This window comes from Salvelinus fontinalis, chromosome 28 (assembly GCF_029448725.1).
Source record: "Salvelinus fontinalis isolate EN_2023a chromosome 28, ASM2944872v1, whole genome shotgun sequence".
Classification (NCBI taxonomy): Eukaryota; Metazoa; Chordata; class Actinopteri; order Salmoniformes; family Salmonidae; genus Salvelinus; species Salvelinus fontinalis.
In genome coordinates, this window is record NC_074692.1 from 11105248 (window position 1) to 11249426 (window position 144179).

The following is a 144179-nucleotide window of genomic DNA, read 5'->3' on the forward strand; positions in this document are numbered from 1 at the left end:
AAAAGGGCTTTTATGTACTCTGCGCTATCATCTTGGAACGCCTAACAAAATACTTTTAAACTGGAAGAACTTGTCCCGATTTTAAATCACTGATGAATGATCTTGAGACTGATTCCCTGACCTGTCAATGTTTTTAATTTGCTGTTTTTGATTTGTTATACTCTTGTGAATTCTATGGTTTTTACTAGATTACTTGTAGTTTTTCATGTTGTTTGTCAGTAATTTTTGTAATGGCTTGGTGCTGCCTATCTTGGCCAGGACACTCTTGAAAAATATATTTTAAATCTCAATGAGCCCTTCCTGGTTAAATAAAGGTTACTTTTTTTTAAAAGTAAAACCCAAAGGTGTTTGATGGGGTTGAGGTTAAGGCTCTGTGCAGCCCAGTCAAGTTCTTCCATAACGATCTCGACAAACCATTTCTGTATGGACCTTGCTTTGTGCAGGGGGGCATTGTCGGTATAGACCGTCATTGTATATAAGAATTTGTTCTTAACTGACTTGCCTAATTAAATAAATGTGGGTCCTTGGTCAGGCTGAAACAGGAAAGGGCCTTCCCCAAACTGTTGCAACAAAGTTGGAAGCACAGAATTGTCTAGAATGTCACTGTATGCTGTAGCATTAAGACTTCCCTTTACCGGAACTAATTGGCCTATCCCGCACCATGAAAAACAGCCCCAGACCATTATTCCTCCTCCACCAAACTTTACAGTTGGTGCTATGCATTGGTAGCGTTCTCCTGGCATCCACAAAACCCAGATTTGTCCGTCAGACTACCAGATGGTGAAGCGTGATTCATCACTCCAGAGAACGCGTTGCCACTGCTCCAGAGTCCAATGGCGGTGAGCTTTACACCTCTCCAGCCGACGCTTGGCATTGGTCATGGTGGTCTTAGACTTGTGTGCGGCTGCTCGGCCATGGAAACCCATTTCATGAAGCTCCCGACTAACAGTTCTTGTGCTGATGTTGCTACCAAAGGCAGTTTGAAACTTCGTAGTGAGTGTTGCAACAGAGGACTCTGCGGTCCCGTTCTGTGAGCTTGTATGGCCTACCACTGTTGTTGCTCCTAGACGTTTCCACTTCAGCACTTACAGTTGACCGGGGCAACTCTAGCAGGGCAGACATTTTTGGAACTGACTTGTTGGAAAGATGGCATCCTATGACGGTGCCACGTTGAAAGTCACTGAGCTCCTCAGTACAGGCCATTCTACTGCCAATGTTTGTCTATGGAGATTGCATGGCTGTATGCTCGATTGTATACTCCTGTCAGCAACGGGTGTGGCTGAAATAAGCGAATCCACTCATTTGAAGGGGTGTCCACATTCTTTCGGCCATGTAGTGTATATTGAAAGCAAGTGTTTCCACACGGAGGTGTGGGTCCTGAATGAATTAAGCATTTAACATCCCATCATGCTTAATGTCATGTACATTGTTTTGGCTACCATGGCTATGCCCCATAGGATGACAATGCCCCCATCCACAAGGCACAAGTGGTCACTGAATGGTTTGTTGGTCTCAGTCCCCAGATCTCAACTCAATTAGACTCTACGGGATTGGGTCCCCCCCACAGGATGGTTTCGCTAACGTAGGCTAATGTGATTAGCATGAGGTTGTAAGTAACCAAAATAAATCCCAGGACATAGACACATCTGATATGGGCAAAAATCTTACATTCTTGTTAATCTAACTGCACTGTACAATTTACAGTAGCTATTACAGTGAAAGAATACCATGTTATTGTTTGAGGAGAGTGCACAGTTATGAACTTGAAAATGTATTAATAAACCAATTAGGCACATTTGGGCAGTCTTGATACAACATTTTGAACAGAAATGCAATGGTTCATTGAACCAGTCTAAAACTTTACACATACACTGCTGCGATCTAGTGGCCAAAATCTAAAAAATCTGTTCTGGCTCTTGGTGGCCCAACTCCATATTACGACACTTTGTGTTGGCGTGTCCTTTATTTTGGCAGTTACCTGTAGTGTTCTATATTGATGAAAAGTAAGTTGTGCAGTTAATCATGACTTTCATAAAGTAATGGAATTTCTGTCCGATTGTAATCACATCAGTGTACTTGGATTTCTCAATTAGAATTGTGCATGTGTAGTGTAGGAGGCTGGTGCTAGTCTTGTGGTCACTTGCAGGGTATATAGAATCCTGCCACTTGGTGTCAGTGTGTCAGTGGGAATAGCTGTCATGCTCTGTGACTATGTAGTGGACTGTAACCCAATTTAGCAGTCACAAAAATAAACAACTGAGCAGCGTTTCCTACTTTCTGGTCCTACGTTTTTTTTGTGGTGGGAGTTTCTCTTCTGCACTGTTCAACCAATCAAAATGTAAAGGAGGAGTTAAGATGGAGTGTCGCCTTGTTGATGCAGAAACACTGGTTAACGTCGAAAAAGCAGAAGTCCTGTCACAGGTTATTTTCCAATTCCCTTGAAAAAAGTCCACTGAGGGTGAGTGGACTGTAGCTCAGAGTTTACTAATATCGTTATCACATTTTATATCTCACCATGCTTTTTACATATTAACTGTGTTGAAATCCACCACGCCTGCAGTGACAAGAAAAAAAAATGTTGCAAAATTCTGTTAATTTGAAAATAGAGATGACTGAATTGGATAAATAAGAAGAATAGTTAAAAACGAGGGTGCAGTTATAGTGACACATTTGCTCATTTTTAGATGCATTATCATTTTTATTAAAATGCCCCAAAACCATTCCATTATCCGCTATAGAGATCCCCACAATTTGATGGGTGTATCTGCGCTTGACTAACTCATTCAAAATCCACAGTATCATATGTCTCTCTCAAGTGGGGGCCTTGGGGTGCCTCAACGTGGGGCCAGGGGACAGACTTTCACACATAACATCCACATACCTCTCCTCTCTAACTGCAACTCAACGTATTTTCCTTCCTTCACGAACGCAATTTCCAATGGAAAGCCTTTCATTTGGAGCAGCAGAGAGCTCTAAGGCTATGATAGATGTGGACTGAAAGAGACAATAGTTCACCTTCAGATAGAGATTAAGAGAGAGAGACCTTATAGAAGAACAGATTACAGGATTTGTATTCTTCTCTTCAGACCCTTCACCACACATCTCTATTGTGTATCTGCATAATACCTATTACGCCTTGAAATCCAATTAAACCAGATCATAATTGGTTGGTATTGAAGTGTCATAGGGAGGAAGTGGCTAACATAATGTTTCAATACTAGATGGTGCTCTATGATTAGTTGCTGAGGACTAGAACAAGCTCGCCATTTTCTTTGGCCACACAAAATGTGAATTATTTCTTCGATTTCAGGAACTGCTGAAGGACCAACGTTTGAGTTCAGTTTTAAACTTGAACAATGGACATTTAAGTTTAGAATATACAGTAGTCTCCATCAACAGACGTAGGAGGCTTTACAACTGACAAAGCGAGTTTACAGTAGATGTCCAGCACAGTTTTATGCATTGGTGCTTTTTAGTGAGAAAGAGGTCTGAAATGAGAGGTGGTTTTAGGATGTGTATAGGGTATCTAAGGTCAAACGCAGACGTGGCAGTGGCACAGTGCTCTGACATACAGCTAACAGCTAATGTTAGACTGCACCTAGCTGTGACTGCATCAGACCATCTGTCTATTTTTTGTTTCTCTCTCTCTCTCTCTTTCTCTCTCTCTCTCTCTCTCTCTCTCTCTCTCTCTCTCTCTCTCTCTCTCTCTCTCTCTCTCTCTCTCTCTCTCTCTCTCTCTCTCTCTCTCTCTCACTCCTCTTCTGTCTTTTCTATTGTCCTAACGGCCCTACAACATTTATGGCGCCGCTTTTAAAGGCGGTCTCCGTAGCGACGGTGTGACCCTTTCCCCAGCAGTGGTGCTGATTGATGGTTCAAGGGGCGGTCATAAACATGATCTGCTCTGGCCAGATTAGGCCAGACAAACATGCCCCCAATGACCGGCAAGGCAGGAATGTTTGTTTACGATGCTACATTCCGCCATTTTCTGAACCCCAGATTTACAGATTTACCCCCTGCCCTTTTAATAATTCCATCAAATCGAATCTATGAGTGTATTCTTATATTATTTTTATCTCTTTGAATCATCTCTTAATCTGACAGAGGACTCACATAGTCTTTGTTGTCCCCACGATGAAATGGGGTGAGGGACTGTGGATCTGTCTGTGTCCGTCTGCTCATTCGTATGTTAGTCACATGCGATATCTCAGACAGCACTGGCCCGATGTTGACAAAATTTGAGTAAATTATGAGTCTTGCCATATTAGAATTTGCCGATATGAGTAGAATTTGCTTTGTAGAGAATTCACAGAACTCTGGATAGTTCAATTTGTTCAGTCCAGGGTCAGACATTACTGAGCAAAGTACAGTGTAGTAACAATCACTCTGTAATGGAGTGGCATAGCAAAACTGTGCAGGTATCCCCTCAACTCTCAAAACATCGTTGCCCCTTTTACACTGTAGTCATATGACACTTTGCTGCAACTCCAGATTGCTTAAGGTAGTACAGTATGTAATATAGTATTCAGCTTCATCATATACACTACATGACCAAAAGTATGTGGATACCTGCTCGTCAAACATCTCATTCCAAAATCATGGGAATTAATATGGAGTTGGTCCCCCCTTTGCTGCTATAACAGCCTCCACTCTTCTGGGAAGGCTTTCCACTTGATGTTTGAACATTGCTGCGGGGACTTGCTTCATTCAGCCACAAGAGCATTAGTGAGGTTGGGCACTGATGTTGGACGATTAGGCCTGGCTCGCAGTCGACGTTCCAATTCATCACAAAGGTGTTCGATGGGGTTGAGGTCAGGGCTCTGTGCAGGCCAGTCAAGTTCTTCCACACCGATCTGGACAAACTGCATGGACTTCGCATTGTGCACGGGGGCATTGTCATGCTGAAACAGGAAAAGGCCTTCCCCAAACTGGGCATTAATATAGACGTTATAGAAGAACAGATTACAGGATTTGTATTCTTCTCTTCAGACCCTTCACCACACATCTCTATTGTGTATCTGCATAATACCTATTACGCCTTGAAATCCAATTAAACCAGATCATAATTGGTTGGTATTGAAGTTTCATACACCTATCAGCAACAGGGGTGGCTGAAATAGCCGAATCGACTAATTTGAAGGGGTGTCCACCTATGTTTATATACTGTATATGGTGTAGAATCTTGTTGTTGAACAAGATAAAGTCAATGGGGTTGTCAGTATCCCAGGGTGTATGGGCAGCCTACAGTGGGCTGGTGCTTCTGGGAAAAGTGTTCATCCACTCCCCACATGTAGCTCACTGGCCCTTTGTCTCCTCTGATGTGAGCCCGCCGAGGCAAGTGTTTGACGTTTCCATGCCGTTCTTACAACCCCCAGGTTGTCATGGAAATACACTGCTTGGCAAAGGCCACAAAGTTACAGTGGAGGAAAGGGGAGAGAAAAGAGGGTGAAAGGGGGGCTCAATTACTCCTGGTTTTTTTTTTGTATTTGTATGACATCATGGCCAAATGTTTATTAAAAGAAGCTGTTGACTGCTTTACCATGGATATTTGTTGACACCAAGCTAAAGAAGGTGTGACCATAGTCAGGAAGTTCAGAAGCCTAAATGTTGTACTTTATTTGTTTTACAGTACATGGACGTCTTGTTAATGACTGCAAATGTTTAATGTGATTCATTCCCATTGGTAAAAGATGGACTTCTTAACTGTGTAAAACAAAGAAACATGAATACCCCCCTCTATCCCTCTCTCACTCTGTCCATCTGAGTAGAGCAGCCCTTACAACAAAAAAACACATGACAAAATCACGTGAAAAGAACATGTGGTTTTCGGACACGTGCTAGCACGTTTGAACAAATGCTGTGAAAAATTTTACTTGTGACATTTTCACGAGTTAGACACGTGGTTTGCGGACGCTTATGATGTTTCACATACATTTTTCATATGCGAACAAATCACAGACGTGATATTATACGTTCCACGTGTGCTTTTGTAACTGCAGGGATTCTCCCACAGGAGAAGCTAACGTGTTGACCATTTGACCAAGAGGGCCAACACTAATTTTGAAGTCGCAGGCGGGGCTACCTCATCACGTGACCATGAGCAACCATGATAGACTCATGACAGACTCATGTCTGCTAAACTTTCACGTGCATTTTCACATTTTAATGTCAACTTGGCCTGTTAACTATAAGTTAAAAAATATCGGGTTTATTGCAGGATTTGCTGTGATTAAACAAAATTAATCGTAAATTCATAATTTGCTCAGATTGAGCTGTAATTTAAGATTTTTTATTCAAAAAGCATTACAAAAAGCATTACAAGAATATTGCTGTTTTGATGTTGTGCAAAGTAACAGTTAGAAAAATCTGGTAAATTAATAAACACACCTTCTTCAAGCTGTTGTTTTTAGCTGTATAGATAATGTATTTGAGATGTTTTCAATGGATTTTGAACACTTTCAGACAATGCAACAAACAAAAAAGCGTCCAAAAATTACAAAAAGTTAACTTGAGTTAACTGATTAACTCTGACAGCGCTAATTGTAACATGTTGAAGACGATAAATAAGGAGACGCTGAGCGCTAGCTTCTCTGTTCTTTTCACTGGTTTTCTTCAAACGGCCACTGACCAACAGAGGCGTGTGTCACGATCGTGTGGGAGTGAGACGGACCAAAACACAGCATGTGGAAAATAAGCCATCTTCTTTTATTATTGAAGAAGGCAAAACGAAACAAAACACTTTCAAACTAACAAAAACAACAAACGACCGTGAAGCTATAAACGTAGTGCACACACACATGCTACAAACGTTCAACATAGACAATTCCCCACAACAAACTAAAGCCTATGGCTACCTTAAATATGGCTCCCAATCAGAGACAACAGAAACCAGCTGTCTCTAATTGGGAACCCATTCAGGCAACCATAGACTTTCCTAGACAACTACACACAACATAGACACAGCTAGACAACTATACTAAACATAAACCCAACTACTCTAAATAAACCCCCTAAACCTTACAATCACCCTGGACACTACAAAACCCACATAAATACCCATGTCACACCCTGACCTAACTAAAATAATAAAGAAAACAAAGAATACTAAGGCCAGGGCGTGACAGCGTGAGCCGGCAGCAGTAACACTCTGAATGGATGGCTCAGAAATAAGAAATAATACTTTTTAAAACACATTCATTATTATACTCAGGTTACCTGTTTACATTATGGCATTACAGAATTTGTAATTCCACATGTGGAAATATTACTACTGCAACATGTTAGCACCACCTTTTCACATGTGATGAGAATAACACTTTCACCACTACAGTACATGTAAACTTGCAGTTCCATATTCTTACATGTAACACTGCTAATTAGATTTTCACATGTAAATTATTTTCACGTGTGAACGTGCCATTCCACATGTGAAAGTGAAAACATGTTTTTCTTCTCACATGAGAAGAGGTAGTGTTAACATGTGAACTCTAAATGTAATTCACGTGAAAATATGGTTTCATATGAGACATTTTTTATTTTTTTTGTAAGGGAGTGTTGACTATGGGTGAAACAAGGCTGCTCTGAGGAAAAAAACGTTGTGGCCAAACAAGGCGTCTGAACACGCAGGCATTTACAGGGAGCCCAAACCTTTTACAAACCTTCAAAAACACTCTACACTGTATTTGCACACTCAGAGAGATATTTCTCCACCATCTCCAGTGGTTTAAAACTGCAGTCATTATGTACTTACCGTTTGCAGTATCCCAATAACAACAACACCATTTTCAGACCTTCTCATGTCAGCAAGCCAGTGACACTCTCTTCCTCATATCTACAATGACAGTTCTGATCTGACATACTGTAGCTAATCTACTTCTGTTTGTGTGGATAGGATCAGGACCAGGACACACACAGTTATGTAGCAGGTCAGAGCCTCCCCCAAAGTCCTGGCCTCTTTCTTTACCATGAACATGCAGCTGTTAAATATGTGCTTTTTCAGCCAGACTTTTACCTCCTCGCTGCTGCTGTTCTCTGGGAGCCCCTTGGCAATTATGTGGTGCCTCCTCCACATGTGTTGACCAGCACTGCTTTCATCGCTCTGTGATTCATTGCACTGTAGTTGAAATACCTGTTTGCCAAGGTAGTCATGCCTCCACTGCATCCCACGTCTCGTCCCTCGGACCTACACACCACATACTCCTGCCACTCCTCAACATGGCTGTCACCCCGCGTTTCAATCTCAGTACCTTTTCAGAAAGCCCTGCAGTAAGCCCAAATTACATTAAGGATAAGATGGATTGAAGTGAATAGCTGAAGATTGATTAGTGTTGTGAAAGGAATTTTATAATAAATACTGATTTCAAGGTTGTTTACAATACTGAAAATGATGATGAAGTTTATAGGTCATAGCCATATTTGTGATTCGGACCAACGGGAAGAAGAAGAGGGTGTTGCCTTTGAATATGGGTAGGCTATCTTCAGTCTATTTTCCTATGACTGTATGGGTACACATTTTTTCTTTATGCAGTTATTTATGGGTAGTGATTCTAATTCAATTTCGTTATTTCAAATTGTTTGGTTTTATTTCTAACCAGTAGTGGTGTTTTGTTATTTTAACACATTACTCACATTGTGAGTCTTGTGTCAAAAATGGGGAATAGTGATATGTAGGAGTGTATCGAGTGATAGATGAAGGAGTGTACTGTCGTGTTGCTTGTTCTGTTCTGTTTCGATATAGATCTCACCAGATTGGGTCTGCTGGATTGCTGGGATTTATCCCAATGGGTTAGAGGTCAAACTTCCTGATCCTGTGACTCTGCAATGAAGTTGACAGTGTGATGGGGAGTATAAGCCAATTTGGGAAAAATTGTTTTCAACAGATTGGGTTGTAATTCTCTTTGACATATGTTTAGAGATTTGTGTTAAGAGTAATTGGTAAAAGTACTAATTGTCATATTGTCAATGCTTGTCTGGATTTCCTGAATCAGAAATGAACTGAACTTAAATGTGTTTCTGATCTGTCCTCTCTTGAGGTTATCATGAGGGTGACTGCAGTCGTTGTCTTAATGCATGGAAGGAATCACTTGACCACGAGAACGGTGTGAACCTCAAAACCCCCTGTAACCGGCTGAAGAAGAGCGACAAAGGCGTTCAATCCGGCCCTGTCGGCTCCACTTCTACCGAGAGATCTGAGTCCGAGCCAGCAACCGGTGTACAGCATCCAATCAAAGCTATCAACTGCTTTTCTCGCATACCTTTCCTCTCAGGAGTGCGACAGGAGTACACGTGGAGTACGCATGGAGAGAGATCCGTTCCAAAACTTCTCTCATGTTGCTGGTATGCTGGTTGGCAAGGGTGAGACATTGAAATTGAGACATTATCATGGGCCATCCACTTGCACTATGAAGCTATCTGAAGAAGACTATGAAGAGATGCCAGAAGATTGAGTGCCTGAAAGGGGGGGGTTGGTCAACTGTGCCCAAAATTGATTTAGGCTTGTCTTTAATTTGGGGCATCAAGTTGATTGTAGAGGTCTAACACACTGCTAAATTAGTCATTTAGATTAAGAACGCATTGGGATACTGATCTGTGGTTATAATCATGCTCAGAAAGTGAATACTATAACTATGGATAATTGTGCTGTATGTTAAATATACATTCTCCCAGTGTTGATGTGCTAAGTTGAGGGTTTTTAACGTTGAGTACTAGGACCAATCACCGAAGCATTGTCATTCTAATTTTGGTTTGGATAATTAATTGGGTTTTCATTATGATTTGGGAACTGAAAGATTTTTGAAAACTGACCGATTTATTTGAGTATGTATTTGAGTATGTTCTTAGTATGTTAACTTGATAACTGTATGACATGGGTAAAGAAGTTGTGTACTTAAGATGTTGACACTATTCTCAGCATGCCCTGGTGAATGGAGAGGTTGAACTCTGATCCTGAGAGTGAACCTGATCCTAATCTATTTGACCTATATTAGCAAATTCAAATTTGATGATATTGATCCACAGGGCCCAAATTGATCTGATGGCCCATTCAGTTTGTAAACGTTGTCCTAAGAGGGGCAACTGTAGATGTTGTTTAAAGGGACGCAGTGGTCCTAGAGTCGATGGTCATTTCCACCATGCTGACCCTTATTATTGTGGCCATACCCAGACATGACCATCATATGGAACCATTTAATGATGTTATGTGCCAAAGAGATGATTGTCGTATTTGTGCTACATTCCCTTGTGAACCAAAATAATTGATTGAAATGTTTGTGTTGGAGGTAGTACCTCCAAAGCGGTGAGTGAAATGAATTTTATAATATCTGTACATTATAGGAACGCCTATAAAATGATTTGTGTTTTGCTTTATCTTGATTTTAAGAATCAGTGGTAGACACTTTGTAAGTGCATGAAGAGGTCAACTGTACAAAAGTCATGTGCCTGTTTGGTAAAACTATACTTTCAGTTCCTGTTGATGCTATGGTCCAGTCTTACTTCTGCTAGCACATGATAGCAATAGGAGGAAGAAGAATTGGGAAACTAACTGCAAATAACAATAAGCTGAACTCCGCCTAGCAGGAACATCATTGTATTAGCAACTATTAATTATGAGTTTATATGGTATTAAAGTTATTTGTGTACTTAAGCTGTTGACACTATTCTCAGCATGCTCAGCATTAAGGGACATCACCCTGGGCGGGGTGATCCTCAGTAGGGGATAAAAAGGGAAAACACCATCTTTTGAACTGAGTGTGTTACTTGAAAATGACTGTAAGTGTAAACTCCGGGTTACAATCCGGCTTGCATTCCTTATTAAACATACTAACCTCTGATCAAAGAAGTTTCCCGTGGTCTCTTGTATGAACTTAGGGCAGAAATCCCTGACAATAACTAGTTTGTTTAAGAAGGATTGCAACCCGGAGTGTTGTCAGTTAGTTAATTAAACCATCAATCAATATGTTTTTGAATGGGGATTTAAAATGTCCTATGCATACAGAGACCTTTCCTGAATTCATGCCCATTTCACACCAACACACAAAACAAATCCCTTCTCTACCTCTCTCAAACATAACAATGGGGTTGATTCATAAACTTTAACCCCCATGTTAAACGTACAACTTCTTTTGAAAAGTCAAATGACATGAGCCGTCAATACTTCAGTAAACATCATCATGAGTTTCAAGTATTTGCTTGTGTGTCCTTTGCTGCCATCCTGAAGCAGAGGAAACAACTATACCCACTGTTTTTGTCCGCTCAGTGTATGGAGCGAACAGGTGCTAGTTACGTTTTATGCATCAACCTCTAATGTGTTTTACTGCAGTGAGTCAGCAACACAGGGCTTATACTGTTTTCACAGAAGGTGGACAGAGACACGTACTTAGAACCTAATGTATACTCTTCATAAAGCCTGTTGAGATGATTAATAGGCAACGCAGACAATACATTTTCTGCAATGAACTGAGGAATTTTAAACAATCTGAAGGTGCAAGACGTAGCCCGTTGCACATCTTCAATACATCTGAGAGACATGCATCTATTTAAATTGTTCCAAATGCAAACTTGCAAAAGATGGTTACGTGGTCAAACCAGTGTGTATGGTCTGGATGAGGGGAGGCAGCCGGCTTCTGTTCAGACAACAGATAAAGGGAGGGGAGAGTTGGCCATCTTGATGCAGCAGCAACAGGCTTTGTGGATCTGGGTCTGTGTTGTGGCTTTCAGACTGTGGGCTAGTTGGAGCGCGGGGGAATAAATAATGCAATGCAGCTCTTTGTCTTCCGTGTGTGTGTGTGTGTGTGTGTGTGTGTGTGTGTGTGTGTGTGTGTGTGTGTGTGTGTGTGTGTGTGTGTGTGTGTGTGTGTGTGTGTGTGTGTGTGTGTGTGTGTGTGTGTGTGTGTGTGTGTGTGTGTGTGTGTGTGTGTGTGTGTGTGTGTGCGCGCGCGTGTGTGCGCGTGTGTGTGTGTGCGCGCGATTTGGGGTACACGAGCGATCCTCCCGAACAGACAGTCCATACTAAGTATGTTCTACATATGGAACAAACTACCTGAAATAGACGATGCCCAATCATTTACTTTGGTTGCATTTATTATCATCTGTAGTGAAATGGCATCTCCTTGACTAATGTACTGATACCATATGTATACAGTCAACTTAAAGGAACTCAGCAGCAGAAGAATACATTAATAGGAGGGGTGCTGATATGTCTGCCACCCTGCTGGTCTTGATGAACTCTCTGTGCCAAACGCTTTACACTGCTTGCGTTAGTAGGGATCTTTTTTTTTATGGCCCGATTTGCATGACAAAGTGTGCTTCTGATTCATGGGTGCTGAGGAAGGTGGAAGGAGAGGGGGGAGAAGGCTGGCTGGAGGCAGAGGTGGACTGTTGGACAGAAAGGCTGTGATTTGTACCTCCTGGCTGGCAGCAACAGACAGACGCTCCTCACCATGTATGACAGTGGCTTCTCCACAGAGGCCAGTTAGCCAGCACATGCTGGAGACTGGAGCTGGACACTGGATGAATGGACTGGGCATATGTCAGAGGACACACAGTACATGGGAGTAGTGGTCATCGGGACATAAGGAGAGTTACAGCAGCCTTGGAGTAACACTGAGCAGTAAGAACTGGAGCAAGAGCAGCCTGAGTCTACAGTAAGCCCAGTTACTCATCACATGTTGCAGTCTGGGTCTGAGGTACCGTTCATATGTGTTAGATAAGGAGTAGCATACAAATATTTTATTTGACATAGTTCTCTTAGAAATATACCAAAAATATAGTATACTATCTATCATCTTTCAAATATTGTTTAACCACTCAGTATGTGTTTTCGCTTTGTTAGATATTTTATTGTTGAACAGAGCTGAATTTGTCTTTGATATGAAAAGAGACTACAGTATGATCCATTGAAGTAAACCTTAATGTTTCCTGAAACGCAGAGGCCAGTTAAGCATTGTGTTTTCTTCCAGCTGTGGAACATAGAGAAGTAGAGATGACTGGAACCCTGCTGACTCTGGTTCTGCTCTGTTGCGTAGTGGTAATGTCTATTCCTTTCTTATGTAAACTAGGAAATCAACTGGAGAGAGAAAAAAGTTCAAATGTTCAGTGTTTTATTTGAGAAATTCATGCTTTCGTTGGTAGACCTGATACGTTTGATAGGCTTAACACAACTATTCATTTGACTGATTATTCTGTTTGTTTCTATTTTGAGATTATTGGATAAATAAATATCAAGGATATTACATGTCTATGCCATAGCCAACAGAATAAAGCAGTGTAAATGTTTCCTCTATGGTAGGTGCTGTGTGAATGTGAACCAACTCAGCCAGGGCTAGACAGAGGAGAGAGGGGCTCAGATGGTGAGTTCTGGAACTGCCAATCACAATCAGATGCACGATGCTTGAAACTCTTTTGTATACCAAGGCTATTCCGTGTTGTTTCCATAGAGATTTGCTCAAAGAGATGATAGAAGTGTTCCTGTAAAGTATAATATCCACATGTGGACTGATCCATGCCTATTTGTGGTTGTGTGTTCCTGGTGTCATATTGACAGAGGGCAGCAGTCTGCGCCTGGTCCATCAAACATCAGACTGGGTGTTCCAGCTGGTCAATGTGTCCCTGGCCCTCTCCCAGGCAGGGAGCTTCTGCAGGGGACAGTTCAGCTCCCTCACCACCCTGGGCCAGCCTGAAGACGAGGAGGGAACCCTGGAGCTCATCAGGCAGGCAGGCCTGCAAGGACCCATGTGGGTCAGAGACCCCAACAGGCCAACCAGCAGGTCTCTGGCCCTTGCCAAACAGTGTGAGTTTAGCTATTTAAACACCTACAGATGTAGGATCATAATTTGATCACTCTTTTGTTGCTGAGAATTGTCCTTCACAGCAGGAAACGCAAACTTGTAGTGTATTTGATTTTTAAAAGGCTTCTAAAGTTTGTCATTTCCACTTTGAAATGTCAGACTTGATTTGCCCTAATGAAAAAAATGTGTCAACCCCTACAAAAATGTCCATTAATTATAATCCATATAATAATTCACATTTCCTATTGCTGCATGATTGTTTTCCTGCTGTAGAAAACTGGCTCAAATTAAGATCTTACGTATGTATGTCCTGATGCCATATTGCATGATGATCTGTACTTGGGTGTTGTGGGTTAGGCTTAGGGTTAGGGTTAGGGTTAGGTTTAGGCTTAGGGTCAGGGTTAGCATTGAAAGTGATCCCCTTCTGTCTCTACCTGTTTAGATGTGTTGTTCCAAGCCCTGAACTTCCCCAGGGACTCCCAGGAGGGCTACGGCCGTGTCAACATGACGTTCCCGGCCCTGCCAGCGGTGAGCGTGTGTGTCCGCGTGCAGTGGGACCCCCAGTGGTACCAGGTGTCCACCATGTACTCCTACGCCGCGGCCGTCTTCACCAACGAGTTCCAGCTGCGCGGGCAGTTGGACGGGGCAGGACGCATCCTGCTGGCGCTCATTGTTCATGGGCAGCACCGCCCCTACAAGGCATCCTTCCCCAACGATGGGGCCTGGCACCACCTCTGTGTCACCTGGCGCAAGACTGACGGCCACTGGGCCATCTATGTGGACGGGGAGAGGGGGGACATGGGCTCCGGGTCTGACACCCCCAGGGACATACATGGAGATGGCATACTTGTCCTGGGGCAGGATCAGGACTCGTTTGGAGGGAACTTCACCGAGCCCTTTGTAGGGAATATCACAGATCTGAATGTCTGGGACACAGCCTTGGAGCAGAGGCAGTTCCGTGCCCTGAATGGCTGCTCATCTTTGACCCAGGATGCTATCTTTACCTGGAGTATAGATAATATGACCCGTCACCCAGTGGTCGGAGAGGTGCCAGCCATGCTGTTCTGCCCAGGTGAGATTGCACCTACAGTCACACAGCATTGAGATACCCCTACATCAAATCTAGCTATGATCTGATCGGCTCTTTTCTATTGGTTGATCTTTTGATTCCAGGTTGATATATTTTCAGTTTTGGTTGAATTGTCATCTTAGTTGAATCTTTGCCAAAACTTACTGTCAGCCATATTGTTTCACTTGGCCCTTTGTGGTCTCTTGCTCCCGTTGAGGTACATCCCATTTATGAAGGATTTGTTCACACATAAAATTCAGCTCACGTTATTTGGGTTGCCTCCTGCAGGTGTTGATCAGAATGTTGGTCTTTTGATTCTTTCACGTAGCCTTTTAATGATCTTATGGTACGTCCTCTATAGGACTTTCTATGGCAAACCTACAGCCCTTCTTCCAGACCAATCTGTTTCTATTACTAATCCAATACTGAGGCAGTGGTGGTTGTTCCCAGTCTCCCATCAGTTGGTTGTTTGAATCCTTCTGGGTGATCTACCTCGAAAGAGGCCAGTTAACCCAGTGGCTGTCTACCGTAACACATCCAGTATGTCTGTCTGAGAGAGATACATGGGGGAGAGGAAACTGGTTAGCCTGGTTCACATCAAACATCTCCAATCCAAAGTTAAATCTAGAATTGGCTTCCTATTTCGCAACAAAGCACCCTTCACTCATGCTGCCAAACATACCCTCGTGAAACTGACCATCCTACCGATCCTCGACTTCGGCGATGTCATTTACAAAATAACCTCCAATACCCTACTCAATAAATTGGATGCAGTCTATCACAGTTCCATCCTTTTTGTCACCAAAGCCCCATATACTACCCACCACTGCGACCTGTACGCTCTCGTTGGCTGGCCCTCGCTTCATACTCGTCGCCAAACCCACTGGCTCCAGGTCATCTACAAGACCCTGCTAGGTAAAGTCCCCCCTTATCTCAGCTCGCTGGTCACCATAGCAGCACCTACCTGTAGCACGCGCTCCAGCAGGTATATCTCTCTGGTCACCCCCAAAACAAATTCCTCCTTTGGCCGCCCCTCCTTCCAGTTCTCTGCTGCCTATGACTGAAACGAACTACAAAAATCTCTGAAACTGGAAACACTTATCTCCCTCACTAGCTTTAAGCAGCAGCTGTCAGAGCAGCTCACAGATTACTGCACCTGTACATAGCCCATCTATAATTTATTCCAAACAACTACCTCTTCCCCTACTGTATTTATTTATTTATTTATTTATTTTGTTACTTTGCACCCCATTATTTATTTTTCTACTTTGCACATTCTTTCACTGCAAATCTACCATTCCAGTGTTTTACTTGCTATATTGTATTTACTTCGCCACCATGGCCTTTTTTTGCCTTTACCTCCCTTATCTCACCTCATTTGCTCACATTGGATATAGACTTATTTTTCTACTGTATTATTAACTGTATGTTTGTTTTATTCCATGTGTAACTATGTGTTGTTGTATGTGTCGAACTGCTTTGCTTTATCTTGGCCAGGTCGCAATTGTAAATGAGAACTTGTTCTCAACTAGCTTACCTGGTTAAATAAAAAAATAAAAAAATAAAGGTCGTGTGGAGGGCGGGGGGAGGGGAATTCGCGCAAGTATGAGGTCTGCTTTACGAAGAGAATGGAGCTCTACTCAATAGTGAAAACCGATCAAATGTTTAACCTTCATGAAAAATAATGGATTTCATTGCTGTGCGTAACAAGTGAACTGACTCATAATGGAGGGGCTTTTTGCCGGCATACATTCTCAGTAAAAACACGGTCAAATCAATTGGAAGGAATTGTCTACGTTTTCAAAGGTTGTTGAATATGTTGAATATGAAAGCATAATGGTATTACACTTATAAATTGCTATCGATATCAACAAAGTTATGTTTGGCTACAGCATGCTGAATTTAACCAAATACTTAGAGGACTAATGATTAAACAGATGTGTCACAAAATCAAAAGCTCACTTGATGCAAGCAATTCATTTAAATATGTATTCCCATTAACTTTACTAGAACATAAACAGATTATGTAGTCATTGGAGCTGTCTCATGCTGTGTGTGTGTGTCTGTGTGTGCGTGCGTGTGTGTGTGTGCGTGAGCAGCGGTCCACAGGCAGAGGGAGATGCAGGGCTGCAGGACTCTGGAGGGCTGGTCTAGCCAACAGCTCCCCCTGTATGACTCTGCAGACTGCTCCACCACACTGCCCTTCATCTGCAGGACCAGCAGGGGTGAGTCAACCACTACCTACGACCAGACCATCACTTACATACTGTAACGAACATGGCTATCACAGTACTACTCTTTACTGTACACCCATAAGTTGTCTATTTCTGAACAGACTAGTGAAATGCATTTTGCATCACATTAGGGAAACTGACTGAACATGAATATTTGTGACTTTGTACAATGCTAGTAACTACCGTCACCAAACATCGGAGAGGAACCAGGGACTGTCTCTGACACGACTGTTTCTTACAGAGCGCTATGTCAAGATGAAGGAATTGAGTGAGTCTCAGCGCTCCCATCCTAGTCCCTTCATGCACCACCTCTTGCAGATCTCCAATGGAAAGCAGGTAAAGACTGATTACTATAAATCATTGGTTGCCTGTCTGGATTAGGACGTTTATGATTTATCTCTAACCTACTCAACTTGACACAGCAATGAACATTGTTCTGTCAGTGAGTTCAATATTCTTGAAGCCTGTTTTGGATTTCCTCTCCATCCTCTGCTGTGTATGTGTGGATGCGTGCGTCCCGGCGTGCATCTGTGTGTGTGTATTAGGGAGCGGAGGGTGTGATGGGGGGGCAGCCAGGGATCCAGATGAGCTGGGGTCAGGCGTCCAGTCTGCTCAACATGTCCAGGCAGGCCCTGGAGGACACCAGGGAGGGGCTGCAGCCAGAGGACATGCTGTCCCTGGTCCAACTGCTAGCGCGGGCTGCAGACGTGCCCACAGACACGGCCGCGGAAGGCAACGGCAGCCTTGCCACCATCAGCGCCGGGGATCTCAGCCACACTTTTATCACTGTGGCTGACAGCATCATCAGCCAGGACAACGCCCCCAAGTGGCAGGCCATCAAACAGGTACCAATCAATTATTCAAATGTATTTATAAAGCCCTTCTTACATCAGGTACCAGAGAGGCTAAAACATTGTCTGGGATCCGGTGGAGGTAGTGCCGCCAAGGTGTTGGGAACATAAACATGACTACTGTAGTATTTGGTATTTTGTATTTTATTAGGATCCCCATTAGCTGTTGCAAAAGCAGCAGCTACTTTTCCTGAGGTCCACACAAAACATGAAACATGACATCATACAGAGTATGGCAGTATTATTTGAGCATATCTCCACTAGAGGGCAGTAAGATCAAGTGGATACTGTGAATGAGAAACTATCAAATGAATGCTTAGGCTTGGCTAGATAAGTGTATTTGTACAGAGCACATAGGGTTGAATCTTGATCAAACTTCATCGCAGATACACTAAATTGAATCTGCTCTAGATTGCATCAAAATCTGTCATGACAATAAACAGGTCTAATTTGTATATTGTAAGCAGCCCTTTTTCACAGACTATTATGATCTCTGGTCATGTTTAAATGTGTGTGAACATTTTGAAGATAATATCCATTATTGTCTTTGTTGAATGTTCTTTAAAGGAGCACAGTGGAGTGTGTTGTGCTATTATGGTTAACATATCACTTCCAAAACAACTACTCAGACATGTCTAACATTATACTTCATATAAACCGCAAGTATTGCAAGTCTATGTATCCTAGTGCTAGGCATATGATAAGCATTCATATTGTTGCAGAGACTTTGCCTCCCCCATTTCACCCACCTCCCCACCCCCAGGCCTTTCTACCCTCCAAGGTCACAGCAGTACAGCACAGCCAGGCTGAATGTATTAGAGCAGCTAGAGGACTGAAACATCCACATAGCAATGCTTCACCCACAGTCTCTGCTCTATCCAATAACCACAGCCAGGAGTCTCCTGACCACCTGACCAAACTCTGGGTCCTAGTTATGGGCTTAATATTCTGGTTAGGTCACGTGGTCAGGTGAAACTCCTGGCCCTACCAATGACCAGTATATCTCCATGATTAAACCCCATTCCCTTATCCCCACCCTGTGCCCAGGTGGTGAGTGGACCGATGGCTGTGGTCAAGAGCATTGACCGCATGGTGACCAGTCTGAGCACTCAGCTGATGACGGAAACGGACCATCTACTTATCCACAGGTCCAACATCAGTGAGTCACTTAGTAGAGTACAGTGCATTCTCTAGAATGTTAGTGTGTTCTGTGAGCTGCTGAAAGGCTGAAAGAGCGGACAGACCATAGAATTAAGCAATAAGGCTCGAGGAGGTGTGGTATGTGGCCAGTATACCACTGCCAAGGGCTGTTGTTATGGATACAGGCCTTAGCCATGGTATATTGGCCATACACCACACCTTTAATGACAACATTTGTATCCACAGTGGCTCTTCATCCGGTCCCAGATGGTTGATAGCAAATAGGAACATTTAGTGTCCAGGCCTTTCTGTCCTTTCCATGTTTACTCATTAGCACCTTTTGTAGGATGTGCTGTTGTTACTACAACCATTCCTCTTACTATAGTATTCTGTTCATTCCACTGAGAATATGTCTTTATGTGATTCAGAACTGGAGGTTCAGCAGCAGAGTCTGGGAGAGGGATCGAGCGGGCCTAAGTTCTGTGGTCCAGACGTAGAGAGCGTCACCAACATAGACTGTATCTCAGTCCCCACGCAGAACATGCAGAATCTCCATGACAACGGTGAGAGACAACCCTGAGAGTGCTGTAATGTCCGTATCTCATCTGCACTCCTTCAGCCATAGCCTAGTGCTTTACAGTCTCAACCATGCATTCCAACAGTAAACACCTAGTGAAGAAGGATTTTATTTGAAATACCACACATTTATCAAGCACTGTTTTATAGGCACATCCCACTGGGCACACCGTGTCATTTCAATGTGGATAATTGGGTAATTTTTGGTTGAGATGTTGATCAATGAGATTACAACCTACATTCACCCACTCAAAAATAAAACGTAAAGTTAGTTACATTTCCAGTGTGTTATCACCATGCTTTCAACCATCTAAAAGCACAACCAAAATGCAATGGAAAAACAATGTCAGATTATTGGGTTACTTGTCACCCAAATGTCTGTCACTGCGCTTTCAACCATGTAAAATCACAGCAAAGTTCAAATGGGAATACAATGTCAGATATTTTGTTTATTTATATAACAGATTAATGTCATCGCTGTGATTCATCTAATAGCAGAACTAAATGACCTAGATTGCATTTGACATTACGTTAAAAGTACATGGTGCAAGTGATCAATGCCTTTCGAGATTCTCCACAGATTATTGCAGCAATTGTGAAGATATCCACAGACCTGCGACAACCTATCCATGTTATCTTGAACATCCACACTTTATATGATTACATAAGAAGACATTTATAGTTACAGTAACTTCAAAATGTGGCCATGGATGTGTTACTCATTTTAAGGTTGAATGTTACTTTAGTTTGTAAAATAGGCTATTTACTGTATTACAAAAGTAATATTGAATTGTGTTTGGTTGACAACCTAACCTAATATCAACATTTAAACCTCTTAAAGATTGGATTCTTTTTGTCAATGTAAAAACTGGTTGTCAACAAGTTAATAGGTCATTTATTTTATTTCAAAAGTGATTTTGAATTGTGTTTGGTTTTCAACGCAACCAAATATCAACATTTTGAAGGATATTTATATTCTGCTTGGATAGTTCCATCTGTGCCACTGGCTTTAATTCCAGTTCTTCTACAAATTAATAATGGGTATGTTGATTTTCGACTCCATCTCAACCAAAAATCGAAGTTAAAGAACTAAATCATATCAAACATAAAATGCACTTTAAATAAGGTTTGATTTAGTCCTAGTCTTTAACTTCGATGTTGGTTGGGATGGAGACGTGAATACAACCTATCAATTATTCATTTGATTACAAAGTGGAATTAAAGTAAGACCACGTCAGTGGCACTATACAAGCAGAAGATAAAGTAGCAGTCAAAAGTTTGGACACACCTACTTATTCAAGAATTTTTCTTTATTTGTATTATTTTAGGCATTGTAGAATAATAGTGAATACATCAAAACTATGAAACAACACATATGGAATCATGTAGTAACCTAGAAAGTGTTAAATATCAAAATGTATTTTATATTTGAGATTCTTCAAAGTAGCCACCCTTTGCCTTGATCACAGCTTTGCACAGTCTTGCCATTCTCTCAACCAGCTTCATGAGGTAGTCACCTGGAATGCATTTCAATTAAAAGGTGTGCCTTGGTAAAAGTTAATTTGTGGAATGTCTTTCCTTCTTAATGCGTTTGAGCCAGTCACTTGTGTTGTGACAAGGTAGGGGTGGCTTGGTTTAAACCCTGGATCGGTAGATAGATCAATTCTCCAGTAGAAGGTGCTGCCCAGACAATTCTTTTATTTTTTGATAGCAAATATAATGTTCTGACATTGATTGAAAGGTACAAATTCAACATATTTTATACAAGGTTTGTCTATGTTGAAATTTGGTTGAAATTTCACCCTCAAAACAACAGTTTACGATGATTACTTTTTTAAATGTCATGTATTTTCTACGAAGATTCCACGTCACAATAAGTTGACAAATGTCGTTGAAACAACATCGATTCACCCAGTTCATGCCCAGTGGGATATGTACTAATACAGACAGTATGTATTCATCCATTTGCACTCCCAAGGCCTTGACTTTAGTCAACTACTCATTACAATCTATATTAACTGGCTATTGTGAGACATAACGTTGATCTGTGTTTCCACTTACTGCTGCATTGCTAAGCTGTCTAGTGTTCTTAGAAGAGAGAGACACTTAGTTTGGTTAGTGGAGATATTAATGTTGATGTTGATGTTGTATGAGCAGGCTTCCAGAAGGTGACTGTGGTCAACACGTGGTACAGTTCCCTGCGGCCTCTTTTCAACGCGGAGGAGAACATCACCATGATTCCCATCGTCACCGATGGCATCCAGAGGTATGGAAGATGAGAACTTTTTTCAGACCAAGGTCACATTCAGTAGGTACGCAATAAGGAGGAGTCATTTGAAACAGGGCGAGTCGTTTTTTCATGAATGATTGTAGATTTGAATCAGTCCATTAAGAACATTCATTTTCATTTTCCGTTAAGTCTTTTTTTCCCATTAGTGCCTACCGAGCATGATCCAGTGTTGATATCCAGTCTTATGTGTGACTGCCACCTTATGGCCTGTGCTGTGCTATGTGTGTCAGGTACCTGGGCACCATCCTGGGCTCCTCTGTCATCTCTACTACAGTCCTGGGGGACGGACAGCCTGTCAGCATGGCGGTGCGCTTCCAGCTCCAACACAGAGCTCAAGTAAAGACCTCAGTGTCTCACACTCACATGGACTATACTCCTCTATGCACTATATACCTCTGCCTCTTCCACAGAGAATATGATACTGAATATCCCCCTTGTTGTCCTTCATAAGCCTGTCCTTTACCATAAGTGTGAAATTGTCCTTTTCCATCGATTGCTTTAGAATTCTGCAGGGACCGTGTATGACCCAGTCTGTGCATTCTGGGACTTTGATCTGATGTGAGTATAATGACAGCAAATTCTCATTACGTCCAGCAGGTTGACGTTTATTGGGATGAGTCTTGTCCTGGAGACAGAACTAAGCGATTTCCTCTAGAGGGCCAGCTGCAAAGTCAAAATTGTCTTTATTGTATAAATGTGCTTTTTGGATTTAATTTAAGATTAGGGTTAGCAGTGTGGTTAAGGTTAGGGTTAAAATCAGATTGTATGACTTGTGGCTGTGGCTGCTCGTGACCACACTGCAGAGCTGCCTCCAGAACAACATTCATGACAAAAAAACAGTAACCTGCTTACATCTATAGAAATCAGATTTATTAGTGTAATGGTTACCATACATTGTTATGAAACTGTTGTCCCCCTCTAGGCCAGAGGCAGGTGGGTGGTGGTCTACTAAAGGCTGTGAGGTCATCTCTAAACACTACGACTCCACTGTCTGCTTCTGCAACCACACCACCAACTTTGCCCTGCTGCTGCAAGTCTATGAAGTCCAGGTAAAGGTCCATTCTACCCTCCACAATTCCTCACATTCCACATTGTGAAATAGTACAATAGAGAATAGCCAACAGACACTTATAGTCTGTATAGTTCAGTAATCATGCCTCAGAACCCGAGAATTATTATGTGACAAGGGCTGTTCTGAGTGAGTCAAAACATGGGAAAATAACTAACGACCAGCCCTCTTGGGAAGAAACTTTACAATGCAAAAAATAATTTACTCTTTAAAATAATGTTTTTAATGAAAATATTTAATTAATATTTTGATAAACGATTTGGAAACCGTTCTACATGCCAAAAAGTTGAACACAGATCTTGGAGGGAGTTGTCAAACGATAATTCCCAGGTGCGGGGGCATTAGCACTTTTATAAAACGGTTATTAATTAAATGTTTTAAATAAAGGCCTCTCGGTGGCACCGTGGTCTAAGGCAGTGCTAGAGGGAGGCATCACTACAGATCCGGGTTTGATCCCGGGCTGTGTCGCAGCCGGCCACGACTGGGAGACCCATGAGGCGGAGCACAATTGGCCCAGCGTTGTCCGGTTTAGGGGAGACTGTAGCTACCAATTGGGGAGAAAAAGGGGTAAAAAATAAATTTATAAAAAAACATTATTTTAAAGAGTAAATTCGTTTTTGCATTGTGAAGTTGCTACACAAGCGGACTGATCGTTAGTTATTTTCTCATGTTTTGACCCAGTCGTTAATTCTAATCATTCTATTCATTCAATGTTGCTATGCTAAACAAATTATTGGCATGTAGCTAGCTAGCAGAGATTCAATGATGATGAGAGGGAAGAACTTCAATAAATAATGATTTAATAAATACCCAATAGGCCACTAGCTGAGCTAACCAAGCTAGTTGGTGACGTTAATAGTGACATTTCCGTTGATGGCACATGAGTGGAAGAACTGTCCATGGTCCTGGTGCTGGTTGGTGACAGCCAGTGCGTTCCTCTTCTTTCCTGGCACGGGAGAGCTTGCATTTGTAAAAGGATACATTGTTGAACAGGTCGTAGAGGCAGACATGTAGGTTTATACAACCCCCAACTGTTGCAAACCAAATAGTAGCATGGAAAAATAGTTTATCAATTTCCTGCCTGTTTTGTGGACAGTGGAGATATGACATTAACACGTTATGGTATTTTTCGGGATTTGTTGTCCCACAACTCCCGCATATCAACCAGTCAGCATCCAGGATCCAAACAACCTGTTTTATAGTTAAGCAATAAGGCGGTGTGGTATATGGCCAATTTACCACAGCTAAGGGCTGTTCTTACGCACAACGCAGTACTTTCCCCACCACTGCTGGTTACCAACATAATCAGAGCAGTAAAAAAAAAATATGTTACGTCATACCCGTGGTATACCACGGCTGTCAGCCAATCAGTATTCAGGGCTCGAACCACCCAGTTTCTAATCTCTGATAAATACCTACCCATGTGTGTCTGTGTGTCAGAGGAGTCCAGAGAATGAGAGAGCCCTCCAGGTCATGACGTTCATCGGCTGTGGAGTGTCCCTGTGTGGCTTACTCTTCACCTTCATCCTCTTCTTCGCTTTGGGGTGAGTGGTGCCCTGCTCCAGCGAAGAATCTACTAGCTTGTGGAGGCTACAATACATCTTTCTGTTTCAATGATTCACTCTGTCACTTCTCTTTACCATGCTGAACAGACAAATTGCTGCTGTGTTTCCTATGACTGTATAATGACTGACTCACAGTCGGTTTGTCTGTATGTTGGTCTGACCTTGATCATCTCTCTGTGTCCCTCTCCCCTGTCTGGCCTGGTGTGGTGTGGGGGCAGAGTTCCTCAGTCTGACCGCACCACTGTCCACAAGAACCTGATCGTGGCTCTGGGGATAGCTGAGCTGCTGCTGATGTGCAGTGACTGGGCCTCTGCTAACGAGGTGGGACTCTTTACATGGCTGTGTCTGTCTTTAAACCTCTCACTCTCTGTATATGGTCATGGGTACTATGGACTAGAAGAGGGCACAGGTTCAGTTTTGTCAGTGATCCAGGAGTCTGTAGGCTTTTACCTGCTTATGTCGTTGAATGTATGATAGGACTCCATTCTCTTTTCTGGATTATAGTACTATATGTACATTACTTTCTATTGTTTTTGAGCCCGTGCCACCATATAAGAGTAAGTGGGGGACAGGTATCTATGGCGATGGGAACCATGTCAATGCCATGTCCCTCCTGTCCACTAGGGGGCATGTCTGCTGGTGACAGCCCTGCTGCACCTCTTCTTCATGGCCTCCTTCTCCTGGATGCTGGTGGAGGGGCTGCTGCTGTGGAGTAAGGTGGTGTCTGTCAACATCAGCGAAGACCGCAGGATGAAGATGTACTACGGCATTGGCTGGGGTAAAACATGCAGAATCACACCTCACTCTGCTTAGATATTTATTATTAAATGATACTGTACAATGTTCCCATATGTTCCACACAGGACTCATCCACTCACATACGACCTTGGCCTATATTCTATAGTACATAGGAGTATTGTTTGGTAAGAACACGGTGCTGTCTGGAACACCACTCATCTAGACCAAAGGTTGTGTTCCAACTGACCCCGTTGAAAGAGTGTGTGCATTCAAAAAGCTTAACACACTCATGATAATGTTTTCTAAGATGCCCAGATATACGAGCCAGCTGTCTGAGGTGTTCACCTGTTCAGACTAAATAGAATGGTTGGGGAATGGACAGTTGGTGTCTTCTGTAGTCCCTGGCCCTGTACCACAGCAATGTAAACTCTTTTCACTAAAGACATGCATGTGTTGTATGAATATAAGAGACCTGTTGAATTAAAAGCAAGAAATATTGTGTTATTTTTGCAGGTCTGCCTGTTGTGATTGTTGGTGTAACCTTGACGATATCCCTGGACAAGTACAAAGCAGACAGTCACTGCTGGCTCAATGTGGAGACTGATATGATTTGGGCTTTTGTGGGACCTGTTCTTTTAATCTTGGCCGTATGTAGCTTCACTTCACTTATTTACTGTGTGCGTGCCTGTGTGTGCGTGCCTGTGTGTGCGTTTCTGTGTGTGTGTGTGCGCGCTTGCATGTGATGTTTACTAATGTGTCATACATGTGTCATAGAGCAACAATATGGCATGTTCATCGGTTGTTCTGTGTCGTTGTGTACTCCTAGGTCAATGCAGTGGTGCTGTGCCGTGTTGTCATGGTGACGGTGTCCAGTGCTCGTCGTCGCGTAAAGAAGCACACTCCCAGTTCAGCATCTAAACTCCACACCTTCGACCTGACCTGGTGAGTCACCATACTATAGCCCATTCTCTCTCTCGCTCTCCCTCAATATATATATGTATATATATATATATACACAGTTGAAGTCGGAAGTTTACATACACCTTAGCCAAATACATTTAAACTCAGTTTTTCACAATTCCTGACATTTAATCCTAGTAAGAATTCCCTGTTTTAGGTCAGTTAGGATTACCACTTTATTTTAAGAATGTGAAATGTCAGAATAATAGTAGAGAGAATTATTTATTTCAGCTTTTTTTTTTTTTCATCACATTCCCAGTGGGTCAGAAGTTTACATCCACTCAATTAGTATTTCGTAGTATTGCCTTTAAATTGTTTAACTTGGGTCAAACGTTTCGGGTAGCCTTCCACAAGCTTCTCACAATAAGTTGGGTGAATTTTGTCCCATTTCTCCTGACAGAGCTGGTGTAACTGAGTCAGGTTTGTAGGCCTTGCTTGCACACGCTTTTTCAGTTCTGCCCACACATTTTCTGTAGGATTGAGGTCAGGGCTTTGTGATGGCCACTCCAATAGCTTGACTTTGTTGTCCTTGAGCCATTTTGCCACAACTTTGGAAGTATGCTTGGGGTCATTGTCCATTTGGAAGATCCATTTGCCACCAAGCTTTAACTTCCTGACTGATGTATTGAGATGTTGCTTCAATATATCCACATCATATCCCTTCCTCATGATGCCATCTAGTTTGGGAAGTGCACAAGTCACTCCTGCAGCAAAACACCACCACAACATGATGATGCCACCCCTGTGCTTCACGGTTGGGATGGTGTTCTTCGGCTTGCAAGCGTCCCCCTTTTTCCTCCAAACGTAATGATGATCATTATGGCCAAACAGTTCTATTTTTGTTTCATCAGACCAGAGGGCATTTCTCCAAAAAGTACGATCTTAGTCCCCAAGTGTAGTTGCAACCCATAGTCTGACTTTCTTATGGCGGTTTTGGAGCAGTGGCTTCTTCCTTGCTGAGCGACCTTTCAGATTATGTCAATATAGAACTCGTTTTACTGTGGATATAGATACTATTGTACCTGTTTCCTCCAGCATCTTCACACAGTTGGAAGCACAGAATTGTCTAGAATGTCACTGTATGCTGTAGAGTTAAGATTTCCTTTCACTAGGACTAAGGGTCCTAGCCCGAAACATAAAAAAAGCCCCAGACCATTATTCCTCCTCCAACAAACTTTACAGTTGGCACTATGCATTGGGGCAGGTAGCATTCTCCTGACATCCGCCAAACCTAGATTTGTCCTTCAGACTGCCAGATGGTGAAGTGTGATTCATCGCTCCAGAGAACACTGCTCCAGAGTCCAATGGCGGCGAGCTTTACACCACTCCAGCCGCCGCTTGGCATTACGCATGGTAATCTTAGGCTTGTGTGCGGCTGCTCAGCCATGGAAACCATTTCATGAAGCTCCCGATGAACAGTTATTGTGCTGACGTTGCTTCCAAAGGCAGTTTGGAACTCAGTAGTGAGGGTTGCAACCGAGGACAGACGGTTTTACACTCTACACGCTTTAGCACTTGGCGGTCCCGTTCTGTGAGCTTGTGTGGCCTACCACTTCGCGGCTGAGCCGTTGTTGCTCCTAGACGTTTCCACTTCACAATAACAGCACTTACAGTTGTCTAGCAGGGCAGATATTTGACGAACTGACTTGTTGGAAAGGTAGCATCCTATAATGGTGCCACGTTAAAAATCACTGAGCTCTTCAGTAGGGGCCATTCTACTGTCAATGTTTGTCTATGGAGATTGCATTGCTGTGTGCTATTGTCTACACCTGTCAGCAACGGGTGTGGCTGAAATAGCCTAATTGACTAATTTGAAGGTGTGTCCACATACTTTTAGCCTTGTAGTGTATCTCTTTCCCTCTCTGTTCTCTCTCTCCCTCATCCACTCTCTCATTGACACTCATCCACTCTCCCATACTCTATCTTATCATCTCTTTCATCCACTCACTTGTCCTCTCTTTCCCTGACTCTCCTGCTCTCTCACTCACAAACACACGTGTCATGAAAACGTAGGAATCATACATTGTATTTCGAGCCTGACTCGACCCCAACATCCAACCCTTGGTGGCTTTTCACGGTATGCTTTATATGTGTGAGATACAATGAGACAACTCCAGTAAACACTAAATGTGTCTTGAGGGGTGAGTCAGAATAAGTTTCCTTTGAAGCGCAATGGAATAGGAGGTTTTCAAATCCACAAGTGACAGATCCACACCGACAAACTGAGCAGAGAGACGGTGACTGTGTGAGAATGAGGTAGTTTGAGTTTGAAGTAGTGGGAGTTGTATGGGTCTTATCAGCCTACCACCTGGTCCTAGAGAGAGAGAGAGAGTCTGTGTGGGTGTTTGTTGGTCTGTATGCTTTTCACTGAGCTCATTGTCTGCTTAATGTGGACTCTAAACAAGGACCAGGGCCTAGGGTTCAGTCCTGGCTACCTGCGGAGACAAGATAAATACATGTATATGTACACCCTGCTGATCTATGAACGCCAAGGGCGTATTTCATAATAGATTCATGAAATGCTATTTTTTGTTTCATTCATCACCTGTTCATTTGCTTGTAAAGAGAGTGAAGGAGTAAGCAAGTCATCTCTGCCCCCTCTGCAGTCTATCTGTTCCCTGTAAGAATGTGATGATGTCACAACATTAGAAGGAAGACTAAATTGAAACGAAAAGAAGAGGAACTGCTCACTTTGACCTTGTAGACACAGTTCAGTGTGAACTCGATCTCCTGGCACCTGTGCAGCAAGACGACAATTGCAGTTTGAACAAACAACCTCACAGGGCAACATTAAAGTTATTTCCCGTATAAGCATATAACAGATTAAAGGATGATTGTAAAGAACGAAGAGCACGGCTGCAGTGCCCTGTGAACCTTTCTGGCTATGTGAGGATGAATACATGATGGGAATGTTTGTGCTCCAATGCCATCGAAGGTCCTCTGTGTATTATGCTTTTTGTTGCATTTCTTTTGATATTAAAGGACAGGTTCACTTTTTTTGAACCAAATCTGTATTTTGGATGCAAATGGTATGTTCTAGACAGGTTGGTTGTTTAGTAACTATTAGATTGTTGACAACATGTAAACTATATTTTGTCTCTGACAAAACATACACATATTTGCACAATGAGCACTTGTTGTCTCTCAAACACATTGTTACAGTTGTTGGTTAGCTAGCTAGTGAATTTGAGCCATATTAGCATAGACGTAACATCAGTCAAAACACCTCAAAGTATTACATGGAGTCAAGAACAAGATAAATCTACCTGAAATGAGCCACCTTGTAACGGTTGTCTTGTGGTGAATGAGCGGACCAAGGCGCAGCGGGTGATGAATACATGATGATTTATTTAAACAAAGACGAAACACGAAGAACACTTGAACTACAAAACAATAAACGACGTGACCAAACCTGAACTAGAGAACATATAACATGAACGCACGAACAGGAAGGAACACACGAAAAGAAATGAAAGAACGAACGAACAAAACGAAACAGTACCGTGTGGTGCGACATACACAGACACAGCAACAATCACCCACAAACAAACAGTGAGAATAGCCTACCTTAATATGGTTCTCAATCAGAGGAAACGTCAAACACCTGCCTCTAATTGAGAACCATATCAGGCAACACATTAACCCCAACATAGAAACACAACACATAGAATGCCAACCCCAACTCACGCCCTGACCAACTAAACACATACAAAACAACAGAAAACAGGTCAGGAACGTGACAGAACCCCCCCCCCCCCTCAAGGTGCGAACTCCGGGCGCACCCCTAAAACTCAAGGGGAGGGTCTGGGTGGGCATCTGTCCGCGGTGGCGGCTCCGGCGCAGGACGAGGACACCACTCCACCATTGTCTTTGTCCCCCTCCTTAGCGTCCTCCGAGTGGCGATCCTCGCCCCCCGACCCTGGTCTAGGAACCTTAACACCGGTCCCCCCTAGATAACTCAGGACAGAGAGGTAGTTCAGGACAGAGAGGTAGCTCAGGACAGAGAGGTAGCTCAGGACAGAGAGGTAGCTCAGGACAGAGGGGTAGCTTAGGACAGAGAGGTAGCTCAGGACAGAGGGGTAGCTTAGGACAGAGGGGCAACTCTGGACTACTGGCAGCTCCGGGCTGAGGGGCAGCTCCGGGCTGAGGGGCAGCTCCGGGCTGAAGGGCAGCTCCGGGCTGGAGGGCAGCTCATGACTGGAGGGCAGCTCATGACTGGAGGGCAGCTCATGACTGGAGGGCGGCTCATGACTGGCTGGCGGCTCATGACTGGCTGGCGGCTCTGGCTGCTCATGGCTGGCTGGTGGCTCTGGCTGCTCATGGCTGGCGGAAGGCTCTGGCTGCTCCTGTCTGGCGGAAGGCTCTGGCTGCTCCTGTCTGGCGGACGGCTCTAGCGGCTCCTGTCTGGCGGATGGCTCTGAAGGCTCATGACAGACGGGCGGCTTTGAAGGCTCAGTACAGACGGGCGGCTTTGCAGGCTCAGTACAGACAGGCAGTTCATGCGGCGCTTGGCAGACGGACAGTTCAGACAGCGTTGGGCAGACGGGCAGTTCAGGCGCCGTTGGGCAGACAGGCAGTTCAGGCGCCGTTGGGCAGACAGGCAGTTCAGGCGCCGTTGGGCAGACGGGCAGTTCAGGCGCCGTTGGGCAGAAGGGCAGTTCAGGCGCCGTTGGGCAGACAGGCAGTTCAGGCGCCGTTGGGCAGACGGGTAGTTCAGGCGCCGCTGGGCAGACGGCAGACTCTGGCCGGCTGAGGCGCACTGTAGGCCTGGTGCGTGGTGCCGGAACTGGAGGTACCGGGCTAAAGACACGCACCTTCAGGCTAGTGCGGGGAGCAGCAACAGGACGCAGAGGACTCTGGAGACGCACAGGAGGCTTGGTGCGTGGTGTAGGCACTGGTGGTAATGGGCTGGAGACACGCACCACAGGGCTAGTGCGTGGAGGAGGAACAGGGCTCTGGAGACGCACTGGAAGCCTGGTGCATGGTGTAGGCACTGGTGGTACTGGGCTGGGGCGGGGACGTGGCGCCGGATATACCGGACCATGCAGGCGTACTGGCTCCCTTGAGCACTGAGCCTGCCCAACCTTACCTGGTTGTATGCTCCCCGTAGCCCGCCCAATGCGGCGAGGTGGAATAACCCGCACTGGGCTGTGTATGCGAACCAGGGACATACACAGACACAGCAACAATCACCCACAAACAAACAGTGAGAACAGGCTACCTTAATATGGTTCTCAATCAGAGGAAACGTCAAACACCTGCCTCTAATTGAGAACCATATCAGGCAACACATTAACCCCAACATAGAAACACAACACATAGAATGCCCACCCCAACTCACACCCTGACCAACTAAACACATACAAAACAACAGAAAACAGGTCAGGAACGTGACACACCTACGATTCTCCACATGGAAGATTCTTGTAATTTTTGCCAGCTATCTGGCCATGCAATATCCCAATTGCATACAGCCTCTTGCCCCATTGAAGTGCACGCATCGTTTTCCAAACCATTTCATTGTGTGCAGTTATGCAGGATTTTCCCTTAATATAAGCGTGCAGGTTTGCGTACGTCAGTGTGTGTGTTCATATGGGTTGCTGCGTGAGTGTGGGTGTTTTCACTATACTGACAGGCTGACTTCTGTAGGGCTGTGACACGACCAGTCCTTATTCTACTGCCGGTGCTGGGCCTGACCTGGCTGTGTGGAGTCCTGGTGCACCTCTCCATGGTGGTGGCGTATGTCTTCATTGCTCTCAATGCTTTTCAGGTGAGCAAAGCACCCATAGAAAGATCATTGTATGTAATGGTTTCAAGAGAAACTGAGAGTGAGAGAGACACAGAGAGGAGGGAGGTGGGCTTGATGTAGATAAGCGGAGTTGGGCTGCAGCAGGTCCAGTGGAGTGGTGGGTGTGGTGTAGCGTGCGTGTGTGTGTGAGTGAGTGCGCGTATGCGTTTGTGTGGGGGAGAGGGTGGCTCAGAGTGGGCCTTTGAAGGACAGGTCATAGCAGTGCTCCGGGGCTCTCCAGGCTGACCCATCACCAGATTTACCTCCACCTCCCTTCCCATCATACCCCTGATAAGCCCCTGTAAATCAGCTGGAGGTACTCTGGACTTCCCCTCTATTCCTCTCTCTCTCTCTGCCTCTCTCTCTCTTTCGCTATCTCTCTCTCCCTCTCTGTGTTCCTGGCTTTCTCTTTCTCTTTCTCTCAGGAACTTCAAGCATGGTTGTTAATTAATGTGAATGAGCTGGCCACTGGCCCCAGAGTACCCCTCAAAGAGCTGCTAGTTAATTTAGATTTACTGAGGTTTCATCCAGAAGAGAGGGGAGAGGAGATAATCCTCAGTCTTCCTCAGAGCAGAAAATATACTTATAGAAACAACCCACTGTTCTCACCAAGCAGGAAAAAGTTGGTCATCATCGTACAATCAGGAACTTCTATCTACACAGCCTCATCAACAAGTTGTCTAACTCACTAAAGCCAGGATAAAGCACATATTGTAGGTAGTCTACAGCCATGGGTAATATCTTATTGTCTGTCCTTCCCTTTCTGCAGGGCCTGTACATATTCTTGGTGTATGCGGTTTACAATAGTGAGGTAGGTTTTCAAAGAACTCTTTCAGCGAGGCTTCTTTCTCTCCGAATGTAGTTGTCCATCTGTGGCATGCCAACCACTTGACGCTGCCAAATACGTCAGTGGGTGTACAAGCTATTGAGGGTATTGTCTGCTTTTCTTAAAGGTGAGGAATGCCATAAAGAGGATCAAAGAGAAGAGGAAAGCCTTGTCTTTCACGGTGAGCCAAAAAGCATACAGCAACATCCTTAATAGCATTTTCATGTTCCAACTGGAGAAAAACACTAATTCAGTATGCACGTGCTTTGAATACACAATCAGACAGCGTCATTTAAACAGTTCCACACATTTTTATTGGTTGTAGAACTGTTCCCAGCCAATCAGCTTCCTGCCGTCCCAGAAGGGTCCGGCCCAGTCGTGGACCCACAGTCTGCCCCGTCCCTCCAGCCCAGAGACCAGCGAGACCTCAGGCCCCGGCAGCACCACCTCTACCTCACTGGTCATCAAGAACGGTAGGAGAGGCAGAATAGGGTGGGTGGGCCTGGGGCTGGAGGGAGGCATGGGCTGTGGTGGGTTGGGTCAGGTTTGATGGGTTTAGGTAGGTAGTGGTGGGTTGGGTTAGGATTGGGTAGTGGTGGGTTGGGTTAGGATTGGTGGGTTTGGGTAGGTAGTGGTGGGTTGGGTTAGGATTGGGGAGTGGTGGGTTGGGTTAGGATTGGGTAGTGGTGGGTTGGGTTAGGATTGGGTAGTGGTGGGTTGGGTTAGGATTGGTGGGTTTGGGTAGGTAGGGATGGGTTGGGTTAGGATTGGGTAGTGGTGGGTTGGGTTAGGATTGGGTAGTGGTGGGTTGGGTTGGGTTAGGATTGGGTAGTGGTGGGTTGGGTTAGGATTGGGTAGTGGTGGGTTGGGTTAGGATTGGGTTGTGGTGGGTTGGGTTAGGATTGGATAGTGGTGGGTTGGGTTAGTATTGGATAGTGGTGGGTTGGGTTGGGTTAGGATTGGGTAGTGGTGGGTTGGGTTAGGATTGGATAGTGGTGGGTTGGGTTGGGTTGGGTTAGGATTGGGTTGTGGTGGGTTGGGTTGGGTTAGGATTGGGTAGTGGTGGGTTGGGTTATGATTGGGTTGTGGTGTGTTGTGGTGGGTTGTGGTGGGTTAGGATTGGGTAGTGGTGGGCTGGGTTCAGTTGGGATTGGATAGTGGTGGGTTGTGTTAGGACTGGGTAGTGGTGGGTTGGGTTAGGATTGGGTAGTGGTGGGTTGGGTTAGGATTGGGTAGTGGTGGGTTGTGGTGGGTTAGGATTGGGTAGTGGTGGGTTGTGGTGGGTTAGGATTGGGTAGTGGTGGGTTGTGGTGGGTTAGGATTGGGTAGTGGTGGGTTGGGTTAGGATTGGGTAGTGGTGGGTTGGGTTAGGATTAGGTAGTGGTGGGTTGGGTTAGTATTGGGTAGTGGTGGGTTGGGTTAGGATTGGGTAGTGGTGGGTTGGGTTAGGATTGGGTAGTGGTGGGTTGGGTTGGGTTAGGATTGGGTAGTGGTGGGTTGTGGTGCAAGGTGGTTAGTAGAGTCATGTAGTCTGAATATTACACTCAGGTGTTCTACACCACCTGACATGAATTCCATTAATACCAGGAGAATAACTGGTGGGATTTTGCCTTTTTGTCTTTCAGAAAGTTATGGAAAAGAAAGTAGTTTTGTGAGCTTCTCCTTGAAACCAGCATCAGGAAACCAGGTATGTTTGGTATTATGCATCTAAAGAGACCATATCCACTTATTAGGCCTATGATCACTCCTAAATGGTTCATTGTGTATTTGAGAATAATGCTCCATCTCCAACACGTCTGTTTTACTTTACCAGGTGGTTCAACTGACTGCTTTCAAGCCTTCAGGTAATTTCACAATTTCCTTGACAGTGAATCTGACTTAAGAATTGTTAAAAATCTAACATGCTGACTACTCCGCTCGCGTCGCGTGCTTTGCAAAATAAATGTACACATACAGTACATGTTATTCAGTCATTTCACCCACACTGCCCGCGTGCGTCTACGAGCGTCTGCGTAGCCAGGCATTAAAATAGAACTTGGTTCTATTTGTGACGCATGATCCGCTGCAAGTCCTGCCTCTCCCATCTCATCATTGGTTTTTAGGAGCATATACCCATGTGGGTGATTGAAAGATGAACTGAGGTCTACACTCCAGTCCAGTTGGTAGTGGTAATGCACCTTAAAGTTGGTTGCCAACCACTATATAAAGTCCAAAGAAGAAGAAGCCTGAAGGAGGAGAGATTACTAGAAACTAAATCAGTTTACCCTTTTATCTGTGGATTAATTGTTGGAGTAGAGGACCTTGTACATTTCAGGTAAAATAACAACCCAAAGTTTATAACCCAGGACAAATTAACAAGCAACAGCAAGCTAGCTAAATTGCCATAAATGTTTAATGCATTTCAACCTGTCCCCAAATTAATATAGTTGGTTCAGAGTTAGTTTTGATATTTCAACTTGCGTGTCCTGATCGTGTCTGGTGTAGGTGGACAAAATCAACATGCGCGGTCTGGTCAGCATGTAAACTGTTGGGGGGAGGTGGGAGGAGGGGGTTCTAACCTGACATATGGAATTGTTTTAAGATGGTCATACTATGGATCATTTAGCTATTTGATTTAGAATTTTAGGACCCCTTTAGGTATTAAAAAAATATATATATAAAAATGATTTGATAAAATATTGAATTTGGCCTTTAATACTATAGTCCAGAGAAACACATTGAATAACACATTCATAAATGGAAAAAATATGTATCATAACAAACACAAACTTTGATGTGTTTGTCCTATATCTCTGAAATGTAAGAAAGGTCAGGAAATATTTGTAGTTTGTTTTTTACTCATATTTAACCCTTTATTTGGGGTAGTCACAAAACAATTGTCATACTTCCATTCATTTTTTAAAACCAGTACCGGTAACCAGATGAGAAACACCGCTCTAGCTCTGCCACCGTTCACTGCAAATGTGGAAGTACGACATCGGTGGATGCGGTGGATTGAGACGCAGCCAATGCAACAACAAAAAACAGATAGGGATGTTACCTAGATTGACTCACCGTTGCGTCAATTGACTCTAGGGTTATTTATCTTGGTTTATTAAAGATAACGTGGCTGACACACATAAAGTAAGGAACCAGGCCACATTGCTGACAATTCCGTCGTAATTTAATCCCCTTCGGTTAGTATCTTTTCTTCAGATTGAAAGTATTTTTGACTGGACTATTACTTTCACTACATGTAATAACATCAGGTGTGAGTAATGTAAACATATGGGCAGCACTCTTTGGCGCGTTGAAGTGGGCCAGGTCACTTCACCATGTGTCTAATCATCAGAAAGGTTGAATGTTATTTGCTCTGTTCCCTTTGTTTGTCAGAACATTAGGAAACCTCATTCTCCTCATTAGTTAGACAATCCGACTACCGCCAATCATCCACTCAAACACCTGCTCCCACAGAGGGACTGTTTCGCACGCACGCACACAAACACGCACTCGCACACGCACGCACACGCACACGCACACAGACAGACACATTCAATCCACCCAAGAGGTTCTGTGTTGGGACAATACTGAAGGTTTTGTGAGGTCTAGTCTGTAAGGATTCAACCATTTATAGCTGTTCTGTGTAGTTTCCTTTTTGCAAAGAAAGGAACATGTATTATATTAGACATAAACAATATGATGATAGAATAATACATGTTTTGTTACTTTTCTGTTACTACAGGCTGCTGATGGAACTGGACACCAAGGCACATGTATCATATAAACTGGTGGGAAGAAAGAAGAATTGCACAGTGAATATCACAAACAGATACACACAATAGATGCATCTACTCTCATACACATATAGTAGTAGATAGTGTAAATAGACACACACACACGCATGCACACACACACGCACACACACAGAATTAAAGACTCAAATATGTACTCGCAAGCACGCACACACACACAGAGTGTGTGATGCAGGAAGTGTATTTTAGGAGGACAGTTCCTCCTCCACAGTGCCCCAGGGTCAGGAATCATCTGCTGTTTATGAAATGGCTGTTTTACAGAGGCAACACAACGTTTGTCGTAGATTTCAGTTTAATTTTCTGTTGGAGAGTGGCTGATCACACCTTCAGGCTTTTTTACAGTAATATTTGTGTGTGTGTGTGTGTGTGTGTACTTTTTGTTTTTACAGACATAACTAGACAGTAGTTATTACTGTAAACTGGATATAAACCTTTGAATCTAGGATTAAAGGGTTTTACTACTGTAAGAAATCATATGACCAGACAACAAGATTGTGTTGTCAGTGTGAGAACGTGGATAGTAGGATGACAGATCATCTCATAGATCAACAGTATTAGATAGTAGAGATAGGCTGCTGACTTACTGTGGACTGACTGGGCAGCTTATAAAGAGACTTTATGAAGCCTATCACCTGTTGTCCACCTACTGTATCACCAGACAACCACTATGTGTATTTGAGGCTGTGCTAACTGCAGCTTGGCTGTCTCCCCAAGTCTTTCCTCCCTCCCCTGGCCTCCCCTGGCCTCCCCTACCTTACAACAAGCAGCAGAAATCCTGGCTTCTCCCTATCTCCACTACAAGAAGGTGCGCTCTGAACCGAGACACATTATTCACTACAGCTCAAATGGTTGCATGCCACGATTTAAATCCCACAGGGAGAGTGGTTTTATCCCAATACAAGAATATGCTGGGGCAAATATACTGTACTTTCTCGTTTGATGTAATTTTATACTCCAAAATTATTTACATTTTTACCTTTTTTTTTAAACTTTTTTTTTTTTATAAAGTTTATTTTAATAATAGGTTGGTTACTTTGAGATGTATCCCCAGTTTTATTTTCCACTTTTTCTCCCTCCCTGTGTAGTAGGTGTTTTCAATCTATTATTGTTATGGAGTCAAATAGACAATTTTATTGACTTTCAGTTTTCAAACAAAACTAAAATGTCAGTCTCTGTTGTGGTAATTTTATGTCTCTGTTATGATATGGGGGGTTAGTGTTAGGACAGACAAGCACACTACCAATCACTTCCACACCTCATGCCCAGGGGGCAGCAGCTCCCTGGCTCAAGTGCTCAGCCAGGAAGTCTTGTGGATCCTTGTTAAGTGTTGATTGGAAACAAGAGTGAGCCAGCTTGCAGAGCCGTGAGGCTGATGGTTTTTTTTGGTAGCCATGTGCACCCTTGGCTTTGTTTAGAAAAAAATGTTGGTCATGTTTTTTCCTTTATGTATATATTTATTTTCATCACCACTTTGAACAATCAGAGGGAGCTGGCCCTGGATCTAAGGTTGCTGTCTCCTGGGTACATGTACATACAACACTGTCCTCATACACTGATTTCTCACATATATACACATCTTAAATTAGGTTAGAGACCAGTTGACTAGACCTAAGACCCCTATACTTAGCGAGTGCAACAGTATTAGCATGCTAGTTCATCTGTTTCGTGACAATACATTGTAAGATTTGTATGAAAACGATAGGTTTTCCAAAGCCCTTATACTTTGTTCCTCAAAAGTATTGTTTAATTACTGTTAATTGCCTCCAATCTTTGTGCCCTTTGTAGTCATTGGCTGAAATGTACATTTACACATGTATTTTTGAAGTAGCACTGGCTTATCAGCCAAAAACCACAGACTTTCACGTGACTAGGAATTACATTGTCATGACTCATAAATTGCTGCCACTATCCTGGATAGCCTCCCAAGTATTTTAAAAGAATGTATTAGGTATATATGACCCCAATGTCATTGATAAATTGCGGGATAGTTCAATAGAAATGGACAACACATAAGTAGAGCTTTACTTAATTGCATTTATTGGTTTGATGCTATTACAATAAAATATATTTCAAGAAAATAAACTGTTTTGATTGTTTCTGTTTGAAAAGCATTCAAATTGCTGAGAGAGGAAACAAAGTGGACCAGCACAGACAGTTTGAGAATGAGGACTATAAACAGATCTCATCACCAAAAACAACTAAGACAGGGACCTCACAGAATAAGGTAAAACACAATAGAAGCAAAAGCAACATCAAGAGCACCAATTACAAACAGAGACATCTGTTTGTTGAAACACCTGAGCTTGGTATAGCTCACTGTGTTAATCTTCTCATGTTTCCCAATTGAAATGTACTACAGCGGAGAGGTACAGACGACATTCATACCAGTTACTAAACCATGGTCCATATATTCACAGACAGACAGGCCAGGGTTATCTTAAGGCAAGTGTTATGATTGTCTAGAAGTTAAAAGAGCCAACCCTGCCATGTCTGTATGAGGGACCAATTCAAGCATGTTGCTTCACTATGTGCTGCAATGACAGATATGTGTGTGTTACATGTTGTTTTTGTTGATGCTGTTCCTCATTCCTTGCAATTCTGATACTTGTTGTAGTGCACTTCGTCTTCCATTTCTCAAGTACGATTGGTCTGTATTCTCTTTACACTTCAGTACAATTGGATTTCCCTATATCTCATTCACGTTTACCTTGGAAAGCAAACATTGCATACATCGCCAAATGCATGTTTTCATTCATTCTGTGACTACAAAAGGACTGGAGAACATCCACAGTGCACGACCCTCTATCCTTGACCTGGCTCTGTTGCCAGGGTGGACAGCTCTTTGGTAAGAGGCAGGAGGATTTACACCGTAAAGCTTCATGTTTAACATGTCTACTTAATAAGAGATTGCTTTCTTTGTTGTTCATTTTTCTGTCCTTACATGTGGGCTTCTCTTTCTGGGGCCCTCCTCCAGTCATCTGTTAATAAGAAATGGCTGCAGACAAAGATGGCTTCCTTTCATTCGGTCCCACACATCAGTGCCACATTTTCCATCTCCACTGTTTCTCTCTCTCTCTTTCTATCACTTTAAGCAAATATCTCATTGGAGTAACAGACTGTCATTAACCCACCCGGTGGGTTCTACTAAGCTATATGGAATTGTTTTAAAAAGGTCATACCAAGGATAATTTCGTTATTTGATTTTGAAGTTTAAGACCCCTTGAAGTATCCACCAAAAAAATATGTAAAAAATTTTGATGAATTTTTTTTTTTGGCCTTACTGCTATTTTTGGCCTTAAAAGCATTGAATAACAGATTTACTACATTGCATTGAACAACCCACACACAAAAAAAATGTTCTGAAGTGTCTGTCCTACATCTGAGAGATATAAGAAAGATCAGGAATTATTATAATATATTTTTTTACATGTATTTAACCCTTTATTTTTGCCACTAAATAGTCTCCATATATACTGTACTTCCATACATTTTTTCAACTGGTACCGGGAGACCTTCAGACATGTCTTGTGAGGCCTGTGGGTGTCCTAGACAAGACCGACTTGTTTGTGTTTGGTACCGAGGGACCTTCAGACATGTCTTGTGAGGCCTGTGGGTGTCCTAGACAAGACCGACTTGTTTGTGTTTGGTACCGAGGGACCTTCAGACATGTCTTGTGAGGCCTGTGGGTGTCCTAGACAAGACCGACTTGTTTGTGTTTGGTACCGAGGGACCTTCAGACATGTCTTGTGAGGCCTGTGGGTGTCCTAGACAAGACCGACTTGTTTGTGTTTGGTACCGGGGGACCTTCAGACATGTCTTGTGAGGCCTGTGGGTGTCCTAGACAAGACCGACTTGTTTGTGTTTGGTACCGAGGGACCTTCAGACATGTCTTGTGAGGCCTGTGGGTGTCCTAGACAAGACCGACTTGTTTGTGTTTGGTACCGAGGGACCTTCAGACATGTCTTGTGAGGCCTGTGGGTGTCCTAGACAAGACCGACTTGTTTGTGTTTGGTACCGAGGGACCTTCAGACATGTCTTGTGAGGCCTGTGGGTGTCCTAGACAAGACCGACTTGTTTGTGTTTGGTACCGGGGGACCTTCAGACATGTCTTGTGAGGCCTGTGGGTGTCCTAGACAAGACCGACTTGTTTGTGTTTGGTACCGAGGGACCTTCAGACATGTCTTGTGAGGCCTGTGGGTGTCCTAGACAAGACCGACTTGTTTGTGTTTGTGATAGTCTCATCTTTCCATAGAGGTGATTTTGTGAGAAGACTGATTTTCGGGATGTCTCAGGGTCTGACAAACACCGCTCTAGCTCTGTCACCTTTCACCGCAAATGCAGCAGTTCGACATCGGGGGATGCGATGGATTGAGACGCATCAAATGAAACAACAAAAATATATCTCTAGCTTAAACTGACAGGTATTTATGTCGATTTTTGTATTATGCTAATTAGATTTCCGCAGGAGCAAAGACATCGACTCTAGGGTTAAACTGAATATGAGTGTGCTTATGTGATTCTTGTAAACACGTGTAGATAATATATTAGAATATCAATATCTAATAGAAAGAAAAAAATATATTGAACATAACTTATTTTTCACACAACAATTTTTTGTGGTAAAGTTGGTGACAATTTACAAAGGAACAAGTGCTCAAATAAATGTAGTGTTTACACTATATTTGAAAGGCTAGGACAAGTCTGAATGACGTGTGTTATAGTGCCTCTGTCATCTGAAGAATCTGAAATATCTTCACTAGCTCTGATATAACATTTCACTCTACTGAATTCAACAAATTGGTAAAAGTTACATTTACGCACAGTATCATAACAAAGCTTCCTTTGTAAATGTTATCTATGTACATTTAAAGAACTGCCAAAAAACACAAGTCCAAATTCTGTTTACACACACCTGGGACAGAGGGGCTGCTCACGCACGCAAGCATGCACACACACACGCGCACACAGAAACACACACATCCTTCTCTCTGGGCTGTAATCGTAAACCCTGTCTGGCTTCCACAGCGTCAGTCCCACAGACAGTCTGCTGGTGTATAGTGATGGTAGCATGGTGCTCATATACAGGCCCTCTTGGCATGCAGCATCTCGATGAGCAGGTTGTTACAGGGCACCTCCCCACTCAGGTGTTTGTAGCACAGGTAGTCCTCTGCCTGGGTGCTGAGGGCTCGCAGCTCCGGCAGACGCATCACCAGCTGGCTGAACTTGTCCAGGTACAGGGGGTAGGTGCACAGAGTGTATTCCAGCAGAGCCCCATTCACCTGCTCCTGAACACTCTCCACAAACACTTGATTCTCCAACAGCTTTACATCTGGACAGGGACATAGGAAAGAGCTTTAGGGGGATTCAATTACTCTCTAGATCAGGTATTCCCAAACTGGGGTATGTGCAATACCATCGGGGATACGCCAAAAAAATGTGATTCCCATTTTTTTTGTCCCGTTTTCAAACAGTACATTTACATTTGAAAAATAAGCTATGTGAGGTTTTTGAGCGAGAATAAAGACAACTTTCAAGTAGTAAGAAATGTGTAAAAGCAACAGATACCATTAATAAGAAGGGGCTTTGAGCGTCTTATATGGTGAGCTACCGAGTGGCTAGGACAGGCAAGCCCCATACTATTGTGGAGGACTTAATTCTTCCTGCTGCCGTGGATATGGCTGGGACAATGCTGGGGGAAAGGCCCAAAAAACTATACAGACAATGCCTTCATCAAATAACACTGTTTCACGACGCATCAGTGACATGGCAGGAGAAGTTTTGAAACAATGGCTGCTTCGCATCCAAGCCAGTGAATTATATGCGCTACAGCTGGATGAGTCAACAGATGTGGCGGGCCTGGCACAGCTCCTGGTATATGTCCATTACGTTTATGGGGGGTCAATTAAGGAAGACATCCTCTTCTGCAAACCACTGAAAACCAGGACAACAGGAGTGGATATTTTTAAGTACTGGACAGCTTTGTGACATCAAATGGACTTTGGTGGTCAAGATGTGTTGGTATCTGTACTGATGGCGCAAAAGCCATGACAGGGAGACATAGTGGAGTGGTAACGCGCATGCAAGCAATTGCTCCCGACGCCACTTAGGTACACTGCAGCATCCACCGAGAGGCTCTTGCTGCCAAGGGAATGCCTGACAGCTTGAAAGATGTTTTGGACACTACAGTGAAAATGGTTAACTTTGTTAAAGCAAGGCCCCTGAACTCTCGTGTACTTTCTGTATTATGCAATTATATGGGCAGCGACCATGTAACGCTTTTACAACATACAGTAGTGTGCTGGTTATCAAGGGGCAAAGTATTGACATGTTTTTTTAAATTGAGAGACGAGCTTAAAGTTTTCTTTACTGACCATCATTTTCACTTGTTTGACCACTTGCATGATGACGAGATTCTCACACGACTGGCCTTCTGGGTGATGTTTTTTCTCGCCTGAATGATCTGAATCTTGGATTACAGGGACTCTCCGCAACTATATTCAATGTGCGGGACAAAATTGAGGCTATGAATAAGAAGTTGGAGCTCTTTTCTGTCTGCATTAACAAGGACAACACACAGGTCTTTCCATCATTGTATGATTTTCTTGTATGCAAATTAACTCAAGCTTACGGACAATGTCAAATGTTATATAGCGAAGCACCTGAGGGAGTTGGGTGCGCAATTACGCAGGTACTTTCCCGAAATGGACTACACAAATAACTGGATTCGTTAGCCCTTTCATGCCCTGCCTCCAGTCCACTTACCGATATCTGAACAAGAGAGCCTCATCGAAATTGCAACAAGTGGTTCTGTGAAAATTTTATTTAATCAGTAGCCACTGCCAGATTTCTGAATATTTGAAGGGGTACCGGACTATAAAAAGTTTGCGAATCATTGCTCTAGATGATCACATAAATGGGAGAATATTGATACTGTAACGACTTTCCTCTTCTTCTGACGAGGAGTAAGAGATATCGGATCAATGTGCAGCGTGGTAAGTGTCCATTTTAATATATCAAACTGAACACTACAAAAATACAAAATAACAAAGTGAATGACCAAACGAAAATCGAAACAGTCCCGTATGGTACAGACACAGGAAACAACCACCCACCAAACACAAAGGAAAACAGACTACCTAAATATGGCTCCCAATCAGAGACAACGACTGACACCTGCCTCTGATTGAGAACCATACTTGGCCAAACACATAGAAATAGAACAACAGAACAAAACATAGAAAAACAACATAGAATGCCCACCCCAACTCACGCTCTGACCAAACTAAAATAAAGACATAAAAAACGAACTAAGGTCAGAACGTGACAGATACATTTATTTTAAACTGTTCCTCAAATCCCAGTGTTAAATCTTAGCATCAGCATCTTGTTGAGATGTGGGCAAGCAGTGTGTGTGTGTGTGTGTGTGTGTGTGTGTGTGTGTGTGTGTGTGTGTGTGTGTGTGTGTGTGTGTGTGTGTGTGTGTGTGTGTGTGTGTGTGTGTGTGTGTGTGTGTGTGTGTGTGTGTGTGTGTGTGTGTGTGTGTGTGTGTGTGTGTGTGTGTGTGTGTGTGTGTGTGCGTGTGTGTGTGAGAGACAATAGCTAGACCATCAAATGGACTTCTATTCAGCATCAGCTGAGTCTTGCCAGGAGAGGTATTCATATAGTAATTCAATATTTTGAATAATCTTTTCAAAACGCTTAAGGGCAACTAAATTGCCCTAATAAACCTGACTCATTGATTGAAAGACGAGGGAGAGGGAGCAAGAGAATGAAACATTCAACGGAGATCGTATTATTTTCTGCCTGTAACGAGTTATTCTAAAGCCTTTTGTTCCCAGCTCGCTGGCTCTAAATAGCAGTCGCTTAAGGGAATCTGGGCAACTGCTGTCCATACACACAACATATGCAGAAGGCACTGCATGAATATCAGTCAGACTATCCAATGATAGGCCCATCCATTATTATTCCATTGAGTGCTATTAAGGAATAATGGGTAGAGTTGTCTTCTTTGTTAATGTTGCCTTTTGACAAGGCCCTGCATTTAATTAAGTGAATTTACCTGAGAATAAAGGCTTGGTTCAGACAACAGTTGGATCCTTCTGGAAAAATATATCAATGGCTGTGACATTTCCATTTAAAATGTCACTACTGCCTTTCAAAATAAATGGGACAGTGTGGGTTGAATAGATCCGAACCATCTTGTCAACTAAAACCTATTTCCAACAAAGCTTTTGAAAAAGTTATTTGCCCAAACCACAGCAACATTACAAAAAAGTGTGTAGAAGTACTTCAAACCTAATCGAATTCAGAACTTGAAAGGCTATGATCATTTTCAAGGATGAGAAAAAAAGTCCTGTTATGTGGTCTATCACAAATCTATTCCATTCTTGGACTAGCTGTATTGAGCTATACATGAGCTGTATGTCGTGCAGTCAGGGTAGGCAGTGTAGGCAGTGCTTACACTGTGATAATCTAATTTAAAAAGCTGTTATGAAAAGACAAATAGAAAATATAATGAGATAAAACTGTCATTATGTTTTGTTATTTCATGTTTTTTTATGTGCAAAAAAAAAATGCTAAAACTGCCTTAAAACCTCAGGAAAGGCATCGGGGTATGCCAGGGCAGGCAGATTTCCATAGGGGGGCACGCTATTTTTTTTTTATGGGTGTTATACTAAAGACCATCGGCGGCCTGTAGGTTTTTAAGTTTACAATTTATCCTACCATTTCTACCGATCTGCATGCCAGTTATGATTATTTTTCGTGGAACAGTTTCATTTCAATAATAATGTTCTCATTTCTCAAAATCATTGTCACGTGATTAATCCTAAAAATCTTAATTAAAATGACAAAAATGTAACTAGTGCGAGAGCACCAGCCTCTGCTATATTGACACATTAAAACACATTGTGATCCAATGGCAGGGGAAAAAATGGCTGCATGTAACTAAGAGATAGCGTATAGGTCAATGCAGCAGTAGGCCTATAACTTCCATCATCAAATACATAGGCCTAAGCCGACAAATAAACAGTAGAAAATACCCTGATGAAAGTTCACGTTCTTTCAATCGCATTAATCTATCTACTCTGTCTGCCTCCCTTTCTATCTGTCTTGACTTTAGCTATGCTAGTGAAGTACAACGTATCAAATCATTCAACTGGGTCAAGCCCAAAGCTGTCACTAGCAAACTTGCAACATTGTATCAACTAGCCTATTTTGGGCCCTCAGACTTTCCTGCACCAGTAAGCTCGGGACAGACAGCTGTTTTTTTATGACGTTTCCACTGGATACGGGATCATCAGATCACAATATTTTGCTCTTTCACATCGAGGGTTGGTAATTATCGAGGCCAGGAGAGTGTTGGAAAGATTTTTCAAATACTGTGAGGAACTATTATCATTCTCAATGGATGTTAAAACAAACAGACTTCGTTGACTTACTGTGTGAGGTGAAGAAAAAATGAGGGAGAAGCTCACTTTATTAATGGTGGAAGTGATGAGTTAAAGGACAGGTTCACCCATTTTGGATGTAATATTGTTTTTGTGCATCTATGAGTGATGTTCCATCGATTCCTTGGGTAATTTCATGTTTTCATGTGTATCTGAGTTATTGACGTTCAAGCAGGCAGAAATTTGGCTGGTGTGACGTAGCACTCTAAAAATTAGGGGTTCAACAAGGGTTCTTCTAAGATCCTCAAAGTTCTTCGAAGAACATTAGGGTTCTTGACACTGAAAATTGTCCGGACAAACTTCTCTCTTCAACAAGAGCCCCCTAGTGTTTCCCAAGATCAAGTATGAAGACATTGCGCATCTCTAGTCAGAACAGGCCTTGCACAAACATTTTCCCCCAGCACATTTTCTGGCTGGCGCCAGCATTGCCTTCTTTGTTGTTTTCCTTACAAATGGGACTTTGGACATGTGTGCGATCCTATCAAAGTAAGTTGCTTATTTTCTGTATATCATGTTGTCATTTCTGCTGTAGCACACCATATGTAGCTATGGATCATAATGTATTTACTGTTTTATTAACACGTTTTCAAGTACTGGTGACAAATCATGCATTACGATTCTTGCATAGATTGTAATGGACACATATGATGTGTGTATAATATTTTTTGAATGTTGTACTGATGATGATGAGCTAATGCTAAGCTATTTGCCAGCTATGTGCGGTGCCATGTTTGTTGACATCATACAATGCATTCTGGTTGTCATGTAAGCGTCTGTCAGACCAAAGATGTTATAACAAGGGATACCCCACTCAACTGACTTATGGTGCTTTCAAGACAACTGTGAATACTAGGTAAAATCATGACGTCAATGACCTTCAGGTCAGAAAGTCGGAGTTCTAGAAAGAGTTCCCAAGTTGGAATTCCGAGTTGGATGACCGGTCAAAGTGATTTTTCCCAGTCAGAGCTAATTTTTTCCTGAGTTCCTAGTTGTCTTGAACGCACTGAAGTCGGAAGTATGAAATTTCCCAGTTGTTTTGAACTCTGCATCAGATTGAAACTTTGGTACTTCAGGGTTGCCAGCTCAGACCCTCCTTTCCAGGGGTTTGATTTTTATTTAGTGTATAAACTTCTCTTGTGTTTGCTCCGCATTTATTGATAAATCCCCCATCAAAGTAATATTTCCTGCATCATATCCCCCCACGATACCTTCCCCCATTTCTACACCCCATGGACTTGAAAAAAAAAACACAAATTAAATGAACCCCCCCACAAGCCCCACTAAAAAAAAATATCCCTGTTTAGCGTTCTCATTACGGTTAGGCTAGGCAGTAGGCTTGTATTTGGTGTGATGATCTGTGAGGTGAAAACATTTTATTTGCTTTGTGATTTGTCAAAAACAGTAAACAACTTGTCAAGTAATGTGCTCCAGTTCTGGTATACTGTACACTGTAACAAGTACATTGAGGATTGTAAACTAGTCTAGCTGTTAGGTTGCTCACTTATGTTTTGTTTTTTGTCAGCGCAACCTGTTATTTAGACTGGTTTATGGAATGAGTTTGGCTGTGGATGTGTTCTGTGTGATGCTTGGCTATATGAATGTTGGGCTAGCTGTATTTGGTGCAGATGACTGAACTGCTCACTTTTGTGTCTGTGTCTGCAGGTATACAGAGGAGGAGGCATGCAAAGATATGTCAATTGGTATTGGTATGTTATGCTGATCACATTTACCATCCTCCTCCCTTACCTCTTCAATGAATATCCCATAGGCCTCTACATTATCAACAAGGTATGTGTATTAAAACCATTATCAAAACTGTTTTTTTTTCATTCACATTAACCACATAAACCAAGGTATGAATTCTGTCCTGTACACGTTTTGTTAATCATCTGTATAATTACTATTTTGGGGATTCACAGACTTCACCCTTCCTACAACTCTGATGAATATAACAGGAAACCTGTTTGATCACCATTCACTGCAAAATCAGTCTGACAATAGATACAGAGAACATCAATACATTAACATCAACACGCCAGAGGAAATACCAATTTGACTTGGGGCTCTGCTCGGAGTTTACGTCATATTTTTTTTACATTTATTCTGCTTTGCCACTAAAGTCATACTAAACACTGAGAACTAAAATATTGTGTTATTGTTATGCGTGTTATTATTAATAATAATAATGGGGGGCGGGGGTAGTTCAAAAGGATCTTCGAGGATCCATTAAAAGGGGTTCTTTGAATAATGTATAGTTTCAATTTGAAGAACCCCTAAAGGATACTCAAGGAAACTTTTCTCTTTAGAGTGTAGCACTGGGATAAATGACATAGCACTGTGATAATGTTTCTCACAAGTGTAGCAGGTTATGAACTCTGCAAACGTTTCCACTCCGAGATTGAGGACAGTAAATTACTGTAACTGATACATTCATTAACATAAATTAATGTACCCAAATTACAGGTTTTAACGGTACATTTACTAGGCCTACCGGTGACATATGTAATATATGCAGCAATTCACACAATGAAACAATTATGCGCAAGAATTGGCGGGAGACAGCTAAACACATTCCGGAGAGCTGAGTGCATGTATTTTGGGGACAGACATGGCATATCTTCGCCACACACCCCACCCCTTCTTCTTGTATAAACATTTTAAATTATACTCAAGACACATTACCTTCACACATATTTTACATGCCCCTGTGTCTTGCTATCTGTAGCACATGTATCTGACGCTGTCTAGACAGAAATAATATGGCATGCAATACTATTTTTGTCCAGACAGCATCAGATGCATAGACTATACACTTGTGAAAACAGGGGTTGGCTGTTTTGCTCGCATGGATGCTTTATCTGAGATTGATGCGCCTTTTTGTCGGTGCGCGTCTCGGTGAAATAAATTATATACACTACCGTTCAAAAGTTTGGGATCACTTAGAAATGTCTTTGTTTTCCATGAAAACATACATGAAATTATATTTAGGAAAAGGAATAGGAAACATAGTCAAGATATTGACAAGGTTATAAATAATTATTTTTAATTGAAATAATAATTGTGTCCTTCAAACTTTGCATTCGTCAAAGAATCCTCCATTTACAGCAATTACAGCCTTGCAGACCTTTGGCATTCTAGTTGTCAATTTGTTGAGATAATCTGAAGAGATTTCACCCCATGCTTCCTGAAGCACCTCCCATAAATTGGATTGGCTTGATGGGCACTTGTTATGTACCATACGGTCAAGCTGCTCCCACAACAGCTCAATAGGGTTGATGGCCACTCCATTATAGACAGTATACCAGCTGACTGCCTCTTCCCTAAATAGTTCTTGCATAGTGTGGAGCTGTGCTTTGGGTCATTGTCCTGTTGTAGGAGGAAATGGGCTCCAATTAAGCTCCATCCACAGGGTATGGCATGATGTTGCAATATGGAGTGATGACCTTCCTCTTCAAGATCCTGTTTACCCTGTATAAATTTCCCACTTTACCACCACCAAAGCACCCCCAGACCATCACATTGCCTCCACCATGCTTGACAGATGGCATCAAGCACTCCTCCAGCATATTTTCGTTTTTTCTGCGTCTCACGAATGTTCTTCTTTGTGATCCGAACACCTCAAACTTAGATTCGTCTGTCCATAACACTTTTTTCCAATCTTCCTCCTTCCGGTGTCTGTGTTCTTTTGCCCATCTTAATCTTAATTATTTTTATTGGCCAGTCTGAGATATGGCTTTTTCTTTGCAACTCTGCTTAGAAGGCCAGCATCCCGGAGTCGCCTCTTCACTGTTGACGTTGAGACTGATTGTTTGCGGGTACTATTTAATAAAGCTGCCAGTTGAGGACTTGTGAGGTGTCTGTTTCTCATACTAGACCCTCTAATGTACTTGTCCTCTTGCTCAATTGTGCACTGGGGCCTCCCACTCCTCTTTCTATTCTGGTTAGAGCCAGTTTGCGCTGTTCTGTGAAGGGAGTAGTACACAGCATTGTACGAGATCTTCAGTTTCTTGGCAATTTCTCGCATGGAATAGCCTTCATTTCTCAGAACAAGAATAGACTGACGAGTTTCAGGAGAAAGTTCTTTGTTTCTGTCCATTTTTGATCCTGTAATCGAACCCACAAATGATGATGCTCCAGATACTCAGCTAGTCTAAAGAAGGCCCGTTTTATTGCTTCTTTAACCAGGACAACATTTTTCAGCTGTGCTAACATAATTATAAAAGGTTTTTCTAATGATCAATTAGCCTTATAAAATGATAAACTTGGATTAGCTAACAGAATATGCCATTGGAACACAGAAGTGGTGGTTGCTGTTAATGGGCCTCTGTACACCTATGTAGATATTCCATAAAACATCTGCAGTTTCCAGCAACAATAGTCATTTACAACATTAACAATGTCTACACTGTATTTCTGATCAATTTGATGTTATTTTAATTGACAAAAAAATAGCTTTTCTTTAAATAATCAAGGACATTTCTAAGTGATCCCAAACTTTTGAACGGTAGTGTATATTTCAGTATTGTATTTGGACGGACAAGAAGGTGCAGTACGGCGGGCCAGGCCCCCTACGGCTCGCCCATAATCCCCTTCTCCCGGCTGCGGTGCTCCGAAGCACCTCTCACGCACATTGCTCTCTCAGATGTAGCCAATGCCGTCACGTAATCGTGCCCTTTCTCACAGGCATTTTAGCAAAGAAGTAGGCTACAAATGAATGAAGACAGACACATTCAGGACGTAACTGTGCGGGTCCCTCTTATCGAATTCCGAGGCGCATATTGAAGATGTTAGAACTGTCCACGTTTAGCCTACTGTTAGTCAGCCAACAAGAGTAGGCATGATGAACAGCAAAAGCACTAGCCTATGTCAATCTACTATCCCCCATAGTACAAAAGTTGACCTATTCTGTTGGCCAACTTGTCCTTCTGTGCAATAAATAAATATTCCAAACATATTCTGGGCCAGTTGTGGGATGCGAGAAATCCTAAATGAATACAACCACATGCATAACATTTTTTTATCGTTTATGTCACGCCCTGGCCTTAGTATTCTTTGTTTTCTTTATTATTTTAGTTAGGTCAGGGTGTGACACGGGGAATGTTTGTGTTTTGTCGTTTTGGGTGGTTATATGGTAAAGGGGGTGTTGGGTTTAGTGTATGAGTTTGTGTTGAGTGAATGTTTCTAGGTAAGTCTATGGTTGAGTGAATGTTTCTAGGTATGTCTATGGTTGCCTGAGTGGTTCTCAATCAGAGACAGATGTCTTTCATTTGTCTCTGATTGGGAGCCATATTTAAGGCAGCCATAGGCATCATGCATTTGTGGGTGGTTGTCTCCTGTGTCTGTGTCTATGTTGAACGTTTGTTGCTTGTCTGTGCACTTACGTTATTTAGCTTCACTGTTGTTTTGTTAGTTTGTATATAGTGTTCGTTTTGTGTTTTCTCTCTCTTCTCAATAAAATAAGATGTATTTTACACACGCTGCGCCTTGGTCCAATCTGTCTCAAGAAGACGATCGTGACAGTTTAGCTTAAAATGTTCATAACCTATTAGGTCACTTTTTTCACATAAGCGCAGCAATTAGCACATGGCAGAAGGCTATGAGCATGAATGTTAAAAAATGCAATCAATTACCGGGAAAACATTTGGAAGGACCTTATTAGAGCAACATGCTACCGAGGGAAACAAGAGTTCGAATTTCACGGTAATGATTAGAGTACAAGCTCATGTAATCGTAGCAACTATGTGGCGTTATTGTATACCTTTGATGAAAAAAGATGAAAGGTTAGCTAGACACCTGGAGACTTCCACAGTGTTTTTGGGTACATCAAACAGAATACAGAATGATTTGATTGAAGCAGTCAGTGATGTGATTCGAAAGGACATCCTCCTATTGCAGGCCCATTTGAAGCGGTAGAAGTAGATGAGACCAAAGATGTTACAAACAAAGCCCAGATCTCTGTCATGTTGCGTTATGTGACTTTGGGGATTTGATGATGTAAGCATGACCAATGAGCTACGGCCTTTGCTGATGATGTATTGGGAGTGTTGGGGAAGTACAACTGCAGCATCCTTGGTCCTCATGTCAATTGAGACTGAGAGACTTTTCAAAGATTTATACAATGCTGCTACCAAGAGGTTCACCCTGTTGTACTTCATTTACAAGTAAAGGTACACTTAAATGCAATACTTTTTTTTGCGAGTTAGGCTACTGTTGAATGAACATCAGAATAGTGCTGCTCTCCATTCAGCACCACGGAGTTAACCTGTAGACTATCACATGATAGGACAGCCCCCGAGGCGCTGTCCTTTCAGGTACCTTTATAAAAGATTTTACTTTGTAGCTTACTTCCTCATTTTCACCATTGTCTATACTTTAGTTGCTTTAATATGTATTTCATTTCCTAAAGTAGACTAGCTGTTTATGGTTTGGGTTTACGGACAACATCCCTTTGATGCATTTGATTTATCAAGCAACATTTTTGTTTTGATGAGACACTTTTTTGACGTTCTGAATGGCATTTTTCAGTCATTTCGATTCTTAACATGATCATTTAGTTAGAACCGTATTATTTACACTTAATTACACTTTTTAATTACAGTTTATTAGGTACACCCATCTAGTACTGGGTCAGACCCCACCTCTGCCTACAGAACAGCCGGAATTCTTTGGGGCATTTGCCACACCATCACTCCACCGCCCCCAGCCTGTACCGTTGACACCAGTCCGGATTTCGCCATGGACTCATGCTGCTTACGCCAAATCCTGATTCTGCCATGAGCATGACACAACAGGAACCGTGATTTGTCGGACCAGGCAATGTTTTTCCACTCCTCAATTGTCTAGGGTTGGTGATCGCGTACCCGCTGGAGCCACTTCTTCTTGTTTTTAGCTGATAGTAGTGGAAACCGGTGTGATTGTCTGCTGCAATAGCCCATCCTTGACAGGGACCGACGAGTTGGGCATTCCAAGATGCCGTTCTGCACACCACTGTTGTACTGCGCCATTATTTGCCTGTTTGTGGCACACCCATTAGCTTGCCCGACTCTTGCCATTCTCCTTCGACTTCTCTCATCAACGAGCTGTTTTCGCCCACAGGACTGCCGCTAACTGGATGTTTTTTCTTTGCCGCACCATTCTCGAGAAACCCTGCACACTGTCATGTGTGAAAAGGCCAGGCCGTTTATGAGATATTGGATCTGCCAAGCCTGGTACGGACGATTATACCACACTCAAAGTCAATTAGGTCTCTTATGTTGCCCAATTTAATGTTCAGTCGAACAGTAACTGAATGTCTCAATACCTGTCTGCCTGTTCTATATAGCAAGCCACTGCCACATGACTCGCTGTCTGTAGGAGCAAACTATTTTCATGAATGGGGGGTGTGCCTAATAAACTGGCCCTGAGTGTATATACAGTATATCACAAAAGTGAGTACACCCCTCACATTTTTGTAAATATTTGAGTATATCTTTTCATGTGACAACATTGAAGAAATGACACTTTGCTACAATGTAAAGTAGTGAGTGTACAGCTTGTTTAACAGTGTAAATTTGCTGTCCCCTCAAAATAACTCAACACACAGCCATTAATGTCTAAACCGCTGGCAACAAAAGTGAGTACACCCCTAAGTGAAAATGTCCAAATTGGGCCCAATTAGCCATTTTCCCTCCCCGGTGTCATGTGACTGGTTAGTGTTACAAGGTCTCATGTGTGAATGGGGAGCAGGTGTGTTAAATTTGGTGTCATCGCTCTCACACTCCCTCATACTGACTGGTCACTGGAAGTTCAACATGGCACCTCATGGCAAAGAACTCTCTGAGGATCTGAAAAAAAGAATTGTTGCTCTACATAAAGATGGCCTGGGCTATAAAAAGATTGCCAAGACCCTGAAACTGAGCTGCAGCACGGTGGCCAAGACCATACAGCGGTTTAACTGGACAGGTTCCACTCAGAACAGGCCCCGCCATGGTCGACCAAAGAAGTTGAGTGCACGTGCTCAGCGTCATATCCAGAGGTTGTCTTTGGGAAATAGACGTATGAGTGCTGCCAGCATTGCTGCAGAGGTTGAAGGGGTGGGGGGTCAGCCTGTCAGTGCTCAGACCATACGCCGTACACTGCATCAAATTGGTCTTCATGGCCATCGTCCCAGAAGGAAGCCTCTTCTAAAGATGATGCACAAGAAAGCCCGCAAACAGTTTGCTGAAGACAAGCAGACTAAGGACATGGATTACTGGAACCATGTCCTGTGGTCTGATGCGACAAAGATAAACTTATTTGGTTCAGATGGTATCAAGCGTGTGTGGCGGCAACCAGGTGAGGAGTACAAAGATAAGTGTGTCTTGCCTACAGTCAAGCATGGTGGTGGGAGTGTCATGGTCTGGGGCTGCATGAGTGCTGCCGGCACTGGGGAACTACAGTTCATTGAGGGAACCATGAATGCCAACATGTACTGTGACATACTGAAGCAGAGCATGATCCCCTCCCTTCGGAGACTGGGCCGCAGGGCAGTATTCCAACATGATAACGACCCCAAACACACCTCCAAGACGACCACTGCCTTGCTAAAGAAGCTGAGGGTAAAGGTGATGGACTGGCCAAGCATGTCTCCAGACCTAAACCCTATTGAGCATCTGTGGGGCATCCTCAAATGGAAGGTGGAGGAGTGCAAGGTCTCTAACATCCACCAGCTCCGTTTTGTCGTCATGGAGGAGTGGAAGAGGACTCCAGTGGCAACCTGTGAAGCTCTGGTGAACTCCATGCCCAAGAGTGTTAAGGCAGTGCTGGAAAATGATGGTGGCCACACAAAATATTGACACTTTGGGCCCAATTTGGACATTTTCACTTAGGGGTGTACTCACTTTTGTTGCCAGCGGTTTAGACATTAATGACTGTGTGTTGAGTTATTTTGAGGGGACAGCAAATTTACACTGCTATACAAGCTGTACACTCACTACTTTACATTGTAGCAAAGTGTCATTTCTTCAGTGTTGTCACATGAAAAGATATACTCAAATATTTACAAAAATGTGAGGGGTGTACTCACTTTTGTGATATACTGTATGTAGGTGTAATAATATTTGTAAATCCATTGTGAAAGGCTATGGAGTTTGCGGATGAAATGTGTCCATATATTGGTCTTTCAGTGCCACCTATTCGTTGTAACTGTGGATGCTACATCGGTCTATGGCAGAGCTTAGTGTCATTTTGTCAGATCATATCAAATATTTCGCCATTGTAGGCTATCGCTTCTGTATTTTGTCTACATTGGTATTTACATTTGGTGAGAATTGTTTGTCAATCTCAGTTAATAGCCTATGTCACTCTGGTTGTCAGAGCTATCTGTTGTATGGTGAACTTGGGCTTCAAGGTTAATTTGTGAGTAAATCTGGCTTTGATAATAGCCAGTGCCTACCAAGCCACCAACCTCACTGCACGTCACTGGTATGCATGCATGACTGTAAGTCATGTTAGATAAAAGCATCTTCTAAATGGCATATTAATAATATATCTTTATATTATAAGACTAATATTCATAATCTAATATGGTAGAGTACACAGTGTATATACAGTAGCAGTCAGAAGTTTGGATACACCTACTCATTCAAGGGTTTTCTTTATTTTTACTATTTTCTACATTGTAGAATAATAGTGAAGACATCAAAACAAATCAAAATATATTTCATATTACAGATTCTTCAAGTAGCCATCCTTTGCTTTGAGGACAGCTTTGCACACTCTTGACATTCTCTCAACCAGCTTCACCTGGAATGCTTTTCCAAAAGTCTTGAAGGAGTTCCCACACATGCTGAGTACTTGTTGGCTGCTTTTCCTTCACTCTGCGGTCCAACTCATCCCAAACCATCTCAATTGAGTTGAGGTCAGGTGATTGTGAAGGCCAGATCATCTGATGCAGCATGCCATCACTCTCCTTGTTGGTTAAATAGCCCTTACACAGCCTGGGGGTATGTTGGGTCATTGTCCTGTTGAAAAACAAATGATCGTCCCACTAAGCGCAAACCAGATGGGATCGTGTATCGCTGCAAAATGCTGTGGTAGCCATGCTGGTTAAGTGTGCCTTGAATTCTAAATAAATCACTGACAGTGTCACCAGCAAAGCACCCCCACACAATCATACCTCCTCCTCCATGTTTCACGGTGGGAACCACACATGCGGAGATCATCTGTTCACCTACTCTGCGTCTCACAAAGACACAGCGGTTAGAACCAAAAATCTTACATTTGGACACATCAGACCAAAGGACAGATTTCCACCGGTCTATTGTCTATTGCTCGTGTTTCTTGACACAAGCAAGTTTCTTCTTGTTATTGGTGTCTTTTAGTAGTGGTTTCTTTGCAGCAATTCGACCATGAAGGCCTGACTCACGCAGTCTCCTCTGAACAGTTGATGAGATGTGTCTGTTACTTGAATTCTGTGAAGCATTTATTTGGGCTGCAATTTCTGAGGCTGGTAACTCTAATGAACTTATCCTCTGCCGCAGAGGTGACTCTGGGTCTTCCTTTTCTGTGACGGTTCTCATGAAAGCTAGTTTCATCAAAGCACTTGATGGGTTTTGCGACTGCACTTGAAGAAACTTTCACAGTTCTTGAAATTTTCCAGATTGACTGACCATCATGTCTTAAAGTAATGATGGACTGTCATTTCTCTTTGCTTATTTGAGCTGTTCTTGCCATAATATGGACTTGGTCTTTTACCAAATAGGGCTATGTTCTGTCTACCAGGAAAGACATTCCAAAAATGTGCTTTTAACAAGGCACACTTGTTAATTGAAATGCATTCCAGGTGACTACCTCATGAAGCTGGTTGAGAGAATGCCAAGAGTGTACAAAGCTGTTATCAAGGCAAAGGGTGGCTACTTTAAAGAATCTCAAATATAAAATACATTTTGATTTGTTTAACACTTTTTAGGTTACTACATGATTCCATATGTGTTATTTCATAGTGTTGATATGCTCACTATTATTCTACATTGTAGAAACTAGTAAAAATAAAGAAAAACCTTGGAATGAGTAGGGGTGTCCAAACCTTTGACTGGAACTGTGTATATATATATATTTATATATGATATATGTATCCATGTGGTCTACTCACTGGGATTGAAGAGAAGGAGGAACTTAAGGCAGGCAACCTCTCTCCTGTCCACCTGCAGGGTCAGCAGCCTCCCAGCCAGCACCTGTCCTCTCTGGACCAGGCCTGAAAGAGTCACCCCTGCCTGGGACCCCATGGATGACAGATCCATCTGCAACACAACACCGGAGGACAACATGATGTTTTGCCGGAAACACACCACATACAGTACAAATGTACTGAATTACAGTACAGCTTCAGTACAGATACATAGATGCCATACAGTGAGTCAGCTGTATTGAAAAATGAAAAATATTTAGTCTTTATTTAACTAGGCAAGTCAGTTAAGAACAAATTCTTATTTGCAATGACGGCCTACCCCGGTCAAACCCTAACCCGGACAACGCTGGGCCAATTGTGCGCCGCCCTATGGGACTCCCAATCACGGCCGTAGCTGTAGTTTCTCACCACTTTCTAAATGAATGAGATGTATGTGTTATGTAACATATTGGATGTTAAATCCTCCAATCCCCATAGTAGCTTCTAGAAATAATAAACCTTCCTCCTGCTCCCACAAACCTAATCTGTAGATAAAAATGCCCTGTTTTCCATTGCTGTCTTATGAGAAGTAAATAATGCCATTTTAACAAGAGACAAATAAGAACAAATATTTCCCCTCTCTTCCCCAGATCCAGGCGTCAGTTTCAAGCTGCAGAGACAAGCTGAAGCCTGTCAGCTGATGGTTGTTTTTTCCTGTTCTGTTCTGCATCTCCAAAACATGACCAAATGTGGAAAAACAAGAGCAGGCATCTGTGTGGGTCATCACTTGGTCAGGGATAGGCACTCCTCACACTCACAGGGTCTCCACATACAGTAGTAGGCTATCTATCTATTTGTGGATGTAGTCTCACTTTATGTTGTGTCACTGAGATAATGTGTGGTAATTACATTGGAACAGTCTAATAACAGTAATCACCGTATAGATACACATTATTGCAAAATAAATCTATCTACACAAATATTTATTGCTATCCATAGAGGTTGTATATTTGTAATGACTACATGATGAATGTGCATATGTGTATGACTGTGTATGTATTTCTGGTATTCATGAATGTATGAGCATTGTATTTGTTTTATATTGGAACTGTGAGGCTACTTACCTCCTGGCCAGTAACCAGCAACAGGCTGTTCTCCTTCCCGTGCTGCACTTGTCTGTAGACATGGTCCAGAACCAGCAGCTCAGACCAACAGTTGTGAAGAAGCTTCATCTGATCCCCCACCTCAAAGAAGAGACAGAAAACAGCAGGTCACCTCAAAGCTTAAATTCATTCCACACAGATGGCAAAACTTAGTGGTAGTGGAGAACCAATCTAATGTCAAACCCAATGTCAAATAAAACAGCCTACAATGATATTACAATCTCAAGCAGGCATCAATCTAACATCAACCCCCTTAAAAGCTAGCATCCACATGGGATAGTGTGGTTCCACCTGAAACACACATAGCTAGGTGGACAGATAAATGGGGTGACTATAAAACCCAGGGAGGAAGATGAGGGTCCTTGTGCCATATTTCCAGCGTCTGGGTCTGGTGTCAGTGTCTCGCGTCTCATCACGCTGCATTTACGAGCCACAGAGATGACCTCTCCAACCTCCTCACCTCTCCGTGTCCTCCGTCACCCCCCTAGCCAGCCCATTAAAGCTGACGGGAGTGTGTGGTGGGACTGGAGAGGCCGGGGAGGGGGGGGGGGGGGGTGATTGGACACTCCTCACTGCTAGTACATATTACTCTGGGAGCCGAAGGACGCCTCAGTCAGTAATTCTGCAGCTCTGCAGCTGGTGACACACAGAGTGTTGCTGTAGCCCCCTAATAGCGTTGTCCCGCACCCGGACACACATTCATCTGGCACGGGGATGACAGAATTACTACCCCTTGAATGAAACTATATATCTGTCCAGAGGAGAAGTCCAATCTTGCTCCCGGTTGGAGCTACAGGACCAACACAAAACGTCTTGATTCATCAGGGGGGGTCATGGGAAGGAAGCTGAAGGGCACAACAACCTACTGTACTTTCTCTCAAGGAGGATTCGGCACACACAAGGACACAGACAACATTTCACACACACACACACACACATACACTCACATATACACAGGCTCTCACATTTTCCATAAGCATAATCCCATAGCTAGATGAGATTACTGAACATTTTATAAAATCAGATATGATGACCATTTAATATGATATTATTTCAAAACAAAAGCCCGATTACTATCATTGATGTTATGTCTCAGACCATTGTGAGTCCGGGGGCAGAATTCTCCTCCCCAGTCAGGTCTTACACCATAGCACTGATGATACTGCAGTAACTCCTGACCACTGATCACTACATCAGAACATAGGTCCTCAGAGGCATATAGGCCTACCATTCCTAAAATAACCCAGTTGAAAGACTAAGGTGAGGGGTCACGGGCCCCTGTGTGTATCCCTCTGACACAGCCTATACAAAGATACAGTGCCTTCAGAAAGTATTCATACCCCTTGACTCATTTCACATATTGTAGTGCTACAGCCTTTTGTTCTCACCCATCTACACACAATACCCCATAATGACAAAGTGAAAACATGTTTTTAGACATTTTTGCTAATTTATTGTAAATTAAATACAGAAATACAGTATCTCATTTACATAAGTATTCACACCCCTGAGTCAATACTTTGTAGAAGCACCTTTGGCGGCGATTATAGCTTTGAGTCGTCTTGGGTATTTTTGAATCTACTCTGGTATCATTTACGTAAGTATTCAAACCCCGTTGCTATGACACTCTTAATTGACCTGAGGTGCATCCAATTTCCTTTGATCGTCCTTGAGATGTCACTACAACTTGATTGGAGTCCACCTATGGCCAATTCAATCGATTGGGCATTATTTAAAAATAAACACACCTGTATATATAAGGTCCCACAGTTGACAGTGTATGTCAGAGCAGAAACTATACTATAGAATTGTGATGCGGCATATATCTGATGAAGGGTATAAAACTATTTCTAGAGTGTCGAAGGTTTCCAAGAGCACAGTCGTCTCCATCATTGGTAAATGGAAAAATATGGAACTACTCAGACAGCCTAGAGCTGGTCGTCCGACCAAACTGAGCAACCGGGCAAGAAGGACCTTGGTCAGGGAGGTGACCAAGAACTCAATGACCACTCTGAAAGAACTACATAGTTCCTTGAAGCCACTCCTGAGAAAAAGTCACATGACAGCACGCCTGGAGTTTAATTAAAAAGGAACGTGAAAGACTCTGAGAGCATGAGGCAATAGATTATGTGGTTTGATGAGATAAAAATAGATATTTGGCCTGAATGCAAAGTGTTTAACACCATCCCTTACGTGAAACATGGTTATGGTAGCATCATGCTATGGAGATGCTTTTCAGTGGCAGGGACTGGGAAACTGGTAAGGATAGAGGGAACAATGAATGGAGCCAAATACAGGCCAATCCTTGATGAGAACCTGCTTCAGAGTGCAAATGACCTTAGACTGGGGAGAAGATTTACGTTCCAACAGGACAATGACCCAAAGCATACAGCCAAAATAACGCTAGACTGGCTTCAGAAGAAGAATGTCTAAGCCCTTGAGTGGCCAAACCAAAGCCCAGGCTTGAATCCCAATGAAAATCTGTGGAAAGACTTGAAGATTGCTGTTCACTGACACTCCCCATCTAACTTAACAGAGCTTGAGAATGGAAGAATGGGAGAAATGGGAGAAAATCACCAAATCCAGATGTGCAAAGCTGATACAGACACACCCAAGACGACTCAAAGCTATAATCGCTGCCAAAGGTGCTTCTAAAAAGTACTGGCTCAGGGGTGTGAATACTTATGTAAAATAGATATTTCTGTATTATATTTTCAATCAATTTGCAAAAATGTCTTAAAACATGTTTTCACTTTGTCATTATGGGGTATTGTGTGTAAATGGTGAGGATTACATTTTTTTTTTTTTATCCATTTTGATTTCAGGCTGTAACACAACAATGTGTGAAATAAGTTAAGGGGTATGAATGCTTTCTGAAGGCACTGTACCATGTTCCTTTCTCACTCAGGGAGTGCAGCCCATCAGATAATCCACACAGCGGACTCACTGTCACTAAGATAAGGCTGAAAAAGAAATAACAATAACTTGACAAAAAGTTGCTTCTAATTACACGCTTCAATTCAGATCTGGTGCTACAAGAACAATGGTCAGCATTCATTATGGATAGGCAAAAATTACAAAACACAATTACAAAATACCATGAAGATCACTGTGTCAAAATAGACTACAAAATACTTATATTTTCAAATGCATTTAATTAAAATACATGTATTTTGTATTTTAAAGTACAGAATTTAATTTGCAAGTAACTGGCCCAAACAACAACAATATTCTCAGTAAATGTTACTGAAACGTTTTACTTGCTATAACTGAGATATGTAAGTCACTCTGAATAAGAGTGTCTACCAAATGATCAAAATATAAATGTATATATGAAAATACACATCCCAAAATTAACTGCAAAGCACACTGGGTATTATTAATGGCATTGTGTCAGGCGGAGATCATTAGAATAATTCTCAGCATGCTTTGCAATTTTCATTTTTACATTTACAATTATGTTTACTTCATTTAGCAGATGCTCTTATCACAACATAGTGCCATCAGACTTCTGATACCAATGCAGGTGAACCGCTCTAATATTTTTTAAATAGAAAAGTATTTTGTAACATATCCAGGTGAGCCACCACAGTGTCCGGCAACAGTACTGATGTCTTTCTCCTTTGGGGCCGGGAGTAACATTTGACTGGGGCCATAACTTGTGCTGTACCGTATGGCACAACTCAAATACACCATTCAGTTGACAAAGAGAATTAAAGTACAAGGCCTATCTGGCTTGGACAGTGATGCATCTCAAATCATTACCCAGAGGGAAACAGAATGGGTTATGGTGTCACCTCTTTAACTGCTGCTCTGTTTGAGTGTCTCCACCAGGAACAAGGAGATACAGAAACAATGACAGCAATCTGTCATAATAAATAGATCATTTTACACAGGCCTTCATTCTTTACTGCCAATATCTGTGTACGTGTGCAACATTTTAGAAGGAACATCAGGTAACCAAAAGATAAAGCTCTACCTCTATCATTTTGTCTTGAATATTCTTGATTTTACTTATCTATTAAGTACGATCATTACAATGATAAGATATGATACTACGATTATGATTATAAGGATCATTTCTCAATGTGCATCTCTCGCCTATTGCTTCCCTGTGGACTGAAGCCTGGGCGCTTACCTTGAGCTCCTTGAAGAAGATGCAGCTCCTGGCCCACTCCACTATGGAGAACAGAGTCTGGTCGGCCATGCGACACATGAGGCTGAAGGTGCTGAGCTTTTCCTGCCTGCCCGGGCCACTCTGCTCCTGCTGCAAGAAGGCCATGATCTTAATCTGCACCTGCATCTCATCTGGGTCGCAGCGCAGCAGTTCCAGCACGAGGGGGGGCTGGCTGGGAAGCTGCGGGGAGCCACCAGAGGGGTACCCGTCCGGTAAGGGGTACCCCACCAGAGACTCTGGGGAGCTTGTGTAGGGGTCAGGGTACTCAGACTTGATGGCCCTGCTGGGGAATGCTGTGTACTGGTACTGGGTGGGCAGGGGCCCATGGGGTTGCATGGCCACCCCCAGGGAGGGGGGTCCGTAGAGGCTGGCCTCGTAGTCTGTGTGGTTGATGGAGGCTGGGATGGAGGGCATAAGGCCTTTGGGGAGGGAGGGGAGGCTGTGCAGGGTGCCGGTGAAGCCATAGTTAGTCTGTACAGGCGAGAGCTGTGGAGGAGCAGAATCCAGCTTGAAGCCTGTGGAACGGATCAAAGCCTTCTTCTGCTGCTTCATGGCTCTGTCCCGCTTGTACATGGGGCCAAACTTATTCCTGCCCCCACGCATGCGGTCTGCACGCACCGCTGTCAAAGAAGAGACATCACGTTGAGAAACAGAACCTCTATCGACAACAGTGGATTTGTTATGTGCAATTTGTTACTTGGCTACTTTAGCCAGAAAAATATCATGGAAAAATGTCACTCATGTAAAATAACTCCTTATGTAAGTCCTTATAAAGAGAAACTCATTCAAACGTCTATCATTGAAAATACAGCCATAACAAGTGCACAGGAAAATACCCTAATTTAGTCAGGAATGTTTGGCAGTTTCCTGAACCAATTTTTTTTTTTTAAAGCAATGTAAAACAACCGCCAGGGTATCATACTCTGGTTACACTTTATTTGGATAGACTACAGTATCAGTAGCATTTCAACTAACTATCTACTAACCCTAGCTGTAACCCTAACCTTAACCCTTTTCCTAACCCTAAACTTAACCCTTACCCTTATTCGAAACCTTACCCTAACCCTAACCCTAACTCTAACTGTAGCAAGCAGTTGCTCATTAACAGATAGTTTGTTGAAAGTGTGACCCCTTATTCTACTACACATTTGAATTATCTTTAGGACAATTTACCAGACACAACATAAGCTAATGCCTTTGACGTTACGTAACACTAAGCTTGTTGATGTAAATAGAACGCTTAAAACCATCAGCGAGAAGCCCAGAGTTTTATCAGCAAGTCAAGAATGTGTCATTTCTCCACGGAAACAGGTGCTTTCTCGCATCACATGCCTGGGAATCACTGGTGAAAATGGCGCTCTGGCCCCCGTCATGTTTTGCGCGCTCCAGCCCCTCACAAAACCACATGGACACTCTAGTCTGTATGTTGTCTGTCCCTAATACAAAGCAACCACTACAACTTTTGCACAAACATTTCACAATCCAGATGCAACTGATTGCTAAGACAGGCTATGAAATCCATTCTATACTCTAAAATGTAGGGGTTCAACAAGGGTTCTTCTAATATCCTCAAAGTTCTTTGAAGAACCTTCGGGTTCTTGACACTGAAAATTGCGCCCAAAAGGTTCTTCCAAGAACCCCATAGGAAGTGGGGTTCATTGAGGAACCTCCTTAGTTGGTGGGGGTTCTTGCAAGAATCTAACTGCCCAACTGAAACACTTGGATTTGAATGTGAAAGGACAGCAGATGCAGGCACTTCACTGAAAAATGTAAAGATCTCCTCAATTTAAGGTAAGGTTTGACCCTTATATGATCTAAATTGATATTATTTCATGATGATACCATCTATCTTTCATATTTGTGCAAATCTTTGTAAAACAGAAAATGGACACAACTCAAAGGAAATCAATCAACAGAGGTACGAATACGTACAGTTGAAGTCGGAAGTTTACATACACCTTAGCCAACTACATTTAAATTTAGTTTTTCACAATTCCTGACATTTAATACTAGGTAAAAATTCCCTGTCTTAGGTCAGTTAGGATCACCACTTCATTTTAAGAATGTGAAATGTCAGAATAATAGTAGAGAGAATTATTTATTTCAGCTTTTTTTTCTTTCATCACATTCCCAGTGGGTCAGAAGTTTACATACACTCAATTAGTATTTGGTAGCATTGCCTTTAAATTGTTTAACTTGGGTCAAACGTTTCTTGTAGCCTTCAACTAGCTTCCCACAATAAGTTGGGTGAATTCTGTTCCATTCCTCCTGACAGAGCTGGTGTAACTGAGTCAGGTTTGTAGGCCTCCTTGCTCGCACCCGCTTTTTCAGTTCTGCCCACAAATTTTCTATAGGATTGAGGTCAGGGCTTTGTGATGACCACTCCAATAGCTTGACTTTGTTGTCCTTAAGCCATTTTGCCACAACTTTGGAAGTATGCTTGGGGTCATTGTCCATTTGGAAGACCCATTTGCCACCAAGCATTAACTTCCTGACTGATGTCTTGAGATGTTGCTTCAATATATCCACATAATCTTCCTTCCTCATGATGCCATCTAATTTGTGAAGTGCACCAGTCACTCCAGCAGCAAAGCACCCCCACAACATGATGCTGCCACCCCCATGCTTCACAGTTGGGATGGTGTTCTTCGGTTTGCAAACCTCCCCCCTTTTTCCTCCAAACATAACGATGGTCATTATAGCCAAACAGTTCTATTTTTGTTTTATGGATTTTATGGGTATCATCTGGTTTGGGCTTAGTGGAACGATAATTTATTTTTCAACAGGACAATGACCCAACACACCTCCAGGCTGTGTAAGGGCTATTTTACCAAGAAGGAGAGTGATGGAACGCTGCATCAGATGACCTGGCCTCCACAATCCCCCAACCTCAAACAAATTGAGATTGTTTGAGATGAGTCGGATCGCAGAGTGAAGGAAAAGCAGACAACAAGTGCTCAGCATATGTGGGAACTCCTTCAAGACTGTTGGAAAAGCATTCCAGGTGAAGCTGGTTGAGAGAATGCCAAGAGTGTGCAAAGCTGTCATCAAGGCAAAGGGTGGCTATTTGAGGAATCTCAAATATAAAATATATTTTGATTTGTTTAACACTTTTTTGGTTACTAAATTATTCCACAGGTGTTATTTCATAGTTTTGATGTCTCCACTATTATTCTACAATGTAGAAAATAGTAACAATTAAGAAAAACCCTTGAATGAGTAGGTGTTCTTAAACTTTTGACCGGTAGTGTACAAATGAATATCAATTGGTATTGGTATGTTATACAATGAAAATCCCATAGGCCTCTACATTATGGACAAGGTATGTGTGTGAAAAACATTATAAAAAAGTTTTTTTCATTCACATTTACCACAAAAGCCAAGGTGAATACTGTCATGTGCATGTTTTGTTAATCCTCTGTAAAATTACAATGTTTTGGATTCACAGACTTCACTCTCCCTACACCTCTGATGAATTTAACAGGAAACCTGTTCGATCACCATGCACTGCAAAATCATTCTGACTATGGATACACAGAATATCAACACATGAACATCAACATGCCAGAGGGTATGCCCATTGAACTTGGGGCTCTGCTCGGAGTTTACATCATATTTTGATATTTTTATTCTGCTTTGCCACTAAAATCGAAATAAAGACTGACAACAAAAAAGTGTGTTATTATATTATTATTATTAATAATAATATATTAAATGTAAATTATTATTAATAATAATAATAGGGAAGGGGGGATAGTTCAGAAATGTACCCCAAAAGGTTCTTCAAAGGGTTATTTGAGGATCCATTTAATGGGGTTCTTGGAAGAACTTATAGGGGTTCCCCACAGTTTCAATTTGAAGAACCCCTAGTATGCTCCAGATACCTTTTATTTTTAGTGTAGGCCTACTGACCATGAAGAAGACATTTACATATTTTAGATGAATAGCAAATTATAAAAAAAAAAAAATGCAAATAGATCTACAGTCATAAAATGTGATTTGATTTGCATATGGAAAAATATGCCACAACATTAAGGGCATATTTCTTCTGGACAATAATGTTGAAATGCTCTCACTGATAACGTCAAATTAAGGGGTAAAATGATGAGGAGAACCATACCTTCTAATCTCATGCCAACATTGAGGCATTTCTGGAATCGGCAGAAGGGACATCTCTTCCGCTGTGTTTTGTCTATTTTACACTCCTGGTTTTCTGCACAAGTGTACCTCTTATTATTCTGGACTGTCCTCTTGAAGAAGCCCTGGAGAAAATATCTACATTAGGTTGACGGGCCACAATACCCACAAACACAAGGGGGGGAAAGGACATTATAAATAATGAGTAATTCCAAATGAAAATACCTTACAACTTTCACATGTAAGGAGTCCATAGTGGTATCCTGAGACCTTATCTCCACAAACAGGACACAATTCTTCCAAATCGGCATCATAGGTGTAGTCCATTACTTTCAAAGGGACGCCTAGTTAGCGAATAAAATCAAGGGTCAAGGAAAACGGTGACGCAGGGATGTCTTAATCAATTAATTCAAATAATGTACCGTTTCTTAATCGAATGCATTTACTGCCCATTACACATTGTAAAATGCAGGACGAAATTGCATGATTCATAGCAGTTGTGACAAAAATGTCTGTTTTAAATCAAACTTAATTCCAATAGTCCTAAAACCTAACAAAAACAAGTTTGGCTAATGATAATTATGATCTTAATATGGGTTGACAAATCATAATACACATAGGGGAAGAATGCAGAAGTTTATTGATTTCCACATTGAACATGATAAATAGTTGATCTAGTGAAATTCGCATTTTTATGAGAGCTGATTGGCAATAGTTTTAGTCTATTTCACAAAAATAAGACCGATGATTCCATACAGTATGCGAGCCTACATACCATTTTCATATTAATAGTTTATACAAATCCAATTGAATTCAATTTAATTTTTATGTTACGTCTATTAGGGGCAACCAGCATTATCCTAAAATTAAACAGGCACTTGATTAGACAGATTCATTGAGCCCAAAAGACACCAAATATAAGACGCATAGATGGATACCTTGATTGTCCCCTTCTTCCAAGTGCTTAATCCTATTAATCATGAAATGCCCCAAACCAGGATAGAATAACGCGTTTTATAATCCAAACACACAACACGGCCACGCGCGCTTCAGCTTCAGTAGTCTTCTGTCTTTATACGCCTCGCACGCATAGCCTTCGACACGCGCACAGGTCCTGTACTCAAGGCTCTTCTATTGGGAGATTGGTCAATGAGCGGTGGATGCGACCACCTATATTTAGCAAACAACCAAAGCGGTACGGTGTACTCTTTCTTGCAACATAATAAACGGTTAGAGATGTCAAATCTGAAGGAGAACGCCGTGAACCATCAAAAAGGAACAGAGGATGACCGAAGGTGATATTAGCCATAACTATTAATATTATTAGTAGGCCTATTATTAGTAGTATTTTCTTATTAATCGTATTAGTATGATTATTATTATTAATAATATTTATATTAACATTATGTAGCATTGTTAGGCTTTATCGATCGTTATTACAATTACTGTTATTATTCATGTTTTTTGTTGTTATTGATATTACTACTATCATAATCATCAGTCGTTTCAGTTTTCGTTATTAATTTTAATTCTGTGAATAAATTAGGCCATATTGATGTGAACAGCAATATTGTTTTTTACAAGAAATGAGTAGGCCTATAGCCTACGCATCAAAGGATAGACGTATACTTTCACATCCATAGGCCTTAGATATATGCTAGGTCGATTTAGAAAAGGAAACGCAGACCCTTTGCATATGACTTAATTATATTTCAAGACTGTTTCAACAATACCTTTCAACAAGGAGCGTTAGTCTATTAACTATATTTTTATAATTATTAATTACAAAATAGGAAGATTAGGTTATATTCGATAAGTAGGCTTAATTATTTTGTTTGGGTATAAGCTATTTTGTAGAATTAAATTAGATTCACTGATTCACACTGACTCTATTTGCCGTTCTGGCAATTATGCAAATCTATTTGCCTACTCTATACCTCAAGTTCAGATGTGGAGAGGAAGCATTTCATTTTGTACCACCTTGATTTTAAATGCGCCAAACTAGGTAGCTAGTGAAATATTTTTCTTCTTTTTCTTACTCAGACATGAAAAAATCCAAACAAACAAAAAATAAAAGTGTTCAAGTATAAATACGTTTGAATAGCTTATTTCTTAGATCGCCTACTGAAGGTTTATATAACATTTGTCAGGATGCATTATGCTTTACGGTCTAGCCACAAATATGGGAAGTGCAGACAGAATTTCTTTATTAAAATTAAAATCTCATTCTTAATGACTTTAAATAGGCTATTCGAAATGGGCTTGCTACAACAAAAGATTAGAGGCATATTGCTATATGTATAAAATATTGCATACGCCTATCTGTGGGTTTACAAAGTTAATGTTGGCATATCCAAAATTTAAGACAATTGTACAGATTCAACTAGCGGATTATTAGACTTACCTTGTGCCTTTTCTCCCAACATTTGATTACCTATGAGGTAGGCCAGACGTCGACGATAATAAAACCTTAAATAAGATGCTGCAAAACTTTGGCCACTTTGGATAGCCTATAAAATCCGAATTTACAAAACAAATACTTAGCCTAAAAACGGATGATTTAGGAAAATGGGGATCTCCACGAATTACTGCAGTCATTTCCAGCTTTGTCTTTGCTCTTCCCTCTTTATTAAACAGCAAAAAAGTTCTTATTGGTCATCGACATGTCATGTGACGACTACGGATACGACGATGCGCCCTTTTTTCACAATCCAAGCAATATAATAACTGAGATGCACACATACAGACACAGTGTATCGTACGGGGCTATCAGTGTCCTCAACCTCATCAGTATCATATATGCCAGAAAATGGACATATTTCAAACAATCCATATTGTATTGTCTATCCTTGAGCACTGTGTATGGCAGTTCCATCAGCTAATGTAATTATGAATGTTTTATTACTGTGAAACTGGCATACTCGCCTAACAATTGTAGAAAATATGTCATTAATATACTTCAGAAATCTAATGACAGTAGGTCAATGCACTGTGTAATGCAAGCCCCTCAGTGACCATAGAGGCACGCATAATCATCTGAACCACTACCATCTATCTACAATTCCCGAGGATAAACTCCAAGGGAGAACTTGAACTTAGTGGTTTAACCAAACATTGTACATTTACACAATCAGGAATGATAATTACCTGAGTCCATATTCAATTATATTGTTGCCACCACCGTAGCCTAGTCAAATTAATAAAACTCTGTTTTTTTCTTGAGTTCTAAGAAATACATCTGCAGTTGTATTAGGTCTGAAATAAACACTTCTGTATACAGTATGTTATGTGTTAATCAGAGTGGTGTGTACAATTAAGTGATCATGCCTGAGAAGCCGGTGTTAGGAGGATATATTGGCATGGGTGTTGGTAGGCCCAAGAGGTAGTCGAGGGCTGGCAAACCATGACAATAACACCGGCTTCGAGTGCATTATCACTTTTGTACAACGGGTTACCAACATATTCAAATAATGATTGACATATTTTCATTAAAAACATTATTTTGATGAATTTATTAATATTATTTAATCCTTCCACAAGATATAGTGCCAACACAAATTGAGGGTTGCTACCTAAGCCGGCTGGATTCATTCTATCTGTTCGGTTCATTCTATCTGTTCGGGTCATTTTATCTGTTCGGTTCATTCTGTCTGTTCGGTTCATTCTATATGTTCGGTTCATTCGGTCTGTTCGGTTCATTCTATCTGTTCGGTTCATTCTATCTGTTCGGGTCATTCTGTCTGTTCGGTTCATTCTATCTGTTCGGTTCATTCTGTCTGTTCGGTTCATTCTATCTGTTCGGTTCATTCTGTCTGTTCGGTTCATTCTATCTGTTCGGTTCATTCTATCTGTTCGTGTCATTCTATCTGTTCGGTTCATTCTGTCTGTTCGGGTCATTCTATCTGTTCGGTTCATTCTGTCTGTTCGGTTCATTCTGTCTGTTCGGCTCTCTCTGACACTGTTGTTCAGAGGAGCTAGCCAACAACACAGCTAACACAATCACTTCAAACTGAAGCTGGAAAGAATGCAAACTAGCTGCACTTCGTTTAGTTTGACATTTTTTCAAGTTGATTCATGATTTCGATTGGCTGAGAAACGCTGTGTGCCTGTCTGTCTAGTCCTGACTCCCAACATGTTCATTGCTATGGGACAGCTGGATATTTTTCACACAAGTCTCCTCTGAACAGTTGATGTTGAGATGTGTCTGTTACTTCAACTATGTGAAGCATTTATTTTGGCTGCAATTCTGAGGCTGGTAACTCTAATGAACTTATCCTCTGCAGCAGAGGTAACTCTGGGTCTTCCTTTCCTGTGTCGGTCCTCATGAGAGCCATGAACAAATTTGAATATTGAAACAATGTTGCAAATGTCGGAGAGACAGACAGCAAAGTTTATACACATCTTCCGCTGTTGAAAACTAAATGTTAGTCTTAAAGATATGTGAGATAATGTCTAGATGCTTTTCATAGTGGAGATCAAGTTTATAAATTGCTTGGCTGCACTGATGAGACAGTGGATTGCGCAGTCAGATGGAACAGAGTAAATAGGCATTTTAATGTCATAGATTTAGCAGGTGGTAACTTGTGGAATAGACACCGGCTGGAATGCAGTTTTAAACAATCAGAATTCAGGATTAGACCCACCCGTTGTATAATTAAGTAATAAGGCATGCGGGGGTGTGGTATATGGCCAATATATCATGGCTAAGGGCTGTTCTTACGCACGGCGCAACGCGGAGTGACTGGATTTCCCGAGGTGCCTTATTGCTATTATAAAGTGGTTACAAACATATACCACGGCTTTCAGCCAATCAGCATTCAGGGCTCGAACCACCCAGTTTATAATGTGGATTTAGAACATCGGTTCGGTGAGGGGAGATATTGTATAGAGATGCTATATTCTTAAAGGCCCAGTGCTGTCCAAAATGTAATTTACCTTTGTTTTGTATAGATTTCCACACTATGAGGTCACATATCCCTCTCATTAGGCTCGTCCAATTAGGCCCCTCACTCAGACCACTCCCAAACAGTTCTAGAAAAAATCTTGGTTGAGAAATGTTGGGTTATTTTTTACCACTGTAATTGAAGAAAATTACATTAAGGTACTTAATTGTTACCCAGAAATGACTTGATATTGAGATAAAATGGCTGTATTGAACCTTTAAGATATTGTGCTCAAGTGCCTGTCTATTTTAATGACATGAAGGCCAAGATCGATTCAACCTCTTATTTGAATGTGTAAAAGCTCATAACGTTTGTGGTGAAACATTGCAAGTCTACACCAGGCATTTGGTTATCTAGTCATTCTAGTTGTATCAATTGGTCTGCATAGCTGGAGAAATACAAAACCCACAAGGTATGTCTTTTGGAATTCCTGTTCATAAATCATGATAAACATATGCTTCATTCTCCATTCTACCCATTGTTTGCAGGTTGTGGACATGATTATTATCCTATCAGGTGATGCAAAGCAGGAGATTAAAATATTACATTTGAATTACACTATTCACATCCGGTTCACCGTTGCAAAGACGGAATGAAAAGAAAACTCTAATTGGTTGTTATTGCACCAGCAGCATTAACTGTAACTGTAATAGAGGCATTAGCTCTATGAGACTAAGACTAATGAGACATCTATCCTACACTCCCTGTTGTATGTATCCTATAGTGCCCTGAGCCCACTGCAGTGAAGGATCTTAGGATGGGGCAGTGACCCTCCAAGGTCTCAGTTTAGGCAAAAACAAGGTCCCTGATTAGGCTATCAACACATCCTATTATTATATCTAAGAGGCAGAAAACAAACATTGAGCCCACTGTCAGGACAGGGTGAGGAGGAGGAAGAGGGCCTGCAGAGGCAGACACCAGGCTAGGCCTCTTGTCAATGAATCGCAGAAATATGGCCTATCTAATGTTTGTCTCCAGCACTCTTTTGTTTTGCGAGTGTGCTGTGGCTACAGGTCACTGGTACCCCAGCATCAGAAGCGCTCTGTCTCTGTCTCTGAGATATATTAGGACAATAAGTAAAGAGCAGGATTGGGACTGGGATATTGTTTTGACTTCAGCATTTATATTTTGCTCATTGTGCCCTCTTCAGCTATTTTCTGCTAAAACAGCAGAATCTCTGGGATAAAAAAATGATAGGAAAACAATTGCTTTATAGGTGAAAGTGCATTTATGCTAATCTCTTTTACATGTAACACATCTAAAAAATAAAAAAAAAGAAGAGTAAATACGTCACCAAAAAAAGTCATTAAAAAAGTAAGTATTATTTTCTGTGAACATTTAATCGAATGTATTCATTATATAATTATGCAATAGAAAAGACATGCTGATGGTTCAGACAAGGATGGAATTACAGTAGAACAGACTGACTGGATGTAACACGTGGAACGTCAGTTTATGTGTAGCCATCTCACCCAGGTGTAACAACCGTTACCAGATATTGATTGTATCAATTGTGCCTCAAAGAGGAGCTATCTGAACGATACAGAAGAAAGTGTAAGGAGACTGCTTTCTCAGAAGAAAATGGAGACTGCATTCAAAGAAGAATATACGTATATGGAGAGACTACATTTCTACTTGCCAATAACAAATCACAAAGAAAGCATGAACAATACGATAACCCCTGGCTCAATACATATGTCAGTGTCTTCCGTCTGTCCTTGGGGTAAGGGTACTGCACAAGCTAAACCAAACAAAACACTTGGAGGAGGAACAAAGATGGTCAAACTACAATAGCTTCTCAAGAAAGCAAACGTGCAAGGGGTTTCCGCCAGTGTCTTCCCACAAGGTCAAAGATTAAAACCACAAACACTTCACTAAGAGCTAGAATTACTTTGGAACTAAACTATTTTTTCCCTCAAAGACTTTCATATATCCATATTAATTACATTTACAATAGACATGGGTTTGATGGAATGTGATGGACAAAATGAACATGTGTACCTGTAATGACTATTTTGGAGTTATGCCCTCTGGTGGTCTACTATATGTATATAGACTACCATCTTGATGCATATAAACTACCAAGGACTACAAAACCAAACACTCTTTCAGTAGTGGTTGAAGCATGCACAGCAGGCCTACTGTCAGAATTGGGGATTGTATTAGTTATTAATTATTATAGGAAGTAAGTACTAAGTAAGTAGTAGTGGTAAGTACAGTGGTGGAAAAAGTATCCAAATGACATACTCTAGTAAAAGAAAAGATACCTTAATAGAAAATGACTACAGTAAAAGCGAAAGTCACCCAGTAAAATACTACTTGAGTAAAAGTCTAAAAGTATGTATACTTAAGTATCAAAAGTAAAAGTATAAATCATTTCAAATTACTTATATTAAGCAAACCAGACTGCACAATTGTCTTGATTTTTGAAATTCACAGATAGCCAGGGGCACACTCCAACACTCAGACATAATTAACAAACAAAACATTTGTGCTTAGTGAGTCCGCCAGATAAGAGTCAGTAGGGATGACTAGGGATGTTCTCTTGATCAGTGTGTGAATTGGACCATTTTCTGTCCTGCTAAGCATTCAAAATGTAACAAGAACTTTTGGGTGTCAGGGAAAATGTATGGAGTAAAAAGTACATGATTTTCATTAGGAATGTTGTGAAGTAAAAGTAAAAAGTTGTCAAAAATACAAATAGTAGGGTAAAGATACCCCCAAAAGCTCCTTAAGTAGTACTTTAAAGTATTTTTACTTAAGTACTTTACACCACCGAGTAAGTAAGTAAGTAAGTAAGTAATTAGTAAGTAAGTAAGTAAGTAGTAATAATAAGGTAGTAGGAGACGGTATTGAATAGTAATTGTGAGAAACCAATAAAACAATGCAGCCCTTTCAGTATTTGTTCTTAGCCTCATTGATGCTCAGAGCTGGGAGATGCAAGCCAAGGCCTACAGCATAGATGGAGCACCTCAATACATTAACACCATTCCTTGGCATTGACTTATTACTGAAATTTAACAGCCGTTTCTGTTAGTGCTCTTTTGAGAAGTCAGCTTTGTGTTCAGCAACAATAGAAACATGTCCTCACAAGGTCATCCTCAAATGAAACCTTGCACACACTTAAACATCTCCCTATATTTTGGTTTGATAATCCATTATAGCAGTCAAAGTCATTTCATGCAGTATCAACTTGGTATGCATCAAAAGGGCCTATACAGTCCATTGTTGTAGTACATCTCTCTTCAGAATATTATTCTGCTTTCACTTCAGTCCAGAAATTCTCTGTCCTTCACATTTTAACATGTCAGGAATCTTCAGAAACCGCATTTATAAATGTTTGTTTGGCAAAACATTCAGTAATGAGAAAGACAGGAGCAACCCAGTTGTCTAGTACAGAGTAGTGTACTATAATGAAAGTTTGAGGTGGATCTGTCAATATCGACTCTCTGGACAGTACAGCCACTTTAACATGTACAGTACAGATATTACTGTTACTGCCTGGCAAACCTCCTGGAGCTGTCCTTGACCTAAACTCTCCTCTCAAAATTTGGAGACAGATCTAAAAGTCCTCAATCTCTTTTGCCTCCAAAGTGTTATAGACGCAAATACAAAACTTTAAACAAATTCTCATTTGTTTTCCCTCAATTTCATTTCCTGGCCCTGAGAATCAGGGTTATATCACTCAATGTTTGATATGAGCATTTATTAAAATGCTGTTTCCATTTATGAGCATGCTCTAGTGAAGGGAATCAGATTGAAGTGATTAACTGGACAAGCAGATGTTCAAATGTTGGTGTCTGCCAGAAGCCCATTTACATTCAAGGTTACAACAGCCTAGTAGGTATTCATTAGGTAAGATTATAGCATTTACAGCTTTTTATCCATTATAAATCTCTGACACCAGACAGAGAATTTGAGACAAGAACAAATATATATATTTAAAATATATGTATATTTATAAGGCCAAACATATCTTAAACAATATATGCAAATTATTTTAATACATTTTTGATCGTTATTTCCTTATAAACTCAACAGACATGTCATTTGTTCCTGTTGTACATCTTTAAAGGGGCAATCTGGCATTGGTACATCGATTTCCTTTATTAAATTTACTTTTTAATTTATTTAATTTTATTTACTTTTTAATTTAAAAAAATACCTTTTAAACTTTGATATTAATTAAATACCCATTGATTCTTGAAGAACAGCATATACAGTAAGAACTCAAAATATAAGCTTGCTTTACTCCATTGTTTGTAAGCAACATAGCTCCAAAACATGGTTAAAATTATTATTTTAATGTCATGGATGATCAGTCAATGCATTCATTGCTCTGTCTATGAATTTGACAGTGGTTACATTTCTCCAGGCCCAACTTAGTTATTGTTTAAACTGCAGATTGCTCCTTTAACAACCAGAAGATCATTATGGAGATTCAAGGGTCTTTCAGCCTTGACAGTACAGGCCTATCAGTGTCCACTTGGATTTATTGGCCTGTGTCCTTTCTGCCACGCTCCTGAAGCGTGGTTTCTCCAGGTGTGGTCATCTCCCCCTCTCTCTCTTGTCTGCCCCCTCTCCACATCTCCCCACTCTCCTTGGGGGAGCCCTATCATGTTGTTCCCCTTGACCCTGGCGCACTCCAGCCCCGCTGCCTTACGATAACAGTCCCACCATTCCTCACCCTCCGCCAACTGACACACTTTCAGAGGGATCTAACCTTGTTCCCTCACATTTCTCTGATGCCGACGCCATTTCCCTACAGTCCATGCTACATGCTCCCGAACTGCTCTCTCTCTCTTTTTCTCTCTCTTTCTCTCGACCTCTCTTTATCCCGATCTCTTTCTCTCTCTCTCTCTCTCTCTTTCGATCTCTCTTTCTCTCTCTCGCTCTCTCTTCTATCTATGTCTTTATCCACCCTCTCTAAGGATTTTTCCTACCTAACTTTCTCCATCCCCCTCTCTCTCTCTCTTCACTTGTATCTCTCTCATGTTGGTGAGGGGGTCAGGCCTAGCCTTGACATGTCTCCAAGAGTAACGTAAATGGGCTCAACCTAAAGCACAGGCAGGTGTCATGGGGCTAGTTCCATTAAACACCAACGCCACCACTGCTACCAACAAGGTCACATCACAGTAAAAGCAGACATCGTCAAGGTACTGAGCAAACAAAATGAACAGATGATAGAGCAGTTGGAGGGATATGTGCGTGAATCCCAAAGGCTTGTTATGATGAAACCCCTGGCAAGACAAGTAAAGACGTGTCATTTCCTCTAGATTGTCTTTACATCTTAATCAAAGCAGCAATCCTCCCCTAAGTCTGTGGTACTGTGCTCTTCTATCTCAGCTCCAACTCTGTGTTGATCAAACCTGTGGCTCTTATCAAAGAGATAGGATATTGGACTTTGGGTTCTGATAAGAGAACCTGGCTCAGAGGGTGGCATTTCTAAAGGGCAGCTCCCGCTATGGTGGGCCAACCAAAACCTAACACTGCCAGGGCCTGCAATTAAGATCTCTCAACCCTGTCCTGACTGGGAGCTGCACAACACATACTATAACCATATTTGGTTCTGAATATTTTGGTCTTGACAATGTTATTGATTTTGTGACTTTTATAGTGTTATCATAATGCATTGAATAGTGTATACTGCATTTGTCATGGTATGGCCCATTTCTCTATTGTGAGTGGTAGATGTAAATAGTGGTATTGACAGGATTTGCTATTATGTCAGGTATACACCATCATATTCAACACAATCCATGCACAGGATACATTTTCCCCTTCATAACCTTTGTTATCCCTGCATGATACATCTGCATTGAAAGGGACTCCACACCTTCAGCCTTGAGTGGGCCTGAGAGTGGAGGTCAGTCAGTGAAGGAGGGGATCCTGTCAGGGGAGAGAAGAGGGGCTGCTGTTAGAACAGCCTGTCAAAATCCCCTCGCCTCGCTCAACCTTGAGCAGATAAGTAGGCCCTCCTCTGCCAATGGACCACTCCTGGGCCGGATCACAGACATGATGCAGCAGCAGCTCCACTGATCAATCTCCAGATAACCTAAACAGGACAATGTCACTGTCGATCGTGTGTTTGGCCTCGATCTCCTCCTCTTCTTTTACTATATTAAGGACGACATTGAGATTCATTGCTTTATATTTCAATATGCATTGCAGTTCCATTCAGCTTTAGCATTCAGGTTCTACCGAAGGTGCAGTATACTGTGGTCCTGTCCCTGGTCCTGCATTTTAGTTACACCCTAAATGTAGATGATCATAATTCATGTTGTCTAGATACAGATCTTTCTCTCTCTAATGCAGGAACGGTTTGTTTTTGTGTGTGTGTGTGAATGATAGGCTTTCTCAGTCTGCAAAACAAATTAGGCTGGATGGGTCAGGGACACACAGATTAGGCCCATCCAAAATCTGCTGACGGGCTTCAAATGACAGAGAAAGAGTGTGTCCCTTACCCCCTAGACGTACATGTCTTGGTAAGATTAATACTATCAGATCGAATGATCAGATAGCAACAGTTATTTTTTTATAGCAAATAAGCATGAAACAAAAGGGAAGCATAGAGACTCTTCACACTGTTAAATAATAATAGACATGACAACAATTGCACAGTTGCATAACGTTCACATTTATTTGGTTTCAAGTCCTAACATATTCTAAACATGCGTTTAACACATATGGATCACATTTGTCACAGGTAGTTCAAGTAAGAAAAGCAGAAGAGAGAGGTTTTTCAAAAGATTTAAAGGGATACTTTGGGATTTTGGCAATGAGGCCCTTTATCTACTTCCCCAGAGTCAGATGAACTCGTGGATACCATTTTATATCTCTGTGTGCAGTTTGAAGGAAGTTGCTAACTAGCGTTAGCGCAACTTCTAACTAGCATTATGGAAAGGGGGATACCTAGTCAGTAGTACAACTGAATGCCTTCACCTGAAATGTGTCTTTCGCATTTAACCCAACCCTTCTGAATCAGCGCAATGACTGGAAATCTATGGTAACAGCTGGCATGCTAGTTGTTGCCATTGAGTTCCATTCATTGAGCTAACGGTACTTAGCATTGGCTTGTGAAACTACCTCTAACTTCCCTCATACTGGATGCAGAACCATAAAAATGGTATCCATGAGTTCATCTGACTCTGGGGATCCCTTAAAGTATCCCTTTAAGGAGAAAAAAACACAAACATGGCAGATAAAAATGTAATGCATTTCATCTGGGTACCCAGTGGTGCAGATTCAATGGAAATACTTTAAGACGTTGTTCCCTGAGATATGTTATGATTTTATCTGCTCTAGTTGCCCCATTGTGGGCTCCTTAATAAGGAGCTTCAACGAATGAATTGTAATAACACTGAATAAGCTTGTAATAACACTGTTATAACAGAAAACCATTCATTGTTGAGATGAGTGAAGACAAGCATGTTAACAGGATATGGCAGAAGGGCCAAAGTTACATTCTAATGAATAATCACTCACAAGCAGCATTCTAAATATCAAACATGATACTGATCATTTAACCCTTTTAAAGTCTTTACACATCGCCTTTACATTGTTTGGTACACCCCATCTTGAAAACTATATAAATATAGTGAATGAACACAATACATTGATTGGAATACCATACTGGGTTATATGTTGCTATATAAACTGTACAAAGAAACACTGATTCACCAGTAAAATGGGAAGTATTGATAAAACGACCACAGAAAAGTGAACAAATGGTAACCGCCTATGGCATGTGATTACATACAGTATGCCGAGATTCCCATAGAAATGATTTGGTATGGTAATCAGGTGTGTTAATGATTGGTAATGTACGGTCATGATGTGGTAGATAAGTCATCCGTCTGATCCGTTTTCATTGATCTCTTGGTGTGACGTTGTAAACTGCATGATCGATCACAGAAAAAAAGTTGTCAGAGTAAATGTAAACTGGCACGGTGGTCAAACTGACTCCCATCCACCAAGGGCGAGGCTGCAGTTTGTCCTGAGGTACCCCGGAAAAACATATGAGGAAACATTTACATGCAAAATTGGTAACAGTGAGGTAACTGGATGAAATAAGAGACACAAAACAACAGAACATTGGTGCAATGAAACCAATAAATATGATTTTTTTTAAACATTACCTGTGTGAAAGTAAGCAACGTGATGACACACAAAAAGAGGTAGTTTCAGTATAGAAATTGCAAATTACATATCCATTATCTGTAAAAACACATTCCAGAAAATAGTAAGAATGGTAATGAGTTTGTATTACATGTGTTTCAAAACATGAGAGGTGTTGGCAGCAAGGTAGCAATGCGACGTTTGATTTTAAAAGAGACTGCAACGAAGAATCTGCCACTTAGAGTCCCTATAATGTATGATGGCCAGAGTGACACTGTATGGCAGCAGCAGCACTGGGCTAGGATCTCAAACACAAGTACCCTAAAAATGTCTGATCCCTGAGTTTAGGAGTGCCATATGCACTGAGCACCCCAGACCAGTGGCTGGCTGCTCTCCACCATGACTTCTGGCACACCTCAATGTTCTCTGCTTTGTTCACAGACGGTCAACTGAAAGAAAAGGAGGAAGCCACGGTGTGTGACTCCCTTCTAATATCTGAGTTGAAAACTCCACACCTCAGGCCCAAATGACACTGGGGAATACAGTAAAGGCTTTGCATGTGAAGGATCATGCATAAATATGCATAATATTTACCAGTTTCACAGGTGCCTGTCTTCTGTTGAGTTAATTCACTGTCTGCAGATATCATTTTATTCATCAAATCTGTGACATGTTTTTGGTAATAGTAAAAGTGATCAAGCCATAAACACTATTGAATTGTAATATCAATACCATAAACACTATATTCTTTTGGAACTTAAATTACAGCAGAGAGTTGATAGAATCACATCCAACATCCATCAGAAAGAATTGTAATGTCAATGTAAACAAACACTGTATAGCCTCAAAACATGGTTAAAACTAGAATTGATGTCTTGGATGGTCAGTCCTTGCATCCATAGCTCTGTCTATGAATTTGAGAGTGGTTACATTACTCCAGGCCCATCCCTCAGCTTTTTACCAAAACTAAGGCGGGGTGACCGCTTTGTTATTGTTCTAATTAAGGATTCTAGCTTTAACAATAACATTGAAAATGTATTAAAAAAAAAAAGATGGAAAGGTGGCTACTTGAAAACTACTGAAACAAAGAACACACCATTGGTGAAAGTATTCAAAGGGTGGTTCAGGGCATAAGATAGTACAGTGTTAAAGGAACATTTCACCCAGAGATGCATCCTATGGGGGATGATTTCTGTATTTTAAAAGTTACATATCTTGAAAATTGATTGCTGACAAGCAAAACATTTTGGGACTATGTCAACAATGGACAAAATGAAACAAATAACAAAAAAATCGTTTTTTGGGTGGAGTACTCCTTTAAGGCAGGTAGTAGTGTTAAGGCTGAGATAGACAAACTAGGCTGGACTTACAGTAGTGGTGAAGGGAGAGAGTAAGCCGACCTGATAGTTGAGGTAATTTTGAGCATGCTCAGTTTGGAAAGGGGACATCTCTGGCATTTCGGCCCTGTCTCAGGCCACCTTCAGCCAAATCATCTCAACACTGAACTGGGAGCACTGGTTCACCAGTTGTTTTAAATCTGTTCGAAAACAATCTGTTCTAAAACATGCCCTTATAACCAACACATTCACTTTCATAAAACAGGAAAATATTTGAAAAAGAAAACACCTTCTAAAAAGGACCTACAATGTCCTGAATCCTACGACTACGAATCCTACAAGCACATCAGCATTGTGATCACTGAATAACTCCTGAATGCAATACATAACACTCACTTTACCCTGTTTAAATACAGGTCCACACGGACCTGAGAGAGAGGAGCATGCAGGGTGGGGACTTTGCCACGGTCATGGTCAAAGAATGTGTCCTGCCTCACCACAGCACGCATAAAAGAGAGTCATTTTAAGGACTGCATTGCCCAAAATGTTCAAACAACGGTTACTATGAAACAGATAAAACCTGAATGATCAAAAAAGACTCTTCAAGTGGGCGAAATGATCATCTCATACATAGAAAATAAAGAACCTATTTCTCTGTATGTTTTTTTTTTTTTAAACAATGTGCATATCTGTCTCAGATGATGTGCAAGCCGGAAGTAACCTCTAGTCCTTCCAGATTAATAGACACGCCCCTAATGTCTCCTCCATCTCTCCTCTTTTACAGCCAAAAAGTAGTCACCTGAGCATTCCAAACCCAACACTGTCTAAAGATGTAGTAGTAAAAATGAGCAGGCCAGCATGTCCTTCTAGCCTAACTGTGCGGACCGGACCACCGACCCAATGAGCATGTGCAGAGGCTAAGGATTGGGCAAGGGAGTACCAGTGGAGGGCTAAAAGTTGTATGTCTGGAGCAACAGATGGGTGCTACAGGGACTAGGAGGGAAGACAGTGGGGCCTTTGTCTGTGGTGTCTCAGAATTAGGGGTTAGGATGGGAAACAGCTACACTGTGTGTCTGTCTGTCAGCAGAAGTTCTCCCCTCCAGCTCCGACGCACATTGATTCATTTCTTATTCGGGTCCTTCATTGATAAGAAATCATTACATTGAGCTATCGGCTCATCACCCATCTATGGGTTCTGCTTGAAAAAGCTTTGCATAACACTTTGGTCAACAACAACAAAAATCAATACAGCTAATAGCAAACTTCCTCTACCCCTGCAATTCAATTTGTTCCGCAGTCTATGATTGTAGAAAATACCCGTATGCTCGTTTTCTACGAAGATCCCACAATCCAGCTAAATGTCACCTCACTGAAAGTCTAGGAATGTTCAAGACTGACCAGCCCATCCCTTACAGGAAGTCTGTCTGTGGGTTCTGTATAAGATAGTGTGTGTAACACAGTATAGAAAAATACTACAAGAAGGGGGACAATACACCAGTAGTGAACATTCATTTGTTGATTGCAGGGGTGAACACTTTTTTTAATCTTTGGTTCAAAATACAGCAATGCCTTTGGTCAATTTTGTGGTAAAGGCCTACTTATCAATCTATGATTCAGGAGTTTAAAGCATTTACAGGGATTGGATTTAGACTGAGCAACTCTTCATCTCAAAACAGCGAGAAAAAGGTACCTGAAAATAGAAACAACATCTTCCTGAGGTAGTCTCAAAACACTTGTCAACTCATTTATATCCGGCCCCATCCGAATGAAATAAATGTTTCAAATCAAGTTCTAACAATGGCAACACCGACACATTGAGCAATCGGATACACACGTGTAAACTCCAAAGACCAATGCATCAATGTGCATTTAGTTTGTACAGAAGCATGTGCACAGCATAAATCAGCATACATTCAGCTCTGTCGTGTAATAAATATATAGAGAAAAAAAGCTTTATAAAACTAGCTGCTTGTCACATTCACAGGAAGGAGGACCAGTCCCTTGCCCTGCCCCCTAGGCCAGCTCTGAGTAAAGGGGTGGTCCTAGAGCCAGCAGGGCAGGGCTCAGTTCCCAGGGGAGGTACCCGTAGAAGTCAGACAGGGGGAACTTCCTGTCCTGTAGCTGATTAGGCTGGATTTGCAGGAGTGCAAGACTGCTTTGAACAAAAGGGGGAGCTGTTCCAGGGGAACATTCACCAGCTTGCCTGGAAAGAAACATGTTTCACAGGGTGTGAGTACAGAACAATTATCCTATCGCCTACCTTGTTATGGACCTTTATATTAGCATTTCATAATACACCGCCCCGCCATGCCAATCCCTGATAGATGCCCCAACTTACCTGCCATGAAGCGGATCTCTGGCAGACACATCATGATCTCGGGGAAGCGTTTGGGCTGGTGAGGGTACTTGTACTCAGTGTAGTCCTGACACACGTACCAGTAGCGCTTGTTCAGCTGCTCCAACTGGGAGACGTTAGTCAGACCGCGGATATCTGCACGGCAGACAGGGACACATTGAGGAGAGGACCTTAGCTACTGTTCATGTATGTGTGACGTTTGCATTCTTTTTATTCAATAAAGCATCTGAGCAGCAGAGCAGTTTAGAAAATTCCTGAAGGATCAGTGCTGTGTGTGTGAGTGTGAGTGTGAGTGTGAGTGTGAGTGTGTGTGTGTGTGTGTGTGTGTGTGTGTTACCTTGGTTCAAGAAGTTGATGGCTTTCATGCAGGCGTACTCCTCGTTGCTGACCTTCAACTGGTGGAACTTGCGGAACAGATAGATCAGCCTCTCCATCACCTCCATGCCATTCTCACTGAATCTGGAGAGGACGCATACAAAAACACGGGGAGATTGTGGAATGTGATACGCCCGCTCACACGCAAACAACCCACAAAATCAACAAGACTACCAGCTCTTGTACACACAGCTACAGAAGTGGAAAATCACAAACAAATAACAAAGTTAAGGGAGAGTAGATTTATGATAGTTGATTCAATCATGACCGTAATAAGATGATGAGCAGTAGGGATGGGGTGGGGGGGGGGTGCCTGATCCACTACAAGTGATTAAGGACATTCATCTCGCTGACTAAACATTTCCTTTAGCTTTAAGGAAGGAGCATGTACTTAAACATGGCAAACTGAACAACTGTACTCATCAATCTCTATACCCGTCTCTGCAGCGCCCCTTAAATCTTGATCTCTTTAGTACATGTGCCTACACACCGCTTAGTAACTGGCTTAGTAAATCAGACACCTTCTCCTTGAATGTGCAAACTGCAGGCAAATGGGCCATTGCAACACAACCCAGCCGTAAATCCAATAGAAAATTAGGAACAAGTGTGCCAAAAGGGCTGATAATTCTGGTCTGATTTACACACAACCAAGCCCCCACAGTATTATGGCCAATCTGGGACAAAGGGACAGACCTGTATTTCATAATGGCCCAGACAGTGCTAGCCACAGTCCTGAGGAGTCATCCACCTCACAGGACAGTTCACTGGCACACTTCCAAAACCAATATACCTCGATGTAATGGTCAAAATATCACAGCCTTTAGAGATTGTAAATTCACAGTGTGGAACGGTGGTCTCTGTAGGAGACTGTTGTTGCAGAAGGAAACACAACTCAAATTTTGACATCATCCCTTCTCTTTAGAGCCATATTCAGCCACCACACCTCCCAAAAATACTACAATAACATAATCCAGGTAAGCAAACACTATTGCCTTCTAACGTTTGATGCATGAACAACACAAAAGGAGAATTTTATTTTAAAAAATTAAATGATGGCCTATACCGGCCAAACCCGGAAGACGCTGGGCCAATTGTGCGCCGCCCTATGGGACTCCCAATCACGGCCGGTTGTGATACAGCCTGGAATCGAACCAGGGTGTCTGTAGTGATGCTTTAAGCACTGAAATGCAGTGCCTTAGACCGCTGCGCCACTTGGCAGAAGACGAGGGTGTCACAGCTAAATGGTCTCTTTCCATACAATGATTCCAAAATAAACCTATGAACACAACCTAGTATCATTGTTTAACCCTGACAGTGATCCCACTGTCGGGCAATACTCACCCCTGCATCTCGTCCTCAGAGGGCGTGTACTTGGTGGTGACGTCGGCCAGGTCTCCAAAGATCTGCGCACTGTAGATGGTGAGGCAGGAGAGCAGGATGAGCTCCTGCCAGGTGGAGCTGAGCAGACAGGTGTAGTCCTCAATGGACATCTCGCAGAAGAACGGCAGCTTCTTGATCCACGAGATCTGACGAAAAAGCAGCTCGTCGGCCAGACGACACAGCAGCGTAAACAACTCCACCTGAGTCACCTTGTACCTGACACACATAACAGGGGAGACAGAGAGACGCGGATGTGAATATCAACAGGCTTCATAGCAGCAAAGTGTTCCTGTTATTGTATTGGGCCAGGAGTTGTAGCTGACCTTGTCACATGGTTGAACAATTCATATTGTAAAACACATTTCCAAATAGATGTCTGCTGGAATTGTTATGTCAAAAAACATTCCACAGTTTGAGTGCTCAGCAGATATTTCCGGTTAAGCAGGCCTACTCACCCATCCTCTATCAGCATGGGGGTGGTCAGTGGAGCCAGGTCCTCTGCAGCCACTAGCTGCAGCACCAGGGGGTGTGACTGGGGGTAGAGGTTGCGGGGCTGGGGGGCCAGCAGGCCTGACTGGGCATGGTAGCTGAAGAGGTGAGGTAGCAGCTGGTAGGGGGTGTTCACGGGGGTGTTCATGTACTGGTCCCTGAGAGCAGCCGTGTAGCCGCCATTCATCTCTACAGAGCGACTGGACAGAGAAAACACAATGGTCAAACACACTAACACCTCAGACATGATGGAAAACACAGTAGAACTGTCACTGCCGCGAGATCATTTACTCACAACAGTCGTTCAACTACATACTGTACTTACACTAAATGCCAGAAATGGTTAAGTGTGCTCATGTTGTTGAGATTTGATAAATAACTATTTCTGTGCATTTCTAACATAATCAGAGTACATGGCTGATATAGATATGTTGATGTTGACACAGAGAGAGATTCAAATAGATACCACCACACTACATAGACTATATTTGGCCTTGCTGCTTGTAGATAGACACTTTGCATGTCTCCATAGCAAGAACAGCAGATACTGGTACGGATTCATTCTACAGATATCACTGCTAAGTCTGAATAGATTGCATTCAGGCATTCCTCTAGTGGCAAACACCTTACTAACTTGGCAATGAGATGTCAGGGGCAGTTCATTATTTCATAACTGGACAAACTGCTGACAATGGCTACGATGCTCCCTAATGTAGAGGAGTTGCTAACTCACTTGGATGACAGAGTGGATGCGGGTGATGGCTGGTTGCCCTCGGAGGCGCCGTTGCTAGGGGAACTGTGGTCACTACTGTCACCATTGTTGCTCCAGGTGTGCTCCGGGAGACTGGCTTCCTCCTTAAACTCCTGTCCCGACATGATCCGCTCAATCTCCTCATCTGTGATCTGTGACACAGAGACAGAGACAGAGACAGAGACAGAGACAGAGACAGAGACAGAGACAGAGACAGAGACAGAGACAGAGACAGAGACAGAGAGAGAGAGAGAGAGAGAGAGAGAGAGAGCAGAAAGAGAGAGCAGAGAAGAGAGAGCAGAAAGAGAGAGCAGAGAGAGCAGAAAGAGAGAGAGAGAGAAAAAGAGAGAGAGAGAGAGAGAGAGAGAGAGAGAGAGAGAGAGAGAGAGAAAAGAGAGAGAGAGAGAGAGAGAGAGAGAGAGAGAGAGAGAGAAAAAGAGAGAGAGAGAGAGAGAGAGAGAGAGAGAGAGAGAGAGAGAGAGAGAGAGAGAGAGAGAGAGAGAGAGAGAGATAGAGAGAGAGAGAGAGAGAGAGAGAGAGAGAGAGAGAGAGAGAGAGAGAGAGAGAGAGAGAGAGAGAGAGAGAGAGAGAGAGAGAATATGTAAAGAGTCATGACATTGGCAAACCCATTAACTATTATAATTCACTCCCCTGGGTACTTCAAGTCTTTAGCTGTTAATACTACAGCATTGTTTTCAGGCATCTGAATGGATTAACATAGCACTGTTGTCCAGGGTATAATTATCCTAGGACAACTTGTTCCACAGAGGCACAAGGCCACACCATGCACATGCGCACGCACCCACCCACCCACACATATAGGGGTCGTTCCACTTCAAAAAAACACAAGAAAGAGGATTTCAACACCCACCATATCAAATTGTTCTAAAATAGTTTTTGTTGATAGAAACAGATAAGTATTCCTGCAACGTTATAATGTTGACATATAACTTGATCTCTAAAATATTAAGCTAATTGATTGCACCCAAATTGGCCATTTTAATATATAGGATTCATATATTTAATAACTATAGTACCTAACATCTGATTTGGACCAAACTTTTTTCTAACAATGAGTTAGGCATGAGGAATCCAAAGAAATTGTCAAAAGCACCCCATACCCCACACCAATCCCACCCCAACAATGAGTATATAGTATCAGTTCCCTATGTTTGACAAGTAGTATGGAGCTGTGGCTTGGAGTATTGTTTCTTTATCCTATGTAATGTATTCTCAGTGAATTTGTTGATGTTTTCTTTCCCCTGTTCAGAAAAAAATGTACTTTTTTTGAAGTGTTTATGTCCCATCCTGCTTACAGGGTAAGAAGCTATATTTAATTTTGTAATTTAGGTGAACTATCCCTTAATGGGTGTTGGGGGGAATCTTTAAAAAAGATCACCTAATAGCAGGAACAGCACCATCTAGTGGTCAGAACTTGTTAATTGGGATGTACAGTAGGATGGGACACAAACCCAATAACTTCAATGACTAATTTCTCTGAACAGGATAAACTTTTTTTTGTTGCCAAATTCATTGAGAATACATTACATAGGAAGAAGAAACAATACTCAGCCTCAGCTCCATACTATTCTCAAACATAGGGAACTGATACTATATACTTGTTTTTGGAGTGGGATTGATGTGGGGTGTGGGGGAGGAGGGTCTGTGGGTGGCTTTTGACCACTTCTTTAGATTCCTCATGTCTTACTCATTGTTACAAAAAAGTTTGGTCCAAATCAGATGTTAGGTACTATAATTATTGAATATTATATGAATCCTAGAAATTAAAATATCCAATTTGTGTGCAATTAATTAGCTTAATTTCTAAGAGATCAAATTATATTTCAACAAAATAATGCTTCCGGAATGCTTATCTTATCTGTTTCTAACTACAGACACGATTTCAGAACAATCTGAGATGGTGGGTGTCATGGCTTGCTGAAATGACATGGAATGACCCACATGCTATGCCAAAATGATATTTGAAAAGCATGGCTAATCTTTCATCTAATGTTAATAACATTTATTTATTTTTTCTTAAAAAAATTACCCCCTAATTTTTGATCTTCTCTCATCACTTCAACTCGGGAGGAGTTAATGACATAGATTGAATTGAACACTGTAAATAATGACTGGTGCTGCAAGCAATTAGGGATGCTGATTTGCCCAATTACCTTGTTTAAAGCCAGCTAATGAAATTATAAGTTAATGTGAGCATGGCATCACTGTCAAGGATGGGTTCATTTCCATTTATAATAATCACAGTTCAGGGCAATGGGTTAGAAATGATCAGCATTTTACATTACAATTCTTAGTAAGCAATTTAAATTTAAATAGTTCTGCAATATCAAAGTCGCTGTGGGAAACTAGCTGTAATTAGCTGTAGTAGAGTGCACAGTGAATATTTACCTGGACAGGCCCAATGCTTTTGTTTCTCCCTCCTGGCATGCCATCTTCCCTGATTGCTGGAAAACACACAGAACAGCCATAAGCACCACAATAAGAGAATCAAACTGTATGGTTTTTAAAAATACTATGTTTGGGTTTCAAGACATAAAAAACACTAAAGTACAGTACAATTCCTAGAGGGGTAGTGATAGCAACATTGGTACTATGGCTCCACCTGGTGGCTGCTATGATTGTGCCACAGCAGATCATCAGGAAAGAGTAGAGCAAAATGTGAAACTTCATCTACACAGTCAATCCAGCAGAGAGCACTAGCTACATAACAACAGAACTGGGCGGCCTAGCTGCGAGCTGACAAGAGGGTGGGGTCATCACTAGTTAACACTGCCACAAAGTCAAACCCCCCACATTTTTCCAATTCATCTTCTTAAAATCACATGTTAAACCTTAGCATTAACCCTAACCACACAGATAATCGTATGCCTAACCTTAAATTACATTGTTTTGGTTTTCATGATTTTTTTACGATATATAGTCAATTTTGACTTTGTGGCTGTGCTCTCTAGTGGAAACCCCCATGGAGCTTTTCCAATGAAATCTGTGGTTCTAGAACAATCTACTATGGTTCTAGTACAGTACATTCAGCTCAGAATTCTAGGCCTCTGCATACGTGGCTCTCGTCTGCTCGTCACCCCTGCCTCTTTGGTCTCCTCTTACCTTTGCGGTTCATTCCCATCTGTAGACACTTGAGCAGGCGGCAGTATTGGCAGCGGTTGCGCTGCTTGCGCGACATCTCGCAGTTCTTGTCACGGCTGCAGCGGTACACGCGCTTGTTGCAGATGCTGCGCTTGAAGAAGCCCTTGCAGCCCTCGCAGGAGATGATGCCATAGTGCAGGCCTGTGGCGCGGTCTCCACAGATAAGGCAAACACGTGGGTCAGCTGCAACATCTGACAGGAGAGACAGAATGACTTGTTAGAACAGAAGACAGAAAACCCGACAGACGCCTGCCACATATCACAACATTCAAGTAACATCAATGACAAATTGGACATAATAAAGATAAATATCTACGGAGAAAATGCAGCGTGATCAAAATTGCTCTCACATCTGAAAAGAAACCCGTTGGCATAAGTCTTCACCAAGCATGTGTATCCTACAGCTCTAACCATCGTCGTGGAACTTAGGGTAGCCAACCAGTGTAACCAGCTGGATGTTAGGAGGAAGAATGGGCAGAGAGGGCAGACATCTTGAATGTTTTATCAATAGGTCTGAGCAGAGACAGGGCCAGGCTAAACGACACACGCTGGGCTGCCTGGTGATTTGTTTACAGGCTCTCCTTTCCCTTAGACACAGTGGCAGCGTCATTTCAACTCTTCAGTGGGACTATAGTCTAACACCACTCGGTGAAACCTGACTAGATTCACTCCCCTTTCATAGATATAGAGTACACTGAAACGCAAGCCCACATGAGGTCTAAATCTCTCACTGTGAGCATAACACGCTGGTGTGACAAGGGAATTTATATTTGTTTAAATATATCAGACCAACTAACAGTCAATGATTCTCTAACTCCACAGGCGGGCAGGCAGTGACCTTAATTGGGAATGATGGGCTCATAGTATTGGCTGGAATGGAATAAATGGAATGTTATCGAACACATCAAACACATGGTTTCTATATGTTTGATACCATTCCATCCACCCAAATCCAGCCATTGTTATGAGACGTCTTCCCCTCAGCAGCCTCCAGTGTCCAACTGGTAGGTTCATATCACAGCTATCTTCTTTAAAAGACAAACCCAGTGCAGACCAGAGCCTTTATATTTTAGCCTTAACCTCGTTTCCTCAAAGGGTATTTGGTGCAGCTTTTCTGCTGAGAGTTTCAAAATGTGAAATGTTGTTAAGAGCAAGTGAGGGCAGTAACTTGGAACACATGTTGGGGGATATTTGGGGGCTTGGATAAAGGCGAGGGAAGGGCTGCCTTTGAGGAAGTAGTGGAACAGGATGTTCCAAATGAAGCACATTCAAAAATAGTTGGTTAAATTACACAGTGCTCTGAGTTTAAGGTTAGCCAGCAGATTAACAACATGTGGTGGCCACTAGAGACCCAGATGTGAAAACAGAATAAAGTTCAAAACACCTAGCTTACTACAGTAGCCCTTATCCCCAAATACCAATATCGCTGATGCTAAATAGCTTTTGGCTTTACATTCATCTCTATAAAGTGACATGTCTGGCTTTCCTGTGTCTGGGTGTGCATACGTTCCATTGGGTGTGCGTGTTGGAGTTTGGATCATAGAGAGATGTACTTAAAGCTAGAAACAATAGCAATGTGTTCTCTCCTGTTTTACTAAAAAGTTAAGGGATTGGGCTGGAGGAATGTAACTACTAGAGATACGGATGCAAGGACTGACCATACATGATCCCAAATGTGTAGTTTTAACCATGTTTTGAGGCTATACAGTTTAGATTTACGTTGATTACAAACATTGTTTTACTCCAATCTTATATTTTGGGTTCTGATGGGGAACGACACTTGAACTATGTGCATAAGGTGTGTTACTTTTTTTAAATTATTTTTTACTTTAGTCTATTTGGTAAATATTTGTTTAACTCTTCTTGATCTGCACTGTTGGTTAAGGGCTTGTAAGTAAGCATTTGACGGTAAGGTCTACACCTGTTGTATTTGGCGCATGTGACAGTAGATGTGACAAAGTTTTATTTGATTTGATTACGCCATTTATAGTTTACATTCTTCAAGAATCAATGGGTCATTCACTTATAAATCCAAAAAGAGACGAAGCAACTAAGGATTTAAATTGAAGACTTACAATCCTTTGTGAACTCCTGACATTCTTAGTTACTTTACTAATCACCACAGAAACGGCACAATCTGCAGACCAGCACACTTTGAGGACACCAAACTTTAAAAAGCTGTTTAAAATCTTAGCTGGCATAATCCCCATCTACCTCTAGGTTAGATAATAAAACACTATGCAGGCAGAGAATGAATTAGAGCGAAAACCTATTTCCCTACTCTCTGCTGTCCACCGTGTTAGTGCTACCCTATCGATCAACCCCCGTCCACCAACACACAAACACACACACACCCCTCAACCCCCGCACCATCCCCCCTCATAAAAGCTCTGAACAGATGGGTTGATGCCATGGTTACAGTGAATAGCCCAGCGAAGCAACGGCTGCCAGAAGAAGAGATAACACAGAACAACCCCAACCTTACTGGCTTAGCTTTCTAATTATGATATCAGTTAACAAGGCATCCCATCCCAGTTTCTGTTGGTCAATCAGCAATTACATGTGGTTTGTTGTCCCCACTTTATCATCATCCATTACTAAGTATAGTAAAAATGTTAAAAAATGATATATATAAGTCAGTTTAGAACAAATTCTTCTTTACAATGACGGCCAACCCCGGCCAAACCCGGACGACGCTGGGCCAATTGTGCGCTGCCCTATGGGACTCCCAATCACGGCCGGATGTGATACAGCCTGGTTTCGAACCAGGTACTGTAGTGACGCCTCTTGCACTGCGATTATTGGTCACATACACATGTTTAGCAGATGTTATTGCGGGTGTAGTGAAATGCTTGTGTTTATAGCTCCAACAGTGCAGTAATATCTAACAAGTTATATCTAACAATTTCACAACAATACACACAAATCTAAAGGAAATGAATGGAATTAAGAATATATAAATACCTGACAGCAATGTCGGAGCGGCATAGACTAAAATACAGTAGAATACAGTATATACATATGAAATGAGTAATGCAAAACATGCAAACATTAAAGTAGGGAGTGTGCTTCAAACAGAACTCCCAAAATAAAGTACCATGAACTGGTTCATCCTGAAAAACAGGTGACCACTAACTGGGAAAATATAAACAGTGAAGTTATCAAAGTGAAGGTTTACAGATCAACATGGGAGACTGCATTGGGAGATTTTGTAAATATACAGAGAGAAACATCCAGAACCCTGGTTTTCACCTCCCTTCTGGGGTCCACTGGGGTCCAAACTGAGTTCAAACCGATTCTACATGTAGATTTACACTAAAATGTCGGCAGTCAGACGCCCACCGGCGGCAGGTGGTCCCGAAAACACACCCCGCCGAACGAACGGCGGTGTGCATGTCAGATGAACGTTAGATGGAGATCCGGTGCGGTTTGTGCGCTCCACAGGCGGGCAGTGACACCTTAATTGGGGATGATGGGCTCATAATAATGGCTGGAATGGAACAAATGGAATGTTATTGAACACATCAAACACATGGTTTCTATGTGTTTGATGCCATTCCATTCCCTCCCTTCCAGCCATTATTATGAGCCGTCCTCCCCCTCAACAGCCTCCTGTGATGCGCTCCCATAGTTAGTGAGCAAACTGAGAGCAGACTGAACTGCTTTCACTGGATTCTACCAACAGTAAATAATGAACCCAGTCCTGAAGGAGACTGGTGAGAACTCAGCTATAGTGGTCCTGGTTAATGCTACCTTCTCCTGAACCACAAAGTAACCCTAGCTGCTCTGAGGTAAGTCTCTTACTGACGGCCTTTGGCCAACCAGTACTTCACAAAGCCATGAACTTTCCCCTCATCCAGGCATGGACTAACCCATCAGATATAAGAGGGAGACATAGTTGCAGTGATCTAAAGGAACAAGGTCATCAAACCCATGCCAACCCAAACTGTGCAAAAGCTTCCTTTCCCTTAACACATTTACTATCATCAGTGCTTGACTTGGGCTACTGCTTGAGCTTCTATTCCTCTCATAGAATATTAGCTCAGTAGTATTGTGGAGCTCCTGCACCTAAATATAAACAGTACAGGCCCCCAAAATGAGTCCCGGAACCTATTTCAGTCCAAACCAAGTACTGATTATCATGAACGTATAAGATTGGCCAAAAGCAAATAAAATGGCAGATAGCAACTTTTAGACCTCAGGTACTGTCCACAAGAGCACACTTGTGCACAGGTTATACACTAAACTACTACTACTGAGTGGTAAACTCATCTTCTTTATAACTTAAATATAGCTGCAACCCGAATCAGACATAATCCTGTCAAAGAGATGACAGAGGTCCTATATGTCCATCCCTGCTCCAAGTATACTAGAAGCAGCAGTGTGCTTTCAGAGCCCAGGGTAAGGTTCCTCTTAGTAGAGGCAATTAGCCAGAGCAGGAGAAATGTTAAGGAGCATAAAGCCTCTCCCAGATCTACTGAATGGGGAATGGAAGACCTCTAAAACCCAATGGGATTACCTATGAGGCTTAAGTTAACTCCTCGGGAGGCTTTTCTGGGGTTGTCATACTGTACACACACAAAAGGCTCACTCGGGTCCCGCCAACGGATTCAAATGTAATCCTTGGTCATTAACGTGAACATCCCACCAGCCTGAGAACAATGAGGAGCTCTTACTCAAAACAAACCTGCTGAGGTTTGTAATAGATTATGTTTTGACCCCAACACCTATTTTTGGTCTTCCATAAGGAACACTCATGTAACGAGGGTCTTTCGCACTGCCATACAGTTAACAACGTAATAGAGAAACGTCCTGCCAGAAGTAACTCCAGAGTGCAGTAACAAATATAGAAGTGTCATCAGTATGCTTTCACACACTACTACATACCGCAGCACGAAAGAACTTGATGTCCTGTAATACTCTATTATAATGATTCTGTATAAAGTGACTTTAGCCCGATTAAAGTGGGCTCTCGGAGCACAATGAGGACAAAGCTTGATGCTGAAGGAAGGGCAGAGGTATCAGTGAAGATTCACCTTAAGGTCTAAATCAAAAGCCTTTCAGTCATTAAAGCCCCTGTTCTGTGTGTAATAGAATAACACCTCTACTAAGTCTGCCAGAAAAGAGGACAGGACCCACATACTTTCCCCCTTTATTTGAACTCAGAGCTCTCCTCATTCTTTTTCTCAAAATGGCCACCTAAAAGGTGCTCCATCCTCTGCATTGTCTTGCATATGTTATAGATCGCCCAAAACCCTGCTCTGTTTTGATATTTTACTTCAAACACAAGCTGTGAGAGCACGCGAGAGATTTTACTGCCTTAAAGCATGTCCAAGATCACATAGGTTAACACCACGGCTCTCCAAGCCTGGAAAACTACCCTCCTGTAGGGTTTCAATTCAACCCCAGTTTTAACTGACCTGATTAACCAGCTAATTAGTGGTGCATCGGTCTAAGGCACTGCATCTCAGTGCTTAAGGCATCACTACAAACACCCTGATTCTATTCCAGGCTGTATCACAATCGGCTGTGATTGGGAGTCCCATAGGGCGGTGCACAATTTGCCCAGCGTTGTGCGGGTTTGGCCGGTTGTGCGGGTTTGACCGGTATAGTCAGTGTAAATAAGAATTTGATCTTAACTGACTTAAAAATAAAGGTTCAATAAAAAAATATATAATTTAAAAGCACTCCAGGAACAGGATGGGAAATCCCTGCTTTACACTATGGATCCTCTCCTCCTCAATAAAGATGGCCGCATGCTTCCCTACTGCAATGTTTCTTTACCGTTCGTGCATATATTATGACAACATTTTGTGATGTTTTGGAGTTTGGTTAGGGTTTTGTCGACTGTTCGGGCACACAAAATAAATTCTCAAAGGCCAGCCGAAGTTCTGAAGGCGAAGTCTACCCCCCTTCGTCCATGATTGGTTGACTGTAGAGGTGATGCAATTCGGGATCTCTATTATCTAGTAGAGGTGATGCAATTCCGGATCTCTATTATGTGTTGCTAGGTAGATAGATCTAGTAGATCCCTGGCAAATCACACACATCCAATCAACTGTCTCTCTGTAAACTATTTTATTCTCGGGTGTGTTTGGGTGTGTCATCACGTCCTTGTTTGGCATAGATGACTATTACCAGCTCATCGCCCCCTACTGTCCCGGGGTAATATTGCTGCTTTCCCCCCCTTTTTTCATTTTTGAAGCGAACGTCTTTTTTGGGAGCATGCGAGCCCACTCGTTCGGTTCGACTAGCCGGCTTTGGCTTGCCGACAGCCGAACTGAAGAACGCTGACGCCTTGAGCCATTTGTCTGTTTTATTTCAGCACATGTGGTAATTCAAAGAAGGCATCAAAACCATATATTTAATTGAGCATCCCATGTGAAATGCCTGACTTCCTTCAATGAGAAAAACACAATGATCGTTAGTTTCCTTCATTCACACCAGCAGAGGCTTATTTGCCAAATCTGTCACCCTCTCTTTCAAGTGCATGGCCACCATATAATCACCAACACTTGATCTCAATGTGTCACATCAAACTCTGGCTCCACCTCACCAACCCCTCCCTGTATGGCAGTCAGTGGTCCAGTCCATCAAACTGGTTCTGTCCTGGTTCTGGTCACCTCCCCTCCCCCAGCTTCTCATGGATCATGTGATGGGGGTGATAAATCCAAAGTGACGGGACATGTGGGAGAGTTGTAAAGTCAAGCCTTTGCTTCATCTTGAACTCTACCCTCTCTCTCTCTATAGTCTGGGCCCTGTGACTGCCTCCTCTCCCTCCGTCCCTCCCTCTTCCACCTCACCACAAGGCCTGCTGAAGGGTATTTCACTCAGCGGTTTTGTCTTGTGTTTCCATCACAATCATCCCCAGCTGAAAGGCAGCGGGGGATGAAGGGATCTGCTGTACTTTTCCACTATTAATTCCCCTCCTACCTCCCTCCCTCCCTCCCTTCTTTACATATCTCTCTATCCTTACACAATCCTTTATGGGAGGAAAGGGTGCATACTTTCTCCTAATTAAGCACAGTACCTGATGACTCTCTCGGACGCTCTTTCAATCTGTCTCAAATCAAATCAAATTGGTCACATACACATATTTAGCAGATGTTATTGCAGATGTAGCAAAATGCTTGTGTTCTTAGTTCCAACAGTGCAGTAGTATCTAAAAATTCACAACAATACACAAATCTAAAAGTAAAAGAATGGAATTAAGAACTGTATAAATAATAGGACGAGCAATGTCGGAGTGGCATTGACTAAAATACAGTAGGAAAAAATACAGTGAACAGGCCGTGGCTCAGGCTGTTGATGTCCTTGATCTTTTTGACCTTCCTGTGAAACCGGGTGCTGTAGGTGTACTGAAGGGCAGGCAGTGTGCCCCTGGTGATGCGTTGGGCAGCGCACCATCCTCTGGAGAGCCCTGCGGTTTCGGGCGGTGCAGATGCCGTACCAGGCGGTGATACAGCCCGACAGGATGCTCTCAATTGTGCATCTGTAAAAGTTTGTGAAGGTCTTAGGGGCCAAGCCAAATTTCTTCAGCCTCCTGTAGTTGAAGAGGCCCTGTTACGAGTTCTTCACCACACTGTATGTGTGGGTGGACCATTGCAGATTGTCAGAGATGTGTACACCGGGGAACTTGCAGTCCCGTTGATGTGGATTGGGGCATGCTCCCTCTTCTGTTTCCTGAAGTCCACGATCAGCTCCTTCGTTTTGTTGACGTCGAGGGAGAGTTTACTTTCATAGCACCACTCCGCCAGGACCCTCACCTCCTCACTGTAGGCTGTCTTGTCATTGTTGGTAATCAGGCCTACTACTGTTGTGCTGTCTGCAAGCTTGATGATTGAGTTGGAGACATGCATGGCCACGCAGTCATGGGTGAACAGGGAGTACAGGAGGGGGCTGAGCACACACCCTTGTAGGGCCCCTGTGTTGAGGATCAGCGAAGTTGAGGTGTTGTTTTCTACCTTCACCACCTGGGGGCGAACCATCAGGAAGTCCAGGACCCAGTTTCACAGGGTGGGGTTCAGACGCAGAGCCCCGAGCTTAATGATGAGCTTGAAGGGTACTATGGTGTTGGAAACTGAGCTATAGCCAATGAACAGCATTTCAACGTAGGTATTCCTTTTGCCCAGATGGGAAAGGGAAGTGTACAGTGGGTCTAGGGTGTCAGGTAAGGTAGAGGTGATATGATCCTTAACTTCTCTAGGGTAGGGGGCAGCATTTGGAATTTTGGATGAAAAGCATGCCCAAATTAAACTGCCTGCTTCTCGGGCCCAGAAGATAACATATGCATATAACTGGTAGATTTGGATAGAGAACACTCTAAAGTTTCCAAAAAACTGTTAAAATAGTGTCTGTGAGTATAACAGAACTGATTTGGCAGGCGAAAACCTGAGAAAAATCCATTCGGGAAGTCGTTTTTTTTTGGTTTTGTAGTTTTCTATTCAATGCCATTACAGTATCCATTGACTTAGGACTCAAATTGCCGTTCCTATGCCTTCCACTAGATGTCAACAGTCTTTAGAAATTGTTTCAGGCTTGTATTCTGAAAAATGAGGAAGTAAGAGCAGTCGGAATGAGTGGACCCTAAAGTGTCACAGAGCTTTTTCATGCGCACGACCGAGAGAGTGCCTTTCTTGTTTACCTTTCATATTGACGACGTTATTGTCCGGTTGAAATATTATCGATTATTTAGGCTAAAAACAACCTGAGGATTGAATATAAACATCGTTTGACATGTTTCTATGAACTTTACGGATACAATTTGGATTTTTTTGTCTGCCTGTTTTGACTGCGTTTGAGTCTGTTGATTACTGAAGAAAATGCACGAACGCACGAACAAAACGGAGGTTTTTGGATATAAAGAGACTTTATCGAACAAAAGGAACATTTATTGAGTAAATGAATGTCCGCTGAGTGCAACCATATGAAGATCATCAAAGGTAAGGGATTAATTGTATCTCTATTTCTGACTTGTGTAACTCTTCTACTTGGCTGGTTACTGTTTGTAATGATTTGTCTGTTGGGCTATGTTCTCAAATAATCGCAAGGCATGCTTTCACCGTAAAGCATTTTTTAAATCTGACACCGTGGTTGGATTCACAAGAAGTTCATCTTTAAACGTATGTAAAATATGTTTTGTTTTCTGAATTTTTATAATGAGTATTTCTGTATTTGAATTTGGCGCCCAGCAGTTTCACTGGCTGTTGAAGAGGTGGGACGCTAACGTCTCACGTACCCAAGAGGTTTAACTAGCCACTCAAAGCATTTCATGGAAATTGTTATTTAGTTCAGTTACCTTTGCTTTCTTGGGTACAGGAACAATGGTGGACATCTTGAAGCAAGTAGGGACAGCAGACTGGGATAGGGAGAGATTGAATATGTCCGTAAACACTCCAGCCAGCTGGTCTGTGCATGCTCTGAGGACGTGGCTAGGGATGCCATCTGGGCCGTCAGCCTTGTGAGTGTTAACATGCTTAAATGTCTTACTCACGTCGGCCACGGAGAACGAGAGCTCACAGTCCTTGGGAGCGGGCCGCGTCGGTGGCTCTGTGTTATCCTCCTGATTGTCTGTAGACCCTGCCACATATGTCTCGTGTCTGAGCCGTTGAATTGCGACTCCACTTTGTCTCTGTATTGACGTTTTGCCTATTTGATTGCCTTACGGAGGGAATAACTACACTGTTTGTATTCAACCATATTCCCCGTCACCTTGCCATGGTTAAATGCGGTGGTTTGCACTTTCAGTTTTGCACAAATGCTATCCACGGTTTCTGGTTTGGGTAGGTTTTAATAGTCACCGTGGGAACAGCATCCCCTATACACTTCCTGATTAACTCAGTCACCAGGTCCGTGTTAATGTCAAAGTAATTCTCATAGGCTACCCGGAACATATCCCAGTCCGCGTGATCAAAACAATCTTGGAGCATGGATTCCGATTCGTCAGACTAGCCAATAGGAAGGGATGAGCAAAATGGAGTCGTGATCTGATTTCCCGAAGGGAGGGTGGGGAAGGGCCTTGTAGGCATCTCACTAGTGGTCTAGTGTTTTTCCTAAGTGAGTACTACAGTCAATGTGTTGATAGAACTTTTGTAGCATTTTCCTCAAATTTGCTTTGTTAAAATCCCCAGCTACAATAAATGCGGCCTCGGGATATGTGGTTTCCAGTTTGCATAAAGTCCAGTGTAGTTCCTTGAGGGCCGTCGTGGTATCGGCTTGAGGGGGAATATACACGGCTGTGACTATAATCGAAGAGAATTCTCTTGGGAGGTAGTATCGTCTGCATTTGATTGTGAGGTATTCTAGTTCGGGTGAACAAAATGACTTGAGTTTCTGTATGTTATCACAATCACACCATGAGTAGTTAATCATGAAACATACACCACCGCTTTTCTTCTTCCCGGAGAGTTCTTTATCCCTGTCTGCGCGATAAACTGAGAACCCAGCTGGCTGTATGGACGGTAACAGTATATCCCGAGAAAGCCATGATTCTGTGAAACAGTCCCTGATGTCGCTCTGGAAGAAGATCATCGCTATGAGTTTGTCTACATTAGCGAGTAATATACTAGGAAGCGGTGGATGGTGTACACGCCTCCTGAGTCGGACTAGAAGCCCACTCCGAATACCTCTTCTCTGCCGGTGGTGAGATAGTAGGAAGATAGAACCAATATGTGCCAGAGATACACCTTTCCAACAGTCAGCCACCATGCTGTTTGGTCTCTCTCTGTCTCCATAGTGTTATGTTAATATTTTTACTTCTATGCTGTTGTAGATTTGGCTCATTGTCATGTCAATGTTGGCCTGTTGACATCGCATACTGGATAAAAATGTACCCCTCTCACACAGTACTGTCTCAGGGCGGAGGGCTGAGATCTTACCAGGGATTACAGCCTGGGTCATTAGCATTGGGTAATTAGACTCCAGCCAGATACCATGTTAATTATATTCTAATTAATACTGTATTAGTCACTAGTTTGTTAGATATTTCAGAGATCCCATTAAAGTAAATGTTGTTTCTGATTTCCATAATCCAGCTCATTCCAAAACATTTATTAAGTTCACAAATTAATCAGTAACAGAATGAAGGGTAATGCTGTCTTGAATTCTCTTTTGTCCTAAACAGCAACAAGTCTTGAGACAACAGATAGAAATACGAACAAGAGAGCTCACTATGTTTTCTCCTGTCAACGTCCACATACTGCCCTAACACAAACACTTTTGAGAGGGCCATTGATTTCTTAAAGGTACATTTGAAGGTCTTTGATCTCATTATTGGAATGTAATCAATATTCATTGACGTGTTTGGCTATCTCTCTGCATCATAGCTCCTTGGGTTCTCAGCAGTGGCAACAGTTACAAATCGTTCCCTAAAATACATCGAGAAAAGGCCACTCATCACAATCTTTAAATTCAACATGACCATTGACACAAATCTAATTGATTCTCTTCACAGAATGGGGAACACTATGTTGGAGCGATTATATAATTACTATAGTGTTCAATAAAAGTCCAAATGTAATGTTTCAACCAACAGGTGACAAAAGTAGGACATTTTGCATGTTTAAATACTATTTCTTTGTTGTCAAACTTGAGTATGCTGGCAGAAGTCCAGTGCAACAGTTTGACAGTGTGCTTGTTAATGTGGAGCCTAAACAGTCAGCACAACCCGATATGAACCACATGGTGGTATTTAACAACACAGGCGCTTGTAACACTGGGCCATATAAACCCCCTCTTTAATAAAAGTCTGTTTTCCCCAGCACTCCTCAGTATGACTTGAGGCTTGCTAGAGGCAGAATATGCAGGCTAACAGGTTCAGCAGGCTAACTCCCACCCATCTTTCCTATGACCAGACTCTTCCTGTATTGGGAAATACACTGTATAATGCAATCAAGCACTTTATATTATTTCTATGTGTGTGTGTGTGTGTGTGTGTGTGTGTGTGTGTGTGTGTGTGTGTGTGTGTGTGTGTGTGTGTGTGTGTGTGTGTGTGTGTGTGTGTGTGTGTGTGTGTGTGTGTGTGTGTGTGTGTGTTGTGTGGGGGTTGTAATAAGATTTCAAAAATCAATAAAGTTATCAGGTCAAACTAGGTCCTTTGTTCATAATGGGTATCAGATGGTGTTTGTGTTAGATTTAAAGTGCGTTAGCATCGGGGGATGGGTACTGGCAGTTTAAATAACACTTCCCTTGGAGACAAAAGTCTGAGATATGGTGGACTTGATGGTTTGGTTTGTCTGGATCAGAACTCAAATAAAGGTTTGAATGGAATGATCGAAAAGGCCCTAGAAGGCCATAATAAGAAGCTTTGGCATTAGCTATATTTAGCCTGCATTACAGAAGCCACGATTCCTGACCTCCCCCACTCTTATTGATCTTCACACACACAGCCTCTATCCCCCTACCCCCTCATCCACACACACACGCGCACACACTCCCCCCAACCAGAATTTGTAAGAAAAGGGACTTCCTGGCAAGTCCAGAGTGACGTGGTGTGTTGAGAGACAGGAAAGGCATCAGCGGGCTACTTTGCATTATAAAAGACTGATTGGATTTAACCCTCCTTCAGCTGCAGAAGAAACACAACCTCTAACGCTGACTGGATAGGATTAGCATGGGGGAGGGAGCAGATACAGTAACCCCTCCCTTCCCAGAAAATACAACACTTTAAGCTGCAATATGTAACTTTTTGTGCGACCCGACCAAATTCACATGGAAATATTAGTTATTAGCCTGTCATTCTCAATGAAAGCAAGTCTAAGAAGCGGTAGATCTGTTCTATGTGTGCTCTTTCTATGCTTCCCGTTCTTAAATTTAGTTTTTGTGTCTTTTAATTTCGGTTTGGTGCACTAGCTTCAAATACAAAATGTTTGGAAAATATATTTCACAGCGGTTTAGATGGTACAATTATTCTCTACACTATACTTGCTTGTTTGGTCACATGAAATTAAATTAGGGGAACTATTCAAATTGTTGCAACCAGGAAATGGCTGAGCGATTTCTGCATAGTGCATCTTTAAGAGACAATAGGAAACATGAGAGAAATGTTCCCAGAGAATTCGTAAAGGGAACAATTCAGATGAAGCTTGCTGATAGTTAAACCACTAGATGAATGATTACAATGACTATCACATACCCATGTGGCTCAGTTGGTAGAGCATGGTGCTTGTGGGTTCAATTCCCACGGGGGACCAGTACAGAAAGAAATTATGAAAATGTATGTGCTCACTACTGTAAATTGCTCTGGATGAGAGTGTCTGCTAGATTACTAAAATGTATAACCATTATCAAACAAGCAGCAAAAAGCTCTTGATCTGGTTGTCCATTCAACATGGTGTCTCTAGAACACTTCCTGGTGGAAACTGTGGTAACACAAGTCATATACTACTCATGTATGAAATAATATGACTGATTCCACATTGGAAAAAAAATCCATACCAAAAAAAAACTCACTGTGTCCCAACAAACAGTACATTGATTTGTAACTCTAACCTGGGAAAGAGAAATGTGACATAATCCCATTGACTGAGAACATTGCAGAGGTCTGAGTCATCTGCAAAGTCTAAGGACATGATAGTTAGTAGGACTGACTGGGTGGATTGGTTTGGGCTGTAAATGAGCAATTTCCATTAACTTACACTAAAGGTATTTGTATCAACATAAAATATTGTAAAGACTCCAATAGTCAGTGAGAGGCAGTACATTAGTTACTTATTATAAGGTGAAACTGTGTTAGGTTTGGGAAGGTAGTCACAGCTGGGCTAACCCAGGGGGTTAAAACTGCCCAGTGAAGCAATCCTAACCTCTCCTCTATCACATAAACAATGCTGACTGGGGACAAAACCTTTTACAGATGGACCACAGACACATACCACAGATCAATACATATGTAACTTCACTCAGCAGGACACAACAACACAATCAACTATACATACCAATACACACAAATACTCTACTACACCCAAATTAAGACACATAATGAAATATATTGAAATACTCTGGAAAAGACTTTGAACAAGATTGTACAATATTGTATTCACTAATTCATAGACATTCATTGATTATTCAACAAAATACAAAAGCATATTTGAAATAACAAATATATCACATGTATAGCTTGGCAAGTATAGCTGCAACAAAAGTAACAAACTGGTCAAAATATAATTACATAATGGGTTTGTAACCAGTCCTTTTTTTCCAAGAAGAAAATAGGAAACAATGAAAATAATTTGACAAAACCATTGTCTAAATTTCATTTAACAAAAAAGCATTCTGTTCATTCAATTTTTCTCAATATCATGTTGTTTGAAATCCTCAGTGGAACAACAACATAATTCATTGATTTATTTATTTTTTAAATCCAGAATGATCCTCATCTATTGCTAAACATATGAAATGAAAACAAAGTGCTTAGCCAAAATGCTAGCGAATCTGATGATGGTAAAAAAGGAAACCAAAATGATTCCCACCAACTAAATGCTAGCCTGTTCTCTCACTTATACATGCATATTTAGGGTTGCATAGAGTATGAGCCATAAAGGCAACAGACCCAACCCCTTTCACTCTCGCATCCTCCCTTACCTTCCCATGTATCCATTTCATGCTTCTCCCAGTTTGCCAGGACGCCATTCAAGCACAGATTCCGCTAAAAAAAGCCACAGGGCATGGGAGCCTTGGCCTCATGACTCTTCTCTCTCTCTCTTGTTCTCCCTCTTGCTCTCTCTCGCTCTGACATACAACCTCCTCCCTCCACAGCCTGCCCTCTCTCTGAGCATAGAGTTCTAAGCCAGCACCACTGGCCACTTTACTGCCTGGTCACATGACCACAGAGTTCAAGCCACGGGGTCACGGCTTGGCTTGAGGTCCAATGACGACTAAGGGTTATCTGAGTGGAACTGATAGTACTATTTTCTCTGTTGTTGAACAATGCTTTCCCTGGCCAAATTAGCCTCCTCTCCCTCTGGCACTTTTCACAGAGGACCAAAGTGCACGTTCAAGCATAAACAGGTTCAAGCTGACAACATACACTGACATTAAGTAATTGAGTCATTTTGTCAATAGAAAACAAATAGAGTTAACCAATCTGTCAGTGCTAGGTATCAAACCAGGAAGAGTGCAAAGGAGGGGAAAAAACAAAGCCTCTAGAAATGGCTTAAAAAGTACAAGATAAGATATGAATGATATTTATCTGTTCCTGCAGGCATATGTTTCCGTCCACAATAATGATCCAACATTTCATGTCACAAATTAACCCCACAGAGCAACATCACAACATTCAGCCACTCATACAGTTCCCCAATGAATTGCTTGGTATAGTGTACTCCTAGAACTAGTTATGTGTGAATTCTTTGGTCATGCCTTACCATCCACTGGGGTTTCCTCCTTCATTCCCTCCAGTGTCCTCTCTAAGAAGCCATGTTATGAAGGGTCCAGTTCTGAACCAGTGGACCACGTACTCTACTGCTATCCTGCTACACTGTACCCTGCTACCCTAATGCTTCTCTCCCCATTACCCTCCTCTCTTAGGATCACCCTTGTCCTGTCCAGTCAGGTCTCAGCCCACCCTCCTGAGCTCCACCCTGCTAACGCTGCAGCCACTTGTTCACTCTCCCACAGCCCCACACAGCCCCACAGTCACACAGCCCACCCCCCATGCCAATGCTAATGACCTACCTAAGTAAGTCACACATAAGAGGCTTTTCACATTCAAATGCCATGGAGGAGAGGGAGAGGCCAAGAGAGCGCTGCAGTAGGGAAGGTGTAAACTTAGCAGTAGGAAGCATGAACAGTATAATTGACCTATCAGCTAACATATCACATTTAAATTCAATTAGAAAACCTAAAACAAACTAACAACAATGAGAAATGCTTTGATGAAGAATGCAAAAACCTTAAAAATGAATTGAGAAACATATCCAACCAAAAACACAGAGACCCAGAAAATATTGGCTTACGCCCTCACTATGTGGAAACACTAAAACAGTACAGAAATACACTAAGAAAAAATAAGTAATAGCATGACAGAAAACTGCTCAATGTGATTTGAAGAATCAAATCACTTCTGGGAAAATTGGAACACACTAAACAAACAACAACATGAAGAGCTACCTATCCAACATGGAGATGTATGGATAAACCACTTCTCCAACCTTTTCAGCCATATAACAAAGAACCAAGAATAAAAACATATACATGATAATTTACAAAACTTAGAGAGTCAGTTATTAAAGACTACCAGAATCCATTGGATTCTCGAATTACATTGGATGAGCTACAGGACAAAATACAAACCTTCAAACCCAAAATGCCTGCGGTGTTGACGGTATACTAAACAAAATGATACAGACCACAAATTCAAATTGGCTATTCTTAAACTCTTCAACATTATCGTCAGTTCTGGTATATTCCACGTATACACCCTGTACACCCTTATTGACAAACAAACAAGCCAAAACAAAAACAAAGTCATGCTTTGTTGATTTCAAAAAAGCTTTTGACTCAATTTGGCATGAGGGTCTGCTATACTATGCTATAATTTGGCATGAGGGTCTGCTATACTATGCTATAATTTGGCATGATGGAAAGTGGTGTTAGAGGAAAAACATAAGACATTATAAAATGTGTGCTTTTAAAATTGGCAACAATCATACACAGTTGAAGTCGGAAGTTTACATACACTTAGGTTGGAGTCATTAAAACTCATTTTTCAACCACTCCACAAATTTCTTGTTAACAAAGTATAGTTTTGGCAAGTCGGTTAGGACATCTACTTTGTGCATGACACAAGTAATTGTTCCAACAATTGTTTACAGACAGATTATTTCACTTATAATTCACTGTATCACAATTCCAGTGGGTCAGAAGATTACATACACTAAGTTGACTGTGCCTTCAAACAGCTTGGGAAATTCCAGAAAACTATGTCATGGCTTTAGAAGCTTCTGATAGGCTAATTGACATAATTTGAATCAATTGGAAGTGTACCTGTGGATGTATTTCAAGGCCTACCTTCAAACTCAGTGCCTCTTTGCTTGACATCATGGCAAAATCTAAAGAAATCAGCCAAGACCTCAGAAAGAAAATGTAGACCTCCACAAGTCTGGTTCATCCTTGGGAGCAATTTCCAAATGCCTGAAGGTACCACGTTCATCTGTACAACCAATAGTGCGCAAGTATAAACACCATGGGATCACGCAGCCGTCATACTGCTCAGGAAGGAGACAAGTTCTGTCTCCTAGAGGTGAACGTACTTTGGTGCGAAAAGTGCAAATCAATCCCAGAACAACAGAAAAGGACCTTGTGAAGATGCTGGAGTAAACAGGTACAAAAGTATCTATATCCACAGTAAAACGAGTCCTATATCGACATAACCTGAAAGGACGCTCAGCAAAGAAGGAGCCACTGCTCCAAAACCGCCATAAAAAAGACAGACTACGGTTTGTAACTGCACATGGGGACAAAGATCATACTTTTTGGAGAAATGTCATCTGGTCTGATGAAACAAAAATAGAACTGTTTGGCCATAATGACCATTGTTATGTTTGGAGGAAAAAGGGGGAGGCTTGCAAGCCAAAGAACACCATCCCAACTGTGAAGTACAGGGGTGGCAGCATCATGTTGTGGGGGTGCTTTGCTGCAGGAGGGACTGGTTCTCTTCACAAAATAGATAGCATCATGAGGAAGGAAGATTATGTCGATATATTGAAGCAACATCTCAAGACATCAGTCAAGAAGTTAAAGCTTGGTCGCAAATAGGTCTTCCAAATTGACAATGACCCCAAGCATACTTCCAAAGTTGTGGCAAAATGGCTTAAGGACAACAAAGTCAAGGTATTGGAGTGGCCATCACAAAGCCCTGACCTCAATCCGAAAGAAAATTTGTGGGCAGAACTGAAAAAGCGTGTGCGAGCAAGGAGGCCTACAAACCCGACTCAGTTACACCAGCTCTGTCAGGAGGAATGGGACAAAATCACCCAACTTATTGTGGGAAGCTTGTGGAAGGCTACCCAAAACATTTGACCTAAGTTAAACAATTTAAAGGCAATGCTACCAAATACTAATTGAATGTATGTAAACTTCTGACCCACTGGGAATGTGATGAAAGAAATAAACGCTGAAATAAATCATTCTCTCTACTATTATTCTGACATTTCACATTCTTAAAATAATGTGGTGATCCTAACTGACTTACGACAGGGAATTTTTACCAGGATTAAATGTCAGGAATTGTGAAAAACTGAGTTTAAATGTATTTGGCTAAGCTGTATGTAAACTTCTGACTTCAACTGTAGATGTATTTCCTCACCATGGGGTGAGACAGAGATGCAGCTTGAGCCCCACCGTCTTCAACATTTACAGAGCATTCGGGAAGTACTTTTTCCACATTTTGTTACATTAGCCTTATTCTAAAACGGATTAATTAAAAAATGTTCCTCATCAATCTACTCAGAATACCCCATAATGAAAGGAAAGGGAAAGGGTAAAAACAGGTAAAAAACCTGGAGTCCGGCTGTGGTAAATTCAATTGATTGGACATGATTTGGTAAGGCACACACCTGTCTATATAAGGTCCCACAGTTGACGGTCCATGTCAGAGCAAAAACCAAGCCATGAGGTCCAAGGGAATTGTCTGTAGAGCTCCGAGACAGGATTGTGTTGAGGCACAGATTTGGGGAAGGGTACAAAAAATGTCTGCTGCATTGAAGGCCCCCAAGAACACAGTGGCCTCCATCATTCTTAAATGGAAGAAGCTTGGAACCACCAAAACTCTTCCTAAACTGAGCAATCACGGGAGAAGGACTTTGGTCAGTGTGGAGTTTGCCAAAAGGTACCTAAAAGACTCTCAAACCATGAGAAACAAGATTCTCCGGTCTGATGAAACCAAGATTGAACTCTTTGGCCTGAACGCCATGCATCACGTCTGGGGGAAACCATGCCCTGCTCATCACCCTGCCAATACCATCCATACGATAAAGCATGGTGGTGGCAGCATCATGCTGTGGGGATGTTTTTCAGCGGCAAGGACTGAGAGATTAGTCAGGATCAAGGGAAAGATGAAAAGAGCAAAGTACAGAGAGATCCTTGATGAAAACCTGCTCCAGAGCACTCAGGATCTCAAACTAGGGTGAAGGTTCACCTTCCAACAGAACAACGACCCTAAGCACACAGGCAAGACGAAGCAGCAGTGGCTTCGGGACAAGTCTCTGAATGTCCTTGAGTGGCACAGCCAGAGCCTGGACTTGAACCCGATTGAACATATCTGAAGAGATCTGAAAATAGCTGTGCAGCGACGCTCCCCATCCAACCTGACAGAGCTTGAGAGTATCTGCAGAGAAGAATGGGAGAAACGCCCCAAATACAGGTCTGCCAAGCTTGTAGAGTCATACCCAAGAAGACTCGAGGCTGTAATCGCTGCTACAGGTGCTTCAACAAAGTACTGAGTAAAGGGTCTGAATACTTATGTAAATGTGTTATCAGTTGTTGTTTTTTTATACATTTGCAAAAAAATCTAAAAACCTGTTTTTGCTTTGTCATTATGGGTTTCTCCCATTCCCATTGTGTGTCATTATGGTTTTCTCCCATTCCCATTGTGTGTAGATTATTTCAACAACAAAAAACAGAGCAAATTGGAACGCTATCCGGGCCTAAACAGAGAGTACACAGTAGCAGAATACGTAACCACTGTGACTGACCTAAAATTAAGAAAATCCTTGACTGTGTACAGACTCAGTGAGCATAGCCTTGCTATTGAGAGAGGTTGCCATTGGCAGACCTGGGTCTCAAGAGAAGACAGGATATGTGCTCACTGTCCACAAAATGAGGTGGAAACTGAGCTGCACTTCCTAACCTCCTGCCAAATGTATGACCACATTAGAGACCACATTTCCCACATATCAAACAGACCCACAAATAATTTGAAAACTAATCCAACATATCTATTAGGCGAAATACCACAATGTGCCGTCACAGCAGCACGATGTGTGGCCCGTTCCCATGAGAAAAGAGCAACCAGTTGAGCACAAACAACATTGTAAATACCACCAATACTTATCTGTTTATATATCTTCCCCCACTATTCCTACTACAATTATTTGCATATTGCTTAAACACTGTACATTGCTGATAATATAACACTAGAAATGTTTTTATATTTTTGAAATATTTTTACTGTTAATTTCTAATTGTTTATTGTTGTTGTTAAATTTGTTTGTTTATTTCACTTGCTTTGACAATGGAAACACATTTTCCATTACAATAAAGCCTCTTTGAATTGAATTAAGAGACAGAGAGACACACACAGAGAGAGCGAGAGAGAGAGAGAGCTGTTACAGGCTTTGGTTTTTCCATTTATATTTTGAGGTTGGACGTTAGCACGCTGGGTGCAACGATTGGTGTCAACTCGTTAGTCAGTATGTGTTACACCTGAGCTGGCTTGTCATCTCAATAGTCAGAAGGTGTTTCCCTTATTTAAGAGCGGCTGGCCCAGTGCTCCAGTTGGCTTGAGCTATTTGGAGGGTTAACACATTTAGTTGGCGTTTTCTATTTTGATTTGTAAAAAACAATCCTTGATCTGATCTTCCCAGTTTTAATTTTGCTGCACTTTTTAGTTTGTTGCCTGTCTTTAAATTTGGTGTTGATTTTATTTTGTTTGCCTCTTCTTGGGCAAATTTAGTGGGCGTTCATGCTGGGTGTATTTTAGGGCCCAGATATTTGAGTGTTCAAAATACACTTCTGTGTTAGAGTTTCTTTCATTGACATCCACCCAAAGGGGTTATAAGATTGGTGGAATCATTTTGAAAATTACATAAACACACAGGCTAATACAATTTTAAAAAGCCATTGACTTTAAGTTGGAAGCGTTTGTGGAAACCCCCATTAATGTCTTTCAGAACCCATCCTAGAATCCCACTTGTTTAATTTCGATTGTTGTTACTTACTCTTTGTTAGTTCCCCCTTCTGTTTGAGCGACAATTTTTGGTTTCTTGCTGGAGAACTTAACAGGTGGAATACAAGGACAGAGAAATGTAGATCTTATCATGTGTAGATGGGGTTGTCAGTGACCATTGTTACCTCCTAGTAGTAGTAGTAGTAGTATCAGTCATGGTAGTAGTTCTAGTAGTAGCAGTAGTAGTATAAGTATAGTAATAGTACTAGTATCAGTTATAGTAATAGTAGTAGTAATACGTCGTCGTATCAGTCAGTATCAAGAACTTACTTGAATCATCTACCCTGGGCTCTTTCTAAAATTCAGACCCAATTTTCAGGCTACCCAAGTGGAAATGCCGGCGTTACAGAGGCAAGAGAGACTCAGAGAGATCCTGGCAAAGGCAAAAACGTCCACCTCTTCCCTCCATTCTACTGGCCAACGTACAGTCACTTGATAATAAGATGGATAACCGCCGATCGCGGATTTGCTACCAATGGGACTCTAGAAACTGCAATATTCTCTGCTTTTCTGAAACATGGCTCTCGGACAAGATACACATGGCTATCAAACTCGATGAAGTCTTCATTCACCATGCGGACAGGACAGTGGAGTCAGGGAAATCGAGAGGGGGAGTTTGCCTTTTCATCAACAACAACTACTGTGCTGACTTGAGCGCTGTGGAAGTGTCATTGTTCACCCGTCTTGGAATACCTGATGGTCAAATGCCGACCCTTCTACCTCCCATGGGAGTTTTCAGTTGTTATCGTGACTGTTGTATACATTCCACCCTAGGACAAGAAAAATAACAAGCTGGCATTAGGAAATGTATCGGCGTTGTCTCCACAGTGAAGGTCCGCTGCTTCCCCAATCAAAAGCCCTGGATTAACACAGAGGTTGGCGCTAAACTTAAGCACAGGGCTACCGCACTCAGGACTATCGCAGACAACCCCGAGGCTACGGCTGAGGACAGGAACAAGTACAAGAAGTCCCACTATGACCTCCGCAGAGTCATGAAACGAGCAAAAGGACAATATAGGAATAAGGTGAAATCCTATTACATAGGCTCCAACACCCATCGCATGTGGCAGAGGCTACCGTCTATTACCGATTACAAAGGAAGACCCAGCCGTGATCTGCCCAACGATGCCTCTCTACCAGACGAAATCAATGCATTTATGCACACTTCGACAATAACAACACTGTGCCGGGTGTGAGGGCCGCCACCGACCCAGAAGACTGGGCGATCCCGCCCTGTGAGGCCGACGTGAGTAAGGTCTTTAATCAGGTCAACACCCGCAAAGCCCGACGGTATTCCAGGACTTGTTCTCAGAGCGAGCATGCGCAGAACAGCTGGCAGGCATATTCACTGTAACTTTCAACCTCTCCTTGACCCAGTCTGTAATCCCCACATCTTTTAAGATCACCACCATCTACCACCCTCTAGCACTCACATCCGTAATTATTAAGTGCTTTGACAGGCTGGTCATGGCACACATCAACTCCATCATCCAAGACACCCTAGACCCACTCCAATTTGCATACCACCCCAACAGATCCATAGACGACGCAATTTCAATTGCACTCCACACTGCCCTCACCCACCCACTCCACACTGCCCTCACCCACCCACTCCACACTGCCCTCACCCACCCACTCCACACTGCCCTCACCCACCCACTCCACACTGCCCTCACCCACCCACTCCACACTGCCCTCACCCACCTGTATAAAATTCCTTTTATTAAGCAAAGCAGTCGGCACAGGTGCATCAATTCTGTCACCAACAGGCTCCTGAACAGCTTCAATCCCCAAGCCATAAGTCTGCTAAATAGCTGACAAAATGGCTACACGGACTATCTGAGTTGATCCTTGTATTTTATTTTATCTTTATGCACACTCACTCACGCACACAAACACTCAGTTCATCACTTGCTCACACACATAATATGCACATATATTGACACTGACTCTACACACAAGCACAACCACTCACATACAATGATCATATACGCTGCTGCTACTCGGTTCATCATATATTCATCATATATCTCGATTCCCAGTCACCATATCTACCTCCGTCACTCCAGGATCCCTGCACATTGTAAATATGGTACTGGAACAGACTGACCATGTATATAGTATGCTTACTTACTTTCTCGTGTTCTTCCTATTTTTTATTTTTTATTTACTGTGTGTTTTAGTTCTACCATATGATAAGTTTTATATTACATTGTTATTGATTGCTGCATTATTGGGTTTAGAGCTTGCAAGGCATTTCACTGTACCTGTGCATGTGACATTAAAACTTCAAACTTGAAATCAGTCGTAGTAATAATATACAGTGGTGGAAAGAGTATACAATTGTTATACTTGAGTAAAAGTATAGATACCTTAATAGAAAGTTACTCAAGTAAAAGTGAAAGTCAGCTAGTAAAATACTACTTGAGTAAAAGTCTAAAAGTATTTGGTTTTAAATATACTTAAGTATCAAAAGTAAAAAACACTTAAAATTCCTTATTTTAAGCAAAGCAGACGGCACCATTTTCTTGTTTTTAAAATGTTCAGATAGCCAGGGTCACACTCCAACACTCAGACATTACTACAGATAGCCAGGGTCACACTCCAACACTCAGACATTACTACAGATAGCCAGGGTCACACTCCAACACTCAGACATTACTACAGATAGCCAGGAGCACACTCCAACACTCAGACATTTCTACAGATAGCCAGGGTCACACTCCAACACTCAGACATTACTACAGATAGCCAGGGTCACATTCCAACACTCAGACATTACTACAGATAGCCAGGGTCACACTCCAACACTCAGACATTACTACAGATAGCCAGGGTCACACTCCAACACTCAGACATTACTACAGATAGCCAGGGTCACACTCCAACACTCAGACATTACTACAGATAGCCAGGGTCACACTCCAACACTCAGACATTACTACAGATAGCCAGGGTCACACTCCAACACTCAGACATTACTACAGATAGCCAGGGTCACACTCCAACACTCAGACATTACTACAGATAGCCAGGGGTACACTCCAACACTCAGACATTATTACAGATAGCCAGGGTCACACTCCAACACTCAGACATTATTACAGATAGCCAGGGTCACACTCCAACACTCAGACATTACTACAGATAGCCAGGAGCACACTCCAACACTCAGACATTACTACAGATAGCCAGGGTCACACTCCAACACTCAGACATTACTACAGATAGCCAGGGTCACACTCCAACACTCAAACATTACTACAGATAGCCAGGGTCACACTCCAACACTCAGACATTACTACAGATAGCCAGGGTCACACTCCAACACTCAGACATTACTACAGATAGCCAGGGTCACACTCCAACACTCAGACATTACTACAGATAGCCAGGGTCACACTCCAACACTCAGACATTACTTACAAATTATGCATTTGTGCTTAGTGAGTCCACCAAGCCAGAGGCAGTAAAAAAGTAAAAAGTACAATATTCTCTTTAGGAATGTAGTGAAGTAAAAGTAAAAGTTGTCAAAAATATAAATAGTGAAGTACAGATTCCCCCAAAAATGACTTAAGTAGTACTTTAATGTATTCTTACCTAAGTACTTTACACTACTGGTAATATAGCAGCTTGCTGATTCATCGACAGACCTGCTCTAGTAGTGTAATAGCCAAAGACAAGTCTCGCCGTCTCCAAGATTACTTTACAGTAAAACCCTAAAGAGTCTCACGCCATATGTCACTGTGTCAAGGTTACTCCACAGGGACTTTACTGTATATTAAATCTATGTTTATATGGACTAACCACAACTGCTATTCAGTAAAATGTTGCTTGTTTGTGTTATTGCACTTTGATTTCGTATGATAGAAATACGGAGATTGTTAGTCATGCTGTCAATGCACCATTCTACACTTTAATAGGATATACTTGGCACAGGCAGATGCCATACTGTATGTTTTTGGCAAATCTGTACTTCTGAGGGAAATGTCCTATGTTTACATGTTTTGAAGGGCATAACCTCAGTTTGTCAATGCTAATAGGAAACCAAGCCTGATGATGATGAGTGGGGAGCTCGGCCATGAGAACTGGCCATATGTCATCCTTGACCTTAGTACCTTCACCCCCCCCCCCCCTCCCCCCCACGCACACGGTGAAGATGAACAGCATAATCAGCAATTTTGCCTTTAACTTTGAAGTCACAGGAGACGGCGGGGATAATGTTGCCTGCAATTTACTTGGCTAGTTATTAGGGCGATGTGGAGAGGCATTATGACTGTTCTACAACAGGTCAGGTCAGGTAGAGGCTATCTCTACATGTCTCATGGATGTCCCAGGCCTTGTTTATGGCTTCTGTTCCCTGTATCTTTGCTAAATCCCAAACAGCCCTGCTTTATCTGGTTAAACAATGAGGGAGGTTATATATGTGGCCCACTGTCTGCTCTTGCACAACAGGCTGAGCACACAGAGAGAGAACACTGGCTGGGGGACATCAGTGGTTTCTGTCACATAACATCAGTTGAATCCCAGTTGACTACTTGTGTAATTTTTAGCTTATTTCTTAAAAACTATTCAAATGTTTGAGGGAATGTTCACAACTTTATCTAAGGAGATGAATAGAAATAACCATAAGAAATATATGAGAAGTGTATTCATTAGGGGTGATACCACTAAACAAAGGCCAGGACGCAACAATAGTGATCATGTAAAGCTGTTTTCTGAAATGTTAATTTAATCAAATGTCAATTGGAAAGAGCTTATTGTTCGTTTTTTTTTGCATTTCCCTGAACAGAGTAACAAAGGGTAGTATTTAGTTTGTTGCTCCTCCCTCCCCTCCCCCTCCCTTTCCTGTTTGGCCAAGCATACTGGCAAATTCCTTTTGAGTTGGGAGGCAATGACTATCCTGTATAACAGGAATAGACATACCCCTTTTTCTTTCTCAATAACCCCTACCTCTACACATAAACCACAAACACCCAATATAAAATATTCACAACTTCAAACCACATTCATATGGAGAAGACTATAGATTCTGTATCCCAAAAAGTCACAGCCCATTGTAATAGAGCAAGTTGACACAACCAATGAGACATAACCCACTCTACACCGCAAACACATCTACAGTTAATCTCTCTCTTTAAAAGCACACAACAAATATGTTCCTTCTCTAAGCAATGGCATACAGCATAATGGTGATATAAATTGTGAGTCAGTAAGATAGATAGTGAAGGATAGGGGTGTGAAGTGAGCTTGCCTTAATGAGGGCTGACCTCACTCTCCAACAGGCTCCGGGGTCACGTCCACCCCCAAAGATTAGTTTCCCGTTTTAATGGCACAAGTACAGTGAAATGCCTTTCTTGCAAGCTCTAAAACCCAACAATGCAATTATCAATATAAATGTAGTACAAAAAAATTACATAAAGTAGAACAAAACCACGATAAATAAAAATAAGAAATAAGAAGAACACGAGAAAGTAAAAAGCTATATGCAGGGTCAGTTCCAATACCATATTTACAATGTGCATGACAGAGGTACATACACCACATGTCCAAAAGTATGTGGACACCTGCTCATCAAATATCTCATTCCAAAATGATGGACGTTAAAATGGAGTTGGTCCGCCCATTGCTGCTATAACAGCCTCCACTCTTCTGGGAAGGCTTTCCACTAGATGTTGGAACATTGCTGCAGGGAATTGCTTCCATTCAGCCACAAGAGTGTTAGTGAGGTCGGGCACTGATATTGGGTGATTAGGCATGGCACGAAGTCGGCGATCCAATTAATCCCAAAGGTGTTCGATGAGGTTGAAGTCAGGGCTATGTGCAGGCCAGTCAAGTTCTTCTACACCGATCTCAAAAAAACATTTCTGTGCGGACCTCGCTTTTTGCACGGGGGAATTGTCATGCTGAAACAGGAAAGGGCCTTCCCCAAACTATTGCCACAAAGTTGGAAGCACAGAATCGTCTAGAATATCATTGTATGCTGTAGCATTAAGATTTCTCTTCACTGGAACTAAGGGGCCTCGCCTGAACGATGAAAAACAGACCCAGACCGTTATTCCTCCTCCACCAAACTTTACAGTTGGCACTATGCATTGGGGCAGGTAGCGTTCTCCTGGCATCTGCCAAACCCAGATTAGTCTGCCAGATGGTGAGGTGTGACTCATCACTACAGAGAACGCATTTCCACTGCTCCAGAGGCCAATGGTGGCGAGCTTCATACTACTCCAGCCGCTTGGAATTGTGCATTTAGCAGTCTTAGCATAGAAACGGGTCAGGAGCCTGTTGGTGTCAGAACTGATGCACCGGTACCGCTTGCCGTGTGGAAGCAGAGAGAACAGTCTACGGCTTGGGTGGATAGAGTCTTTAATAATTTTCCGGGAATTCCTATCACACCGCCTGATATAAAGGTCCTGGATGGCAGGTAGCTCAGCCCCAGTGATGTACTGGGCTGTCTGCACCACCCTCTGTAGCACCATGTAATCGAGGGCGGTGCTGTTGCCATACCAAGCAGTGATGCAGCCAGTCAAGATGCTCTCAATAGTGCAGCTGTAGAACCTGTTAAGGATTTGATGGCCTATGCCAAACTTTTTAAACCTCCTGACTTCTACCCGACTGTGTGTACGTGAGGACCATTTTAAGTGATGTGGACAATGAGGAACTTGAAGCTCTCGACCCACTCCACTGCAGCCCCGTCGATGTGGATGGGGGTGTGCTCGCCCCCCAATTTCATATAGTCCACAATCAGATCGTTGGTCTTACTGACGTTGAGGGAGAGGTTGTTGTCCTGCCACCACACTGCCAGGTCACTGACCTGTCTCATCATCGCAGGTGATCAGGCCTACTACTGTCATTTCGTCAGCAAACTTCATGATGGTTTTAGATTCATGCATGGCCCACAGTCGTGGGTGAACAGGGAGTACAGGAGGGGAGTAAACACACACCCCTGTGGGGCCCCCGTGCGGAGGGTCAGTGTGGCGGAGGGGATGTTGCCTACCCTCACTACCTGGGGTCGGCTCGTCAGGAAGTCCAGGATCCAGTTGCAGAGGGAGGTGTTCAGTCCCAGGGTCCTGTGCTTAGTGATGAGCTTGGAGGGCACTATGGTGTTGAACCCTGAGCTGTAGTCAATGAACAACATTTTCACATAGGTATTCCTCTTATACAGGTCGAAGGGCAGTGCGGGGTGCAATTGAGATTGCATTGTGTATGGATCTGTGGGGCAGTATGCAAATTAGAGTGGGTCTAGGGTGTCTGGGTTGATGGAGTTAATGTGTGCCATAACCAGCCTCTCAAAGCACTTCACGATTACAGATGTGAGTGTTACAGGGCAGTAGTCATTGTGGCATGAAGGGTTAGAGTGGTGGTCATCTTAAAACATGTGGGGATTACAGACTGGGACAAGGAGAGGTTGAAAATGACTGCCAGCTGACTGCCAGGTGATCTGCGCATACTCTGAAAACACGCCCTGGAATTCCGTCCGGCCTCACGGCCTTGCGAGTGTTGACCTGATTAAAGACCTTACACACGTTGGCCTCGGAGAGCAAGATCATCCAGTCTTCTGGTTCGGTGAGGGCCCTCACGCACGGTATGGTGTTGTTATTGTCGAAGCGTGCATAAAATGCGTCAAGTTGGTCTGGTAGAGAGGCAGCATTCCGCAGATCATGGCTGGGTCTTCCCTTGTAATCCGTAATGGACTGCCCTGCCACGTTTTGGAGCCTGTGTAATATGATTTCAATTTATTCCTATATTGTGTTTTTTCTAATTTGATGACTCCGCAGAGGTCGTAGTGGGACTTCTTGTACTTGTTCCTGTCCTCAGCCGTAGCCTCGGGGTTGTCTGCGATAGCCCTGAGTGCGGTAGCCCTGTGCTTAAGTTTAGCGCCAACCTCTGTGTTAATCCAGGGCTTTTGATTGTAAATGGGTGAATTTTTGTTTTATTTAATCCATTTTGAATTCAGGCTGTAACACAAATAATTAAAATTGCCGGTGACTTATACAGTGCCTTCAGAAAGTATTCACACCCCTTGACTAATTCCACATTTTGTTGTGTTAAAGCCTGAATTCAAAATGGATTAAATAAAACAAAAATTCACCCATCTACACACATTACCCCATAATGACAAAGTCAAGGGGTGAGAATACTTTCTGAAGGCACTGTATAAGTCACCGGCAATTTTAATTCTGTGTGTTACAGCCTGAATTCAAAATGGATTAAATAAAACAAAAATTCACCCATCTACACACAAAACCGTATAATGACAAAGTGAAAACATGTTTCTAGAATTCTTAGTGAATGTATTGAAAATTAAATATAAAAATATCGTATTTACATAAATATTCACCCCCCTGAGTCAATACATGTTAGAATCACCTTAGGCTGTGATTACAGCTGTCTTTCTGGGTAAGCCTCTAAGAGCTTTGGATTGTACATTATTTGCATATTATCCTGTTAAATATTCTTCAAGCTCTGTCAAGTTGGTTGTTGATCATTGCTAGACGACCATTTTCAAGTCTTGCCATAGATTTTCAAGTCGATTTAAGTTAAAACTGTAACTAGGACACTCAGGGACATTCAATGTCATCTTCCTAAGCAACTCCTGTGTAGATTTGGCCTTGTGTTTTAGGTTATTAGCCTACTGAATTCATCTCCCAGTCTCCGGTGGAAAGCAGACTGAACCAGGTTATCCTCTAGGATTTTGCTGATGCTTCTCTGTATTCTGTTTCTTTTTATCCTAAAGAACTCCCTATTCATTGCCGATGACAAGCATACACATAACATGATGCATCCACCACCTGCTTGAAAATATGAAGAATGGTACTCAGTGATGTGTTGTGTTGTATTTGCCCCAAACATAATGCTTTGGAATTAAGTTAATTTCTTTGCAATTTTTTTTTGCAGTTTTCCTTTAGTTCCCTGTTGCAAACAGGATGCATGTTTTGGTATATTTTTTATCTGTACAGGATTCCTTCTTTTGACTGTCATTTAGGTTAGTATTGTGGAGTAACTGTGAAATCCCTGAGCGGTTTCCTTCCTCTATGGCAACTGAGTTAAGAAGGACGCCTGTATCTTTGTAGTGACTGGGTGTATTGATACACCATCCAAAGTGTAATTAATAACTTCACCATGCTCAAAGGGATATTCAATGTCTGCTTCTATTTTTTGACCCATCTACCAATAGGTGCCCTTCTTTACGAGGCATTGGAAAACCTCCCTGGTCTTTGTGGTTGAATCTGTGCTTGAAATTCAGACCTTACAGACCTTACAGATACTTGTATGTGTGGGGTACAGAGATTAAGTAGTCATTAAAAAATCATGTTAAACACTAACTATTGAGTCCATGCAACTTATTAAGTACATTTTACTCCTGAACCTATTTAGGCTTGCCATAATAAAGGGGTTGAATATTTATTGATGCAATACATTTCAGCTTTCATTTTTTATTAATTTGTAAAAATTTCTAAAAACATAATTCCACTTTGACATTATGGGGTATTGTGTGTAGGCGAGTGACACACAATCTCAATTTAATCCATTTGAAATTCAGGCTGTAACACAACAAAATGAGGAAAAAGTCACTGAACTTTTGCAGTGTCTTATATGAAGATTTACAGTGTCTTACATGAAGATTTACAGTGTCTTATATGAAGATTTACAGTGTCTTACATGAAGATTTACAGGCGACACTGTAAAACTGAACTGGCCAGTGTCAACGTGAAAACAGAGAATCTTTAGAATCCATTTGTGATCCATTTGACAAGACTTATGCTAATATCTTCAATATATTCTGTTTTTCATCCCAAGCAAAATATCAAACCAATGATAGAACACAGGGAATTTTACAAAACAGGACTCTGTGAGTTCATACACTACTGCCAACATACTGTAACTCTTTCTCTGTTTCTACCTGTAAAGTCACAGGACACAACCATTTGGTGTCATACAAGTAATGGATGAAGATACACTACCCCTAACTTCCTAGCCAGCTGGACCCTCATAGAACATACAGTAGAAGGCTTGTCTCGTAGAGAGACACACACACACACACACATTCCACAGTCTCCAGCTGGCAGTCAGTCAAGGGTGGTGAAACTCACACATTATTTATCAGTGTAATTCTAGCTAACGCAAGTCAAGTGGTAACACCCTGGCTTTGGGTACACTGCAATACTGAACAGTACTGAGTGAGAGACATTCATATCCTGTTACAGTAACTAAAACGTACAGTATGTCAACAATTAGCAATCTGTTTCTCGAAGACGAAAATCCATATGCCTATAGCTATGTGGGGATAGATGTGTAAAAACTTCACTGGTTACTGAGAGTGCCTATTAAATAACCCCCAAAAGAACAACTACATTTTTCAAATATCCATACCACTAGCTTTCTACAATGTGGGAAGCAAAAGCTATATTTGACACATCAGTATTTAGGTGTTAACCCTTAACCCAGTATACAAATAAAACATGATGTTATATTCCGTAAGCAGAGGAGGAGAGAGGAGGGCCGTTTAGCGCTGCAGAGAACCTAGTTTGGGGTCTACAGCCTCAACATGACCAGACTTCAGCGGATTCACCAGCAGAGGGAGACAACAGATAGTAGTAAACCCTCTCAGGTCCACTCGCTCAGGGGACCAAGAGAGAGCTGACGCCAACGTGAATCAACTCGCTCTTTTACAAACAAAGACACACATAGGCACCACCAATATACAATCTCTTCCAACTATGGTCACCTACAACAGACAGGTTTACCATGCTAGATAGACATATGATGAAAGGGTATGAGGCCAGCTCACAGACACGGTGTTTGAGGGTTTTAGTCTGGCTTTTACCATAAGCCTGGGATCAAACAACACACCCTGCTTATTTCAGAGACGAGCATTGCTGTCTCTATTTTAGGGAATCACTATATTCGTATCCCTAACCTGAAGATGTACTACTATAAGACTAGTAATAACACCTCACTAAATGTGTGGTTTTGAAACAAAACATTTTTGGAACTTCATTGGTAAAACTAGGTGAAAGCGATTGTCCTCAGCCATGATGTGATAGACAAATAAATCGTCTGATGCCTCCATTTCTACATTTTCAACCAGGGTGGACTAGTACTGTACCTAACCTACACCACATTCAATAGGGTTAGGCCTAAAACACTGTGTTTTATGAGTAAAGCTACTAAAACAGAGTTAGTCTTGACATCAAGCGTCTGGGCTGTCCGGTATTTAGGAGCAGAGGGGTTTGTGTGTTTTTAAGGATGAGACATCAAGCCATTTTTTTCCTTCTCTCAGCCAACATGATAATGACAGGTTTCACAGACAGCAGGGTGCAGATCTGTCTGCTACTCCTCCTTCAAAAGGAGCCGGCTGTAGACTGAGTGGGCCTGGAGCCTGCCAAATTACAGTGTGATCCTCCCGCACTTCCCTGTCCCTCTCCTCTCTCTGTCTCTCCTTCTCTCACCTTCCACCATTTCTCCTTTTCTCTGTCTCTCCCTCCCTCACTTGCCATTTCCCCTTTCTCTGTCTCTATAATCCTCATTAGCTAGCCGTCTTGACCCTCTTTTCTCAGTCGATCTATCCCTCGTGTTCCTGTCCATTTTCTCTCCATCTTCCAGCCCTAAGAGTGATCCCGGCATCCTATGAAATGACCGGGTTCACCTCTGTTAGAAATATTCTAGACTGAACCCCCCCCTGAGGACTTATCATAAGAATCCTGTTAGAGGCTCCATTTCAGGCTAGTAGCTAGTAGCCAATCTGTCCTCAGCTAAATCACACATACTACCCACACTGGATTTGCCTGACTGTGTGATAAAATGTCAGAGTTTGCCTCGGGGCATTTCAAACCGTCGTCTTCCTGTCTACTTTCATGCGTCTTGATAACATCTATAGAGCCCATATTACATTATTTGGGGTGGTGAACAGTGGAGGTCCCTACACTATCTAGTTCATTGCTGCTCCATCCCTCCTCTCTAGCTCATTCCCTCTATTCCCCCATCTTGCTCATCCTTGCTTTCTCCATATCTAGCTCATCCCCTCTTTCCCTGTCTGCCTCATCCAACCCCCCCCCCCCCATGTACTCTCCTCCCTCCCTCTCTCCATCATCCCCCATCTACCTCTTCTCACACCCCCTCTCCTCTCCTCTCTCCTCTCCCTCTCCTCCTTTTCCGCTCCAGAACTGTCAGATGGCATTAGTTCCTTTCACGCTCATCGCCTGTAGGAATAACAGCCGTGAACCTCGCCGAACAGCGCCATTCTCCTGCTCCAGTTAGCTCTCCACTCAGCACAGCCTGCCTCGCAAATACCAACATTATTCATGTTGTGGCCCTTACACAACATAGCCCACTAAAGGGCAAAGTTAAGCAGACACGAATCCTAACGGAAGAGGTCATGTTCTTGACCTAAAGTTTTTTTATGTATATTGTATAACTGAGCTTTGATTGTTATTAGATGGTGTCACCAACTGTAGCATGGCCCTTTAACTAAAGTAATAAAGTAAAGCAAATATTGTAAGAATGAAGGAGCCATCTATTTACATCGTCCTATGAAGCCTACAGAGTGAACATATAAAATGATATAAAAGTGGATCAATATGGAGTGAAATGTTTGTTAAATTTTTTGGGGGGTAAACTGCATAGTAGTTTTTACTGTGCCAGTACCAGGAGACCATACAGCTTTTTCTATGACATAGCCTGTGCACGACATTGAAATAATCCTGCATGTCTCTTGTGAGGACAGTTTTGCACCATAGGGAGGATCCAAACCAATGGCAGTGTAATTACCAGTTTGACAAGCAATTCCAGACAAATAAGCAAAACTCTGAGCAGAGAAAAGTTTCTCATCACTCAGTCCTTCCTTCCCGAGCATGGCGTAGAGGGCTTAGGCTAATCACAGCAGATTAGTGGGAGCTCTGATGGATGCTACGCTAGCCTGTTAATCATCTATGTGATGATAACCATGAATCATCTTAGAATTATTAGAATATTATTAGCAATATATTTTTTCCAATAACAGTTAGATGAAATGACCACAGTAGGCCTATATCAGCAAATATCACAGTTTTCCCTCATTGAGGTCTGTTCGCCTCCGTTTCATCAATGTTACAGTCATGTCGCTGTGTTGATACAGTATGTATAAGCTCTACATATTGAGTGAGGGGTAGGCGCCTGCACAAGTGCTTTACAGTTGCTGTGATCTCCAGAGAGCCCTGTGATTTAGCTGTGAAATGACAGAGCTCCTGCCTCTTATTGGGATATGGGTGGGGAGCTAATGACACACTGCCCCAGGCTAACATGACTATTAGTCCAGCCGGGGCTGCAGGAAGGGACAACAACACAATTCTGTCATTACACCCTGGCTGGCTGGAAAACACCTCTAATCAGGTGGGCATGGGCACAGGCTTCAGTCCCCCCCACCCCATCCCCTCTCCTCTCCTCGGTGGTGACGCACCCCTGACTGGACGTCCCAGACCCAGTCACATTCCTGTGTGCAGCATGTGGAAGGGAGGAATGTAAAAAACCTCCATGCCTGGTTGGTAGGCTATCCCCAAGTCTGTATTACTGTGATAATCAGACAGACTCAACTTTACAGGCACATCAAAAAAACTAAAGACCTACCTAACTGTTTGAAGTGAACTGACTGACTGAGTTACACAATGACCTGAGAGACAGCAACACCTGTCCAGAGCTGACCTGTCGCGAGCTGACCTGACCTGCTGTTTGCTCTGACTCACTCAGAGAGAAACTATGCTGGGGTTTACTTTACCAGATGGGAGCTTTATCTGAAGAGTTGCAGGACATGAATCCTGGCAGTTGCTAACGCGGATATTATCAGTCATAATCTTCCACTGTGTTCAGTGACTGAACATGGTTAGAATGGAGGTTCAGGATGATTCCTTGTGAAAATAGATTCAATTAAAAACAAAGTGTTTGTGCCACTTACCAAGATTACTGTCATTCATTCCATCTGTAAAACAAACAGAGAAACAGAATGCATATTAATACATAGTCATTAGTATCAACACCATTCAACTCAAGTAGAAAGAATCACTCTGCCTTTTTCATAGCTTCAAAAAAATCTGCAGTCTTTCTTGCCAAGACCCATATTCATTTTCATTCATATTCAGTCAAGCATCTTCTGGTCCCCAATCCCAGCTGATGGGCCATGTTGTGTCTAGCTGTCACGCACAGCGTACCACCCGGCCTCTTGGGCAGACAGGCTGGGCCTGTACGGTCTGAGAGCACAGGTATGCAGGCATACACAAGACATAGGAATGCTATGTCTTGGAACCTTCAGGAAACTGGAAAGCACAAATTAGTAATATGTGTTCTTGCTCTTCCAATGGAGACGTATCGAAAACTTAGATCACATGAACACAGACTACAGGGGATCAGAGGGAAATATAACACAGGAAAGACAGTGTATAGAGTCATTTACTATGAAAAAGGATACAGGCCATGCTACAAATAATCTACAGTGCATTCGGAAAGTATTCAGACCCCTTCACTTTTTCCACATTTTGTTACGTTACAGCCTTATTTTAAAATATATTCAATTGTTTTTTTTCCTTCATCAATCTACACACAATACCCCATAATGACAATGCAAAAACAGTTTTTTAGACATTTTTGCAAATGTATTCAAAATAAAATAAAAAAATACCTTATTTACATAAGTATTCAGACCCTTTGCTATGAGACTCAGGTGCATCCTATTTCCATTGATCATCCTTGAGATGTTTCTACAACTTGATTGGGGTCCACATGTGGTAAATTCAATTGATTGGACAGGATTTGGAAAGGCACACACCTGCAGGAAGACACATTTCAGTTGAATGCATTCCGTTGTACAACTGACTAGGTATCCCCCTTTCCCTTTCCCTTTCTATATAAGGTCCCACAGTTGACAGTGCATGTCAGAGCGAAAACCAAGCCATGAGGTCGAAGGAATTGTATGTAGAACTCCGAGACAGAATTGTGTCGAGGCCCAGATCTGGGGAACGGTACCAAAAAATGTATGCAGCTTTGAAGGTCCCCAAGAACACAGTGACCTCCATCATTCTTAAATGGAATAAGTTTTGAACCACCAAGACTCTTACTAGAACTGGCCACCCGGCCAAACTGAGCAATCGGGGGAGAAGGGCCTTGGTCAGGGAAATGACCAAGAACCCGATGGTCACTTAGACAGAGCTCCAGAGTTTCTCTGTGGAGATGGGAGAATCTTCCAAAAGTACAACCCATCTCTGCAGCACTAAACCAATCAGGCCTTTATGGTAGAGTGGCCAGACGGAAGCCACTCCTCAGTAAAAGGCACATGACAGCCCACTTGAAATTTGCCAAAAGGCACCTAAAGACTCTCAGACCATGAGTCAGGAGGAAACCTGGCACCATCCCTACGGTGAAGCATGGTGGTGGTATTATCATGCTGTGGGGATGTTTTTCAGAGGCAGGGACTGGGAGACTAGTCAGGATCGAGAGAAAGATGAACGGAGCAAAGTACAGAGAGATCCTTGATGAAATCCTGCTACAGAGCACTAAGGACCTCAGACTGGGGTGAAAATTCCCCTTCCAACAGGACAACGACCCTAAGGACACAGCCAAGACAATGCAGGAGTGGCTTCGGAGTGGTCTTTGAATGTCCTTGAGAGGCCCAGCCAGAGCCCGGACTTGAACCCGATCGAACATCTCTGGAGAGCCCTGAAAATAGCTGTGCAGCAACGCTCCCCTTCCAACCTGACAGAGATTGAGAGGATCTGCAGAGAGTATTGGGAGAAACTCCCTAAATGCAGGTGTGCCAAGCTTGTAGGGTCATACCCAAGAAGACTTGAAGATGTAATCGCTGCCAAAGGTGCTTCAACAAAGTACTGAGTAAAGGGTCTGAATACTTATGTAAATATGATATTTCAGTTTTTTTGTCATTATGGGGTATTGTGTGTAGATTGATGAGGAAAATAATGAATTTAATATATTTTAGTCTGTACATTTCTTGGAAAAAGTGAAGGGGTCTGAATACTTTCTGAATGCACCGAACATGATAATATATTTACCATTGACTTGCATTTGATTTGTACTATAAATGCTAAAAAGTTAGCATTTGAAACAGTCGCATAGTAGAGAGAAACAAAATGGTGCAGTTTGAGGCCATGTGGTGGAGAGTGTTGGAGATTGGGCTGTGAGAAGGGGTGATGTTGTGGATGTTTGTATGCTTCTGTATGTTATCATTTTTATTGTAAAATAAATAATAATAAAAAATTAACAGTGGCAAGGTAAACAAAACCAAAGCATGGATTGCTGTTCATTGACTGCTTCCAGGGTAAGGAAACCCATATATATTTTATAATTTGGGTGAACTATCCATTTAATATTGAGGGGTGAAAAATGTCACCTAATAACAGTAACAGGACCATCTAGTTGTCAGAACCTGGTAATAGCAGGATGTATAATGGTACATAAACCTAACAACTTAATTGACTAATTTCTTTGAATAGGTGAAAATAACCATCACCAAATTCCATTTGAATACATTACATAGTATGAAGAAACAATACTCCAAGCTGTAGCTCCATATTACTTGTCAGACATAGAGAACGTATACTGTATATTGGTTGTTGGGTTGAGATTGGCGTGGGGGATCTGTGGGTGACTTTTGACATTTTTATTTATTGAATATTATATGAATCCTATAAATTATAAGGGAGAATTTGAGTCCAATCAATAAACTTAATTTCTCAGACATCAAATTCTATTTCCACAAAATAATGTTGCAGGAATGCTTATCTTATCTGTTTCAAACTGCAGCAACCTGTCACGACTTCCGCCGAAGTCGGCTCATCTCCTTGTTCGGGCGGCGTTCGGCGATCGATGTCACCGGCTTTCTAGCCATCGCCGCTTCATTTCTCATATATCCATTTGTTTTGTCTTGTTTCATACACGTCTAGTTTTCATTCCATAATCACATTGCATGTATTTAGTCCTCTGTTCCCCTCCATGTCTTTGTGTGTAATTGTTTTTTGTTACGTGGATATTTGTCAGGCGCTGCACTTTTGTTATGTACCGTGTTTTTGGAACAAGTATGTTTTATGTGCTGTCGTTGTTGCCCGGTATTAAAGTGTGCCTGTTTACTATAATCCGCTCTCCTGCACTTGACTTCGCCTCCCATATACACGCTTAACACAGCCATTTTATATAAATCTGAGAGGGTGTGTGTCATGGCTTGCTGAAATGACATGGAACGACCCAAGAGAAAGGTGAATGGTATGACAAAGAGGCTGAGCAGAGATAGTTGACTGTTATAATGACTGAGCCTATGAGCTCTGCTTGACCACCTTACTAAGGCTTGCTGCCACTTAACCTTCTATTAGTGGTCCAGAGAAATAGTACTGACATCCTCACACTAACCACTGAAGACAGGTCAGCCTTAAAAGGCAGAAATGGTGACATCACCCACCCGAACACAGAACAACAAAATAGGCCATAGCTGTTTAGTTCTTTAGGCTACAAATTAGACTCAATATGTCACAGAGCATCAAATCACAGAGACAGGGCTATGGAAATGAATTCTGACTGCACTGACTTCCTCTCTCCTCTTCTTTATGCTTGTTTGGTTTATTCTGTTTTTGTCGGTGGGACACAGAATTTATACAAATTTGCATCAAAGTGGAAAATAAGGGATTGGGGGAGTATCGAGTAGAATGGATGAATTATGGAAGGAGCTGTATTATAAATGGGCAACGTTCAGCCACACGAGAGAAAGAGAGAGAGAAAGAGAGCGAAATGGGTGTGAGAGAGAGACAAGAAGTAGTGAGGAGTGGGACTATGTGGATGGTGAAGACACACATAAAATATTTGTCATATAAATTATTCCTAACTACTTCCATTATCGCGTATCAAAGCATCAATTAATTATTCCAATGGCCTCTTGTGAACATTTGCATTGCAAGTGCAACAGCTCCTCTTCCATACAAAGAGGCACAGGCAGAATAGGCAGACCCCTCATGATACTAACATTCTGTATCCATGAGTAGAGAGGCGACCATGGCGATTCAAGGTTTTCAGATTTTAAATATTCGGTTTTTGTAAGGTGATTTTTTATTCGATTTTTGACAATACAAAACATACACACAAAAAAGGACAACATACAGACGCACACACACATCCACAACATCACCCCTGGCCGGACGGGCCTACTCACACCCCCATCTCTAGCACCCGCATCACTCTCCGCCTCAAACTGCACCATTTTGTTTCTCTCCGTCGCCCACGCACTTTCAACATTTAGATAATGAAGCATTTGACCTTTCTATTGTGTTAGCGACGGGGGACTGGTTGATTTTCAGTTTTTTAGTATCCGTTTTTTCAAGATGATTGACGAGAAAAGTATCGTCCAACCCATCTCACTGCACCCTCATGCCATGTATTGAAATATTTCATATAATCCTTGAACCATTATAAACCATATAAACCTTGAAGCATGAAGTATACTAATTCATTACAAGATGTATTTATATTTCTGATATCAGAACACTACTTATTCCATTTTCCCCTCTCATGTGAAACAAATAACAGTTGTAAAAAGATGTGGAAAAGAGAAGAGGGAGAAAGAAAGCCAGAGGAGATGAGTCGGGCTAGGAAAAGAATGGGGGGGATTGGAGGAAAATAAAAGAGTGGGGGTGAGTATGGAAGAGAGAACAGAGAGAAGGGAGTGTCCCCCCTAAAGACCTGTTTCTCAGACCTCCAGTTAGTGACTAGAGGCTAAAAATATACTCTTCATGTTGAGCCACCCGGATTCCCCAAACCATCTCAATAATTCACAGGCTACATGAGGGGAGGATCTCTGTAACACAATGCAGTACAATAACCCCAGGAACCAACAAAGACTTCACACAATGACCAACCGTCTCATTACAAACATACAAGTGAAGGGAATGCGTATTTCATTGGTTGGGTTGGCTTCCCTTTCTTGGGCCTCTAAATGTGTACTGTGGAAGACTCAACCACATGAAGCAGGCCCGGACAGAATATCTCCTCCCATTCTGATGTAAACCATGCAGTGACTAAATGTGTGCTGCTGAAGGGGTAAAAAATATCGGTTTGGTTCTTTTCAGCTTTGTTAGATATATATTTTTGGAGAAGGGATGTTAACTTCTTGACGCATGGATCCCTTTAGCGGGATCATTTTCATCAACAACCGCTGCATTGCAGAGCGCCAAATTTTACAAAAAATGCTAAAAATATTTATATTCATGAAATCACAAGTGCAATATAGCAAAACACAACTTAGCTTGTTGTTAATCCACCTGTCGTGTCAGATTTTGAAAATATGCTTTACAGCGAACGCAATCCAAGCATTTGTGTGAGTTTATCGATCACTAGACAAAACATTAAGAACACCTAGCAGCAATGTAGATTGGTCACGAAAGCCAGAAAAGCAATACAATTAATCGCTTACCTTTGATGATCTTCGGATGTTTGCACTCACGAGACTCCCAGTTACACAATAAATGTTCCTTTTGTTCGATAAAAATTATTTTTATATCAAAAAACCTCCATTTGTTTGGCGCGTTATGTTCAGTATTCCACAGCCTTAGGCAGGTCATCAAGGCTTGACGAAAATTCCAAATAGTATCCGTAAAGTTTGTAGAAACATGTCAAACGTTTTTAATAATCAATCCTCAGGTTGTTTTTAACATCAATAATCGATAATATTTCAACCGGACTGTAAACTATTCAATACTGGAGAGAAAGAAAATGTCGAGCAACCAGTGCATGAACTAATGGAAGGACATCCGTCTATCCACTGACGCGTTTTGATAAATCTCACTCATTTTTCAGAATAAAAGCTTGAAACTATCTCTAAAGACTGTTCACGCCCTGAAGAAGCCATTGGAAAATGAATCTGGTTGATATCCCTTTAAATGGACGAAAGGCAGGCAATGGAACAATGATTTTCAAAATAAGAGTCACTTCCGGGATGGATATCCTCAGGTTTTCGCCTACAAAATCAGTTCTGTTATACTCACAGAAAATATTTTGATGGTTTTGGAAACTTTAGAGTGTTTTCTATCCTACTCTGTCAATTATATGCATATTCTAGCATCTGGACCTGAGAAATAGGCATCTTACATTGGGAACGTTATTTTTCCAAACATAAACATTCTGCCCCCTAGCTTCAAGAGGTTTAAGTGTGTATGCTGTGGATCAGGTATGGGCTCAGAATAAGGCAGGTACAGGGCCAGAGTAAGTCAGGTGTGGGGACAGAGTAAGGCAGGTATAGGGCCAGAGTAAGGCAGGTATAGGGCCAGAGTAAGTCGGGTGTGGGGCCAGAGTAAGTCGGGTGTGGGGCCAGAGTAAGTCGGGTGTGGGGCCAGAGTAAGTCGGGTGTGGGGCCAGAGTAAGTCGGGTGTGGGGCCAGAGTAAGGCAGGTATAGGGCCAGAGTAAGGCAGGTATAGGGCCAGAGTAAGTCGGGTGTGGGGCCAGAGTAAGTCAGGTGTGGGGACAGAGTAAGTCAGGTATAGGGCCAGAGTAAGGCAGGTATAGGGCCAGAGTAAGTCGGGTGTGGGGACAGAGTAAGGCAGGTATAGGGGCAGAGTAAGTCAGGTGTGGGGACAGAGTAAGGCAGGTATAGGGCCAGAGTAAGGCAGGTATAGGGCCAGAGTAAGTCAGGTGTGGGGACAGAGTAAGGCAGGTATAGGGCCAGAGTAAGGCAGGTATAGGTCCAGAGTAAGTCAGGTGTGGGGCCAGAGTAAGACAGGTATAGGGCCAGAGTAAGTCGGGTGTGGGGCCAGAGTAAGTCGGGTGTGGGGCCAGAGTAAGTCAGGTGTGGGGCCAGAAGTAAGGCAGGTATAGGGCCAGAGTAAGTCAGGTGTGGGGCCAGAGTAAGTCGGGTGTGGGGCCAGAGTAAGTCAGGTGTGGGCCAGAGTAAGTCAGGTGTGGGGCCAGAGTAAGTCGGGTGTGGGGCCAGAGTAAGTCAGGTGTGGGGCCAGAGTAAGTCAGGTGTGGGGCCAGAGTAAGTCAGGTGTGGGGCCAGAGTAAGTCAGGTGTGGGGCCAGAGCAAGTAGGGTGTGGGGCCAGAGTAAGTCAGGTGTGGGGCCAGAGTAAGTCAGGTGTGGGAACAGAGTAAATCGGGATTGGGGCCAGAGTAAGTCAGGTGTGGGGCCAGAGTAAGTCAGGTGTGGGGCCAGAAGTAAGGCAGGTATATGGCCAGAGTAAGTCGGGTGTGGGGCCAGAGAAGTCGGGTGTGGGGCCAGAGTAAGTTGGGTGTGGGGCCAGAGTAAGTCAGGTGTGGGGCCAGAAGTAAGGCAGGTATAGGGCCAGAGTAAGTCAGGTGTGGGGCCAGATGTAAGGCAGGTATAGGGCCAGAGTAAGTCAGGTGTGGGGCCAGAATAAGTCAGGTGTGGGACCAAAATAAGTCAGGTGTGGGGCCAGAGTAAGTCAGGTGTGGGGCCAGCGTAAGTCAGGTGTGGGACCAGAATAAGTCGGGTGTGGGGACAGACTAAGTCAGGTGTGGGGACAGTCTAAGTCGGGTGTGGGGACAGAGTAAGTCAGGTGTGGGGACAGAGTAAGTCAGGTGTGGGGACAGAAGTAAGGCAGGTATAGGGACAGAGTAAGTCAGGTGTGGGGCCAGAGTAAGTCAGGTGTGGGGCCAGAGTAAGTCAGGTGTGGGGCCAGAGTAAGTCAGGTGTGGGGCCAGAAGTAAGGCAGGTGTGGGGCCAGACGTAAGGCAGGTATAGGGACAGAGTAAGTCAGGTGTGGGGACAGACTAAGTCAGGTGTGGGGACAGAGTAAGTCAGGTGTGGGGCCAGAAGTAAGGCAGGTGTGGGGCCAGAAGTAAGGCAGGTATAGGGCCAGAGTAAGTCAGGTGTGGGGCCAGAGTAAGTCAGGTGTGGGGCCAGAGTAAGTCAGGTGTGGGGCCAGAGTAAGTCAGGTGTGGGGCCAGAGTAAGGCAGGTATAGGGACAGAGTAAGTTAGGTGTGGGGACAGACTAAGTCAGGTATGGGGCCAGAGTAAGTTAGGTGTGGGGCCAGAGTAAGTCAGGTGTGGGGCCAGAGTAAGTCAGGTGTGGGGCCAGAAGTAAGGCAGGTATAGGGACAGAGTAAATCAGGTGTGGGCCCAGAAGTAAGGCAGGTATAGGGCCAGAGTAAGTCAGGTGTGGGGCCAGAATACGTCAGGTGTGGGGCCAGAATAAGTCAGGTGTGGGGCCAGAGTAAGTCAGGTGTGGGGCCAGCGTAAGTCAGGTGTGGGGCCAGAATAAGTAGGGTGTGGGGACAGACTAAGTCAGGTGTGGGGACAGACTAAGTCGGGTGTGGGGACAGAGTAAGTCATGTGTGGGGACAGAGTAAGTCAGGTGTGGGGCCAGAGTAAGTCAGGTGTGGGGACAGACTAAGTCAGGTGTGGGGACAGAGTAAGTCAGGTGTGGGGCCAGAGTAAGTCAGGTGTGGGGCCAGAGTAAGTCAGGTGTGGGGCCAGAAGTAAGGCAGGTATAGGGACAGGGTAAGTCAGGTGTGGGGACAGAGTAAGTCAGGTGTGGTGCCAGAAGTAAGGCAGGTATAGGGACAGAGTAAGTCAGGTGTGGGGTCAGAGTAAGTCAGGTGTGGGGCCAGAGTAAGTCAGGTGTGGGGCCAGAGTAAGTCAGGTGTGGGGCCAGAGTAAGTCAGGTGTGTGGCCAGAAGTAAGGCAGGTATAGGGACAGAGTAAGTCAGGTGTGGGGCCAGAGTAAGTCAGGTGTGGGGCCAGAGTAAGTCAGGTGTGGGGACAGAAGTAAGGCAGGTATAGGGACAGAGTAAGTCAGGTGTGGGGCCAGAGTAAGTCAGGTTTGGGGACAGAATAAGTCAGGTGTGGGGCCAAAAGTAAGGCAGGTATAGGGACAGAGTAAGTCAGGTGTGGGGCCAGAGTAAGTCAGGTGTGGGGCCAGAAGTAAGGCAGGTATAGGGCCAGAGTAAGTCAGGTGTGGGGCCAGAGTAAGTCAGGTGTGGGGACAGAATAAGTCAGGTGAGGGGACAGAATAAGTCAGGTGTGGGGCCAGAAGTAAGGCAGGTATAGGGCCAGAGTAAGTCAGGTGTGGGGACAGAGTAAGTCAGGTGTGGGGCCAGAGTAAGTCAGGTGTGGGGCCAGAGTAAGTCAAGTGTGGGGCCAGAAGTAAGGCAGGTATAGGGACAGAGTAAGTCAGGTGTGGGGTCAGAGTAAGTCAGGTGTGGGGTCAGAGTAAGTCAGGTGTGGGGACAGAATAAGTCAGGTGTGGGGCCAGAAGTAAGGCAGGTATAGGGAGAGAGTAAGTCAGGTGTGGGGCCAGAGTAAGTCAGGTGTGGGGCCAGAGTAAGTCAGGTGTGGGGCCAGAACTAAGGCAGGTGTGGGGCCAGAAGTAAGGCAGGTATAGGGACAGAGTAAGTCAGGTGTGGGGCCAGAGTAAGTCAGGTGTGGGGCCAGAGTAAGTCAGGTGTGGGGCCAGAGTAAGTCAGGTTTGGGGCCAGAGTAAGTCAGGTGTGGGGCCAGAGTAAGTCAGGTGTGGGGCCAGAAGTAAGGCAGGTATAGGGTCAGAGTAAGTCGGGTGTGGGGCCAGAGTAAGTCGGGTGTGGGGCCAGAAGTAAGGCAGGTATAGGGCCAGAGTAAATTACAATTACAATTACAATTACAAAATTACAATTGGATCATTCATCCCCCTCCTCTCCCCTGTAACTATTCCCCAGGTCGTTGCTGCAAATGAGAATGTGTTCTCAGTCAACTTACCTGGTAAAATAACGGTAAAATAAAAAATAAAAAAATAAAATAAAGGTGTGGGGCCAGAAGTAAGGCAGGTATAGGGCCAGAGTAAGTCAGGTGTGGGGCCAGAATAAGTCAGGTGTGGGGCCAGAATAAGTCAGGTGTGGGGCCAGAGTAAGTCAGGTGTGGGGCCAGCCTAAGTCAGGTGTGGGGACAGACTAAGTCAGGTGTGGGGCCAGAGTAAGTCAGGTGTGGGGCCAGCCTAAGTCAGGTGTGGGGCCAGAATAAGTCGGGTGTGGGGCCAGAATAAGTCGGGTGTGGGGACAGACTAAGTCGGGTGTGGGGACAGAGTAAGTCAGGTGTGGGGCCAGAGTAAGTCAGTTGTGGGGCCAGAGTAAGTCAGGTGTGGGGACAGAGTAAGTCAGGTGTGGGGACAGACTAAGTCAGGTGTGGGGACAGACTAAGTCAGGTGTGGGGCCAGAGTAAGTCAGGTGTGGGGACAGAGTAAGTCAGGTGTGGGGACAGAGTAAGGCAGGTATAGGGACAGAGTAAGTCAGGTGTGGGGCCAGAGTAAGTCAGCTGTGGGGCCAGAGTAAATCAGGTGTGGGGACAGAGTAAGGCAGGTATAGGGACAGAGTAAGTCAGGTGTGGGGACAGAGTAATTCAGGTGTGGGGACAGAGTAAGTCAGGTGTGGGGACAGACTAAGTCAGGTGTGGGGCCAGAGTAAGTCAGGTGTGGGGCCAGAGTAAGTCAGGTGTGGGGCCAGAGTAAGTCAGGTGTGGCGCCAGAGTAAGTCAGGTGTGGGGCCAGAAGTAAGGCAGGTATAGGGAGAGAGTAAGTCAGGTGTGGGGACAGAGTAAGTCAGGTGTGGGGACAGAAGTAAGGCAGGTATAGGGCCAGAGTAAGTCAGGTGTGGGGACAGAGTAAGTCAGGTGTGGGGCCAGAGTAAGTCAGGTGTGGGGCCAGAAGTAAGGCAGGTATAGGGACAGAGTAAGTCAGGTGTGGGGCCAGAGTAAGTCAGGTGTGGGGACAGAGTAAGGCAGGTATAGGGACAGAGTAAGTCAGGTGTGGGGACAGAGTAAGTCAGGTGTGGGGCCAGAGTAAGTCAGGTGTGGGGACAGACTAAGTCAGGTGTGGGGACAGAGTAAGTCAGGTGTGGGGCCAGAGTAAGTCAGGTGTGGGGCCAGAGTAAGTCAGGTGTGGGGCCAGAAGTAAGGCAGGTATAGGGACAGGGTAAGTCAGGTGTGGGGATAGAGTAAGTCAGGTGTGGTGCCAGAAGTAAGGCAGGTATAGGGCCAGAGTAAGTCAGGTGTGGGGACAGAGTAAGTCAGGTGGGGGGCCATAGTAAGTCAGGTGTGGGGCCATAGTAAGTCAGGTGTGGGGCCAGAGTAAGTCAGGTGTGGGGCCAGAAGTAAGGCAGGTATAGGGACAGAGTAAGTCAGGTGTGGGGTCAGAGTAAGTCAGGTGTGGGGCCAGAGTAAGTCAGGTGTGGGGCCAGAGTAAGTCAGGTGTGGGGCCAGAGTAAGTCAGGTGTGTGGCCAGAAGTAAGGCAGGTATAGGGACAGAGTAAGTCAGGTGTGGGGCCAGAGTAAGTCAGGTGTGGGGCCAGAGTAAGTCAGGTGTGGGGCCAGAGTAAGTCAGGTGTGGGGAAAGAGTAAGTCAGGTGTGGGGCCAGAAGTAAGGCAGGTATAGGGACAGAGTAAGTCAGGTGTGGGGCCAGAGTAAGTCAGGTTTGGGGACAGAATAAGTCAGGTGTGGGGCCAAAAGTAAGGCAGGTATAGGGACAGAGTAAGTCAGGTGTGGGGCCAGAGTAAGTCAGGTGTGGGGCCAGAAGTAAGGCAGGTATAGGGCCAGAGTAAGTCAGGTGTGGGGCCAGAGTAAGTCAGGTGTGGGGACAGAATAAGTCAGGTGAGGGGACAGAATAAGTGAGGTGTGGGGCCAGAAGTAAGGCAGGTATAGGGCCAGAGTAAGTCAGGTGTGGGGACAGAGTAGGTCAGGTGTGGGGCCAGAGTAAGTCAGGTGTGGGGCCAGAGTAAGTCAGGTGTGGGGCCAGAAGTAAGGCAGGTATAGGGACAGAGTAAGTCAGGTGTGGGGTCAGAGTAAGTCAGGTGTGGGGTCAGAGTAAGTCAGGTGTGGGGACAGAATAAGTCAGGTGTGGGGCCAGAAGTAAGGCAGGTATAGGGAGAGAGTAAGTCAGGTGTGGGGCCAGAGTAAGTCAGGTGTGGGGCCAGAGTAAGTCAGGTGTGGGGCCAGAACTAAGGCAGGTGTGGGGCCAGAAGTAAGGCACGTATAGGGCCAGAGTAAGTCAGGTGTGGGGCCAGAGTAAGTCAGGTGTGGGGCCAGAGTAAGTCAGGTGTGGGGCCAGAGTAAGTCAGGTTTGGGGCCAGAGTAAGTCAGGTGTGGGGCCAGAGTAAGTCAGGTGTGGGGCCAGAAGTAAGGCAGGTATAGGGTCAGAGTAAGTCGGGTGTGGGGCCAGAGTAAGTCGGGTGTGGGGCCAGAGTAAGTCAGGTGTGGGGCCAGAAGTAAGGCAGGTATAGGGCCAGAGTAAATTACAATTACAATTACAATTACAAAATTACAATTGGATCATTCATCCCCCTCCTCTACCCTGTAACTATTCCCCAGGTCGTTTCTGCAAATGAGAATGTGTTCTCAGTCAACTTACCTGGTAAAATAACGGTAAAATAAAAAAATAAAATAAAGGTGTGGGGCCAGAAGTAAGGCAGGTATAGGGCCAGAGTAAGTCAGGTGTGGGGCCAGAATAAGTCAGGTGTGGGGCCAGAATAAGTCAGGTGTGGGGCCAGCCTAAGTCAGGTGTGGGGCCAGAATAAGTCGGGTGTGGGGCCAGAATAAGTCGGGTGTGGGGACAGACTAAGTCGGGTGTGGAGACAGAGTAAGTCAGGTGTGGGGCCAGAGTAAGTCAGTTGTGGGGCCAGAGTAAGTCAGGTGTGGGGACAGAGTAAGTCAGGTGTGGGGACAGAGTAAGTCAGGTGTGGGGACAGACTAAGTCAGGTGTGGGGCCAGAGTGAGTCAGGTGTGGGGACAGAGTAAGTCAGGTGTGGGGACAGAGTAAGGCAGGTATAGGGACAGAGTAAGTCAGGTGTGGGGCCAGAGTAAGTCAGCTGTGGGGCCAGAGTAAGTCAGGTGTGGGGACAGAGTAAGGCAGGTATAGGGACAGAGTAAGTCAGGTGTGGGGACAGAGTAATTCAGGTGTGGGGACAGACTAAGTCAGGTGTGGGGCCAGAGTAAGTCAGGTGTGGGGCCAGAGTAAGTCAGGTGTGGGGCCAGAGTAAGTCAGGTGTGGGGCCAGAGTAAGTCAGGTGTGGGGCCAGAAGTAAGGCAGGTATAGGGAGAGAGTAAGTCAGGTGTGGGGACAGAGTAAGTCAGGTGTGGGGCCAGAAGTAAGGCAGGTATAGGGCCAGAGTAAGTCAGGTGTGGGGACAGAGTAAGTCAGGTGTGGGGCCAGAAGTAAGGCAGGTATAGGGACAGAGTAAGTCAGGTGTGGGGTCAGAGTAAGTCAGGTGTGGGGTCAGAGTAAGTCAGGTGTGGGGACAGAATAAGTCAGGTGTGGGGCCAGAAGTAAGGCAGGTATAGGGCCAGAGTAAGTCAGGTGTGGGGCCAGAAGTAAGGCAGGTATAGGGAGAGAGTAAGTCAGGTGTGGGGACAGAGTAAGTCAGGTGTGGGGCCAGAAGTAAGGCAGGTATAGGGCCAGAGTAAGTCAGGTGTGGGGACAGAGTAAGTCAGGTGTGGGGCCAGAAGTAAGGCAGGTATAGGGACAGAGTAAGTCAGGTGTGGGGTCAGAGTAAGTCAGGTGTGGGGTCAGAGTAAGTCAGGTGTGGGGACAGAATAAGTCAGGTGTGGGGCCAGAAGTAAGGCAGGTATAGGGCCAGAGTAAGTCAGGTGTGGGGCCAGAGTAAGTCAGGTGTGGGGACAGAATAAGTCAGGTGTGGGGCCAGAGTAAGTCAAGTGCGGGGTCAGAGTAAGTCAAGTGTGTCTTTTTACTGTTGTTTTATTTCTTTACCTACCTATTGTTCACCTAATAACTTTTTTGCACTATTGGTTATAGCCTGTAAGTAAGCATTTCACTGTAAGGTCTACACCTGTTGTATTCAGCGCACGTGACAAATACACTTTGATTTGATTTGGAGCCAGAGTAAGTGAGGTATAGGGCCAGAGTAAGCCAGATATAGGGCCAGAAATGGGAATTACAGAGCCAAAGTAAGGCAGGTATGGGGCCAGAGTAAGTAAGTATGGTAGGGGTTCGATGAGTGGGGAGTGAGTACATGTCCTAGGGCAGGCCGGGCATGTTCAGACACCTCTGTAAGGTCTGCAGTGTTTGGTCTGGAGCTGCTCTGTTGCACATCAACAACACCCTGCAACAGGATCTGAGGGTTAAATGCCTGTCACCACAGCTCTTCAGGGACATCCTGTCATGGTGCTCCCCTCGGGCCCCTGGGGACGTTCAGTTACCCTGACCCCACTCGTTGGGTCCTGGAGGGTGGGGGGAGGTCCTCTCCCTGTGCCCCTGTTCACCCCACTGTGAGTGAATGCACCAGGCCAGGACTCATAGAGAAGCCCTATCCTGACACCCAACCCCAGCCAATCAGAAGAAGCCAAGAGTCCAAAGTGAAGTTCAAAGAGCCGAGCAGCACACACCAACACAGGAGATCAAATGGTTGCACCACCTCGACATCCAGCCCTGCAATTTGAGCCCTGCTCCGTTTTTAACACTGTGAAGGTCGATCACTGCACTAATATCAACATCCTCCGAGATAAGTCTTCTCCTTCAACTCCCATTCCAAGAGAGGGCTAGTGACTATTACTAAATTGACTCAAAGATAGTTACCAAACAAGTGAGAAATAAGACAAAACAAGGGGGTAGATTGTGGACAGAAACTATCCAATCAAACCCTCAAAACACCAACAATTATTTAACCACTCTGGTGAAATAGTTGCTGATGTGTAAAAGGGATCTATGAAAAAGGACATATTATGGACTGTGACTTTTACATGTTATACACTACATGACCAAAAGAATGTACACACATCCTCGTTGAACATCTCATTCCAAAATCATGGGCATTAATATGGAGTTGGTTCCGCTTTGCTGCTATAACAGCTTCCACTCTTCTGCAAAGGCTTTCCACTAGATGTTGGAACATTGCTGTGAGGAATTGCTTCCATTCAGCCACAAGAACATTAGTGAGGTTGGGCACTGATGTTGGGCGATTAGGCCTGGCACGAAGTCGGTGTTCCAATTCGTCCCAAAGGTGTTCGATAGGGTTGAGGTCATGGTTCTGTGCAGGCAAGTCAAGTTCTTCCACACCGATCTCAAAAAAAACATTTCTGCATGGACCTCGCTTTGTGCACGGGGGCATTGTCATGTTGAAACAGGAAAGGGCCTTTCCCAAACTGTTGCAACAAAGTTGGAAGCACAGAATCGTCTAGAATGTCATTTTATGCTGTACCGTTAAGATATCCCTTCACTGGAACTAAGGGGCCTAGCTTAAACCATGAAAAACAGCCCCACATCATTATTCCTCCTCCACCAAACTTTACAGTTGGCACTATGCATTGGGGCAGGTAGTGTTCTCCTGGCAACCGCCAAGCCCAGATTTGTTCATCCAACTGCCAGATGGTGAGGCGTGATTCATCACTCCAGAGAACGCGATTCCACTGCTCCAAACCCATTTCATGAAGCTCCGAAGAACGGTTATTGTGCTGAAGTTGCTTCCAAAGGCAGTTTGGAACTCAGTAGTGAGTGTTGCAATCGAGGACAGACGATTTTTTACACGCTATGCGCTTCAGCACTCGGTGGTTCCGTTCTGTGAGCTTGTGTGGCCTACCACTTCGCGGCTGGGCCGTAGTTGTTCCTAGACGTTTCCACTTCACAATAACAGCACTTACAGTTGACCGGGGCAGTTCTAACAGGGCAGAAATTTGACGAACTGACTTGTTGGAAAGGTGGCTTCCTATGACTGTGCCATGTTGAAAGTCACTGAGCTCTTCAGTAAGGCCATTCTACTGCCAATGTTAGTCTATGAAGATTGCATGGCTGTGTGCTCGATTTTACACACCTGTCAGCAATGGGTGTGGCTGAAATAGCCAAATCCACTAATTTGAAGGGGTGTCCACATACTTTTGTATATATAGTGTATTTGGAAACGCATTCCTATAACTATGTGCTCATTGTTATGCTGGCCTCTTTGGATTTACAATAACACACATTAATGACACTTACTGGAAATGAGGGAAACGTTTTCATTTAAACAAGGTAGGAGATAGTTTTATATTATTTCTCACGAGGGTTTTTAATGCCACTGCAATTATAACAGATGCCCCTTATCAGTGCTGCCTCAAATACATGATGGAGTTTGCCATCACACAATGAATGGAAAATATACTTCAAAGGCCAGAAGCATCTAATCTCCTCCACTCTCTCTACACGCTGCACATTGACTATGATAATAAGAGCCTGCCTTTCTGACGTTCTTAGGGATCTCAACCAAGTCTCTCTCTCTCTCGTTGTACTGCAGTGTGAGAGAATCTCTGCAACAGTGGTACTGCATATCTGTTGAACACATCCCACTCTTATGTAAAAGCCCTATTTTACAACGTTAAACACACACACACACACGCGCACGCGAGTGCACGCATGCATGCACTACCACAACTGACAGCCCAGTGACCTAGTTTCACCGTGGTACAGAAAAAGCAGGCATGACTCTCTCAGATCTGCTGCGGTCACAAAACCCTGCTGGGACCATCCATTCAGATGGCCAATGAATACACAGAGGACACGTCCACTATTTGAACCTCAACAGAGACGCACTGCACCTTTCCCTGAAACACACAACTCAGTATGATGCAACATGGGCAATGTGTGATCCAGCAGCACTCTCTAACCCATATCCCCACATCCACACCCACAAAAAAATGCTTTGATGTATCAAAGAAGACATGGTGAACAGAGCATCCCCATAAAACATGAGACTGTGTTTGTGTGTGTGTTCATTGGGAGTGTGTGTGTGTGTGTGTGTGTGTGTGTGCGTGTTCATTGGGAGTGTGTGTGTGTGTGTTCATTGGGAGTGTGTGTGTGTGTGTGTTCATTGGGAGTGTGTGTGTGTGTGTCTGTGTATAGGGTCGGGACGATACCAAATTAAATCAAATCAAATGTTATTAGTCACATGCACCGAATACAACAGGTGTAAACCTTACAGTGAAATGCTTGCTTACAAGCCCCTAACCAACAATGCAGTTTAAAAAATACAAATAAGAATAACAAATAAAAGGAACAAGTAATTAAACAGCAGCAGTAAAATAACAATAGCGAGACTATATACAGGAGGTACCGGTACAGAGTCAATGTGCGGGGTCACCGGTTAGTCGAGGTAATTGAGGTAATATGTACTATGTATGTAATATGTAATATGTAATATGTAGGTAGATTTATTAAACGTTTGTATCGTGGCAAGGAAACTTCTTTAGGAAAACAACCCTAATGTTGGAAGCAAACATCATCATGTCGTCTTCCAGAGTTACATGTATTTATTTTCCAAGCTAAAGCACACAATATCTTTTTTTTTTCTACCCCCCTTTTTCTCCCCAATTTTGTGGTATCCAATTGGTAGTAGTTACAGTCTTGTCTCATCGCTGCAACTCCCGCATGGACTTGGAGAGGCGAAGTTCGAGAGCCATGCGTCCTCCGAAACACAACCCAACCAAGCCGCACTGCTTCTTGACACAATGCACATCCAACCCGGAAGCCAGCCGTACCGATGTGTCGGAGGAAACACTGTACACCTGGCGACCTGGTCAGCACGCACTAAGCCCGGCATCGCGCTAGTGTGCGATGAGACAAGGATATCCCTGCCGGCCAAACCCTCCCTAACCCGGACGACACTGGGCCAATTGTGCGCCGCCCCATGGGCCTCCCGGTCACGGACAGCTACGACAGAGCCTGAGCTCGAACCCAAAGCACACAATATTTTACATACAGCAGGTTTTTAAAGGACCTAATAGTTTGGTCTGATTTGTGTTTACATTTTTTACATGGATAAAAAAAATAGTGATACTGGTATCGTCCCTATGTGTTTGTTTGTGTGTGTGTGGGTGTGAGTGCGAGCATGTGTGTGTGCGTGCTCACGCTAGCGTGTTTTTGTAGTATACCCTGGGTTCCATGTGAGCTGTAGGATGGTGTGTGGCAGTAAGCAGCTAGGGCCAGGCAGCACAGAGAGCCTGTACAGGTCTGTGTTTAGTCTGATGGAGGGCAGGTCGAGGACAGGCCTGTCATCAGAGGCACAGCTGCAGGACGTGCTCCCCCTCCCCATCGGCCCCCATGCCTCGGCTCTGTACCAGAGGTTCTCTGAACATGTGGAAATCACACTAGCTCATCAGAGGAAGATATAAGAGAAACATTGATAAATAGCATGGATAGCAAACAGAGGTGCAGTGATATCCATGTAGATGAAAATATCGGGCGATTCCATACCAGCATGGGCCAAAAATATTTTTGGTATCTCCGAATGTTCTGACAAATCGTTACATAGCAACTTCATTGGGAGGAAGGCTGTTTGATATGTTTTTTACGTTTGTAACACAAACAATTATTGGGAAAATCATGTTGAAAGTGGCCATTTTAGGTACTTTTTAGACATATTGTAACGGCAGCCTTCCTCCTCTTCGTCTGAAGAGGAGGTGTAGCAGGGATCGGACCAAGACGCAGCGTAGCTCATGTTCAACATATTTACTGACAGACGAAAACGTGAACACTTACAAAACTACAAAATAACAAATGTGGCAAAACCGATACAGTCCTTTCTGGTGCAGACAAAACACAAAGACAGGAAACAACCACCCACAAAATCCCAACACAAAACAAGCCACCTATATATGATTCCCAATCAGAGACAACACAAAACATCTGCCTCTGATTGAGAACCATATTAGGCCAAACATAGAAACGGACAAACTAGACACACAACATAGAATGCCCACCCAGCTCACGTCCTGACCAACACTAAAACAAGCACAACACACAAGAACTATGGTCAGAACGTGACACATATACAAGCCTCCTGTAAGACCCAATGGTGCGTGAACCGTACATGACACCAGTGGAGGCTGCTGAGGGGAGGACATCTCATAATAATGGCTGGAATGGAGCAAATAGAACGGCATCAAACACCTGGAAACCACGCATGAGCACCGCCAACACAGTGAATGTGAAAATGGATTCAAAGGGAAGTCCCTCTGCTGGTGATTTGCTGAATGTGCAATCCTACAGGAGGGCTGTGATTGGTTAATGACCTATAATGTACATTTCTATGTATAAAATGGATAACTTCTTTAAAAATATCAGAGCGCCCACTCTGGATATGTGATGTGTTTGAAGAGTATATTGTTTCAAACAATATGTTAAAAAAATAAGCAAAATCAAAATGGGCACTTAAATAAATATATATATATATTTGTAATGTTGAATAATTGAATGTGATTTTTTTGCTTCAGAATATAGACATAATCCATATGTTAGAGCACACTATAAGGAGTATTATGACACCAGGATGTTGTCTGTACCATGTACCACAAGAGGCACGTATACAGTAAGTCTAAAAAGGGCCCAAAATGGCCCCTTTCATCATGATTTTCTCAAAAAGGATTTGTGGTACAAATGTAAAAAGCATGTTAAATATCCTTCCTCCTAATGAAGTTTCTATGTGAAAATTGCCAGAACAATCTGTGATACCAAAAATATTTGCGGGCCATGCCGCCTTGGAATTGCCCGATATGTTAATGTAGGTTACAGAAAATAGACTGATGCGATCACGCTCATAAAACCACTGTGCTGAAATAGCTTTCATCGTCATTGGGATGTAGGGCTGTCTCAGATGGCACTGATGTCAGTCCTGTGT

The 144179-nt window shown here is 42.9% G+C and overlaps 3 protein-coding genes across 6 annotated transcripts in view; 1 reads left to right on the forward strand and 2 right to left on the reverse strand.

The window, feature by feature from the left end:
* Positions 1 to 2286: 2286 nt before the first annotated feature.
* LOC129826133 (adhesion G-protein coupled receptor D2-like) lies at positions 2287 to 38664 on the forward strand. Of its 2 annotated transcripts, XM_055886490.1 has the most exons (27): positions 2287 to 2458; positions 8735 to 12680; positions 12954 to 13021; positions 13283 to 13343; positions 13538 to 13783; positions 14224 to 14853; positions 16950 to 17075; positions 17326 to 17420; positions 17630 to 17929; positions 18983 to 19094; positions 19504 to 19638; positions 21809 to 21917; positions 22172 to 22277; positions 22444 to 22499; positions 22864 to 22990; positions 24451 to 24554; positions 24794 to 24896; positions 25200 to 25353; positions 25827 to 25960; positions 26140 to 26255; positions 31923 to 32043; positions 32831 to 32872; positions 33015 to 33068; positions 33213 to 33360; positions 34513 to 34574; positions 34701 to 34731; positions 36609 to 38664. In XM_055886490.1, the coding sequence occupies exons 3-27, from the start codon at positions 12977 to 12979 to the stop codon at positions 36614 to 36616; spliced, it is 3225 nt and encodes a 1074-aa protein (XP_055742465.1). In that variant the 5' UTR covers positions 2287 to 2458; positions 8735 to 12680; positions 12954 to 12976; the 3' UTR covers positions 36617 to 38664. The 2 variants fall into 2 exon arrangements, with proteins under 2 accessions (XP_055742465.1, XP_055742464.1); XM_055886489.1 differs by having other exon boundaries at positions 2287 to 12680.
* Positions 38665 to 38692: 28 nt separating this feature from the next.
* LOC129826135 (nuclear receptor subfamily 5 group A member 2-like) lies at positions 38693 to 69310 on the reverse strand. 2 transcript variants are annotated; one of them, XM_055886491.1, is made up of 7 exons: positions 69134 to 69310; positions 66955 to 67073; positions 66713 to 66854; positions 62554 to 63212; positions 58377 to 58496; positions 57238 to 57385; positions 38693 to 42007 (listed from the first exon to the last, which is right to left on the reverse strand). In XM_055886491.1, the coding sequence occupies exons 1-7, from the start codon at positions 69153 to 69155 to the stop codon at positions 41754 to 41756; spliced, it is 1464 nt and encodes a 487-aa protein (XP_055742466.1). In that variant the 5' UTR covers positions 69156 to 69310; the 3' UTR covers positions 38693 to 41753. The 2 variants fall into 2 exon arrangements, with proteins under 2 accessions (XP_055742466.1, XP_055742467.1); XM_055886492.1 differs by lacking the exons at positions 66713 to 66854; positions 66955 to 67073.
* Positions 69311 to 78285: 8975 nt separating this feature from the next.
* The window catches only part of LOC129826136 (nuclear receptor subfamily 6 group A member 1-A-like), a 110175-nt gene continuing 44281 nt past the window's right edge, over positions 78286 to 144179 (reverse strand). Inside the window, exons 3-11 of one of the 2 annotated variants that reach the window (XM_055886493.1) lie at positions 124512 to 124535; positions 89602 to 89832; positions 88888 to 88943; positions 86461 to 86630; positions 85694 to 85927; positions 85200 to 85454; positions 83821 to 83942; positions 83466 to 83618; positions 78286 to 83330 (exon numbers count right to left, since the gene is read on the reverse strand). In XM_055886493.1, the coding sequence (XP_055742468.1) occupies positions 83191 to 83330; positions 83466 to 83618; positions 83821 to 83942; positions 85200 to 85454; positions 85694 to 85927; positions 86461 to 86630; positions 88888 to 88943; positions 89602 to 89832; positions 124512 to 124535 (1385 nt within the window). In that variant the 3' untranslated portion in view covers positions 78286 to 83190. Of the gene's footprint in view, positions 83331 to 83465; positions 83619 to 83820; positions 83943 to 85199; positions 85455 to 85693; positions 85928 to 86460; positions 86631 to 88887; positions 88944 to 89601; positions 89833 to 104217; positions 104411 to 124511; positions 124536 to 144179 lie in introns of those variants that run through there. The other variant, XM_055886495.1, reaches the window with a different exon arrangement.

Bases quoted from the DNA above. Each gene is read 5' to 3' on its own strand.
- LOC129826133 (XM_055886489.1), top strand. From the start codon at position 12,977: ATGACTGGAACCCTGCTGACTCTGGTTCTGCTCTGTTGCGTAGTG. The intron at 19,639-21,808 runs GTGAGAGACAAC...TTGTATGAGCAG, and splicing joins GCAGAATCTCCATGACAACG to GCTTCCAGAAGGTGACTGTG. The intron at 25,961-26,139 runs GTATGTAGCTTC...GTGTACTCCTAG, and splicing joins CTGTTCTTTTAATCTTGGCC to GTCAATGCAGTGGTGCTGTG.
- LOC129826135 (XM_055886491.1), bottom strand. From the start codon at position 69,155: ATGTTGGGAGAAAAGGCACAAG. The intron at 67,074-69,133 runs GTAAGTCTAATA...TTCGCTAACTAG, and splicing joins GTTGGGAGAAAAGGCACAAG to GCGTCCCTTTGAAAGTAATG. The intron at 57,386-58,376 runs GTAAGTAGCCTC...GTTGTGTTGCAG, and splicing joins TGCTGGTTACTGGCCAGGAG to ATGGATCTGTCATCCATGGG.